The 144,179-nt window shown below is 39.1% G+C and overlaps 2 protein-coding genes across 7 annotated transcripts; one reads left to right on the forward strand and one right to left on the reverse strand.

Annotated features, from left to right (window-relative positions):
* Nucleotides 1-27,718: 27,718 nt before the first annotated feature.
* SOWAHC (sosondowah ankyrin repeat domain family member C) lies at nucleotides 27,719-29,312 on the reverse strand (the record flags this gene model as incomplete). The annotated part of the gene is given in 2 exon segments (XM_084235303.1): nucleotides 27,719-28,967; nucleotides 28,969-29,312. Coding segments are annotated over 2 exon segments (1,593 nt in total).
* Nucleotides 29,313-29,932: 620 nt separating this feature from the next.
* On the forward strand, nucleotides 29,933-98,814 carry SEPTIN10 (septin 10; the record flags this gene model as incomplete). 6 transcript variants are annotated; one of them, XM_084235136.1, is made up of 12 exons in its annotated part: nucleotides 29,933-29,962; nucleotides 61,823-61,891; nucleotides 65,629-65,749; nucleotides 66,297-66,492; nucleotides 75,864-76,050; nucleotides 86,443-86,604; nucleotides 88,004-88,100; nucleotides 90,115-90,283; nucleotides 94,083-94,215; nucleotides 96,637-96,824; nucleotides 97,558-97,640; nucleotides 98,753-98,814. In XM_084235136.1, 12 exons carry the CDS (start codon nucleotides 29,933-29,935, stop codon nucleotides 98,812-98,814), a joined length of 1,497 nt encoding a protein of 498 aa, XP_084091262.1. The 6 variants fall into 6 exon arrangements, with proteins under 6 accessions (XP_084091262.1, XP_084091263.1, XP_084091264.1 ...); XM_084235137.1 differs by lacking the exons at nucleotides 97,558-97,640; nucleotides 98,753-98,814 and having other exon boundaries at nucleotides 61,823-61,888; nucleotides 96,637-96,828; XM_084235138.1 differs by lacking the exons at nucleotides 65,629-65,749; nucleotides 66,297-66,492; nucleotides 75,864-76,050; nucleotides 97,558-97,640; nucleotides 98,753-98,814 and having other exon boundaries at nucleotides 96,637-96,828.
* Nucleotides 98,815-144,179: the final 45,365 nt, after the last annotated feature.

Raw genomic sequence — 144,179 nt, forward strand, 5'->3', positions numbered from 1 at the left:
GTCTGCGTGCCATGTGGGACCCTCGCTGGTGGCCCAGGATCGAACCCGTGCTACAGAGGCTGCGGGCAGCTTTGCAGCCCAGAGCTTAACCGCTGCACCACCAGGGGAGGCCCCCTTCTTTTTTTTTTTTCAAGAGAGCTTTGGATATTCAGTTTTTGGTGGCTCCATATGAATTTCATCAATATTTGTTCTATTTCTTTGAAGAATGTCATTGAAATTTTTATTGGAATAGCATTGAATCTGTAAATTGCTTTTGGTAGGATGGCCATTTAGATAATGTTAACTCTTCCAATCCATGAGCAAGGGATGTCTTTCCATTTCTTTGTGTCTTCTTGTATTTCTTTTAAGAGTGGTTTATAGTTGTCTTTGTATAGGTCCTTTACCTCTTTTGTTAGGTTTATCACATGTATTTGATTTTTTTTTGTTTCAATTATAAAAGGGATGGTTTTCTTGATTTCTTCTTCAGATTTATTGTTTGTGTATAGGAAGGATACTTATTTTTACGTGTTGATTTTGTATCCTGCCACTTTACTAAACTGATTGATTAGTTTAATTAGTTTTTCTGTGGAGATTTTTGGGTTCTCTATGTATTTTATCATATCATCTGTGAATAGTGATAGTTTTACTTCTTCCTTGCCTATTTGGATTCCTTGTATGTCTTTTTCTTGTCTTATTGCTCTGGCTAGGTCTTCCATTATTATATTGAAAAGCAGTGGTGAGAGCAGACATCCTTGTCTTGTTCCAGATCTTAATGGAAATGCTTTCAGCTTTTCACCATTGAGAATGATATTGGCTATGGGCTTGTCATGTTTGGCCTTTATGATGTTGAGGTATGTTCCTTGTATCCCAAGAATTTCAAGGGCCTTTATCATGAATGGGTGTTGCACTTTGTCGAAAGCTTTCTCAGCATCTATTGATATTATCATATGGTTTTTATATTTCTTTTTGTTGATGTGTTGGATTACATTGACTGATTTTCACATGTTGAGCCATCCTTGTGTCCCTGGAATAAATCCTACTTGGTCATGGTGAATTATCTTATGGATACATTGTTGAATTCTGATAGCTAAAATTTTATGGAGAATTTTTGAATTTGCATTTTATCTCTCCTTGATACCAACACAGTATGAAAAATAGTGGTAGCAATTTTTTACTACTCATGTCAGAGTCTGTTTTTGCATAGCTTAGAAAATTTTCTCTGCTTAAACTAGAATATTGGAAACATTTCATTGTGTGGCTTTGATTGAAATTCTTCCAGGAAGTTGAATTTGAGCTGAACCAAGAAGAGCAGTACCTGTTATTTTGTTTGTAGAGTTCCAGAGACTTCCAAAGGAGATGAGGAAGCTTGCCTCCATTGGCAGAACTAGACAACCCAGAAAAAATGAGTTCTTGTAACCTCCAGAAGAGGAAACCCCAGGTGGAGTCTGGTGAGACCAACTTTGTTCCTGAAGCCTATATGGACTAGATGTCAAGAGTTCACTCTGATCCTATATGGGGACCAACAAAGCCAACTAAAATTGCTGCTTGGTTATTCTGTCCTGGATTTTAAGCAAAAATAGGTGAAAACAGTTTAAAAGTAGATTTGGGTTGTAAATTTTGCTGTACTGTTGGGTAAAGTTGGGATCGAGGTAGAAAAAATTGTTTTAGATAAATTAAACCAGTTTTTAAGATTTTTTTTTTCTTTCTGTGATTTTGAAATACTAGCTGTTTTGTTTGGTCTAATACCTCCAGATGTTTCTTTTTTTTTCTTTTGGCATACACTGATGGACTATTTTCCAATTAATGGAGGACCATTATACTGGACATTCATGGACAATGCTGGTGACTGATTTTTGCTTCTTTTGCATACACTAAAAAACCTAAAACAGGCTGTCTCCTAAGACTGCTCTCTGAGATCTGTGCCACTATACATATGGTTGTATAAAAAATAAAAGGGGGGACTGTAACAGGGTGGTGTCCGGGAATAGGGGAGGTTCCAGGTTCCCTGTCCCACCCAAGGGAGGGTGGACCTGAGCAGGGAGGAGAGGAAGCAGGAGAGGAGACTGGAGGAGGAAGGAGGATGGAAAGCAATGAGACCTGAAGGGAGGCACATGGAGCAGAGACATGTGAAGAAGCTGCACTTGCTTCTGGGTCCTAAACTGGTTGAAACAGATGTGAGTGAGAGGCCTGTGGGGAGATTAACAATGACAGCTTTTATCTGTGAAGGGCAGGGAGAGGAGCACCCCAGAACCCCCAAACCTGCCTGCGCTAAATAGGTTCCGCCATCAGCTGCATCAAGACAAAACACACAAGACCTATAATGGAAAGGACATTTAATACAGTTAGTGTGCAATACAGAAAAGCCAAAGAATATAGTTTGTAAATCAAGCACCCAAAGTTACCCATCCCATCCCCTTGTGGGTAAAAGCCCACAAGGGCTGGCCCAAACAAGGCCTGAATTGGCCCAAATAAGGATTGGCCCAAATAAGGGCTGAATGCCTGCCACTGGTCTAAAGCACCCTCTGATGCGGACCCATAGAAAAGGGTCAGAAGGCCTCCCCAGTGGCGCAGCGCTTGAGTGGTGGGCTGCAAAGCTGCCAGCAGCCTCTGCAGCGCCGGTTCAATCCTGGGCCTCTGGCAAGGGTCCCACATGGAGCGCAGACCTCTCCTGCCGCACACGCTGCTCCCCTCAGCAATGTACTTTTTCAGTCTGCCTTTCTGCTCCTTGCTTTGGCTCTGGTGAATTCTCTCACCCTCCTGAGTTTCTGACTGTACCCAGTGCTTGCATAAATAAATAAATGAATCTTAAAAAAAAAAAAGAAAAAGAAAAAAGAAAAGGGTCAGAAACAGCCAGACAAGTTTGGGAAGAAAAGAGCAAAATCAAAATCAAGATAAAATCTGCCATTGTTAACCTACCCACGGGTCTCTCACCTATGTCTGGTCCAGGACCAAGAAGCAAGTGCAGCTTCTTCACGTGTCTCCCTGCTCCATGTGGCTCCTCCAGGTCTCCTTGCCTTCCATACTGCTTTCTTCCTTCTCCAGTCTCCTCTCCAGTTTCTTCTCCTCCAGGCTCAGTTCCCCCCTACCTTGGGTGGGGCAGGGAACCTGAATCCTCCCCTTTTCCTGGGCACCACCCTCTAACAGTCAGAGACAATCTGTGTGAGAAAACAAGAACAAGGTAAAAAAAATCTTTATCTTAAAGGATGTAATTTTCAGGAAGATACACGTATCTGGTCAAAATATCCCATTTGTAGTTGCAGTTTGGGGACTTAGAATAATGGTGGAGAGGGCCTCCCCGTTGGGGCAGCAGATTAAGCACTGTGAAGCTGTCCACAGCCTCTGCAGAGCAGGTGAAATTCCCCGTCCCACATGTCGTGGCAGACCTCTCCTGTCTTGCCCGCTGCTCCCCTTGCAGTGTATTTCGCTCCATCTGTCTGTTCTGTTCCCTTCTCTGTCTCTGGTGCCTTCTTTCCTGTACTCCAGTTCTTATATAAAAATAAAAAATAAAATAAATTAAAAAAATAATGATGGATAAAACTGTATGGCATCTTCACAACCAATATTGATTTGCTTGTTTTTACAGGCTGAAAAACCTCTATATTCTGTGCCCAAGGACAAAACAATTCTTAAGACCCAAAATTCTTTGGCAACAATTCCTATTTTCTGCCTTATTATCTACTTCTTGGCAGTATAAAATTTTTGTTCCGGTCAATTGGATTATTCTTTGTTTCACAGCATGAGAGGCAGATTCTAGACTCTGAGAGCATCCATTATTATGTCCTGCTATAGGAATCAATTATCGTGCCAAATAAGTTTTCTAATTCTGTCTCCTCCAGTGCTTCCCATTTTTTTATATTCTTTCTTCTCTGAATATCAATACCACATTAGTTTTGTATCTCATCTCTGACAATATGAGTTACCTATCTGTGTATGTACTACTTTCCTCCCTACGTAGGTTATAAATCCCAGAAACTAAAAACCTTGTCTTGTACTTTTGGTAGCCACAGAAAAAATAGCACAATGGTCTATACTAAGTGTCACAGTATCATTACTATCAATAAATTCACAAAGTAAGCCCCACACTCCTCACCCAGCAAGTGAGTTTGGGAGGATTGAAAGAATAAATGGACTGCCATGGGAACTCATCCAAATTATGCTGATAATCTGGATCACTAGTCATGGCACCCCCAAGACTAGTAATCCTAGCCAAGCACCGATGCCTGGGAAAAATAGAGCCTCTCTCTGCACAGCAGACCTCTCCTGTCTTGCCTGCTGCTTTTCTTAGCAGTGTATGGGCTTCCGTGTCAATAAGGCCAGTAAATGATTTACCCGAAATAGACACAGTTAAAGAAGGTCAGGTATTTGTAATAGCAGTTGCCCAAAATGCTTGATTTCCAGAGCTGCCGAACCCCCGAGGGTCTCTTTGCTGAGACTGTGAGGTTGAGGCCCAGTAAGGTAGAAATAACAACTGTGCAATGCGAGTATGAGGAGAGATAACGACATATTTATGGGCCATAAGCATAACCTTAATTTCCCCTGTGTAATCTGAGTCCACCATGCCTGGGAGGACGAATATGCCGTCTACAGTAAGGTATGAACGCCCTAGGATTAGACCAAGATAACCTTGAGGGAGTGGCCCAAAAACTCCAGTGTTACCAAGGCGTACTTCACCGGAGACATTAAGAATTAATTCCTGAGTAAGAGACAAATCCAATCCTGCACTGCCTTTAAAGGCTGCCTTTAGATTGAAAATTGTTTGGTGGGGTCTCCCTCCTGAGGCTGGGGGTTTGGAATGTTGTTTTGAGGCCACCTTGTTAGTGACACCCCAGGAGCTTCCATTTGTGACATCCATACAGGAAGCTGGTTGGGGATTCGCGCTGGGGTCTGGTAACTGCCCTGATTTGTTTGAGGGGCTGTTGTTTGTAAAGCAGAAGCCAAGACCAGCGCCTTATGGTTTTCTGTCCCAATATCCTGGCAAGCCCGCAGCATATCTGTGAGAGTATGAGGCTTGCCCACTATGGAAGCCTGCACAATTTTACAGTCAGCATTAGCATTTTCATAAGCCAATTGTAATGTTAAAACCTGTCTAGCTTCTGCATTATCAACTTGGCGAGTTATTGCCCTCTGGAGACAGTCTATGAATTGTAGATACAATTCACAGGCTTCTTGCCGCATAGAGGCAAAGGAACAACCCGAAGCAGTATCATCAGGAATTCGAGCCCAGGCCCGAACAACTGCATCCCATATTTGGGTATATGCCCTCTCTTCTAAATGTAATTGCTCTTGTACAGTGGGGTACGTGCCCTCACCTATAAGCATGTCTAATGAGATAGGAATATTTTTTGTCGCATTACGGTGTGCCTGTATTTTTAAGTAATCTCTAAATTCTTGGTGCCACAAGGCATATTGTGGTGCACTGAGAACTGTTTTTACCAACAGTTTCCAGTCCCACGGTGTCATCTGATAACTGCCACCTATTCCTTCAATGATTCCTCTCATAATGGAACATGAGATTCCGTTTTCACGGATGCTAGACCTTAATTCCTTAAAAATAGAAAAGGGGATATTATCATGAGTTACACGACCCCTTTTTGCAATAACAGGAAATGCAAGAAGTCCCTCTTGTTTATAGCCTTCTTTAAGCATTTTTTCAACTATGGTTAGCTGACAAGGATCTTGAGACATTGGCAGATTAGAATGAGTGGTAAGAGACTGAAATGCTCTAAGAATTTCTTGAAATTTATTAGAGAGTTCAGGAGGATGTGGTAGCATCCTCCACTCGATTAAAAAATTCCCCAGCACTAGCCTTCGAAGAGGCCTTGTGATCAGGGTCAGACTCAAAAGAGTCCAGTAAAGTTTCTTCAACATCCTCATGTGAAGGGGGAACACTAAGTTTTTCTTTATAATCGTTCTGAGGGAGGTAAGATTGTTACCCATGTTTTTAAGAAAGAAAAAAAAGATTTAACTGAAAAGCCCACAGAAGAAAGTTAACGTCACAGACTCAGTGTCTGTGGACCTATTATTAGGTTGATTATCATCACAGAGGCTGGATCTGTGGGCCTATCACCAGGCTGATTTGGAAGAAAAAGAAGATAGGAAAGACATGACTGAAAACACCTTCTTACCGCTTCGTCGCAGACTCTTGGTCTGTGAAGCCTTTTTGCCAGGCTTGAGAGGATGTCCAATTCCCTTCTCCGGCTTGAGAAGCATGGTGCGGGCACCACTTGTTGTGTTGGACAACACCACACTGACAAACGGGAGTCGTGGAGAAGGCTGCACAATGCAGGATGCTGCTGAAGAGCAAGATCCTGGCCCTTTTATTTACACAGGTAATTGATTGTAAGGAGATTAAAGAAAGGGGAAGGGTGTAGAAGATTAGGGATTGTGAGTCTGCCCTCCAGGCACTTTTAATCTACTTGATGATACACCCTAATCCCCAGCCATGGTTCTAATCTTATCAACAAGGTGCTCCACTGATTAGCTTCTGGGGTCCCTTGTCATACATCGGTCCTTGCGCGCGCCCCCCCCCCCCAGGCATTCCCGGTCATACCTCATGATGTATAAGTTGGGAGTATGTGTTATGCATCATTCCTCAGCCCCCTGGGTGTTCCGGACATACCTCCTGATGCACATTTATGCATCAGTCCTCAGCCCCCCGGGCATTCTGGACATACCTTGTGATGCATAACCTTCCCAGTGTGATCCAGCTTTGTACTCTTGTTTGATTTGAAGGGCTTAAGGGTTGGGCTCCTGTTCCTAACTGGCCAGACCAGTTTGACCTTGTTTAGGTGACAAAATGGCGGCCGAATAGGCTGCCTAGGAGTAGCAGACCCACAGGGTAGTCCTCGTTGGGTGGCTATCCTGGCTGGCAATGGTGTTCAGTGTTTTCTACTGTCTAGGGCCTCTGGCCTAGCAGGGATGTCCCTGCTTCTTTGAGAACAGTTCATTGTGTGTACTTTCTTTAGTTGCTACAGAAAACATGAGGCATTCTATCTCAGCGCCACAGGACTTACCCTCAGGCTATATTCTTAAAAAGTGTAGCAAATTTAATTTCCAGACCCTAGTCTTTCTTTGGAATACTTTTGGCCCCAGTATAAAATAGAGGACCAAGAAATTTGATTTATAAATGGTGCTGTCAATTCTGATATGGTAATTCTTCAGCTAGACCTCTTTCACCACAGCCAAGGCAAAAGATGGAAATACTGGACACTAAAGTAAGGAGCACCAATGCAACCAGCTAATTTGGGGGCTTCCTTTTGTTCTCAGCAAACAGCTGCCTGGACCTTTGCGCCAGTATTGTGATCATTATGAAGGGGTAGAGGGGGTGGAGGTGGGACTGGACTCTTATTTTGTCCACCTTGAGATGATGTTATGGTCTGTTTCATGGGTAGGAAACTCTTTTTTCCTCATGTCTTCCTCTGAGGTTAAAACTGTTAAATTAAATTTAATTTACTAAGTGAGCTACAGAGGAGCCAATTATAAATAATGCCTATAAAAATTCATATATGAAAACCCCACATTTTGAGATCATGAACTAGAATTTTTGTAAAGAAGGACTAGTTCTGTTGTAGAGCAACCCCAATACAAAACGGGGTGCCTGACTGTGGGTCCTCACCCGCGCGCTTAAAAGGACTTATCAATGCTCTACTGCAGGCACACGTGAAAGGTTAATAAAAGGTTTATTTACAAGGGAAGGGGAAATGAGGAACTGTACAGCTTAGGGAGAAAAGTGGGAGACAAAGTTTTAAATGAGTCCCACCTGATTCGCCGATCAGGAATCCCAATATGGCACTCTGAGAGCTGGTCGCGAGCCAGGAGCCATGAAGCCAGGAGGGGAGCGATAGTGAGCTCCCCAAGGCCCACGTGTTTGGTTTTTATATCCAACCTGGCTGTCCAAGTTCACCCTCAGGTCCCAGCCACCCTCCCTTTGGTGATGACAGGATTTGTCTTTCCCAATGTCTTGATGGCTTTAGTCTGGAGTGGGGGTGGGGTCCACAAAGCCTGTATGGGATTAGTTCAGGACATCATTTCCCCCTAACAGTTCCAAATTTAATGGTGTAGTTTGAAGTATGCATGCATTTAAAGTTATAGTGTTGGGCTTCCCTGGTGGCATAAGTGGTTAAGATGAAGCTACCTGCAGCCACTGCAGCGTGAGTTTGATCCCCTGCCAGGGGTCTGACCCACATGGTGCAGCAGACCTCTCCTGTCTCGCCCCCTGCTCCTCTCAGCAGTGTATTTCAGTCAACCTGCCTGGGCTTTTCCCCACTCTATCGCTGGTGAATCCTCTCACCCTCCTGCACATCTGGCCTGTACCCCGGTTCTTGTTTGTATAAATAAACAAATCTTAAAAAAATTAAAACTATAGTGTTAGCTGTTAATAATTTTATTATATGTTTAAATGTATTTAAGTAAAAATTAGCTCATGGTATCTGGCAAGAAAGAGAAATTGACCTGGTCAATGAAGATAGACTTACTTAACTTTTTGATGTTTATACCTAAACTACTCTTGATTAAATTCTTTTCCAGTAAGTCTAATCCACTTATCTCTTTTTCTTGGAGGGGATGTACTCTTGTTACCCGAGTAAAACCCTAACTCTTTATCCTATGTAAGGAATTAATTCAAGAGGGTATCTAAAACCAATTATTCATTTGTACTGGGCCTGTGATTTTTCCTATTTTTATCAGTCTGTTAAATGCTTATTCACCATCCAGAAGAATCCCAAGGGGAATGGAACAAATGCCCTTACACCTCTGTATTTAATTTGGAATTCCAAATTAAGAGAAACTAAAGCTACAATGTAAATAACAAAGTGAATAGGTTCTTTTTAGTGTCAAGAAACTGGATATCTTTGGAATGAAATAGTATAAGAAATGGGAAAGCAAAAGAAAGTGTTGATCTGAGAGAAGAATCTCAGGAAAAGAAATTTTATGTGGGGCCTCCCTGGTGGCGCAAGGGGTTAAGACACAACCTATGAAGCTATCTGCAGCTACTGCAGCACAGCACGAGTTTGATCCCCAGCCACGGGGCTACCACATGGCGCAGCAGTCCTCTCCTGACTTGCCTGCTGCTCCCCTCAGCAGTGTATTTCAGTCATTCCACCTGTTCTGCTCCCCATTCTGTCTCTGGTGAATCCTCTCACCCCCACACCTCTGGCCTATACCCCAGTTCTAGTATGCCTAATTTGTTTATTTACTCATAAAAATCTTTGTCATGCTGGGTTGTTAAGTATTTCATTAAAAAAAAAAAATCTGTTAATCCTATGAGAACTTCCCTGATACCAAAACTCTAAATTATTCTAAATTAGTGAATCTTTGTCTTGGAAGGACTCCTAAGGTACCTGTTAAAATATTTTTCCTTATAGAAAATAAATTGTGCAAATTTTGGTATATTCAAAATTTTATGAGAAGCAAGCATTATGCATACAAAAACTGGGGTACAGGCCAGAGGTGTGGGGGGGTGATAGGATTCACCAGAGACAGAGTGGGGAGCAGAACAGGCAGATTGACTGAAACACACTGCTGAGGGAAGCAGCAGGCGAGTCAGGAGAGGTTTGCTGCGCCATGTCAGTAGCTCCCTGGCCGGGGATCGAACTCGTGCTGCAGTGGCTACGGATAGCTTCATAGGTTGCGTCTTAACCCCTCATGCCACCAGGGAGGCCTCTAAACAAATAAATCTTTAAAAAAGAATTTTATATGGCCCAATGACTTACTATCAGAGTATTTTATTTATTTTTTAAAAAAGATTTTTTATGTATACAAGAACTGGAGTGTAAGCCAGAGGTGTGTGGGGGTGGAGAGAAGATTCACCAATGAGAGTGGGGAGCAGAACATGCAGATCTACTGAAATACACTGCTGAGGGAAGCAGCAGGTGCGACAGGAGAGTTCTGCTGAGCCATGTGGGTAGCTCCCTTGCCAGCAGGGGGATTGAACTCATGCTCCAGTGGCTGGTGGTAGCTTGATAGCATTGTCTTTAATCCCTGTGCCATCAGGGAGGCCCTATCAGAGGTTTTTAATTGAACTTTAACATCCATAGTGTACTTGTGTGAAAACAAGCTTTGGTTTCTCATCTGCAGAAAGGACTGCAGCATTCTAAAAATATACTAGCTTGATAGAAAAGACTATTTAGGTAATCTGATTATCCTGGTCATCTTTTACCCTCAAGATTGGCTACCTGAGAGAAATCTAACCTTGTCAGTAATTCTAAGCCCTGTCAAAGAAGTAGATGTACTCAAAAAATCTTGGTCACACTGGGTTATCATTTCATAAAAAAAAAAAAAAAAATCTATTAATCTTATGAGAACTTCCCTAATACCAAAACTCTAAATTATTCTAAATTAGTGAATCTTTGTCTTGGAAGGACTCCTAAGACACCTGATAATTTTTTTTTCCCTTATAGAAAATAAATTGAGCAAATTTTGGTATATTCAAAATTTTATGAGAAGCTAGTGTTCCAAAATACAAGACTTCTTAAAATCTAATATATTCTGATAGGCAATTCCCAATACTAACCTTCCATGGGGATATCTACTCTTGAGCTCCTCATAGACTCAGAGACCATATAATTAAGTGCCTTCTTCAGAGCATGCCAAAGGCCACTTTTAAACCAATCAATTATGACAACCTAAGGAAAGTGTCTCAGGAGGAGCTCAATGAAAATCCTGCATTGTTCCAGGTTAGACTTGCTGAGGCCATGAGAAAGTACACTAATCTGGATCCAGAGACTATAGAAAACAGGCCATCCTAGCAGTCGATTTCATTAGCCCCTCTTGCCCTGACATCAGGCACAAGCTCCAAAGGCTGGATCAATAACCTGAGGTTCCTTTCTCACACTTTGAACATAGCCCTCAAAGTCTACAACAAGAGGGAAGAGACCAGTCAGGCCCAACGAGAAAAGAGGGAAAAGATAATAATTTACAGCAGCTGCCATTTCTAGCACCTTGCCACTTTAGACTCACAGGAGGCATCATTTGCCCCCGTGGCATTTGGGACCTCAGCCTCCAAAAGGGCACTAGCCTGTTTCCTCTGTTAACACGTGGGACACCTCAGCTGTGAGTGTCTGAAGAAAGCACCCCCAGGGCAATGACCTTTGTGTTAACATGCAGGGCATTGGAAGACGAACTTGCGGGAAGGACTCTCTTGCTCTTTAGAGGGAGGGGACCAACCTGAACTACAGGTTGGGAAGACAAGATGACCATTAGCTGCTTCTGACTATGGTCATTGACTATGAAGAACCCAGAGTAGAGAGGCAACTTCTTTTTCTGAAAGGGCTCAGAGATAAGAGATTCCCCTATTTATAATCTCTATGGATGCTCTTTGCCAGAATTCACCCCTGAGTGTCTCTGGGCTTAAGTTCCCTTGGCTTACAACAACACAATTTCCCTTGGCTTAACTGTTAAGTCTTTCCATGAGTACATAGATGCTAATAGTCTCAGATCAGATACTTCTCTCCCCATCTTTTTCCATCCTAAGATTTCTCCAAGAGACTGGGTCCTCCTTAAAACATTGCCTCAGGAGAAGAAGCCCCTCCAACTTGTCTGAACGGGTCCTTGTCAGGTCCTCCTGACATCACCCACTGCTGTCAAATTATAGGGACATGGTCCATGGACACATCTCTCCCAAATCAAGCTGACTTCTATTGAAAAGTCTCCTGACGACCACCCCCAGCATGCATCTGCAAACCCTTCACTTTTGCTTCAGTAGATAACCAGTTAAGTAAAATACACATGCATCAAAATCCACCTCAGGCATCATAAAACTCCACAGCCATTATGGGACCTTATCCTGAGGCATGCCTACAACTCCCAGCTCCACTTTGCATCAGTTCTAACTTTAATCTCTCAAGATACCACTCTGTGGGCTCAGTGAGCCTCCCAAATTGTAATTTCACTCTCCACCTATCTAATTAATCAAGCTTCACCACAGGAGACGCTCCAGAAGGCATCGAGTGCCTCTCTGTACTTCCCCATTTTATGGGAGCCTTACTCCCATACTTAGGGAAATTCTGCTCTGGTCACTCTACCCCATCCTGCAAACACTTTTTGATTCTAGCTGACATGAACAGGGTTTCTACAAACTGCATCCTAATATCCAACACCACTCAAGTCAATTCTTTATTGGCTTAGACCAAAGCACTGCCATTTGGGAATCCAGCTCCTCTAGCACCTGAGTCCAGGCAGTTCTAACAACATTCTTGGAAATTCCTGGACCAAGCCCACCAGCTACATAATCAGACCAGTAGCAGCAGGAATTCCTGGAAGGACATTTGATCTTAGCTCTCCTGGTTGCTTCCCTTCCTGGCCTCCCTAATTTCCATTCTTCTATTTGCACCCCACCTTCAACATTCCATTGCTCATGAATTCAAACCCTACCCCTACAGATTGTGCTCACTCACAACTATCAACCAATTTCCCCTGCAGATGATATTCCCCTCACTCCCCTTGACCAGGCAGGCCAAACTTTTTGCCCTGGTAATCTACCTAACAGTGTCATGTTAGCTTACTCTTCTTTCCTGATGCTTGGACTTTGAAAAATTCTTGACCTACTTTTTGGTTTCTTGTTTTTAAGCCATCAACCTAAAGCTTGAGTCACGGGGTATCTTAAGCCCACAGGCACAAATAGCTACAAGACTCAAGAACCTGGTCTCTTGAACAACCCATTTTGGACAACCAGCACCACCTGTGTAGTCTCTCAGGACAACATGTAAAACCTAAAACTAACTCTGGCCTAGATGCCCAAGCACAACCGTTGCATTCCCCTTTGCACCATGTTCTGGAGATCTCAATAAACTAGGAGGGCTATGCCCCAAAACTCAGCTTGAAGCAGCTACAGAAGTTAGACCTTCACCCCATTTCCAAGGATTTGTCGTTGTCCTCTCAGGAGAGGCCGAAATTACCTGTGGTATCATTACTAGATTTAAAAACTAAGACCCCCTTCCTTGCCCAAGAAGCAAGTTTGGGAGGTTTGAATCAATTAAATCAGTGGATGGGACTTCCATGGAAACTGGGCCAATAAGATGATGATCTGTTAAGCTGATCCTGATATTTAGTTAGGAAACGCTCAAGACTAGTCATCCTAGCCAATTAATGATGCCTGGAGTATAAATAGAGCCTGGGGACCCTCATGCTGCACAGCAGACCTCTCCTGTCTCATCCACTGCTTCCCTTAACAGTATATTTTTATAAATCCACATTTTATGTTCTCTACTCTACCTCAAGTGAATTCTTTCACCACTGTGCCTACATGCCAATTCTTTCCCACAACAATTCTGGAAACTTGGGTGGTTTTAGTGGGAATGACAACTTTGATCATGGAGGTGGTTGAGGTGGCTTTGGTGGCAGCTGTGGTGGTGGTGAATATGATGGCAGTGGGGATGGCTGTCATGGATTTGGTAATAATAGAAGCAACTTTGGAGGTGGTGAAAGCTACAATAATTTAAGCAATTTACAATAATCAGTCTTCAAATTTTGGACCCATGAAAGGAGGAAACTTTGGAGGTAGCAGCAAAGTCCCCATGGTGGTAAAGGACAATATTTTGCAAAACCATGAAACCAGTGAGCCTGTGGTGGTTCCACCAGTGGCAGTAGTTTACAGCACCAGTAATTAACTGGCAGGAAACAAAGCTCAGCAGGAGAAGGATGCCAGAGAAATGACTGGGAAGCTACAAGTTACAACAGATTTATGAACTCAGCCAAGCACAGAGGTGGCAGTAAAGAAGACATGTTTGCTGCTATAAAGAAGACATGTTTTAGACAGTACTCATTGTGTATGGAAAAAAAAATTCTTGAAGACTGACTGTATTTGTGACTAACTGTATAACAGGTTATTTTAGTTTCTGTTCTATAGAAAGTGTAAAGCATTCCAAAAAAGTATTCTACTGTAGATTTTTTTTTTTTTTTGCTAAATGTTGATTGCTAAATGTAATAGTGTGATCATGATGCTGAATAAATGTGTCTTAAAATCTCATGTGCCTGCCTCAACTGAATTCAGCTTGAAATAATTCACATGTCTAAGTGCCATGTCTTAGGAAGGCCTGTTCTGAACATCACGTGGTCATATTTGGGGGTGTAGTGGCAGGACAGGGACGGAGCAGGTTTCTATGTTCCGAGCAGACCTGGTAAAGGAGGTGTCCTGGAGCCCTCGGTGGGTTAACAGGCTTTTATTGAGCTTCACATATAGTGTGGCAAACAGGTACATGGCAGGCAGGGGGGCCTACCGGCCTCCAAGACCCCAGTAAGTCTTCACTCCGGGCTTCCCCGGCTTCTTTCTCCCTTTGTCTCTCCTGCCTCTCTTCTGCTTCTCTCTTGCTTCTACTTCTCTTGGTGACTATCTCAATATGCCCCCCCATGACCCACAGAAGTAAACAAGATAGTTTTCAACAATGTAACAACGGCAGATGCCCCATCAGGCAGAGCAATCCTAATAGTGGGAGGGCAGAAAAGCCATTTACCCTATAGGGAGTAACAAGAAATATATTTTTTAATGGCTATGTAACAAGGTGGTCCCCAGGAAAAGGGGAGGTTCCAGGTTCCCTGCCCCACCCAAAGGAGGGTGGAGCTGAGCAGGGAAGAGAAGAAGCTAGACAGTAGACTGGAGAAGAAGGGAAGAAGGATGGAGAACCAGGAGATGTGGAGGAGGCATGTGGAACAGAGAGACGTGTGAAAACACTGCACTTGTTTCTTGGTCTTGGACTCATTGAAACAGATATGGGTGAGAGACCCATGGGGAAATTAACAATGGCAGTCTTTATCTTGATTTTGAGTTTGCTTTTCCCTTCCCAGACTTGTCTTGCTGTTTCTGACCATTTCCTATCGGTCCCCATCAGAAGGTGCTGTAGAAGCCTGCTGTGGCAGGCTTCCGAGCCTCAGTGGTGGCCCTGTGTAGTGCCAGGAAGGCACAGAGCTGGTTATGATCTGAGAAGACAGATAAAGGAGAGTCCTGGAGCACCTCGGTGGCTTTTTCAGGCTTTTATTGTGCTTTCACATGTGCAGCAACCAGGTAGATAGCAGGCAGGGATGCCAGGGGGCCAGGAGACTGGTAGGCCTCCTACTCCCAGGTGAATCTTCACTCTTTCTAGGCTCTCCTACAAGTTTCCCTTGGCCAATATAAATACTGCAGCCATAGCCCACAAAATTAAACAAGACAACTGAATATAACAATGTAACAAAATCCAGGTGCCAGCCATCAGGCCTGCTTCAGAACCACAGGGATCCATTATCAATCCTAATGGTGGGAAGGTATAAAAGCCTGACAATAATTTAACCTACACCTTGATTTGGGCCAACTGTGTTAGGCTGGGCATTTACCAATGAGAGGATGAGTAACTTTGGTGCTTGATTTGGAAACTTTTTCTTCCTCTTTTCTTTGTTGCACACTAATTGTATTAAAGTTCTTCCCATAAAGGTCTTACATGTTTTGTCTTGATGCAGCAGATGGCAGAACCTATTTATAGCAGGCAGTTTTGGGGGTTCTGTGATACCCTTTTCCCTGTCTGGTAACAGATAGTGGTTATTTCTACTTGTAACAGAAATCAGGATTAAGTGATTTACTGAAGTCTCTTAGGCTTCTTGAGCATCTTTTTGGAAAGACAGGCTGTAGGCCCCTCTGGATGCCACTGCAAAGGAGGGTCTCTGGTGCTACCACCTTTGTCATTACTTGGAAGATGGAAAATGAAGATGCCACTTTCCAGATTTACCAGACTCAACATATGCAGCCTGTTGCCCAAAAATATCATAAATAAATATGGTGGTCCCCACATATCATAAATTATTATAAATAATTATCATAAATAATTATGTTCATTAGAATGTTCACAGCAACACTGTTGACTGTAGTCCCAAATGTTTCCATCACCAACAGGAGATATGTTGTGTTATAGTCACACAACTCTACAGTAATGACAATGAACAAGCTCCCTTCACTTACAAGCAACACTATAGATAAAGCTTACAAATATTGCTGAGCAAAAAAAGCCAGATAGGAGGAGTTCAGGTACTATGTGGCTACAAAGAAAATCATCCTGTTCTCCCCTGGGTTCTTCTCATCTGGATGAATAATAAAAATATTATTAGGTGGGTTAATAAAGGGAAAAAATCAACTTCATATCATATAAGAGAGACCCAGTGAGATTAAGTAATTCACTCATGTGGCATCAGACACCACCTTAAATAACTTTAGCTAAGACAAACTTCAGGGGCTGGAGAAAGGGCAAAGTCAGTGTAAGGAAAATGAGTTAAAACCAGGCTACATTTTTATTTCCACACCATAAACAGCCCATTCCTTTAAATGCTATGCTTTCTACCACTTGGACATCTAGCAAACAACAGATGGACATTTACAACAGTGTATCAGCTGTGTGGCTGTGGGCACTTAACAGTGTAAAGGGGCTAGCTAGGCAGGGAAGTTGCTGTTCTCAGTGTTGCCTCTCAGTGTTGGAGTCTCTCTCCGCCGGAGTGTATGCCATCCTGTTTCAGCATGAAAGGCCTGCAAAATCCACCTAAGGCTTCAAATTCTCTTTTCATTTGTGAGAACTGACGATGAATCTGTCCGGCCTGGGATGGTTGCACAATAGTCAATTATGAGCGGTTACCAGGAAAGACACAGTAAACCAAGATATAACTGTTGTGCAGATTTAAATCAGCCTTCTCCATTGAAAAGAGATTGGTCTTCCTGTACAATGAGGGAGGGAGACTCCCTGACAGAATATTTTCTTAATTTTTTTAAAGATTTATTTTTATTTATTTATGCATAAAAGAGCTGGGTTGCAGGCCAGAGTGCAGGGGGTGAGTGGATTCACCAGAGAAAGAGTGGGGAGCAGAACAGGCGGATCCACTGAAATACACCGTTGAGGGGAGCACCAGGCAAGACAGAAGAGGTCTGCTGTGCCATGTGGGTTAGCTCCCTGGCCGGAGATTGAACTCATGCTGCAGTGGCTGGTGATAACTTGATAGTGCTGACACTTAACCCCTTGCACTACCAGGGAGGCCCCCCCGAATATTTTCACATGTAAATGTCTCTTTCAAAAGGGTCAAATGAAATCTTAGTAACACATAGTTCTGCCCTTCTATACAAGGTCAGAACAGCCTGGTCAATTATCTCACCTAAAATAATGTAGCATACCAGACCCTACAAGGCACCTTTCAAATAAAACAAAAGCAGGATTGTCCTGGGCCAAAGGGTATGCATCACAAGGTATGACTGGGTACTCCCAGGGGGCTGTTGACTGATGTATGTATGACCTTACATACCAGAGACTGGTCAGTGGAATGCCTTGTTGATAAGACTGGAACCATGGGTGGGGGGGTCTAGGCAATGGTTTCCAACACAATACAGACTCACGGCCCCCTGAAGCCCTAGAGGAGATAAGCACCTTTTCAGTTTTCACCCACCCTTTTATTTGATCTACCCCATGTTATTGATGGTGTATGGTTATTCTATCAATAAAAAGGCAGGATCTTGCTCTTTCGGCAGCATCCTGCATTGTACAGCCTGCTCCATGACTCCAGTTTGTCAGTGTGGTATTGTTAATGCAACAATGAACCTACCAATAGTTTGTACTGGGGGTAGCTGTGTAAATTTTGAGGTGGCAGAAAGTAGACCTGGGAGATCATGAAAGATGTTCATTGCAGGTGCTCATTGGAAATTCTCGGGAAAGGGTCAGGTAGACTGGCAGTGGATATGGGGAAATGGCTCCTGAGGGAAACTTTCCAGGGAACCCAAATTGTAACAAGGCCCACTCTCTTAAGTCCTACACTGAAGGTGTCTTTTAGAATTAGAATCTAACTCTAGTCCCCACCCCCCCTTTCTTTGTTACCTCAATTAGGTATAATTTAGTAAAAACTGAATAAATTATTTTAAATTAAGGACTGAGGTCAGTCTGAATGAAAGAAAAGTCAAATGTCCAAGCATATAGAAGAAACCATTACTTGTAGTTATGCTGGGGAATAAGTAGGGAGGGAAATTAGTGTTAGCGGGCAGACTGAGGAGCACCGGGGACCTCACAAACCTTGCATGTTCTGCCATCTGCTGCATAAAGACAAAACATACTCTTGGTGTGTAAGATATCCATAGAAAAGAACTTTAATAGCATTAGTGTGCAATAGAGAGAAGAAAGGATAATAGTTTCCAGTAAGACACCCAAAGTGGGCCTCCTTGGTGGTGCTAGGGGTTAAGTCTCAGCACTATGAAGCTATCAGCAGCCACTGCAGCACCAGTTTGATCCCTAGCCAGACAGCTACCCACATGGCACAGAAGAGCTCTCCTGACTCACCCGCTTCTCTCCTCAGCAGTGTATTTGAGTCAATCCGCCTGCTCTGTTCCCCACTCTGTCTCTGGTGAATCCTCTCACACTCCAGCACCTCTGGCCTGTACCCCAGTTCTTGTATGCATAAATAAATCTTTAAAAGATTAAAAAACAAACAAACAAAAACTATTGGCAGGTTCATTGTTGCAAACTAAAAATTAAAAAAAAAAAAAAACACCCAAAGTTACCCATCCCCTCGTGGGTAAATGCCCAGCCAAACAAGGTTGATCCAAAGTAGGGCCACTGAAGCCCAAAAGCCTGCCATAAGCCTAAGGCACCTTCTGGTGGGGACCCATAGGAAAAGGCCAGAAGAAGCCAGGCCAGTCTGGAAGGAGAGATGCAAAATCAAAATACAAGTCCAGATAAAGGCTGCCATTTTCAGCCTCCCCATACGTCTTTAACCCATATCTCCTCGTGTTTCCTTCCATGTCCCTCAAGTCCCTGGTGCAAGTCCAAGGATGAGAAGCAAATGCACCATCCTCTTCACATGTCTCATTGATCCACGTGCCTCTTCCACGCCTTCTCTTCAAGTCTTTTCTAGCTTCCCCTCATTGCCTATTTCCACCCTTTTCAGATGGGGTCGGGAAAATGGAACACAGTATTTTTAGATTACAATTGATACCAAATGCTGGCCTCAGTTTCCTTCAGCCAATAAAAGAAAACAGAGTTTGAGGAGAAGGAAAGCAGTTTAATTTATCGACAAACTGAGAAGGGCCACAGACTCGAGTCGGAAAGACCACTTTCCTGCCCTTTGGCAGAGTGCAGGGTTATTTATACAAATAAATAAACAAAAGGGAGATGGGCAAGGGTGGCCATGTCCTTTTGATGCAGGCATAGGGAGATTTCAAGTGGGCACCATCTTGCTTTGTTAATACCTGATCTGTAACTTCCTTAGATGTTTGACTTCCTCATTATCCTCTTAGGAATATCCTTTCTTTTCCTTACAATGCAAGAAGACAAACTTGTTAAATGCAGCAGATAGGAATGCTTATCTGACCGGGCAGAAAGAGAGACCTGTTCTGTTTCAGTATCACTTTTACATTACTAGATTTTACTTTTTACCCCATGTGCATCTATACTGTCATTTGTTTAAGTCCATAAGCATACATTACATTTTTAATATGAAAAAAGTTAATAAGGCAAGGCATTTTTATTCATTTGAAATACATTTGTAGTTTCCTAGGTATCAAAGTTTTAACTCATTCTAAGAGCAATTTGCTCACAATGAGCAAATATCAAAGGACATTCTGTCCTTAAATACAATCAACAGTAGCAAAGCAACAGTCAGCGCCTGCCTTTTCCAAATGAGTTATCAAAATTCCGTTTTAATAGATCACACATTTATGATAAGGAAAATGGATGCTGTGCTGCTTTTCTTTCAAGTTGACCTTTATTTAATCTTATAATTATGTGAAAGCCTCTTTAGGCTTTCCAGGGAAGCTTAAGTACTCAGAGTAGGTAGGTACAGGTGGGGGAGTGGGAAAATGAAACTAAAAGGAAATACACATTTTAACCACTCCACCATTCTAAGCTAAGAAAATATTCTTTTCCAACCCAAATGAATTTTATCCTAGGTGGGGCCAAAAAAGAAACAAGGGAGTTCTAACCTAAAAATCCAGTTTTTTCCTGTGCAGCAATGATATTGGGATGTTGACGTGAGTATCTGTTTTAGTCATTAATGCTTGTCTGTCTCAGAAAGGGAATTATGAATTTTCTACATCATTAGGTTATAGCTAAGTAAAATGGCACTTACTACCATGGTGCTTACTACAAATCCTAAAGCCAAACTGAGCCAAAGACTAGAGTTTTCTGTCAACTATCTCTGCGAATGTGGGAAAATAGCCAGTCTGCTCAATTTCCCTTGAATAAAATGGAGATCCCAGAATTGCATGGGAAAGAGGATGAAAGATTAAAGAACTAGGCACTGGGCAATAAAGTATAGTAAAACTGGCCAAGGACAGTGTTCAAAAAGTTTACTGGTTACTATCTGAGTTCCTTGCGCACAGTTGCAAGACCACTCAGGTTCAGAAAACAATGGGATTTATTTATTTATTTTTAAAGATTTATTTATATTATACAAGCACTGGATACAGTCAGAAGCGCGGGAGGGTGAGAGAATTCACCAGAGCCAGAGCAGGGGGCAGAACAGGCAGACTGATGAAACACACTGCTGAGGGGAGCAGCAGGTGGCAGGAGAGGTCTGCGCACCATGTGGGACCCTCGCCTGGCAGCCGGGGATCGAATGGGTGCTGCCTAGGCTGTGGGCAGCTTCACAACCCAGCGCTCAACCGCTGTGCCACTGGGGAGGCCCTACAATGGGATTAATCTAACAAACAAGGAAAAACAGAGACACTGAGGCCACAAATGGCTGTTTACCTCACCCGAAGCAGTGACCAGTGCTAAACAAAAGGTGTCTAGGTGGTGTCTTCCCACCACAGAATGCCTGAAGCTCGTGGCGGCCAGATTACAGGCAAGGTTCCAATCACAAAGACATAAAACACAACACACACTCATTGGAGCTGTCGGATGCCCTAGCGTAGCACCAGACAAGCAACACTGAAAACAGCAGCTGCAAGAGCAGAACTACCAGATAAATGACCACAGTCATGCAGCTCAGAGAGGCATCCAGCTCAGGGTCTTCGCCTTCCTTCCAGGCAATAACAGCAGCAAAGCTGGGTACAGTTTCAAGCACTCAGCTACCTGCAAAGCCTCCGAACTTTTCTTCTGAGGTTGGCTGCTGGAACCCTCTCCACATCCTTCAGAGGCCCACAAGAGCCTTCTGGAAGATCAGTGTGGTAGGGTCGGAAATGGTTGACCCCAGGATTGCTGAAGATTGGAAAACACTGCTGAATCCTGGGACAGCTTCTGCAGTCCCTTATATTTCCTATCAGTCTCCACTCCCACAGATACTTTGTTCCTATTTTGCCTGGGCTATTTATCCTCACCTGCATCTATCCCTACCTCCAGAGGGTCACCTCTAACAGTCTTTGGTTTCAGCCCCTTGTTACAAACTTACTATTTAAAACCTTGCCTGGTATACAGAGATTCCAGGAACATTAATTGTTGGGGTGGGGTGGGGGGGTGGGTAACAGAATGGAGAACAGAAAAGGGGAATTTATTGAAATACTCTGCTGAGTGGAACAGCAAGGGAGATGGGAGAGGTCCTCTGCCCTGAGAGACAGAGCACCATTTATTCTCCAGGCATCAGGGATTGGCTAGGATATCTGGCCTTAGGTGTGTCCTGACTCATGATGGGATCATCAGCTTTATGGCTAGGTTCCCGAAACTACCCTATCCACTCCCTTACCCATTCAAGACTCCCAAACTTGCCTGCTGGGAAAGGAGTGGGGGCTGCTTGCAACCTTGGTAATGATACCCCCATGTCAACTATTAAAAAATCCCACAGTCAGGTTTAGAAATTGTTAAGTGCTGACTTAACAACCCATTGTCATTTGAATATAAACTTATTATGGACAGGTTTAGATCACCCCTAAAATTGTTAAACTTAACCCCCATGTGATGGTACTAGTTGGGGTTGGGAGGGAGGTCAGGTCATGAGGATAGAATTCTTTTGAATGGGATTTAGTGCCCAGAGAGGCCCCTTGCTCCCTCTCCCATGTGAGGACACCATCAGTTGGCAACTGTCTATGAACTGCTGAACAGGCCCTCATCAAACCGCAGGTAGTGCCTTGAGTTAGGAACTTTCCAATTTCCTTAACTGAGAAAAAAATCCTGTTACTTGTAAACCATCCAGTCTATGGTATTGTTATAGCAGTACAAGTGGATTAAGACAAAATTTAAAGATCACATCTAGCAATACAAAACTCTTATATCCAAATCTCAAGGATTCTTGATTTTATTTCCATACTATTAGACTTAGTTTCTTTAGAGAGAGACCCAGAAGAGTATTCTAGCAAAGGCTTCCAGGCTCTCTGATGAAAACAGTGCAAAGTTAGGTATATAGTTACCAGAGGACTTGGAGGAGAGGGAAAAGGGACAGGGGAGGAAAGTTGGAGATAGGGTTGTGGCATGGGAGAGGTGGTGGGGTAGTGAGGCAAAATACACTTATGCAGTTGTACACCCCAAATTACATGGTTATGTAAGCTGTGGCAAATTAATAAAATTCGAAGGAAAAAAATTGGGTCTAAAACAAAAACTTCTAAGTCATTTATTCTAAGTCAGACTAATTTAGGCTAAACCTTTCCTTAGAATGAAGATGGCTTAGAGCAGTGTTTCTCAAGACAGAATTAGTCATACTGGTAGGGTGCTTTAAAATTATCTATTTTAAACTTTTCAGGTGCTCCCGTAAACTCTGAGCAATTGTTTCCAAAGGTTAAATGTTCTTCTCATAAGTCCACCGGACTGCTTAAAATGCTTATTAAAAAATTCTAAGGTAAATTAATAAATTTCATCTTATTTATTTATTTTTGGCTCTTTGGGGCTTCACAAAGTCATTTGCATACATAATTAGATTAAACCAGCTGCAGCTGGTATCTCCTAGGGATTATATACTTTGAGTCAACCTTTACGGTATGACTTTTTACTATGAAATTTGTCGTGACAATCTCTTAAATTGTTCATAAAGTAAAATCCTAATAAAGCTAATTTTACTTTCAGGACGGGACTAGATCTTTTTCTTTTTTTTTCCTGGCTGGGTACAGATAAAGTGGTTGGCTGCTACTTAAGACATGTCATTTGAAGAACACTTACTGTTACACCTTTTATAATTTTTATATGTATCTATATATATTTATATATATATATAGATATATATATTTAAAGAGCAGGTTTATTAGGGAAAGAGGCAGAAGAGTAAAAGACACTTGCATAGACACAAGCAGCAGGAAGAGCTGCCCCGGAAGGGTCAGGTTTGCTGAGAGAGGCCTGCATGGTTGCAGGTGGGCGGCCTTGAGAGTGGCCTCCACTGAGGGAGGTCAGTGAGGAGAAGCCCCAGCATAGTACAGGTCACGGGCAGGCAGGAAGCTGCTGCCCTGCAGAGGGAGAGTTGGTGAAAAGAAGCACCTGTATACTCACAAGTAGGCAGAAAGACTGCTGCCTGTTAATACATTTGCTGTGAATACATTTTGCTGAAAATACCTATAGGATGTAACATTACATAGTATTTCCTTGGTGTTTTCCATGAATGGAAAATAACCACTTATTGAGTACCTCCAATAGGCACTGATGCAGATTTGGGGCACTTGCCACATAGCCATCAACAATAAATATGGAAATAGTTTATTAACCAAATGGGGAAGCCATTTCCTGAGATGAAACTGACAGAAAAGATTAAGGAGAAAAAAGCATGATAATGTGGAAGTAGGTCCTTCACAGGAAAAAGATAGCAATGAAATAAGTCTATAGCTCTCTCTTGGAAAAAAGTTCACATAAGTATCATCTTCTAGCCCTTCAATAATAAATGTCATGAAAATATGATTCATCATTGATGGAAAAGTAGTTTGCAGCAAATTCCCTGAGTATTTACTTTTAGGATTAACTTATAAGAAATGCCAAGTAATGCCATTTATTTCAGAAATAAATATTTTTCACAAAGAAAAAATACAAAGACATCTTCAAGTAGACTGCTCAATGAATTCTTTTAAGATTCTCTCAAGAATTCATTCTAAACTCATACTATTGCAAATGTTTTATAAATTGTCATATATGAATAGCAGCAATTTAAAAAACATGTAATCTTAAGGGGAATCTTCCTAAAAAAAAGAGCAATTACATCAGGACCTTCACTTCCCTTTGCCACCTGACAGAACTAAAACTTTTTAAGATAAAGAACAAAGGCAGCCTTGAATAGGAAATGAATTTATTAATGCACAATGTTTAATGGAGGTTAAAGAAGAGAGAAAAAATCAATTTCAGACACTTCTTTATATCCAGTCTGGGTAGGAAAGGTTTGTGGTAGACAGTGTGTACAGGATCATTTTGTTATGTTTTTAAGGTAGTGATGGAAGTACTCCCTACTTGTTTCCTCCTAATTAGTCCAAACTGCAGCAGTTTTGCCAAAATTTGGCAACTTGAATTGTGGAAAACATAATGTGAATAGCACTGAATCTGGAGTTAATACCAACTGCCATCCACTACAGTCAGCAACTTTCATGTTCTTATTTGTAAATTAAGGGTAGAAGACAAGGGATAATACAAAACAGGTAAAAAATATAAAGGATTATTGAAATTTAGACAATTCAGAGGAAAAAAATTAGTGTAAAACTTTTATTTTGACAAAACTTGACAAATTTTACATTCTAAACTCCCAAAGTTTTCCTTAAAAAATAAGAGACATGGCCTGCCAGACTCTAAAATTTCAGGCATGAATAAAATAGTATGAGATTTCCAAGGTATATAATCTAACAGCATTTCATATTCCATATAAGAGAATTGTTACAAACATTAGCTAGTTTCAGTGTACTTATAAGAAACACAAGGACATAGCTGGATTTTCAAACAAAACTTCTTTCCAACAAACTTCTAACTAAATGACATTCATATTCCCATTTTAGTAAACACAATTCCACAAATATCAAATTGCACAAATAGTTGCTTTATGTATTTTTTTTTTCTTTTAAGATTCATTTTTATACAAGAGCTGGGGTACAGGCCAGAGGCACAGGAGGGTGAAGGGATTCACCAGAGACAGAGTGGGGAGCAGAACAGGCAGATGGACCGAAATACACTGCTGAGGGGAGCAGCAGGCATGACAGGAGAGGTCTGCCACAACTTGTGGGAATTTCCCTGGCCAGCAGGGAATCGAACTGGCGCTGCAAAGGCTGCGACACAGGGGAGGCCCAATAGTTGCTTAATATAATCTCAATTTGGAAACTGAAAAATAAGAGGAATGTACACAGCTAAGTAGTTAAGAATGCCACACTTCTTACACAGAAGCACATCATGATAAAGAATGTTAGAAGTAGTTCTGGCAGAAATGAGTTTTGAAAATTTAATATAAGTAATAAGTTTTATCAAGAAAGTGATAATCTTTAGTGTGAATATTAAGTATTGACTCAATCCTAAATAAGTAGCAAATTGATTTCATGTGATTAGTTACTAACATACATATTTAAGACATTAATACTATTCAAGAGAACATTTCAATGGTGCTAGAGGGTATATTCTTACGCTTTACTTTTATTTAATATTTATGACAAAATTCCTCGATAGAACGTTATAGATTATTCTGCACTAAGTGTACATGATACATAGCAAGTGATTGCTTTTTACCTTCAATGAATCTAATTTTAATTTGTACAAAATTATAAACTTTTTCACACACATGTATGGCCAAAAAGTGCTTCTCAAATGTTCATGGTCCATTTCCATAATGTAAAAACAAAAAATAAAGGCACACAATAGTTAACAGTTTGTATATATGTGAATTAATGCTATCTGAAGAAGTGACAAACTTTTTACAAATTTCTATTATTTGGGAAATTAAAGATCTGAGAACTAAACAGTGTAGTTCTGTGCAATTAATATACTGGTTCATTCACTACAAACTGCTAACTTACTGCTTAATCTCTACAGGCTGCAGGTACCAATCAGGAGATCCAAAAGACTGAGAAGGACTTGTTGAAATTAGTCTTCCACATAAGTTGTTTTGAATCTTGTTACAATAGATTTAATTTTGTGAGTTAAATTTTATAATTACAAAGGCATTTACCCTAACATACTTGAGTAAAACATAAAGAAATACACATAACATTTTAATGACTGATGTTTCTCATTTAGTTACAAAGGAATTCATTAGCCAGTAGCATTTAAAAATAAGAGTCCCATTTCTTTTCTTTTCCCGTTTACAAAGTGCTGATTTTAACTGGGTAGACATACTAAGTTTTTCAATAATGTCATTGTGTCACTAATGGATTCAAGAAAGTATTGAAAACTGAAATTATTTAGTACTTAAAAATTTTCAAAACACTGCTACAGAGCATAGACTATGATTTTCATCAGTAAAAAAGCGTACCTTACATGAGAATCAGAGTTGATTTAATAATTACTTCACAGAAGCATAGGTTTGCTAATGTTTATGTCAACTTTTGTTAATCACCAAAACCAGAAATGGTTTCTATAGTCAACTGAACTCTAAGCACCACCAAAGAGGAGGGTCTTGCAAAACAGAGCCAATACTCCTAAGACCCTAAGATAAAAACCTCAGCATATTTACTTTTAAAATAGTAAAACAAGTTAAGAATTAGAACCAGAGGCAGCATTTTAAAGGACCATGGGTTGTTAAAAGTATTTTCTTGACATAAAACTTCGTGTAGTTTTTAACAACGTACCGAATTCTCAAAACAGTGCTACTGTGTCCAGATCTCCTCCATTTTGCAAAAAATAAATTAAAAAAAAAAAAAATCTCTACCCTAAAAACTAAAAACTAGTATAAGTGGAATTAAACTCTTTCCCTCATCCTCTTTTCAGGATTAACTGGCTCTATTTGCATTCCTGGGAACTTGGAAAACTGTGTTACATCTCTAAAAATTCTGTGTCCCTTTGGGGTTTACAGTGGCATCAGAAACAAACATCTTCTGAGAAAATACCCTCCAGGGAAAGTCAAATGCCTTCACTCATGTTGCCCAGACTGCCCAGAACCTTTTCCTACCTGGAAATGTGAAACCCTGCACTTCCCTCACATTCCTTCCCCAATTCTGTAATTCCAACACTGCCTACCATTCCTAGAGCTGTTTTTTGTGGGGAAAAGGGGACTCCCTTGAGGCCACCATGAATAAACTCCTCTGTTTGAAGACATTTCTTGGGGTTCAGTTTGGCTGTCTGGGTGTGAGAATAAGACCTGGTTTGGTTATTTACACTATTAGAAACTCAGGAGGAAAATGTACTAGAGTAATTTAAAAAATGAATGTTACCTAAATTTTAGCTCAGTGATTACAGCCAATTTTCTTAAATCGACTACTTAACAATACAAATAGGATAGTAACAGGATTTCCATACTCATTATTCTTTAATTAGTATTTCTGCATTTCAACTCTGACTTGTCCTTCCGTAGTCACTTAAAATGCAACTAGCAAAAAACCACCAACCATCCAACCAACCAGGGCTGCGTGCAGTTTTTGTTCACCCTTAAAGATACTGTCGGTTTCATTGCAATTTGTATTTGGGAGCTGGGAGCGTAACCACCTTTAAACAAGAGATACTTCCAAGTGCTGTATTTCTTACTTTGTATGGTATCCAAGAATGGTTAAAGCAAAGGAACTCTTAATCATCAATTCTGTATCCCCAGATAAAGAGGGAAGGCAGGGAAGAGGGTGGCATGTGCAAAGGTACCAGGTCAAGATTTGATAACGTGCTCCCCATTCCAACTTCCCCAACTCAGAACACAGAATTTAGCCTAAGTGACTTCTGACCTACTTACATCCTTACCTATATCTAATAGTCTATCCGTGAAGACAAACTTCGTAATTTTCTGAAAGACAGTTTTACCCAAATACGTTGGACTTCGGTCTCAACTTGAATGAAGAGTGGCCTTTAAGAGAGTGGTCATCTTCCTCCTCCTCCTCCTCCTCTCCCTCCTCCAGAGGCTGATCTAGGTCTCTGAAGGATGGTGTGGTATGGACGATTTGCGTTCGAAAGCGCATTTTGTTGAGTCTGGGTTTGATCCTTCCACTAGAATTGCCAGAGGCTTTACGACCTGGCTCCTTTACTTTGCCTCCAGCCAATCCCTCAGCCAAGTGGTGGTGGGGATCTCCTCCATCCTCTGGCATGTGCGAGAGTCTGTAGGTGATGAGGTGTGAAGGGAGCACCTTTGAAAACCTCCAGCGCCCACCGCCACCGCCCGCGGCGCTCTCTCTGTGGTCCAGGTCCAGGGCTCCCACCAGGTTCTTTATCTCCTCAGCGGTGCTCTGACTCAAGTACTGCGCGGCCTTTCTCCCACTGTAATCCCGCGCGTCCACATCTGCGTCGTAGGCACCCACCAGCAGCTTCACCACCTCCGCGTGCCCATGCATGGCGGCCAAGTGCAGGGCAGTGTAGCCTCCGCTCGTCCTAGCGTTGATGTTCACGGGCATTTGGTGCTTGTTGGCGAAGTTGACCAGCAAGGCCAGGACTTCCTGCCTGCCGTGTTTGGCGGCCCAGTGCAGGCAAGTGAAGCCAGTGATGAAGTCCCGCTTGGCCAGGAGGCCTGGATCGCTGCTCAGCAGCCCCTCCAGGCTGTCCCACTGGCCTTCCGCGGCCGAGAGCATCCAGGCGTGCTCCAGCGGGTCCAGCGCCACAGAGGCCCCGCCGCCGCTCTCCTCCTCCGCCGACGACGAAGCGACCGAGACGTCATCCGAGTCGCCCCCGCCTCTGCCGCGTCCTCCCCCGGAGGCGGCCCCGGGGCCGCCGCCGCCGCCCGGACCGGCGCTCCTCTTCAGCTGTGGGGAGCTGCCCGGCGCCAGGTCGCGGGCGTTCTGGCGGGGAGTCTTCAGGGTGGCGACCTCCCCGGGGAAGCCGCCTGCGTGCGTCTCCCTGCAGCTGGGGGGCGCCGGGTCTCCACCAAGTTCTGGGGCCAGGCCCCGCGGCAGAGGCTGCAGGTTGCACCCGAAATTCTCGCTCCAGGTCTCGCCACTCGCCCCCGGCCGTCGGTTCCGCCCGTCGTCGGTCGGGTCTGGCAAACCGAGCGCGGCGGCGGGGGTCTCCCCATCGCCGGGCTCGACACCCCGACCCAGAGGCTCCTCGGGGCCCAGGCCACTCTGGCTCCTCCGGTGGGTCCGGTGTCCCCGCGGGGGGCGCGTGCTCCGCGGTGCCCGAGGCGTAGGGCGGGACCTGGAGGGGCGCGGCCCCGGCCGGCTGGGAGCCTTCGCAAAACTTCCTTTTGAGGTGTACGTACTTGGCGCCGTCGGCCGGGTCGGTGCGCACCGTGGCCACGGCGTTCACCAGCTCCTTGAAGCGGGCGCGGGCGCGGGCGCGCTGCTCCGGCTCGCCGCCCAGGGCGCCCCTGAAGTGCCCCACCAGCTCCGCGTGCCGGGCCCGGCCTCCGCGCTCCGCGAGGAAGCGCAGCACCGCCTGGGGCTCCAACTCCGCGGGCCCCTCCATCCGCGGCCGGCAGGTTGCCTCAGTGCCGTCGAGGCCGCGAGGACGCCGGCTTCCGACCACCCTTAGGTCCCGGGAGGCCGTCGACACTCCCCACCCGCGGAGCCTCAGCCGCTGCCTCACCGTGCCGCGCCCCGGCGGCCCCGCCCACAGGGCCCGCCCACTTCCGGTCCCCACCCCACCCCCAGCCGCTCTCAACCTCAGCGGCCGCTGCCGGCGAGCCCCGCCACGCCCACTTCCGGCCCCCGCCGGCTGGTCCCCTGGGCCTGGTTCCTTCGTGTTCTCCTCAAGCACCCACCCTCCCCGCGCCGCCCCGGCTGGGGCTCTGAAACCACAAGCTGCGCTTCGTCTCGCCGGCGGCGCGACGACCTGGCGCTCCCCCCGACGGGGGCCCCGCCCCTGCGCGGTGCCGGCGTCACTAAGGACTCGAGGCCGAGCCCGCCCCTTCCCGGGCCCCGCCCCCGAGGGGGCCGCCCCGCCCGTTGCTCCGCCCGCCCCGCCCGCCCCGCCCGCCCCGCCTCCGCTCGCTCCCGCCGTGGCTGGCTTGCGCCGTTCGAGGCCGTGGGCCAGACCGTCGCTCCGCTGGCCCTCAGCCCGCCATCTCTGGATTCCCGCTCGGGACCATGACCTCCTCCGACGTGGCGCGACACTTGGTGAGTTTCGGCCGCCCCGACGCCTCCTCCGCCTCTCGGCACCCCACTCCCACGCCCTTCCCCCCGCCGACTCCCGGAGCCGCGCCCCGCCTCCCCTGGAATTCCAGCGTAGCCTCCTCGGCCCGCGGGGGCGGCGGGCGGGAGTGCGGCTCGCCCGTCCTAACCCTCGTCCCGCCGGCCCCTCGCGCCCCCGCGGCCCGCCGGCCCGACCCGGCGCGAGGAGGGATTCTGGTGCGCGCCGCGTTCCCGGCGGGTGCGGGCGCAGCCCGCCCGGGACGCGAGAGAGACCCCTTCCCTCTCCCTCCACGCCCCCGCCCCGCCGGGAGCTGGGGCGCTGCCGCGATCACAAGTTTTTGCACGGCTGCCTGGTCTGTGCCAAAAGTTGAATATGCAGCAGTGATTGTAGTTCCGTCTTTTTGATAACGGTTTTGAACACGCCAAGCAGATTGCTCTAATGGCAGTGATTTTCTTTCCACAGTTGTGCATACTTCTCCGACCCTTTAATGGAGCCCAACTTCCTTGGCCTTTTAGAAGCTCCTTTTTTACCCAACATGAGACTTGACCGAGTTACTCTCTGTTAGGACTTGAGCCATTTTTTTTTTGCCATGGCACGCATGCTTTACAAGAATACTTGTGACTGGTTTGTCCTGTGTTTTATGCTTTTCAAATCACTTTGTATATTTATCTCATGCAGTAGTGGCCCTCACAGTGAGGGTATTAGTAATACATGTATTACTAAGCTCTTAATTGCCTTTTCCACTCTCTTAGGAGAGTGGAATCGATCTTTCCAAACACTGCTTGATGTGGAATGATCTCACCGTTTTATAGGAGTGCTAATGGAACATGTCCCTGTGTGTACTTAAAAAAAAAAATTCTGTTTTAATTTCTAGTACTATAATGGTTGTAATGCAGACAAAAATTCCTTGGGGGATGGAGACCAAAAAGTTTGAGAACTACTGGTCTAAGGAATCTTCTAAATTAGACCTTTAGATTATAGGAACAGTTCCGATTATAGTGGGAGAGGATAGGTGATGTGGCCAAAATTATGCAGCCAAAATTTTGATAGCGCCTGGATAAGGATTTTTCTGCCTGCTTCATCTTGGGTCTCTTTCCGCTTCATCATGTCTTTAGAGGTGACTCAGTTGTTTGCTCTGAACTGTTTCCTTACAATTGCTGTTTTTGTGTGCATGTGCGGGTGTGAGGAAAATGTGTTTTTTTAATCTCTGATTCAGATTAATATTCAAAATTAAATTGGGCATAAGAGAGCACTTTTTTTGATGTTGATTTCTTGTCAGCTGCTGTAAAGTTATCTTTTTTAAATTTTCTTACATGTTTGTTTATTTTTGTACAATAAATGGTTTCTCCCTTCAGGGGTAGTCCCCATAGTTCTGTGAATCATCAAGATATTCCTTTGTGTGCTTCCCTCCCTGGCCTCACATCCCAGCTTCCTCCCCCTTCCCTGTTGTATGCCTTAGATCTATGGTCAGCTTGCTACTTTTTTGTCTTTTTCTTGATCTTTTGTTTGGTGTCTCTGATGGAGGACAAGAATAGAAATCAGGACCCTTAGGCATCAATGCCCAGATCAGGAGGCGCAACACCCAAAAACTAGCCAATGATGGGGTTTTCGGAGATGGGGGGGCGGGGGCTTTGGGTTCACTCTGGGAAAGGTTTCACCTGAGCTCCCCTTTCAGCAGCACACAGCAAGTTTCCCAGGCAAGTTTCTCCACGAGACACAGACTGTAGTTATATTTAAAGAGCAGGTTTATTAGAAAAGGGATAGCACAGTAAAAGACACTTGCGTAGACACAGGCGGGCAGGATGAGCTGCCCCAAAAGAGACAGGTTTGCTAAGAGAGGCCTGCATGGCTGCAGGCGGGCAACCCTGAAAAAGAGCTGCCTCTGCTGAGGGAGGTCGGTGAAGAGAAGCCCTGGCAGGTACAGGTCACAGTACAGGTCACAGGCAGGCAGGAAGCTGCTGCCTTGTGGAGGGAGAGAGTTGGTGAAAGGAAGCACCTGTGTAGTCACAGGTGGGCAGAAAGACTGCTGCCCTGTTGTGGGAGCAGCATTAGGTTTTATCATTTTCAATGAGGGGCTCATCTTTTGGGTAGATGGTTTGTGCTCCTGACACTCCCTGTAGCAGTTTGATGGTTTTTGGGCGTTGCACCTCCTGATCTGGCCATTCATGTCTAAGGGTCTTGATTTCTATTCTTGTCCTCCATTGTCTCTATATTCTGCACATAAGTAAAACTATCCAATATTTATCTTTTTCCTTCTACTTATTTTGGTTAGCATACTCCGGTTCAGTTCTACCTGTGTTGCCACAAACGGCATGAGTTTGTCTGTTTTGATAGTTTAGTAATTGTATAAATACACCACAACTCTTTGATCCATTTGTCTGTTTCGGGACATTAGGGTTCGGGACCCTATTGTACACAGTGCTCAATGAACATAGAAGTGAAGGTTTCCTTTTGAATTAGTGTTTTTGTGTTCTTTGGGTAGATTCCTAGGAGTGTGGTATTGCTGGATTATATGGCAGATCCATTTTTAATGTTCAGAGGAACCTCCACACAGATTTCCATAGTGGCTGGACCAGTTTGCTTTCCCACCATACAATGGATAAGGGACTGATATCAAAGATCAAAGATCGACAGAAAGGTTACACAACTCAGGCCTTCTTTCTTTCTTTTCTTTTTTTTTTTTTTATTTAAAGATTTATTTATTTATGCATATAAGAGCTGGGGTACTGGCCAGAAGTGTGGGGGGGAGGGTGAGAGCATTCACCAGAATCCTCTGCATAGTGTTCTTTATAGTATTCCCTCATCCTTTTGATGTCTGCAGGGCCTGTGGTGATAGTCCATGATACATTCCCGATAATTATAATTTGTCTGTTTTGCCTTTCTTTGTCAGTCTTGGTAAAAGTTTTTTAATTTCATGCATCATGTCAAAGAACCAGTTCTTCCTTGTGTTGATTTTATTCTATTGTTTTTCTATTTTCAATACAACTGATTTCTGGTTATTTTCTTTCTTTTCCTTGTTTTTGGTTTATTTTGTTTTTCTTTTTCAAAGTATGTTTGTTTATTTTTGGAGACGCTTACTTAGTGCATTGATTTTAGACTTTTCCTCCTAAATGTATGTATTTGGTAGTTATCATTTCCACCCTCAGCATTTCTTCAGTTATGTCCATGATTTTGGGTGTGTCCTATTTTCATGTTCATTCTATTTTATTTTTAAAAGAGTTTTGTGCTAAATCTCATTTGATGCCCATAACAGATTCTTAGATTTTTCGTTTTTAGTTTTAAAATTTATTTTTTAAATAGAGATTTATTTATTTAGGCATACAAGAACTGGGGTACAGGCCAGAAGTGGGGGGGTTGTAGTGGTGACAGGATTCACCAGAGACAGAGTGGGGAACAGAACAGGCGGATTGACCAAAATTCACTGCTGAGAGGGGCGAGCCAGGAGAGGTCTGCTGCACCCTGTGGGTCACCTCCCTGGCATGGGATCGAACTTGTGCTGCAGTGGCTGCCAGTAGCTTCATAGTGCTGTATCTTAACCCCTTGTGCCACCAGGGAGGCCCCGACTTTTTATTTTTAATAGAAGAGTACATGAAGTATCAGGAATGTTTAGTGTCTCGCTCAAGGACTAACACCTAGTGTGATGAGATTTGCTGTTGGTCAGGTTGTTTCATTCATTACCTATGTCATATTCCTTATTAGTGCATCATTCTTATGAATCAAGAGATCTCTATTCTACAGTTATATATTGCTGACTGCAGTAATGAATCCTGAAGTAATGTTGACTACTTTTCTAGTTCCTGAGAACCATGCTCATAATTTTCCATTTCTTCCTGCTGTTCTTATTAAAACTTTTAAATGTAGTCTAAATCTTCTCAATTCCTGTCTGTACTTGGCATTTTCTGTTTCAGCTGCAGTGTTTTTGAACTCTGTAATATTTCTTTTTAGTTATCCTTTAGTGAGGGTAGTTTTTGTATCTTAAGAGAATTATATATATATGTTTTTAATTTTTTTACATTGTTCATTTTCGTACAATAATTAATTTCTCTGATCAGGTGTAGTTACTGTGTAGTTCTCCCACCACCATGGCACCCATGATCCATCACCAAATTCCCTTGTGCTGTGCTATGCCCTCCCCTATACTGACACCCCTTCTATCCCTCTTGCTGTGTACCTCAAATATTTGGTCAGCTTGTAAGTTTTTTCTTTGGTATCTCTATATTCCACCTATACGTAAACCATCTGATGTTTATCTTTTTGCTTTTAACTTATCCATATTGCTGCATATGGCATGAGTTTGTCTTTTTTGATCGTTGAGTAAAATTCCATTGTGTATACATACCACAACTTTTTGATCCATTCATCTGTTTTGGGGCATTCGGATTATTTCCATATCTTGGCTGTTGTAAATAGTGATGCAGTAAGCATAGAACAGATTTCCTTTTGAATTAGTGTTTTTGTGTTCTTTGGGCAGATTCCTACGAGTTGATCATATGGTAGTTAATTTTTAGTGTTTTGAGGAATCTCCAAACGGCTTTCCGTAGTAGCTGGACCATTTTTACATTCCACCAACAATGTCAGAGGGATCTCCACATCTTCACCAGCATTTGTTTCCAGGTTTTTTTGCTTTTTGTTTTTTAAATGGGCCATTCTCTCTCATGTGAGGTGGTATTTCATTGTGGTTTTGATTTGCATTTCCCTGAAAATTAGTGATGTTGAACATTTTTTCATATGCCTGTTGGCCATTTGCCTTTCGTCTTTGGAGAAGTGACTTTTTAGCCCTTCTGCACATTTTTCGATGGGGTTGTTCACTTTGTTTTTGTTGAGTTGTCTAAGCTCATTGTAGATCATTCTTTTTTCTGTTGTATAGTGTGCAGATATTTCCTTCCATTCAGTAGGATGTCTCTTCATTTTGGTACTGTCTCTTGCTGTACAGAAGTTTTTTAGTTTGATATGGCCCTAGATGTTTTTCTCCTTTATTTTCCTTGAGATGAATCCTCAAAGTTTTTTCTGAGTTTATGTCAATCAGTGTTTTACTTATGTTTTCTTTTGTGTATACTTTGGTTTCAGGACTTATATTGCAAGTCTTTTATCCATTTTGAGTTGTTATTTGTGTATGGTTTCTAGTTTCTTTCTTTTGCATATGGCAGTCCAGTTTTCCCAGCACTATTTATTGAAGAGATTATCCTTGTTTTTTTTTTTTTTTTAAAGATTTATTTATTTATTTATACAAGCACTGGGTACAGTCAGAAGCGCGGGAGGGTGAGAGAATTCACCAGAGCCAGAGCGGAGAGCAGAGCAGGTAGACTGACGAAACACACTGCTGAGGGGAGCAGTGGGCAGCAGGAGAGGTCTGCGCGCCATGTGGGACCCTCACCTGGTGGCCGGGGATCGAACAGGCCCTGCAAAAGCTGCAGGCAGCTTCGCAACCCAGTGCTCAACCGCTGCGCCACCGGGGAGGCCCAAAGAGATTATCCTTATTCCAGGGAATATTCTTTGCACCTTTATCAGAGATTAGTTGACCATATATGTGTTTTTATTTCTAGATTTTCAATTTGATTCCATTGGAATCTGTGTCTGTTTTGTTCCAGCACTGTGATGTTTTTATTATTATGGCTTTATGGTGTTATTTGCCTCCATACTTTCCCCTTTCAGTCAGGAGAAATTTTATTATTTGGGGTTTTTTATGATACCATATGAATTCCAGCAGTATTTGTTCCATTTCTTTGGAGAATGCCATTGATATTTTTATTGGAATTTCATTGAATCTGTAAATTGCTTTTGGTAGTTTGGCTATTTTTAGGATGATAATTCTTTGATTCATGAATAGGGGATGTCTTTCCATTTCTTTGTGTCATCTTCTGTTTCTTTTAACAGTGTTTTGTAGTTTTTCCTTGTATAGGTCTTTCTCATCCTTTGTTAGGTTATTCCCAGGTATCTATGTATTTTTTGGTACAGTAGTAAATGCCATTTTTTTTAAACTACTTGCTCTTGAGAATGATTGCATACCGGAAGGCTACTGATTATTGTGTATTGATTTTTGTAACCTATGATTTTACTAAACTGGTTTATTATTTCAATTGGGTTTTCTGTGTTTTTTAGATTCTCTGTATATATTATCATTATCTACAAATAATGATAATTTTACTTCTTTCTGTATTTGGATTGCTTTTATATCTTTCTCTTGTTTAGAGGACTTCCACTATTATATTGAAAAGCAGTGGTGAGAATGGACATCCTTGTCTTTTTCCACATCTTCATGGGAAGGCTTTCAGTCTTTCACAATTAAAAATGATGTTAGGGCCTCCCCTGGTGGCACCGCGGTTGAGCACTGGGTTGCGAGGCTGCCTGCAGCCTCTGCAGTGCCAGTTCGATCCCCGGGCACCGGTGAGGGTCCCACCAAAAAAAAAAAAATGATGTTAGCTATCTTTGTCATATATGCTTTCTATTATGTTAAGGTATATGCCTTTTATCCCAACTTTTTTAAGGACCCTTCTTTTATACATTGATGTTGAACTTTATCAGATACTGTCTCAGCATCTGCTGATATGAGCACATGGTTTTCGTTTTTCTTTTTGTTGATGTGGTGAATTATGTTGATTGATTTTCAGATGTTGAACCATCCTTGTGTCCCTAGGATAAATCCCACTTGGTCACGATGTATTCTTTTTTTTTTTTTTTTGAAGATTTATTTATGCACACAAAGGCTGGGGTACAGGCCAGAGGTGCGGGGTGTGAGAGGATTCACCAGAGACAGAGTGGGAAACAGAACAGATGGACTGACTGAAATACACTGCTGAGGAGAGCAGCAGGCAGACAGGAGAGGTCTGCTGCCATGTGGGTTAGCTCCCTCGCTGCCTGGGGATCAAACTCTTATGTGCCATGCTGCAATGGGTGCAAAATAGCTTTATAGTGTTGCGACTTAACCCTTTGCGCCACCAGGGAGGCCCACAATATATTATTCTTTTGATGTATTGTTGGGTTTAGTTAACTAGGATTTTGTTGAGTATTTTTGTATCTGTAGTCTTTAGGGAGATTGGTCTGTAGTTTTCTTTTTTTAGTGCTGTCTTCATTTGGTTTTGGTATTAGTGTAAAGTTGGCTTCATAAAATGTACTTGTGGTATACCTTGTTTATCAACTTTTTAGAGGAATTTTTGTAGGATAGGCACCAGTTCATCTTTGAACATTTGGTAGACTCAGTTGTGAAACCATCTGGACCTGGGCTTTTGTGTTTTGGGAGGGTTTTGAACTGATTCAACTTTGCTACTAGTAATTGGTTTGTTTAGTTTTTTCTTTTTTTCCCCTCTTCTTTATTTGGCGTTGGATGGTATATAGTTATAAGAATTTGTCCATCTCAGATTTTTGAACTTGTTTGCATATAACTGTTCATAGTAATCGCTGATTATTCTCTGAATTTCTACTGTATGTGTTGTAATTTTTCCTTTTTTGTTTATGATCCTATTTGAGTATTTTGTCTGTTTTTCTTTGTGAGCCTGGCTAGAGGCTTGTCTATTTAATGCTTTGAAGGGACAGTTTTTGGTTTCATTTGTCTTTCATTTATCTTTTGGATTGTCTTTTACATTTCTATTTTACTTATTTCTGCTTTAATTTTAATTATTTCTTTTGTTTTATTTGCTTTTGGATTTTTTTTTTCTTCTTTTTCTAGTTCCTACAGATGGGAGATTAAGTTACTTTTTGCCTTCTCTTTTTTTCTTGATGTGGGCCTGTATTGCTATATACTTTCCTCTTAATACTGCTTTTGCTGTTTTTCATATGTTGTTTCTCTTTGGCACGCATCTCAAGGTACTTTTTTAATTTCTTCTTTGATTTCCTCATTAACCCAGTGGTGTTTCAGTTGCATTGTTCAATATCCTTGTAATTTGGGAAGGTCCTTGCTTTCTTTTCATAGCTGATATCTAGTTTGATACCTTTATGTCCAGAGAAGATACTTGGTATAATTTTAGTCTTCATATGCTTGTTGATATATGTCTTGGACCCATTATTTGGTCAATCCTGGAGAATGTTCCCTGTGCATTTGAGAAATCTGTGTATATGGTTTTTGGTGGGTATAGTGTCCTTTAAATATCTGTTAGGTCCATGTTATCCATATCTTCATTTAGGGCTATTGTGTCCTTGTTTATTTTCTGTCTTGTTGATCTGTCCTTTGGTGGGAATAAGACATTGAAGTGTCCTACTACATAAGTAGTTTCTCCAGTGCCTCCCTGGTGGTGCAAGGGGTTAAGACACAACACTATGAAGTTGTCACCAGCCACTGTAGTGTGAGTTCGATCCCTGGGCCAGGGAGCTGCCCCACATGGCGCAGCAGACCTCTCCTGTCTTGCCCACTGCTCTCCTCAGCAGTGTATTTCAGTAGATCTGCTTGTTCTGCTCCCCACTCTTCCTCTGGTGAATCATCCCCCTTCCCGCCCCCCATCTCTGGCCTAAACCCCAGCCCTTGTATGCATAAATAAGTATATCTTTTAAAAAAAAAGAGGTATTTTCTCCAATGTGTGTTTTTAGAGCTGATGGTAATTCTCGAATGTATTTTGGTGTTTCCTCATTTTGTGAGTGTATATTGATGAGTGTTATTTTTCCTGGTGTATTATTCCCTTGATTATTATATACTGTCCATTGGTGTCTTGTCACCTTTTTTAGCTTGAAGTCTATTTTATCTGATGTAAGTATGACTGCCCCTGTCTTCTTTTGGGGGCCATTTGCATGTAGAATTGTTTTCCAACTCTTTACTTTCAATCTGTGATTATTTTTATTTTTTTTTAAAGATTTATTTATGCATACAAGAACTGGGGTACAGGTCAGAGGTGTGGGGGTGAGAGGATTCACCAGAGACAGTGGGGAACAGAACAGGCAGATGTACTGAAATATACTGCTGAGGTGAGCAGCGGGTGAGTCAGGAGAGGTCTGCTGCACCATGTGGGTAGCTCCCTGGCCGGCAATCAAACTTGTGCTGCAGTGGCTGCGAATAGCTTCATAGGTTATGTCTTAACCCCTTGCACCACCAGGGAGGCCCTCAATCTGTGATTATCTTTGAAGCTTAAGTGTTTTTCCTAGAGGCAGCAGAAGGTTGGATTCTGTTTTTTAGTAAGTATGCTACTCTCTTGTCTTTTTATTGGTAAGTTCAGTCCATTAACATTTAGGGTGATAATTGACACATTTTATGTATCAATATTGCCATTTCATGATCATTTTTGGTTCTATTCACTATCTTGTTTTGTTCTTGCTGATCATTCCTCAATTGGTTTAGATTTTAAGACTTCCTGTAATATTTTTTGGAGTTGAGGATTTAGCAGTAATGAATTTCTGAGAATTTTGTTTGTCTGAGAAGGACCTTATTTTTTCCCTCGTAGAGAAAGGAGAGCTTTGAAAGATAAAGTATTCTTGGCTGACATTTTCAGTCTTGGTGTTTTTTTTAAATGTCACTTTATTCAGTTTTAGCGTGTGTTTCTTCAGAGAAGTTAGTCTGGTTGGTTTTCATTTATAGGTATTCTGTTTTTTTTCCATATCATCAGCTTCATTATTTTTTCTTTGTTTTGGAAACTTGGAAGCTTAACTATTATGTGCCTTTCATTATGATAGTATGGTGTCCTTCAGGCTTTCTCAGTGTCTATTTTCATTTCTTGTTTCAAGTTTGGGAATTCATTGATTTCCTTGGATAGTTTCAAATTTCCCTTCTTTCTCTCTTCTCCTTTTGAGATTCAGATTACTTTTACATTTCCTTTCCTCATGGAGTCAGATTATTCTTGAAGTGTTTCTTTATTCTTTTCCCTTTGCATCTCCTCTTCCTTCTTAGTTCTTTTTATATTTGCATCTTCAAGAGTACTGATTTGTTTTTCCATATCATCTATTTTCATGACTTTTTCCAGAAATTTTTAGCTACTTCATTGATCTTTTTAATATTCTGCAGCTCCTGTTTTCTTTTTTAAAGGTTCAGTCTTGTCATTTTGTTCATTGTTACGTTTCTCATAGCATTCTTTTTTCTTTTTTGTCTTTTTGTTTGTTTCTGATTTGTTTTTCTGAGTGTTGTTTCATTTCTTTTACTCTTAATTATAGCTATTTTGAATTGCTCATCTGATGTGAGAATTCTTCTGTGTTGATGTTGTTGGGTTCTGGAGTTTGATTTTTTTCTCTTTGGTATGTTGTTCCCTTAAGGGCTTTCTTCGCCATTTGTGTTTTTCTTCCCATTGTTTGCTTTTGGTTTGTTCTGTTGTTGGTGGTGTTTTCATTATATATGAGTCCTTTCCCCCACCACAGTTCTAGATGTTTACTTGGTGTTGAGTACAACTGCTAGTGTCTTTGGGACCTGGGGTGGTGTTGAAAATCCCCCAATTCCTTCCTAGTCCTTGTTTTATTGACTAAGTTGAGATGTTGGCTTTGTTGAGATCTTACCACTCCTGGGGACAGTGGCCCAGAGTCTTCCTGTGGTGGCCAGGAGGGCAGGGGGTTGCCAAAGATCCTGGAGGTGTCATGACTGAGGATCCCTGATACAGGTCATGGCACCACGATGCCCAGGCTGGTCCTAGTCTGCTAGGAGACACCAGCAAGTTGAGTATGATGTACTTCCCGGTATGACCAGGGACTGCAGTGATTATCTAGGTCCTGCAAGTTGTAGCTTGGGCTTCGTTTCATTCCCAAGGATCTGGGTGCAGGTTCTGGGGTCAGAGGTGCTTACCTGGTAGTAGCTGAGGGTCTCTGATGCAGAGCATGGCATCGCACAACTCCATCTGTGGTCCTGTCCTCTAGGTGGTGCTGGCATAGTGAGTGGGTTGTGTGCTTCCTGGTGTAGCTTGGTGCACAGGATGAACTGCTAGATCCTTCAGGGTTGTAGCTCAGGGTTTTGTAGGAACTGGCAATGAGTGCTGGGGTCAGAGTTTCTTACCTGGGTTACCCAAGAGTCCCTGATGTGGCAAAACCCTGCAAGGCCCATTCTGGGGCCCAGTCTGCTGAGAGGTGCTTCCAGCCTGAATGGCTGCACTTCTCTATTGAACTGCGAGGTTCCTGTAAGTTGCAGCTCAGGAAAGAAAAGAGCAAGGGAAAAAAAAAAAGAAGAAGAAAAAAAAAAGAGAGAAGAAAGCAAGTGAGAAGAAGGAAAAAAGAAAAAGGAAGAGGAAAAAAGTTGTTTTGGGCTCGGTACTGGGGCGGGAGTGGGGGGTTTACTAGAAGCCTGAGTGGTATGCTCCTCCCAGTGTCCATGTTGAACTGCAGCTCCTTCATAGTTGCCACTTAGGAAAACAAAAGCAAAAGTTTTGCCTCAGGCTTCTGTCATTCCCAAGTTGCTGACAGTGGGTGTTGTGGCCTACCTGTTATAGCTGTGAAGGCTGAGTGGAATGCACTTCTACGTTGAACTGCTTTGTCCCTCCAGGTGTGGCTCAGGAAAAGAATTAGGAAATGGTTTGTGTTAGGACTCTGTCAACTCCTGAGTTGTTGACTGTTGGTGCTAGAGTCAGGACTGCTTACCTGGGGCTCTGTAAGGGTCTCAGATGCTGATCAACACCACCTTCAAGCAGGCCAGGCCCCTGCCCAGGTCTGCCAGTGTCCTTTCCTGTATCTGAGACCCTTGGAGAGGTGCCCACGGAAAATGGGATCTTTCTGGCTCTTGAACACGCTGAAGAAGTCCTGGTATTACACAGCAGGTTTGAAGAGCCTGGGTTTTGCCCGGCGTTCCTATCAGTTCTTTTTTATTGTTATATTTAGGAGAAAGGTTGATTCTCACCTCTCTCTTCTGCCATGCTGTCGGTGGAATCTCTTTTAAAGACTTTTGTTTTATTTATTCTTTACTCTACATCCTGGAGTTAATTACAACCAAAGTACCTTTATGTATTCCCATTTATTACTCCATCTGAAAAGACATTCTTCTTTTCCACTGATCCAGATCCTATCATCATTAGAAGATAATGAAAAACCAAGTTCTCATCCCATTTCTTAGATTTCTCAGATAATTCTAATCCTTGATAGTGTATCATACTGCTTATTTACCACTTAGTCTTATGCTGCCTTGCAACACCTTTTCATATATGTTTTGTAGTGTTGCTTAACTTGTATCAATTAAATTTTAATAAGACATATTTCCAAAGAGGAAATGCAAATGGCCAATAGGCACATGAAAAAATGTTCAACATCCCTTATAATCAGGGAAATGCAAATTAAAACCACATTGAAATACCACCTTGTACCAGTAAGAATGGCACATATCAAAAAAACCAGCAGCAACAAATGTTGGCGAGGATGCGGTGAAAAAGAAACTCTCCTACATTGCTGGTGGGAGTGCAGACTGGTCCAACCACTATGGAAACTGTCTGGAGGTTCCTCAGTCTACTAAAAATGGAGCTACCATATCACCCGGCAATTCCACTACTAGGGATCTACCCAAAGGACACAAAAACAGTGATTCAAAAGAACACCTGTGCTCCTATGTTTATTGCAGCACTATTTACAATAGGTAAAACCTGGAAACAACTCACATGCCCCAAAATAGATGACTGGATCAAGAAGAATTGGTATACATACACACAAAGGAATATTATTCAGCAATCAAAAAAGATAAACTCATGCCATTCGCAGCAACATGGATGGAGCTAGAAAGAATTATGCTCCATGAAATAAATCAGAAGGGAAAAGAAAAATATCGTATGGTTTCACTTATAGCAGAAATATAGGAGAGCCAAATAAAACTTCACTGTAAAAAAAAAAAAAATACAAGACACAACAAAGCAAAAACAGACAATTATAAATCATAGACATAATGCAGGGGGAGAAGAGGGAGAGGTATCAAAGGGAGGGGGGAAGAGCATAGGGGACTGAGGTGATGGCGCACAGGTGCATTGGTGAAGGAAGTTCTATGGGGACTGCATCTGAGGGGGTGGAGGGAAGCAAATACTGCTTCAAAATGAACGATGTAAAAAAATAAAAAAAATTTAAAAATAATAAAATAAATAAATTTTAATAAGCCTTGCATTTCTTCCCCCTCAATTAAATGATCTATCTTTAGGGAAAACAACCTATAAATAGTTTTTGTGTCTTTAAATCCATGACTATATATCTTTGAGGTCAGGTGTTGACTATTTTCTGTATGGAAAAGATGTTCACTTTTCATGGTTTTATTATTGAATATTGAATGCATAAATTATAAATTCTCACAGGTTGCCAGGAGCTATTTGTTAATCTTTATTTATGTTCTAATGAAGTTCCACCTTCCCCCAGCCTACATACTGTGGGCCTTGTAAGGTATTCTCAAACTGATTTTGATCCTAACATAGTCCCGGACTGTAACTATATCCACTTTTTTGTATGTATGTGGGAGAGAGGATACCTAAATTTTTAGTGATAATAAACCAAGTTTTCTCTGCTTGATATTAAGTATTCCTTATATAAAGTTCCTGATTCTCAAAACTTTTTCACTGAGATCTTTTTTACACTTCTGATTATATGTTGGAAGACATTTGAGTGAGATGATGTTTATTTTAAAGTTTTATTTTACACATTGATTTGAAGTATCATGGAAATAGGATTCATGCTCTCTCAGTCTCATTAATCTAACCGAAAGATGAAAAACAATGATTTTAAATACCTTTAAAACTTTTTTTAAAATTTAAAATTCATAATTTAATACATGGGGATGTTGTACTTATACACTTGTAGTACACTATTTAGTATTACTTTTAGCAAATATTAGTATTTTCCCTCCATATTCTCAACAGTACTATACATTTCTTGAGATTAATCACAAGTTCAGAGGTTTTTTTCATTGAGGACTTAGCTGAAATACTTCAGATTTAATAAAATTCAAAGTTTATTATATCGTATGATTCATTGAAGGACTTGTTACCGTAAAGGTGAATTTTTGCTTGCCAGTCTTAAAGTTGTTCAGAATTATGTTTTGGCAGCATGTTTTTCCCTGTTACTTGTTTTAGTTAATTTTAAAATGTCTTACCAGATGCATCGGTTTCCCTTTTGGCTACCTATGTCAACCTTCCTACCATACACAAATGAAGGTGTAAGATTAGAGTTTTACCTAATTTTTCTGGAGAACTGCAAATTCCTGGATTTACTGAAACAGCGCTGGTGTCTTTCTAAGAACAGCAGTACTCTTTAGACCATGAATTTGGAGCTTCTGTACATTCTGAGAAGTATGATTATCATGTTCTCTCAGTAACCTTGAATTAGAATTTTACATAATGGAAATTTTAGAATTTCTACATTTCTTTCAGTCTGTTTTTTTCAGATACTAGAAGATTTTAAATTATGGAGTAAAAAGGTTGTTGACACAGACTTTAAAAAGTGAATTATATTGAGACTAGAAAACAAAAATGAAGTCAAGCAAAACATGTGAAAGATTTTGAAATGCAACCTTGGGGAGAAATGAAATTGAAGAAAGTGAACCTAGGCTTTATAATTTGACTTCTATTTCTTTCTGTTACAAGCGAAAATGCTGGAGACACAAATAAGAGGAGGTGATAGTTTCTGCTTTATGTGACATCAAAATGGGAAAGCTAAAACTATGGAAGCTTTCTTCTAGAAAGGGATAAAGTTACACCCTCTCAGCCATTGAAGGCATCCTAAATCTTCTTTTATGTGTGGAATCCTAAATACTCTGATGTCTAGACCTGGTAATTGTGAAAGTATGTAGCAGTTTGGCAGAGACTGTATAGTAATCATTTAGTTAACAAAGGGTGTGTTCTAGAAATTTCATGATAAAAAGTAGAAATTACACAGAAGGCATAAGGTTATTTTCTGAATGTCAGGGTGGTGTAATTGAAATAAGAATTAAAATAATGCCATAAGTTAATATGCGTACACACACAAAGATTGAGAAATACAAATAAGTAGGGGCTAAGTTTAGGGGAAAGGAGAAGAGGTAATTTCTATTTGACATGTGGGAGGCAACATGAAGCATGTCCTTGCCAAGTGATGGTTTCCCCCTCTCTCCAGACTGGTTTCAGATTTTCTGGTGTCACTTGCACAAGGCACTTTACCAAATGTAAGATGGGAGAACTGTGAGACGTTGTCTCTGGTCTTTCCCCTCTCCTCTTAAGAACTAGAGCCTATCCTATGTGTGGACCATGTTTATGGAGACAGACAGCAGTGCTGTTGTTCTAGAAAGAGATCGTACGTAGTGAAGTATTATCTTGATGGATACCATTATGTTTTGTGAGTGGCCTGTACTCTTTTTCTTTTTTAAAAGATTTTATTTATTTATACAAGAACTGGGGTACAGGTCAGAGGTGCAGGAGGGCGAGAGAAGTCACCAGAGAGAGCAGGAAGCAGAACAGGCAGATGGACTGAAGACACTGCTGAGGAGAGCAACGGGCGCGGCAGGAGAGGTCTGCCACGCCATGTGGGTTTCTCCCAGGCCAGCCGGGAATTGAACCTACACTGCAGAGGCTGCGCTGAGCCTCACAGCACAGCGCTCAACCTCCTGCATCACCAGGGAGGCTCTACTCCAGTTTTTTTCATGAGCAAATGAAAGTTGTGCACAGAGATATTTTTGCTTAGTATGCTCTTTAACTAGAGTACTATTTTGACATACGAATTAAGTCAGAGTTGCTTGAATGATTTTTGAAAATGAAAATAAAAAAGATGTCTTTGTTATAGCAGAGCTTTGTTTTAAGCTGTTAAGTTGGTTGGTCCTATATATGTAGATGAGAAATTGTTGTCCTCTGAGGACAAATTGGTAACTCGTACTGTTAGTGTGGAGCCAAGGAATACCTGGGAACCCCCAAACATGCATGCTCTAAAGGGATTCTGGCATCCACTGCACAAAGGTAAGGCTTCGTTTGATAGATTTTTAAAAAATATTTATTTATGCATACAAGAGCTGGGGCACAGGCCAGAGATGTAGGGGATGAGAGGATTCACCAGAGACAGAGTGGGGAACAGAACAGGCAGATTGAAATACACTGCTGAGGGGAGCAGTGGGCAAGCCAGGAGAGGTCTGCTGCACCGTGTGGGTTGCTCCCTGACTGGCCGGGGATTGAACTCATGCTGCAGAGGCTGCGGATTGCTTCATAGTATGGTACTTAACCCCTTGTGCCACCAGGGAGGCCCCTCGTTTGATGGAGCTTTGATAAAGTTACTGTACATAGAAATTGAGAAGAGAGTTCCCCAATAAAGCACTCAAAATTACTATTCCCTTTTGAGTAACCCAACAGGGTTTGCCCAGAGCTGGATTGCCTGCAGCCTCAAAACTTGCTATAAATCTAAGGCACTTTCTGATGCAGAAACACAAGAAAGGGGCAAAAGGGGCCAGGCAAGCCAAGAACAAAGGAAACAAAATCAAAGTGCAAATCAAGACAATGTTGCTATTGTCAGCCTCTCCCTTGCCTCTCACTCACGTGTCTCAAGTGTTTTCTGCATGTCTTTCTTCCACATGCCTTCTTCTTAGCAGTATTAAGGTTCAGGTCAGGCTATAGGAACAAGAGCCCCCTTTTAGACTACCTGCCTTCCCTCTTATATAGCTTCATCTGGCCACTCAGATCTGTCCTTATCCAAGTTGACTGCATGTAGGTCTCCATTCACGCCACTGGGCTGCTCCTCACCCTTTTATGGAGATAACTCTTTAACAGTACTGCTCAGTTTTCAGGGCTTCAGAAACAGACATTGATTTGCCCCCACCTTCAGTGTAATCTTCAGCATTTCTCCGTTTATATTACATGAAATCCGCTTATTAGGAAGTCTTTTTTTTTCCTCTGGGTGAAAATATAGTTTTGCTGGGGAAAAGTTAGTCAATTACTTTCCTAATACCTAATAAGATTTAGGGAATCAAGAAAGTGGGACTTTCATTATAGGTGAACATAGATGGACAGTTTTGATCAGGACAAGATTGGTTGAAGAGACTGAAGAGGCAGGACTACTAAAAAGGAAGGTGGTAAAATATTAAATACAAATAATTCTGCTTCATAGTTTGCCTAGAGTAGTATTTCTCAGTCTTTTTTTTTTTTTTTTTTTTTACATTATTTCCCTTTGAGGAGAGAAGTTAAATTTAGATACAAGTTTATTAATAATAGGTTTAATTAAAGTCAATCCATCAATTAACTTTACATTTTTCCTGCTGAGAGGAATTTAATACTAAGGAATAAGTTTGTCATATAGAGTTGAGCTTTGGAAGGCCATAAAACATTGATTTTTCTCTTTTTGTCTCCCAAGAATTCATTACCACCACATGTTGGGGTTGGTAATATCATTACCGAGAATACATGGTGTACAGTTAATCTTTCTGAAGCCATGCAACAGTTGGGGGATGTCACAGATTGTAAGTCCTCACATGGGTACTCAAAATTGTAAGCCACCTTTCAGGCTCAGAGTGCAATAAACAACAGGGTTTATTAATAAAGGGAAAATTGGGAGAAAGAAAAGAGTTTCTAAGGCCACAAATGGCCACCTGTCCTACCCCAGATAGTGTTTGCAGTATCCAGTAGTTCAAACCAAAAGTTTTTTGTGCAAGATAGTGGTGTCCCTTTGACAAGAGCCTGCAGCTGGTAGCATACTGATAAGTGGTGCACCAGGATCCAACTTAGTGGCAGCTGGAGCTAGCCCAGCACATACAGTTTCTGGGATAGCACCATAAATTGTAGCGCAGTTTGAAGGCCATGCTGGACAGCGCCAGATGCCACAGCACCAGGAGTCCGTGAAAGCAGCAGTTAGGTGGTGGTGCCAGGAGGTCTGTATCCATAAAGTGAAGGTCTTCCTAGGAGATAGTCCAAAGGAGTGTGTCTGGTGCCATCTGAAGCCCCAGCTTATAGTCCCTTCAGGGTGCCTGCCTTTTAAACCCGATTGGCCAATTTCAAAACCAGTACCATATTTGGGACTTGATTGTTGCTGGTACAAGCTCAAACTTGATTGTTCCATTTTCAAAACCATAAGGGATCTCAAAACCAAAACCCGTCAGCATGTGAAACCCAACCTGCACTCAGATTGGTTGGTCTCATATCTGCAGTGGGCCCTGCAGTGAAACTAGGTAGGCAGGCCATGCTGTATCTTTGAACCAGGAGCCAAGGGTATGGGGTGGGGAGCTCCTCTTACACTATGTTGGCTTCTTTGTTGTTCCTCAAACTCAATAGCACACATTTGCTGCAGGATCTTTGCAGTTGTTAATTTCCACCATCTGAAATAGTCTTCCTCCAGATAACCCGGTCTCTTGCTCTGCTCCTTTCGTGCCTTCTAGTAAGGCCTTCCCTAGCTACCCTTTTCAAAATTACACCTCTTCACCCATGCCTCCTCCATACTTCTGTCTCACTTTCCTGCCTTATTTTTCTTCATTGTATAAGCTAGAATCAAGAATTAACCCAGAAGGAAAACAAATGGGTTGGAAAGGGTTCCAGCTGGGTACATTTCTTTGTTCCCCCACAGGTATAGCTATATAATGTTGATACAGGTGGAGTTTCTCAGGAAAAAAAGTTGTTGTTACATGTAAGGCATGCACTTACAGAAACAATTCATTTGTAAAAAAACAAAGGTGAGCAGCTAGTCCCAGAAAGTCACGGGCCTGCCCACAAGACTATTGGAGGCCGGTTACCTCATACCCCCCTTTCAGGATCTGAGTAAAGGCAGAGGGAGGACTCTGCAAGCAAAGGTGAGCAGCCTGTTCCAGGGAAGCACCTGCCATCTCATAGGCCTGCTGGAGGCCAGTGGCCCCTGAGCTCTGAGTAAAGGCAGAAGGAGGACCCATCAAACAAAGGTGAGCAACGAGATCCAGGACAGTGCCATCTGGCCCACACATGTCTATGGGAGGGTGGTGACCCGCCGTGCACCCCATTCAGAACAGTGAGTAAAGCCAGGATGGCAGAGGGAGAGCCTAGCCTCCATGAGAGCAGCAGCCACTTGTGAGAGTGTCTTTTGGCCTTCACACGGTGTTAGAGTCTGCGTGACCCCTGCATGCATGCGCAGACCTCACCTGGCTTTATAGGTTAAGACGTGCCTGTAGGGGAAGAGATCAAAAGTATACAGACTTGGTGATCTTCAGGGATAGCGCCCATCAACCTATCCACAGCATCACAGTCCCTGGAAATTATGGTGTGACAGTGCCAGGCTCAACCTGGCCACTCATCCCTAGTATCCCAGTAGGAGCACTCCCAAGGGATGCCTGCCATTACCAGTGGCACAGTGGCCCAGCACATAGAACAAATTAGAAAACAAACAACAGGGAGAAGGAAAAATACAAATAACCAAACAAGCCCCCTGGGTTATGACACACTACAAAAAGAAAATAAGCTCCCAGAACTCAGCACTGAGGACATGAAATAACTTCTCTGCCTGACAGAGAATTTAGAATCACCATGATTAAAAAACAAAGGCAATGAAAAGGAAAAAAATTATTTGAAATATATAATTAATGAACCTGAAGAATGAAATTGAGTCTTTAAAGAAGGAAATGAAGGAAACAAAAGTATTAAAGGATTAATGGAGGAGCTAAAGAACTCCGGGAAAAGTAACACAAAACAGAATTGATGAAATGGAACAGTGAATCAGTACTCCTGAGGATACAGACATAAAAAGAATCAAAAAGAAAAGGAATGTGATGGACAAAGGAAAAAGAATGAAGAAACACTTGTGAAGTACCCGATGCCATGAGGAAAGGACATATAAATGTCATAGGAATCCAAGAAGGTGAAGAGAGAGACAAAGGAAACGAGGGTATTCAAGGAAGTAATTGAAGATAACTTCCCAAACGGGAAGAAGGAAATAAAAATAGAAATACAGGAAGCTAGAACACCACCAAATTACCACAATGAATGGAGAACTACAGCAAAACACATAAAGGTGGAGCTTCCAAAAGTCCAAGATAAAAAATAATGAATGAGGGGGAAGAAACAGATAACTTATAAAGAAAAGCGAATTAAGCTGACAACAGACTCCTCTGAAGAAACAATATGGTCATGAAAAGAATGGAGCAATATATTAAAAAAACCCAAGATAAAAAAATACCAGCCAAGAATACTTTATTCTTCAAAACTCTCCTTCCTATATGAAGGGAAAATAAGGATCTTCTCAGGCAAACAAAACCTTCAGAAATTTGCTACTATTAAACCCCCACTATTAGAAACATTACAAGAAGTCTTAAAAACTAAACCAACAGGAGGAGGAACTGGAAGAACCGAACAAGGTAAGGAATAGAAACATAAAATGTTAAACAAAATGGCACCTTTAGACTTTCATGTATCATAATCACCCTAAATGTAAATATACTAAATTCATCAGTTAAAAGACACAGGGTAGCCTGTTGGATAAGGAAACAGAATCCAACCTTTCGCTGTTTCCAGGAAACATACCTAAGAGCCAAATATAAATGTAGATTTAAAATAAAGGGCTGGAATTCTACAAATGATATCCAGAAGAAGGCAGGGACAGCCATACTTATATCAGATAAAATAGACTTCAAACTAAAAAGAATGTAACAAGAGATACTGGTGGTCACTACATAATGATCAAGGGGAAGTATACCAGTAAATTATGACTCTAATCAGTACCTATGCACCCAGTGACGGAGCACCAAATTATGCCAGACAGTTACTTCCAAATCTGAAAAAAGACACTGGAGAAAATGCATATGTGGTTAAGACTTCAAAACCCCACTGACCAAATGGACAGGTCAACAAGACAAAAAATAAAGACACAGTAACCCTAAACAAAGACCTAGAACACATGGCCAAATAGATATCTATAGGACATTGCACCCCCAAAACATTGAATACACATTCTTCTTAAGCACACGTGGATCATTGTCCCAGATAGATCATGTACCAGGGCACAGACAAAATTCACCAAATACACAAAGATCGAAATCATACCAATCATCGTCTCTGACCATAAAGACATCAAACTAGAAATCATCTATGAAAAGAAAGCAAGGAGGCTTCCCAACACCCATCACATGGAGAATGAAGAACATGCTAATAAAAGACCACTGGATCAATGAGAAAATGAAAGAAGAATTTAAGAAATACATTGAGACAAATGACAAAGAGGACACAACTTTATAGACTATATGAAACATAGCAAAAGAGGTAAGTATATAACAGTGCAGGCCCACATCAAGAAACAGAAAGAATCAAAACAAAACAAAACAAAAAACCAGCCTGAACTTTCATCTCAAAGAACTAGAAAAAGGACCACAAAAAAACCTAAAAACCAGTGGAAGAAAAGAAATAATAAATGTTCAAGCAAAATAAATAGATATAAAAAAAGACAATTCAAAAGATCAGTGAAACCAAAAGCTAGTTAGGCTCGCAAAGGAAAAAAGGGAAAAAACTCAAAGATTATCACAAGTGAAAGAGGAGAAATGAAAACAGACACAGCAGAAATCCAGAGGAGAAGTTTAACAATCTAGGTGAGATGGACAAATTCTTATAACACTCTATCATCCAAAGCTGAATAAAGAAGAGTTAGAAAATCTAAACAAACCAATTACAAACAGTTAAGTTGAAACAGTATTCAAAACCCTCCCAAAAACAAAAGCCCAGGTCCAGATGGTTTCACAAATGAGTTCTATCAAATGTTCAAAGACGAGCTGGTACCTGTCCTGCAAAAACTCTTCAAAACATTGATAAAGAAGGAATACTACCAAGTACAGTTTATGAAGTCAACATTACACTAATACCAAAACCAAACAAAGAGCACACACACAAACACCAAAAAAAAAAAAAAAAAACAAACCAAAAAACAAAAACCGCAGAACTACAGGCCAATCTCTTTAATGAACATAGATGCAGAAATACTCAACAAAAACCCTAGCTAACCAAATCCAACAATGCATCATGACCAAATCCAGTGCATCCTGACCAAATGAGATTTATCCCAGGGACACGAGAATGGTTCAACATCCAAAAATCAATCAACATAATTCACCATGTCAACAAAAAGAAAAAAAAAACATGTGATTGATCATATCAGTAGATGCTGAGACAGTGTTTGATAAAGTTCAACATCAATTTATAATAAAGGCCCTTGAAAAAGTTGAGATAAAAGGCACATACTTTAATATAATAAAAAACATACATGACAAAAACAGCTAACGTAATTTTTTAAAAAAGATTTATACAAGAACTGGGGTATATTCAGAGGCGCGGGAGGGTGAGAGAATTCACGAGACAGAGCGGGGAGCCGAACAGGCAGACAGACCGAAGGCACTGCTGAAGTGAGCAGCGGGTGAGGCAGGAGAGGTCTGTTGTGCCATGTGGGTTTCTACCTGGCTGGGTGCCAGGAATTGAACCCACACTGCAGAGGCTATGGACAGCTTCACAGCGTGGCGCTCAACCCACTGTGCTACCGCGGAGGCCCAGCTAACATCATTTTTTTTTTTTTAAGTTTGTAAAAGTCTTTTATTGTATCCATGCCACACATGGTAGTGAAAAATAACACTCCTAAAAAATAGAATGCTACCTTTTCCACAACATTTTATTTTGAATAAAACTTAAAGTACTCTTATACTGCTAACATCATTTTTAATGGTGAAAGACTGAATACCTTCCCATTAAGATCTGGAAAAAGACAAGGATGTCCAATCTCACCACTGCTTTTTGGTATAATACTGGAAGTCCTTTAAACAAGAGAAAGACATAAAAGCAATCCAAATACGGAAAGAAGTAAAATTGTCATTATCTATTATTGTAGATAATGATAATATATACAGAAAATCCTAAAAATGCATAGAAAAACTAGTTAAAACAATAATTTTTATATAGCAGGTTATGAAATCAACACACAAAAGTCAAGTAGTCTTACTATATGCAAGTAAGTAGTCTTACTGTATGCAAACATTATATCTGAAGAAGAAAATCAAGAAAACCATCCCATTCACAATTGTGCCAAAAATAAAATCAAATACTTGCAACTAAACCTCACAAAGGAGGTGAAAGACTCATGCAAAGAAAACTACAAAACATTGGTAAAAGAATTAGAAGATACAAAGAAATGGAAAGATATTCCCTGCCCATGCATTGCAGAATTAACATTATCAAAATGGCCACTCTAGCAAAAGAAATTTACTGATTCAGTGCAATTCCAATAAAAGTCTCAATGGCATTCTCGAAGAAATAGAGCAAATATTGATGAAATTCATACGGAACCACAAAAAATCCTTGAATAGCCAAAGCACTCCTGACTAGAAAAAGGAAGAATGGAGGAATTATACCCCTGAACTTCAAACTATACTACAAAACCATTATAATTAAAACAGCATGGTACTGGAACAGAACATGAGAGCACAGACCAATGGGATCGAATTGAAAACCCAGACATAAAGCCACAAATACATGGACAACTAATCTAAGACAAAGGAACAACGAATAAGCACTTGAACAGGGACAGTCTCTTCAATAAATGGTGCTGGGAAACTGGACTGCTACATGTAAAAGAATGAAACTAGATCACTAAGTACCTCACACCATATACGAAGATAATGCAGATGGCCAATGGGCATGTGAGGAAAAAAATGCTCAACATCACATGTAATTAGGGAAATACAAATGAAAACTACAATGAGATATCACCTCATACCAGCAAGAATGGTACATATTCTAACAACAACAAATGTTGGCAATGATGTGTAGAAAAAGGAACCCTCCTACATTTCTGGTGGGAATGCAAAGTGGTCCAAACACTATGGAAAGCTGTGTGGAGGATCCTCAGATTACTGAAAATGGATCTACCATATGACCCAGAGATTTCACTACTAGGAATCTACACAAAGAACACAAAAACATTAATTCAAAAAGACACTTGCACGCCTATGTTTACACAGCACTATTTATAATAGCTAAAATATGGAAACAACCTATATGCCCAAAAACAGATGACTGCATCAAGAAGATGTGGTATAGTACACAGTGGAATACTACTCAACAACAATCAAAAAAGATAAACTCATGCCATTCATAGCAAAATGGATGGAGCTGGAAGGGATTATGTTCAGTGAAATAAGCCGGAAGGAAAAAGAAAAATATTGGATGGTTTCACTTATAGGAGAAACACAGGGAAACCATGCAAGGGATCAGGAAAAAAAGGCAAACCTAGCAGCCAAACTTTAAATTGGAGACTTTTATGGGGGGGGGGGTCTGGTTGAGGTGGGGGCAGGGGGAGGGAAAAGTATCAAAATGGGAAGAAAGCGCACAGGAATCTTAAGTTGATGGTTCATAGATGTCTCGGTGATGGTAATTTTATGGGGACAACACCTGAGAGGAGAAATCAAACTGAACAAAAATGAACAGCAATGTAAAAATATATAAATAAAACATAAGGGTCTAGGTTTCACAGACGTGTATTTTCAGACAGCATGACATGCTGTACACTTTAAACTTGGGATGTGATCTGTGCTTGAAGAAGGCAAGGACTTCAGAAGATAAAAATCTATTTAGACTATTCAGTCTGACCTTTCCAGGTTGCTCCAGAGGTGAGGCTGATAGATAATGGCAGGACTTACTGTAAAGTTCTCTATAGCAGGTGTCTTTGTCCTATTAACTCTGACTTTACATATCTTTTTTTTTTCTTTACTCAAACTCATTGATTTTATTTTATGTTCTCTACCATTACATCATAGCATATGTTTTCCTTTTATTTTTACGTGTCTTTTCCTGACTTGAATGGAAGCTCCATAAAGTCAAGGATTTTTTTTTTTTTCTGTCTTGTTAAACTGTGCATCCATCCTGTTTTTCTGGAACATGGTAGGCACTCAAAACATGATTGTAAGGAAAATGTATACTCAGACTCTTTTTTCCCTTACCGCTGCCATTCTCTACAGCTGCCACTTGCAGCTTTGCTTTCCTTTCAGGTTTTGTTGCCCACACGTGATGTCATGTTATTGCAAAAAGTGCGTAGGAGCACAGGGTATGCATACCTATGATTATAGACACCTGGGCCAAGAATCCGGCGAACATAGGGTGTGCATATATAAAAATGGACACCTGAGCTGAGAAGCCAGACCGATTGAGAAAGATGGAGAGGGGAAAGAGAGAAGAGAAGCCAGAGAGGGTGGAGATTGCTGGGGCTGGGAGGCTTGGTTGCTGCCTGCCTCCCAGCCGCCCAGCCTTTCAGCCTCCCTGCCTGCTGTCTGCCTGTGTACCTGGTCCCCTGCTTTAGCATTAAAGACCTATTAAACTGTAGAGGGCTCCAAGATTCTTTTCTGTCTGCCTGAATCAGCTGTGAACCTGCCCAGCCTGTGATGGTTACACAATAATGATCTATTGAGGGCCTCCCTGGTGGCGCAGCAGTTGAGCACTAGGTTGCGAAGCTGCCCGCAGCCTCTCCAGCTCCGGTTCCATCCCCGGCCCCCAGGTGATGGTCCCTCTCCTGCCGCCCGCTGCTCCCCTCAGCAGTGTACCTCATCATACTGCCTACTCTGCTCTCTTCTCTGGCTCTGGTGAAATCTCTCACCCAGGCTTCTGACTACCCAGTGCTTGTATAAATAAATAAAATAAATCTTTAAAAAAAAAATCTAGTGAATGAATGCATTTTTATAAGTATTTAAGAAAAAAATATATTTTTTCTACTTCCACCTTTTAAAATTCATGTGCTAATGAATATCAAAAAGAGGAATTATTTTCCTCCCCTAATAATCAGACTCTGTATATGCTTCCTCGAATGCATAATTTCTTCTTGTAACAGTGTTGTCAAGTCTTATATTTCGTTTGCACTTAATATCATATCGTATTTCTTAATTTTCATAATTACTGCTTTTCATCTTTGTAATATTGCCCATAGTCAGTGTTTCTATATAGACTCATTGTATGTAACTTTTTATTTCCGTTTCAAGATTTATCTTTTTTGATTTATAAAAAAATGGGATAATACCTTCTTTTTTTTTAAGATTTATTTTATTTATACAAGAACCGGGGTACAAGCCAGATGCATGGGAGGGTAAGAGGATTCACCAAAAACAGAGTGGAACAAGCAGACTGACAAAATACACTGCTGAGGGGAGCAGCGGGCGAGACAGGAAAGGTCTGTCCCACCAGTGGGACCCTCGCCGGTCAGGGGGGATCAAACTGGCACCGCAGAGTCTGCAGACAGCTTCACAACGCTGCACTCAATTGCCTGCGCCACCGGGGAGGCCCCTGGGATAATACCTTCTTAACTGAAATCTATTACTAGTAAAATGGCATGAGCTATATTTTGTCTTGAAAGGTAAACCTAATTTGTTTAGTGAATCGGGCTGATTTTTAGTGTTGTCTTTAGTGTGAAAGAATTGAAATCTTACAGAATTATTGGAAACTTTAAGAGAAATGAGAATTAACCACCATTTGTTTCTAATAGTGGTGGAGAATTTATACATTTGAATAAAGAGTTGGATGATCAGGTAGAAACCCCTTGGGGTACTCAGGATGCCCATAAAAACCTAAAACCCAGTATTTTCAAATTTACATCAAACCTGTGCTGATTGATCTCATATGTCCTTTCTTGCCTCACATTAACAGCTATCCAGTAACATCTATCAAATTTCCTTTTTTTTTTAAAGATTTATTTATTTATTTTTACAAGAACCAGAGTACAGGCCAGATGCGTGGGAGGTTGAAAGGATTCACCAGAGAGAAAGCGGGGAACAAAACAGACAAAATACACTGCTGAGGGGAGCAGCGGGCGAGACAGGAGAGGTCTGCCATACCTTGTGGGACCTTTACCGGTCGGCCGGGATCAAATAGGCACTGCAGAGGCTGCGGACAGCTTCACAGCGCGTCACTCAACCGCCTGCACCACCAGGGGAGGCCCAAATTTCCTTTCCTTTTTTTAAGACACTTGAAGGTACTCGTGACTTCATCTGTGGCAGAGCGGATGCTGTCAGCTTTGCCTTATGCGACCTCATCTCATTGGTGCTGTCCTTAAAATCACACTTAAGTCTCCTTAGGCTTAAATGTTAATGAGTTTACTGCAGTTTTCCAGCCAGACCAAGTGTATTTGCATGGTTTTTTGTTTTGCACACATTGATTCTTCTACTTTCTTTTTTCATTTGCTAGGAAAATTCTTATTTTTCCATCAGGTCTCAACTTAAACCATGAAGGAAAAGATTAATAGAATGTACTCTGAAAATTGAAAATGTCTGTGAGAAAGATCAGGAGAAGATATTTGTAGTATCCCTGGCCAGTATAGACTTATATCCAACATTCTTGTTAATAACAGAAACAAAAAAGGAATACCATGATAGGCAAATGGGGGAAAAACATGAACTGTTGATATATGAAAATGTGTACTTTTCAGGCAAGTAATCTGAAAAACGAATACCAGAAGTCAAGTTAAAATGTCAGTTTTTTGCTGTCAAATTGACACTTAAACATTGTTAATATTCTGTTTTGGTTTTATAATGAAATTGATGCTTTTATATACTATTTTTTAGAACTGTAAGCAGCTTGGCAATGTGCTTGTACCTTTGACTGGTAATTATATTCTATCAGAAAAATTCTAACAGGAATGAGAAAATGGTCAGATGTGTAAAATGGTTGGCACATTTAGAGTTGTCTATTTGGATCCTTTGGGAAGCAGATGTTGAAGTGTTATGAGTGTTAGCAATTGATTGGAGGTAGGGGGTTTGGGAAAGAGAGGTAATGCTTGTGTGAGAGAAAGGAAGGAAGCGGGGCTGGAGAAAAAAAGCTTTCAGATCCTGATGCAGATCTGTGAAAGGAAAGAGGTTGGGAAGCAGAATTGTGCAGAATGTTTTGAGGCCATGCAAATATGACAAAGTCTGGCCAACCACTGGAGAGAGTGTTCTAATTACCTGTTATGGTGGTGTGTGTAAGGTAGAAAGGGTTGGGCTCTGACATGCCTGTTGTGCTCAGTCCTTTGGCTAGGGCCTGCCTGGGGAAAGAGTGATTTTGGAACTAATACTTTGTTGATTCTGAGGGCCCTTTGCCTGTAGTCTGTCAAGCTATGTGCAGTCTTTGGAGGAGTTCTGAGTGGCAAGTGGTTGACTGACCTTTGCTGCTGCTGGAGGGATGGCCACCATATCCGTGTTATTAACATGACATAGTTAGGAATGGTTTTTTTTTTCTGTAATAAACAGGAAATACTCCTTTTCGTATTAAGGGGGGGGGATAATTTCCAGGTTAGATTGTATGTATATTTTAAGTAACATGTTATACTTGAAACCCCTCACTCTTTTTTACACGAGCTACTATCAGGAACTTCCCTGTCTTGATGATCTTTTGAGGCTGAATGTTGGACTTTGTAGTTATCCTTTAACTTTTATATTTGTTGAAGGTTATGGTAAGATTGGGGTGATATTTTTATGGGACTTTGGACTACCTTAAGCTGCCCAATAACCACATTGTTCTCAGAGAAATTCCGGAAAATTGGTGGTCAGCATTAATTTTATTTGAAGGTTTCCTTAACCTGCAGATTTAATAAATTTATTTTAAATAATGAGTCTGTGGAATCTTTCAAAGTGTTGTTTTAAGCCTAGGAGCTCTGTCCTCTTGAAACTCACATAATAAACCCAGATGCCAGGTCATAATTTTTGCCGCTCTCCTTCTCCATGTTTTTCCTCCTTCTCCTTACTCTGTACCTTCCTCCTCCTCTTATTTTCCCCTAAAGAATTCCAAGAAACACGTCATAGAAGCCTAGGACACAATTTGAAAACATGGGTTTCATTTCTTGGATTTACTTTTTAAGCGGAAAACTGAAACTTTTATTCCTCCAAGGCTTATTGTTATATCTAGAGAGAGACTGTAAGGCAATTATAACAGGAATATTTGCAAGTGGGGTAAAAGATTATTATGTAGGATCCTATTAAAGAATCACCAAATGTTTTTCCATAATAGGTTGATAGGAAAATTTTATGTACTATATGTCTCCAAAGGAAACTAAGGACAAAAATGTGTGCCACCTTTGTTGTATTGCCCATACTTCCTAAACTAAAATTTTAAGAACCAGATCTACCTTGAACTACCCTAAAGTGTCTGACACTTTTTCTTTGAGTCATGGTATACACAACATTGTACATATATATGTTTTTTATACATGGGTATCATATAGATATACATGCATGATGCACACAAACACACACACACACAATGCCTTTCCCAGGAATTAAAGGTACTGTTTTATTTTTCTTCTAGCTAGTAGGTATATAGATTGATGTGTGTGTGTGCGTGTGTGTGTGTATGTATGTATTTAAAATACAACCTAAAGAGAAAACAAGCTATATAGTCAAGTTTGGATAGTGATTTCGGTAGTCTTCCTTGTTTCTTACAAGGATATTGTGATTACATATTATGAGTTTGTGTTTCTCTGAGATACAGTTCTTAAGGCTAAGGGCCATGTGTCACTCCTCCTAAGACCCCCTCCAGGATCCAGTATAAAGATTTGTACATATTAAATAGGTAGTCAGTGACAAATTGGAAGTGGAATTCCACTTCTAGATTTTTTTAATTTAGGGTTCACTGTTGGAAGGACTGGGTCAGCAATTGTTCACTTATTATTTTGTCTTCAATAATGTTCTGTTTATGAAAAACTGTCTTTTTTCAAACCTTATTTTGAAAATTTGACTAGTCAAGTAGGAAAATTCAGGAAAGTAGAAAATAAAAGCAGGTTTTGGAATAGTTTTATGTGACATATATTGCCTGATCAAAACATGGGAGATGAATAAACTAAAGTTTTTTTGATAGGAACTTACACAGTTGACAGAAATGTAACCTAGGTATTATCAGCCAAAGTTTCATGATACATGAGTATAAAACCTATCTTAGATTTTGTAAGAAATTTTTAAAGCGAATTTTATCAACCAAACTGCCCACTAAAGCAGCATTTCATTAAAATCTAACCATTTTATATGTGTGTGTGTATAATGTTATCCATTATATTAAAAACTGAAAATTACTCTCACTAAATAATTTTCACTAAAGTTTTATAATTGGTAGCACAAAATAATCCAGTTGATTTAGATGTGTGGGGCATCACTTCATCACTGATTTTGCTGATAGCATGTTATATCAGGAAGTAACACTGAGCATGGATGTTCACCTTCGGTTTATCTAACAAAAGACTCTGAACAGAGAGGAAATCTTTCCCTGGCATTTACTTGAGTTTACCAAGTTAGAGGCTCTAGATGGACATTGAAGGCTGTTTCCTCAGTCAGCCACTCATGCATTGTCCCTAATCTGTTTCTCAACCTCATTCCTAACTTTGCATTTGGAGACCAATGAACCCTTTTCCCCACCAAATTCCTATATTTACTGTTTTCTTTCTCTTAATATGAAATTCTTATTCCCTTCTGGGACAGGGATTTTTTTCTAACTTAAATGCCACCTCATCAGATGCTGCGCCACTTTCTTGACTCAGTTCAGTATCAGTGTCGTCTTTGAAAACTTTAATGATCTCTTCTTTTCTCCACATCTTCATAACCATCACTGCTCTTTTTTAGTCTTCTCACTTTTCTAACCTGGCATAGGAGAGGGATATGGTCTACACAGTGGCTCAGGGTTAACAGGTAGGGACTACAGGGAGGAGGGTGAGGTATATGTAAGTTAAACACCAAAATTTTAGTCAATTCTGTGTGCTTTATATATATGTGTTTTTTTCATTTTTTAAATTGTGAAAATATGGTCAGTATCTATATGTTCATCACCAGTCTTTTTTGTTGTGTGCTTTTTATATATGAGTTCTAACTAAGAGAGCAATTTAATTTTGGAACAGTGTGTTCAATTAGCTACTCAGATTTAGAAACACTGTATAAGTAGTGGTTCAGTCAGAGGCCAGCTTTGGTAGCTTATATAACCAGGAATGTACCAGGAGAGAATTGTTGTGAGCATTCTGTAAAATCAAGTCATAATGTCTACTAGTGTATCTGTGTGTGTGGGGGGGGGGGGCGTTGTAATGATGAGGTTCTCGATTTTGGCATGTGTATGGACAAAGTTGTTCATTGTCATTAAAGACTAAGGAACTGGGCCTCCCTTGGCAGCGCAGGTAAGTGCAGTGCTGTGAAGCTGTCCACAGCCTCTGCAGTGTGGGTTTGATCCTGGCTGGTGGTGGAGATACCCACATGGCACAGCAGACCTCTCCTGTCTTGCCCACTGCTTTTCTCAGCAATGTACTTCAGTCAGTCTGCCTGTTCTGTTCCCCACTCTGTCTCTGGTGAATTGTCTCACCCTCCCACACATCTGGCCTGTACCCTGGTTCTTATATGCATAAATAAATAAATCTTTTTAAAAAAAATAAAGACTAGGGAACTGCTTAAAGATAGACCATCTTATGCTGTAGTATACAGGGCAGAATGATACACTGTAGAAAAAATGAGATATTTCTGCATACTGTGTTTTTAAAGCTTATTTAAGCACAATAGTTTATTTTCCTTTTTTAATGCAATAATGACATTTAAATGAAATTAATGATATTTGTCTCCTAAATGTAAATGGGGGCACTCCCTGGTGGCACACTGGGTTGAGCACAGTGCTATGAAGCTGTCTGTGGCCTTTGTGGTGCAAGTTCGATCCCTGGCTTGCCGGGAGCAACCCACATGGCGCGGTTGACCTCTCCTGTCTCACCCACTGCTCCCCTGAGCAGTGTATTTCAGTATATCTGCCTGTTCTGCTCCCTGCTCTCCCTGGTGAATCTTCTCACCCCCAGCAACTCTGGCCTATACCCCACTTCTAAAAAAAGAAACTAAAAAAAAATGGGAATTTACTTGTTTTTTATTAGTTTATTGGGGTTGTAGGTAACTGCACTAATGTTTATGTTAAATTTTATATATTAATTACAATCATCTGTATGCAGCAAGAAAATAAATTTTAAATACGATTCACTTCTATAGTTTACACGTTAAACTTTATGATAATAGTAGAATTCTTTAATGTTAATGTTACTTAGAATAGGGTTTTTAAGAGTTAATCTGTGTTTTAATCTATTTTTTTCTTTTTCAGCTCTTTCAGTCTCATATGGCAACAAAAACAACTTGCATATCTTCACAAGTATCTGATGATGAACAGAGAGTGAGTTATTCTTTAATATAGATCTATATTGTACTGCATATAATTCTATGATTTCAGAAAAATTGCTCAGAAATCTGACGGACTTTGGCTTGTAGTTACAAAAAAAAAAATCAGCAAGGAATTTAATAATAATGAGGGTGCAGTGTATCTGCTTGCACATAATTTGTTAGGAAGACTGCTAGCTTTTGCTGGACTTGAATGATTTGGTGGATGTAGAGAATTTAATGACAGAGTAGGAAGTTTGCTAGACGACCTATCAGATGCCTTTCTGAGTGCATGCTCAGACATTAGTGCTTCCAAGGCCTTTTAAGTATGTTGTATAGGTGGGATTTGGTAATTCATATTGAAACATATTTAAAAAGAGGTAGTAAATTTTACTTGGTGAAAGAGGTGAGCTGTCTGTCGTTTTTAAAATGAAAATTGCAAATACAAACATGAGTCATTCAATTAAATTTCCTTTGGTTCTCTACTCCAATAAAGTCTCTTGCTTTTCTCTCTGTTATATATGCTAAGGTCCAAATGCTTTGATAAATTGTAATTTGACCACCAAACTACTATCCCTTTACTCTTTCTCCATTAGCAGTAGTCTATTCCATCTTTATGTCATTGCCTTATAGACTTTTTGAATTCCTCTTAGTCTGCCTTCTATCTCTACTTTGCTTAAACTACTGTCATAGTCACTAAGCAATCTTTTGATCACTTTTGGCCATTAAATGGTCATTGCCTAGTCTTCATTTTCTGCTCCCCACTTCATTTCTGGTGAATCTTCTCACCCTCCACCTCTGGGCTGTGCAAAAATAAATAAATAAAATCTTTAAAAAAAATGGGTTGGGCCTCCCTGGTGGCGCAGCAGTTGTGTGCTGGGCTGCGAAGCTGCCCACAGCCTCTGCAGCGCCGGTTTGATCCCCGGCCGTCAGCGAGGGTCCCACATGGCGCGCAGACCTCTCCTGCCGCACCCACTGCTCCCCTCAGCAGTGTACTTCGGTCCTTCTGCCTGTTCTGCTCCCCACTCTGGCTCTGGTGAATTCTCTCACCCTCCCACGCTTCTGACTGTACCCAGTACTTGTATAAATAAATAAATAAATCTTCAAAAAAATAATAAAATTAAAAAATTAAAAAATGGGTTGTCATCTTACTAAATTGCACAAAACTTTTATATCTTCTGAGTGTTCTCTGTGACTTACATATTCCTTGTAATGACACTTTCATTTTCATGAAATAAACAAATAGGTCAGTTATTGATTGGCATAATTCCACACTTGTTGGGGATTGTAGCTTTACATTAGGTGGTATAAGTCCTTTAACTTTGTTCTTTGGCAAATTGTTTTATATATTTTAAATCTTTTACACTTACATGTGTAAGTTTAGAATAACTTGTCCGTTGCTATGTTGATGGCATGTTGCTGGGTCTTTTATCCAAACTGACAATTTTATTCTTTCAATTGGAATGAATAGGCCTAAAATTCCTTTAATTTTGCCTTCAAGTTCTAGGCCTAGTCACATTTTAAGTGTTCATTATCTGCCTGTGACTCATGACTGCCTGTTGCAGAGCTCATGTATAGAACATTTTTACAATTGCATTTTATCTCCAGATTTTATTTATATAATACCCATATGTACCTCTTTGGTCTTTAATTTTTTAAACAGTAATTGATGTAGGATTTAACTAATCACATAACTACCTTCAAATCTTAAAACAACCTATTTCCATTTTGAGTCCTGTTTTTTCGCCCTGTCGTTATCTACTTCTACTTGAGTAAATCCTGTAATACAGTATTGTTGCTTTAAACAAGGACATTTTATTGAAAATTAAAATAAGCAAAAATTTCTACTCTTTAATCCACATTTTTACCTTTCTGCCACTCTTCATTCCTTTTTGTAGATTAGTGTTTTCATCTGTTAGAAGTCCTTTCTTTTAAAGAACTTCTAACATTTCTTGTAGAATAGGTCTCCTTGCAATGAACTTTCTCAAAATTTGAAGATAATCTTTGTTTCTAAACCATTTGCACTGATGTGCCTAGTTGTAGGTTCTTCTGCATTTTTTTGTTTTCTGTTTGAAATTTGCTGCGGTTCTTGGATCTCTGAGCTCATGTTTAAAAATTGGAAAAATCTCACTCATTAATTAGATATTTCCTTTCACCCTTCCATCATCTCCCTCTCCCCCCTCTATCTGCTGTCCAATTGTAAGTATATTAGATTAGTGGCTATTTATTAATTCACAGCTTTTTGAGCCTCTCTTACAGTTCTATCCTTCTTATGTCAAATTTTTAGCTTGAATAGTTAATGATATTTAGCTTGGATAGTAACTACTGGACAAAATTATTTTCATTGTGTGATTTGATGTTCATATACTGTTCAGTAACTTTTTAAATTTCAGATATTGTGCTTTTCCTTTCTAGGGTTTCCTTTGTTGCCTTGTTGTTAAGAGCTTTTGCTATATCTTTTATTATTCCCTGTCATATCGTTCATTACCTCCATCTCTTTCCAATAGAGAAAGCATATTTTTCTTCTTTAGCATATTTATTCAACAGCATATTTAAAGTTCTTATAGGCAATTCAATATCTGGATAATTTGGATCTCTTTCCATTGACTCTTTTTTTCCTGATTATCACATTTTTCTGCCTCATATGTAATACATTTTGATGGTTTAATAAGATTTTGTGGCTACTACATTTTAGAGGTAACGTATTCTGTTTACTTCTTTTGAAGAGTTTTTACTGTTGTAGCAGGCAGGTAAATTAATGTGATTATGTTGAGCCTTGATTGTATAGGCTTTGATAGTACAAATCTGTTTCAGTTGTGCCTTCCACACTTAAAAGCATTTCTGATTCCTGGGATGTGAACCTTACTCCTAAAATTTACACATATAGGTTTTCAGTGGAAATCCTAAAGTGTTTTCCAAGTCCTTTTAACTTACGTACTTAAAATTCTATTCCCTAGGATGGAACTCTTAAAAACTCTGCCTACCTCCTTCCAAGTCCCATTTCCCCTTACAAGGCTATTTGTATTCCTTCTACATATGTGCATTTCAGCAGTCAGCTGCACAGTTGAGGACGTTTATAGATATTTTACTCTCTCCTTTCTGGAATTTCCTCCTTTAATTCCTTTAATTTTCATTCATTCATCATCTGCCTTGTCTCCAGCTGACTTCTCACCTGCTTCCCTCCTGATCTTCCTCTTTGTGTAGCGAGCACCATTATGGGCAAAGCCCATAAATGTGCCTCTCATCCCCGCCTATGTTTGCCTGCCTTTGGTTGCACTCCAGTGACTTGAAAGAATTGATTATAATTGTTATTAATGGGGAGGTAAGTTTGACATGTTAACTCTTCCATTACTGGGAGCTGTAACTATATAATTTTACTTTGTACTTTTTTCACTTGAAATATTAATGTAAGAATTAAAAAATTGTCATAAACATCTTTAATAACTTAACATTTTGTTTTTCGAATGAATATACTGTATTTTACTTGGATATTTCCTACTTTAGGGAATCAAATACTTTACTGTTATAAATAGTACAGGACTTTTATCATATGAAAAAATGTAAGAAATTTGAGCATCTGGGTACAGATTTCTCAAAAATTCACTTCATTTGTCATAAAGATGCGCCAAAGGAGGATGTGTAATGATCAAGTCTATAGTTTCTTTGATAAACTGTATTTATTTTTCAGATGTATATATATCCTATTGTAGTAAAAGTTTTTCTTATGTTTCTGCTGTTTTTATTTTCCTTCAGCAAAAAAGAGAAAATACTCGTTCTTTAACTATGTCTGGTCATGTTGGTTTTGAGAGTTTGCCTGATCAGCTGGTCAATAGATCCATTCAGCAAGGTTTCTGTTTTAATATTCTTTGTGTGGGTAAGTGCCGTAACTCTCCCTTTAAATAGTTTCTTCATATTCTTGTACTCACGCCATTCTTATATTAAGCAATATGATGTACAGATTATCAATTTCAGATTACAATCATAAGGTTTTATTTGGTTATTTAAATTCTGCAGTATTTAGTTATAGTGCTTTAACTTACCTTTTTTTTTTTTTTTTGGTGGGACCCTTGCCAGCGGCTGGGGAATAAACCAGCGCTGCATAGGCTGCGGGCAGCCGGGCAGCTGGGTAGCCTCGCAGCCCAGTGCTCAACTGCTGCGCCACCAGGGGAGGCCCTAAACTTTTTGTTTTTTTAAACATTTCAGTGCTGTTTTCAGAGTTCTGAGTAACTTACCATATATAACTATTTGTGTGCTCTGCTTTTATCTTAGTGGACCAGACTTGGCATGTTATTTCTTTCATGGACAACTCACCTTTGAAATTTTGAAATATTTGAGATCCTTGAAACCACTCTAGTTTATAGCTCTATTTTTTTTTCTCCTTTGTTTTTTGCACTTCTGAAGATGTGTTTTGTTTCTTTTAGGGGAGACTGGTATTGGAAAATCAACGCTGATTGATACATTATTTAACACTAATTTTGAAGACCGTGAAACCTCACATTTTTGCCCACATGTTAAACTTAAAGCTCAGACATATGAACTCCAGGAAAGTAACGTTCGATTGAAATTGACCATTGTGAATACAGTGGGATTTGGTGATCAAATAAACAAAGAAGAGAGGTACATGTTTTCTTCTTATAATAAAACAAGTTTTTCTTATTTCAAGACATTTGCTTTCTTATCCCACGAACTCTTTGACTTGATTTTCTAAAAGTGAAATCCATACCTTTCTTTCAAGACTGTAGTTTTCATAATAATTAAGCAGTATTTTGTTCTTGTTAACAAATTGACTTTTTAAATCTAGTCGATTTCTTTAGGATAATCTGAATCAGATATTAAAGTCTGTTGCAAGAAAAATAGTTCTAATTATTTTCTTGATATGCCAATTAGTGTATACTAATTGATATATCTCATTAAGGATAAGGACTTACCTCATTAAGGAAAAAAAAAAAGACAAAGCAAGATACATAATGAAAAATATAAATAATGACCAAATCTGTGGTGTATGAATGTTTTGGTTTGTAAAATTCTAACCAAATGAGGTGTATTATTAAACATTAATGCAAAAAGTTTTATAATGCATGTTTTATATTTTATATTGTGTCATTTCCTGCCATTTCTGCTCTGGATTATAAGAATTGATTATAGATTCTTTATGAAATTTAAACTAAAAGGGGGAAATAGATTGTGATAAAACAAGAGTTTGTTCTTTTTCCTTTCTAAAGTATATATATCATTATTACATATAATTTCCTAGTTTCTTAAGTTTGATTTAGAGAGAAGGTATTTGCTCAGTTGACTCTCTTTATGTTAGTGTTTTTCAGCAAATTTGTGTGCTTTGTATTAACTTTTTTTTTTTTTTTTTAAGATTTTTCTATTTATACAAGCACTGAGGTACAAGCCAGAGGTGTGGGAGGGCGAGAGACACCAGAGACAGAGCAGGGAGCAGAACAGGCAGAAGGACTGAAATACACTACTGAGGGGAGCAGTGGGCGAGACAGGAGAGGACCACTGCGCCATGTGGGAATGTCCCTGGCTTGCCGGGAATCAAACCGGTGCTGCAGAGGCTGCGGGCAGCCTCACAGTGCTGCGCTCTACCCGCTGTGCCACTGGGGAGACCCTGCATTAACTTTTTTTTTTTAATTTAAATTTTATTTTTATATTCCCCATACAAGTACAACCCCCTTATTTTGACCCCAATCCCTCCTTTCACCACCCCCCACCACCCATAGAGTGTCTCTGGGTCAAAGTTGTTTGTTGATTTTGATATTTTCTTTCTTACAGTTATTCTTTTTCCTGGTCCCTTATTTAAGTTTTCTAGATTCCTGATATGAGTGAGACCAGCCGGTATTTTTGTTTTTCTTTCTGGCTTATTTTGCTGAGCATGATCCCTTCCAGCTCCATCCATATTGCTGCAAATTGCATGTGTTTATCTTTTTTGAATGCTGAATAATATTCCATGGTGTATATGTACCACATCTTTTTGATCCAAAGCTTAGCTATTGTAAATAGTGCTGCTATAAACATAGGGGTGCAGGTGCTCTTTGGAATTGATGTGTCTGTGTCCTTTGGGTAAATACCTAGGAGTGGAATTGCTGGATCATATGGAAGCTCTATGTTTAGTAGGTCCAGAAATCTCCACACAGCTCTCCATAGTGGTTGGACCAGTTTACACTCCCACCAGCAGTGCAGGAGAGTTCCTTTTTCTCCGCAACCTCGCCAACATTTGTTGTTGCTAGTTTTTTTAATATGTGCCATTCTCACTGGTGTAAGATGGTATCTCATGGTAGTTTTGATTTGCATTTCCCTGATTACAAGTGATGTTGAACATTTTTTCATATGTCTCTTGGCCATTTGCATTTCTTCTTCAGAGAAGTTTCTTTTTAGCTCTTCTGCCCATTTTTTGACTGGATTATTGTCTTTGTTTTTGTTAAGTCTCATCAGCTCTTTGTAGATTTTTGTGATCAGTCCTTTATCATTAGTGTTGAGTGCAAAAATGTTTTCCCAGTAGGTGGGGTTTCTCTTTGTTTTTGTTATTGTCTCTTTTGCTGTGCAGAAGCTCTTTAATTTGATGTAGTCCCAGTTGTTTATCTTTGCCTTCACTATCACTGCTTTGGGTGATATGTCTGTAAAGATGTCTTTGATGTGCATTTCATGTAGTGTTTCGCCTATATTTCCTTCTATGTATTTTATGGTTTCAGGTCTTATGTCTAGTTCTTTAATCCATTTTGAGTTGGTTTTTGTGCATGGTGTTAGGTAGTAGTCAAGCTTCATTCTTTTGCATGTAGCGACCCAGTTTTCCCAGCACCATTTATTGAACAAACTTTAACTTTTAAGAAATGATTCGTGCGGATTTTCTGAAGGAAGCAGATTAGTGGCAGAGCGGCAAAGACTTATGACATATTACTTTACATCTTACTAACTTTTAAATTTTCTATAAATATAGCTTTACTTAAACTTATTCTTAGATATTTTTTGTTTGTGGTACTCTCATAAATGTTATCCCTTAAAAATGCTTCGTTTTCTATTGTGTATAGAAAGTAATTAATTTGACATATAGCAACTTTTCTAAATTCTCTGATTAATTCTAGTAGTTCACCTCTGAATTTGTTTTAGATCTCCTTTGTACTTAATAAAATCTACAAATGTTGGCATTTTTATTTTTCCTTTCTAGTTCTTTTTTTAAAGTAAGTTTTATTGATGTATAATTGAGAGAATGAAATATACTATTTTTGAATTGTACAATTCTGTTAATTTTGACACATGTATAATTTTGTAACTGCCACCACAGCTATAGTATAGGAAATGTCAGTACATTGGCACATTTTCCATGTGCAGATCAGTGCTTTGTCAAAAACTTCCAGGGACATCTCTCCAGATTTCTAGCTCTTACTGTGTGTGTAGCTTCCTTCTGTCTTAAAATTCTAGTTGCTTTGACCTCATTGAATTCTTGTCTCTGTCTCCTCAACTCAGTAAATGTCAGGATCTGTGGTTTATCTTTGTTCTGTGCTCTGGAAACTTGTCCCCAACAGTAAACTGAAGGAATCATAGTGCTTCCCACATTTATTCCCTTCTCAGTGATCATAGTTAAGTCTGGTGACCTTTTAACAATATTTTTGTCCAGTCTTCTAGTTGTTTAAGATGGTAGGGTGAATCCAGTTGCAGCTATTCCACCTTAGCTGGAAATAGTAGTTCTTATTTTTCTTTCATTTTTAACAGCTGGCTGCACTGGGTAGAATTTACAGGATCTTGATGGCTAGTCAGTATTGATGGTGGGCATCCTTGCTTATCCTGACTCCAAAGTAAAGCTTTTATTTTTACTGTATATTATGCATATTTGCTTGCTGCTGCTTTGCTTGCTTGCTTCCTTTTTGTTTTTCTTTTTTTTTTTTTTAAAGTAAGGAAGTTAATTTATATTACCAGTAAGAATCTCCTTTATTAAAATCATGGATAAATATTTTTGTCAGCTTTTTGGGCATTCTTTAGAATGATTGTAATTTCTTTAATCCTATAATCAGGTGAATTACAGTACCCAATTTTCTGTTGTAAGATTAACCTTGCTATCTTGAATACCATTTGCTATTTTTTTAATATTGTGTTACATTTTTTTTCTTTTATTAGTTTTACATCTTGTATATATGAGATTTCAGCCAATATTTTCTTCTTATACTGCCTTTTTACAAAAAATCAAGGGCCTCCCTTGGTGGCGCAGGCGGTTGAGCACAGCGCTGTGGGGCTGTCCTTGGCTTCTGCAGTGCTGGTTCGATCCCTGCCAGCTGGCAGAGATCCCACATGGCGCGGACCTCTCCTGTGGCGCCCTCTGCTCCCCTCAGCAGTATATTAAAAAAAAATAATAAAAATAATAATAAAATAATAAAAATTACATCAGTCTTCTAAAATGAGTTTGGGTTTCCCTCTATTTTCTGGAAAAATAATTAAGATTGGAGTTTCCTTTCTCTGGAATGATTAGTGAAAGCTACAAATAAAACCATCTGGACCTGGAGTTTTCTGAGATTTCTAGTTTTTAATAGGATAATTAATTTTCTTTAATAATTATAAGACAATTAAAAGGTGCTTTTTGTGATAGTTATAAGTTATAATTTTCCAGGAATCTGTCCTTTTCATTCAAATTTTCAAATATATTTACCTGAAAATATTGCTATGTTCCTAATATCTTTTTTAAATTGTCTACTGCATTTGTAGTAGTATCTGCCTTTCCTTTTCTGATACTAGCTATTTCTATTTAATTTTCTCCTTGATAAGTTTCAGCAAAGCATTATCACTTTAATCAGTTTATTTTCACATTTTGGCCAGGAATCGAACTGGTGCTGCAGGACTGTGGACAGCCTCACAGCGCTGTGCTGTTCCCACTGTGCCAATGGGGAGACCCTGCATTAACTTTTAAGAAATGATTTGTGTGGATTAATTTCTCGTTGATTCTCGGTCTTATGCATTTAGAGATTATGAATTCCCTTCTAAGCTTTAGCTACATCCTACAAGTTTATATTTATATATGTAATGTATGTCATGTTTTCAGTTTCAGTTAAGGTCTAACTGCATTTTGAAGAATCAAAACTTCTATGTTATGACCTTTCTTTCTCTTGTAATACTTTTGTGTAAAACCTGTGGTCTCAGATTCTTCATATATGGAATATCTTTTCTATATCTTTAACTTTCAGTCTTTATGCTTATGCTTAGATGTATTTTCTTATTGAGCATGATTTTCTTTTTTAAAATCCTGACAATTCTTACTTTTAATTGCACATTTAATACATGCATCATTAATGTTGTTACTGATACATTTAGGTTTAAATATACCATCTTATTTTGTGTTTTCTGGTTGTCTTGGTAGTTTCATATTTTTTTTAAAGATTTATTTATTTATGCATACAAGAAATGGGTGTAGGACAGAGATGCGGGAGGAGAGAGGATTCACCAGAGACAGAGTGGGTAACAGAACAGGCAGACTGACTGAAATACACTGCTGAGGGGAGCAGTGGGCACGATGGGAGAGGTCTGCTGTGCCATGTGGATTAGCTCCCTGGCCGGGGATTGAACTCTTGCTGCAGAGGCTGTGGATAGTTTCCCAGTGTTGTGCTTAACCTTTGAGACACCAAGGAGGCCCAGTTCATATCTTTTCTACTTGTTTGATTTCTATTCTTGTAATTGTTACCCTAGAAATGATGTAATCTCTAACCTAATTAGATTTTTAATTTGTACATTGTTTTATTTCTCCCCTCAGGGGTAGTCCCCATAATTCTCCCACCATCACATCAACTGTGAACCGTCACCACAGTTCTTGTGCTCCTCCTTCCCCTCCATTCCCTTCCCCTGATGTATCTCTCAGATCTGTGGTCAGCCTGCAAGTTTTACCATTTTCTGACCCTTTGTTTGGTTTCACTATAGTCTACCTTACAAGTGAAACCATCTGATATTTTTCTTTTTCCACTGACTTATTTCACTGAGCATAATCTCTCCCAGCTCCATCCATGTTGCTGCAAAGGGCATAAGTTTATCATTTTTGGTCACTGGGTTATATTCCATTGTGTATTTATACCACATTTTCTTGATCCATTCATCTTCTGTTTTGAGGCATTTAGATTGTTTCTAGAACTTGGCTATTGTAAATAGAGATGCTGTAAACAAAGAAGAGCAGGTTTCCTTTCAAATTAATGTTCTTATGTCCTTTGGGTAGATTAAGAATTGCTGGATCATATGGGAGATCCATTTTTAGTGTTTTGAGGATCCTCCACACAGCCTTTAATAATGGTTGGACAAGTTTGCATTTTGTGAACTGTGTAAGATGGTTACATTTTCTACACATCCTTGCCAGCATTTGTTGTTTGCAGTTTTGTTTTGTTTTTGTTTCTTTTTTTTAATATATGGGCCATTCTTAGTGGTCTAAGGTATCTCATTGTGGTTTTGGTTTGCATTTCCCTGACTATAAGTGATGTTGAGCATTTCTTCATATACCTGTTGGCATTCCTCTTTGGAGAAGTATCTTTTTAGCTCTTCAGCCCATTTTTTTGATTGGGGTTGTTTGCTTTGTTTGTGTTGGTAGTAAGTTGTGTTGTAGATATTTGATATCAGTCTTTGATGTCATTTGTATGGAGTGCAAACATTTTCTCCCAGTCAATAGGGTGTCTCTTCATTTTGGTTACTGTCTCTTTTGCTGTATAGCAAAAGAGTGTTTCTGAAGTGTATGTTATGGAGTGTTTTGCCTATGTTTTCTGCTGTCATTTTTATGGTGACAGGTCTAACATTCAAGTCTTTTATCCATTTTGAGTTGGTTTCTGTGTATGGTGTGAGGAAGTAGTCTAGTTTCATTCTTTTGCATGTAGCAGTCCAGTTATCTAAACACCATTTATTAAAGAAACTATCCTTATTCCAATGTCTATTCTTTGCTCCTTTGTCATGGATGATGTTTATTTTTTGAAGAAATATTTTGAGGCATATGATGAAGATGTCTTCCTTCAAACAGATTTGGATTTACTTGGCCCCTCTGGGCATTAACACTAAGAATTCCTAAGCCTGTTTTATTACTTTTGAGGTCCCTAGAATCAAAGGTGCATTGTGGACCATGGCTGCAGGTATGTGCCAGGTCTCTTACCCTGTGTCTACAATTTTGCAAGAATTTTTGTTTTCTTCTTTTCTTTTACCTACTTCATATGGTGCCATGGTCACCTTGTTACAAATACTTAAATAGAGGAGAGAAATTGTAGATTTATTTGTACTTCATTCTTACCCTGGTGGTATAGGCTTTTAGGATCTCAGTTCAGTATAAAGAGACTTTATACACTTTCAGTTATTCTCACCTAGTGTGGGCCCTGGACTTTGATTTCTTCTTATATATCCTGTGAGTCCCTCAGAAGCAAAGATCAAGAACTGTATTGACAAGTGGCCTCAGGACAAAATTAGCATTGATTAATGGGTTAGTGAAGTTTTTCTATAAAAGGCCAGATATTAAATATTTCAATCTATTTGGGACATGCAGTCTCTGTGTGAACTACTTAGCTCTTTCATTGTCATATAAAGGCAGTCATAAACAACACAAAAAATTAAATTAACTATTTTTCAATAATCTTTTACTTACAAAAACTGGCATCAGGCTGGATTTGGCCTGTTATTCTCCAGTACTCTGCTTACCTCTTGGTTTCATTGTTCAGTTTTTTTTCCTAAATATTTATTTGTTTATGCATACAAGAACTGGGGTACAGGACAGAGGTGTGGGGGGTGAGAGGATTCACCAGAGACAGAGTGGGGAACAGAATAGGCAGACTGACTGAGGGGAGCAGCGGGTGAGACAGGAGAGGTCTGCTGCACCATGTGGGTAGTAGCTCCCTGGCCTGCCAGGGATTGAACTCATGCCACAGAGGCTGTGGACAGCTCCACAGTGCTGTGCTTATTAACCCCTTGCACCACCAGCGAGGCCCTTCACTGTTCAATTTTGACCTGGTTATTTCTTTACCACTTCATGAGAACTTTGATGTTTTTAAGGAGGTGATTTTGCATTTTAAATCAGTGTCTTTCATTTTATTAGAAGAGTGAGTCTGCACTTTACTGAAAATGGAAAGCTAGTGTAAATTACTATGAATGAATCCTAGCGGTATTTATTTAGCAGAAAATGGGTATGGTTTCATTTGAGACACATAATACTACAAAACATTCAGAAAGAGGAACATTTATGGCTATTTATTTAGATCATATAATAGATAATATTACTGATCTACTCTAAGTCATTAATGAAAGCTTCCTAGAAATTTTTATCTTAAATTCAGATTGATTTTGATGATTTTATTATTTGGAGGAGGTAATTATGTTGGGTCACATTTAAACCAGCTTCCCAAAAATGGTGTTCCTAATTGTGAATATTGACAGATGTTCCTAATAGTTCCTCATAATGTTCTAGTTTTTTGTGGAAAACAAACGTATAAGATACTCTCTCTTTCCTCACATTGCTTACCATCTGCATGGGGGCGAACAAGATATTCTGTGAGAGAGTTGATGATCTCCAAGGATTTAATAGGTGAGGCAACTTTATGGTAAATTTCACTTCTGTGCATATTTATTGAGTACTTCAGTCACACAAGGTACTGCTCTTTTTTGGGGTTACAAAGATAATTATAAAGGTTTCCAGAGAGTTTAACAGAGGAACTGTTGGCTTATTATTGTCACACAGAAACACAGTTTGCTTAATGTGAGTAATTATGAAGTCGAGTTGCACAGGCAGTGGTTTAGCATATCAAAATGAATTGGAACATTGCAGCAAGATTAACACAGTGCTCTGCACACACTCAGTGATATGACTTACGTCTCAAGGATGAATAAAATCAAATAGCTAGAAGGAAAAGGCCTACAAAGGGGAAAGGATCTGAGCAAAGACTTAGAGCATAGCAGGTGATATGCCTTTCCTTTCTTTATAATTAAAAAAAAATAAAGCATGTCTCCATTCTAGTTAATTTCATCTGATAAGTGTCCTTCCTCTTTATTATGTTAATGTTTTTCATCCCTTAATCTGATACAAGAACTGAGAAATTTTGAATTCGATTTAACTATCTGTTAAGTCATGCCTTTTCTTCTTTAAATACTATACCATCTTTCAGTTTGGTTACAATTAAATACTAAGCCTCATTCAGCTTTCTGTCAAGTACAGGAACCTTTGTCAGAAAGGGATCTTGGGGCCTCCCTGGTGGCGCAGCAGGTTGAGCCCAGTGCTGTGAAGCTGTCCGCAGTGTCTGTAGTGCAGGTTCAATCCCGGCTGGCCAGGGAGAATCCCACATGGCACAGCAGACCTTTCCTGTTGCACCCGCTGCTCCCCTCAGCAGTATATTTCGGTCCTTCTGCCTGTTCTGCTCCCCGCTCTGTCTCTGGTGAATCCTTTCACCCTTCCACGCCTTTGCCGTATACCCCAGCTCTTGTAAAAAAATAAATAAATCTTAAAAAAAGGGGGGGGGATCCACTGTATAAATGAATGTGAGAATGAATCACTGTAAATTCATTGTAAAATCTTTGTTTTTAAAGATTCATTTTTATTTATTTATGCATACAAGAACTGGGGTGTAGCCCAGAGGTGTGGGGAGTGAGAGAATTCACCAGAGACAGAGTGGGGAGCAGAACAGGTAGATCTACTGAAATACATTGCTAAGGAGAGCAGCAGGCCAAACAGGAGAGGTCTCCTGTGCCATGAGGGTTAACTCTCTTGCCAGGGATCATACTTAGGCCACAATTTAGCACTGAGACTTAACTCCTATGCCACCAGGGAGGCCCCTAAAATCTTTGTATAAAACAATTTAAAGTCTAAGTTGTCCTGATGGTTTTAAAGTATTACCTTTGTACATGCATGTTCTCACACTATGTTTATTATTCAAGTAATCTATTTGGCATAGGTATAACTATTAACAGGTGAAAATACAGATTTCAAACTTCATAGTTGTACAAACATCTTAAGGTAGCTTGACTATGTTGTAATAAATTATTTATTTTTTTTTTAGCTACCAACCAATAGTTGACTACATAGATGCTCAGTTTGAGGCCTATCTCCAGGAAGAACTGAAGATTAAGCGATCTCTCTTTAACTACCATGATTCTCGTATCCATGTGTGCCTCTACTTCATCTCGCCAACAGGTCACTCTTTGAAGACACTTGATCTCTTAACCATGAAGAGCCTTGACAGTAAGGTAGGTTTGGTAATACAATCAACTTATCATGGTTGGATATTTATTTGGAGCTATTAAATATGGTATTTGTCATATACTTATCATAACTTTTATTCTGTGAAGTTTTTAATATATTCAGTAAGTTTCCATCTTAGGTTTTTTTCCACAGAAATTCAATTTAGAATATGAGATGCAAAGAAAAACTATTAACATAAAATTTTAGTCCTTTTTTAGTGATTGAATTTAGTGATAGAATATGGGTTTCATTTATATTTTTTTATTTTTTATTTTTAACTGAGGTAATATTGGTTTACAATGTTTATGTATGATTTAGAGGTATAGGATGTCCCTCTTCAGGTGTTACCACTTATCTCACTGACCACCAGAACTTGCCTAGTCTTCAACCAGAGTCCATTTTGCTCCCAACACATTTGTAAGTTCTCCTCTTATTCCTCCTCTGGTAGCCTCAGTTCTACATTCAGATATCTAGGATTTGTTACTAATTTGAGTTTATTTGACTCCTTTGTTTTCTTTCTCTATATTCCACATTTTAAGTGCCACCATCCAATAATTATCTTTCTCTTTTGACTTAACTTTACTTAGCATAATCCCCTCTAGCTCTATCCATGTTGTCAAAATTAGCAAGTGGTTATCTTTTTTTACACTATGTAGTATTCCATCATGTACATATAACATATTATCTGTCTTAGGGCACTTAGGTTGTTTCCATAGCTTAGCTGTTGAACATAGCACTGCTGTGACATAGGAGTTCATATATCTCTTTGAATTAGTGTTCCTGCATTTCAGGAATAGATACTTAGGAGTAAAATTGCTGAGCATACGTTAAATCCAGTTTTAATATTTTGAGAATGTTCCATACTGTTTTTCATAGGGACTTGGACCTGTGTAGATTCCTATCAGCTATGTACAAGGCTTCCCTTTTCTTCACATCTTTGCCAATACTTGTTTCTGGTCTTTTTGATAGGGGTCATTCTCACAGTTGTTAGGTGGTATCCCCTGGTGGTTTTGATTTGCATTTCTTTGATTATAAGTGATGATGAACATTTTTTTCATGTGCTTCTTGGCTGTATGTATGTCTTCCTAGGAGAAATATTTATTTAGCTCTTCTGCCCATTTTTGATGGGACACTTATTTTCATTTTATTGAGTTGTATAAATTCATTGTGGATCTTGGATATCTGCCCTTTGTGTGATATAAGGTGTGCAAATATTTTCTCCCATTTAATAGGTTGTGTTATTGTTTCAGTGATAGTTTCTTTCACAGTGCATAAGCTTTTTAGCTTGGCATGGACCCAGTTGTTTATATTCTCTTTTATTTTCTTTGCTGTTGGCGACAAATACACAAAGACCATCTACATATACTTTCAGTATAAATATTTTTGGTTTTTAAAAATTTATTTATATATATTTTTCATCATTCATTTTGTGCAATATTTGATTTCTTCTCTCAGATGTAGTCCCTCTAAAATTCCCACAATCAACTCACCCATGCACCATCACCATAGTCCCTTGTGCTCTTCCCTCCCCGTTTTGATCCCTTTCCCTCGCCTGTATTTTCTCTGATTTATAGTTGCCTGCTAATTTTTTTAAATTTATTATTATTTTTTTCCTGATCCCTTATTTGCTCCCCTTATGTTCCTCCCGTAAGTGAAACCATCTGATATTTTTCCATTTCCTTTCCTTCTGGTTTATTTCACTGAGCATAATCCCTTCTAGCTTCATCCATGTTGCTGCAAATGGAATGAATTTATCTTTTTTGATTCCTTGCTGAGTAATACTCCGTTGTGTATATATACCACATCTTGATGCAGTCATCTATTTTGGAGCATTTGTGTTGTTTCTATCTCTTACCTATTGTAAATAGTGCTGCAGTAAACATAGGAGTGCAGGTATCATTTTGCATTAATGTTTCTGTATTCTTTGTGATTTCTGGGAGTGGAATTGCTAGGTCAAATGGGTCATTTTTAGTAGATTGAGGGACCTCCAGACAGCTTCCCATAGAGGTTGGACCAGTTTGCACTCCCATCAGCAGTATAGGAGAGTTCCTTTTTCTCTACATCCTCACCAACATTTGTTGTTGCTGGTTTTTTTATTTTTATTTTTTTTTAAATATCTGAACCCTTTTACAACTGGATGTTATGTTCCTGACAAACTTCTAAATTATTTATTTATTTATTTATTATTTATTTATACACGCACTGGGTACAGTCAGAAGCGAGGGAGGGTGAGAGAATCCACCAGAGCCAGAGCGGAGAGCAGAAGAGGCAGACGGACGAAATACACTGCTGAGGGGAGCAGCGGGCGTCAGGAGAGGTCTGCGTGCCACGTGGGACCCTCTCCCGGCGTTTGGGGATCGAACCGGCGCTGCAGAGGCAGCGGGCAGCTTCGCAACCCAGCACCCAACTGCTGCGCCACCGGGGAGGCCCCTGTTGCTGGTTTTTTTAATATGCGCCATTCTCTCTGGTGTAAGATGGTATCTCATTGAGGTGTTGATTTGCATTTCCCTGATTATCAGGGATGTTGTACATTTGTTCATGTGCCTGTTGGCCATTTGCATTTCCTCTTTAGAGAAGTGTCTATTTAGTTATTCTGCCCATTTTTTGATGGATTATTTACTTTGTTTTTGTTGAGTTCTGTGAGCTCTTTGTAGATCTTTGTGATCAGTCCCTTATCAGTTGCATGGAGTGCAAAATTTTTCTCCCTATCAGTAGGGTGTCTCTTTGTTTTGGTTAATATCTCTTTTGCTTTACTGAAGCCTTTTAGTTTGATGTATTCCCAACTAGTCATCTTTTCCTTCACATTCTTTTCTTTGGGGGTTATGTCTTTAAAGATGTTACTGAGATGTATGTCATACAGTGTTTTGTGTATATTTTCTTCTATATATATATTATGGTTTCAGTTTTTTTTTTTAAAGATTTATTTTTTTAAAGATTTATTTATTTTTATGCAAGAGCTGGGGTACAGGCCAGAGGTGTGGGAGGGTGAGAGGATTCACCAGAGACAGAACAGGGAGAGAACAGGCAGACGGAGCAGTGGGCAAGACAGGAGAGGTCTGCTGCGCCATGTGGGAATCTCCCTGGCCGGCCGCGAATTGAACACGCATTTCAGAGGCTGTGGACAGCTTAACAGCGCTGCACTCAACTTGCTGCGCCAACAGGGAGGCCCTATGGTTTCAGTTCTTACATTCAGGTCTTTTATCCATTTTGAGATGGTTTTTGTGCATGGTGGAAGGTAGTAGTCTAGCTCCATTCTTTTGCATGTAGCAGTCCAGTTTTCCCAATGCCATTTATTGAACAGACTGTCCTAGTTCCATTGCATATTCTTTGCTCCTTTGTCAAAGATTAGTTGCTGATAAATCTGTGGGTTTATTTCTGGGTTTTGTATTCAATTCCATTGGTCTATGTGTCTGTTTTTGTTCCAGTATCAGTTTTAATTATTATGGCTTTGTAGTATAGCTTGAGGTCTGATAGAGTATTATCTCCACTCTCCTCCTTTTTAGTCAGGAAAGCTTAGGCTTTTTGTGGTTCCATACGAATTTCATCAATATTTGTTCTATTTCTTTGAAGAATGTCATTGAGATTTTATTGGGATACTGTTGAATCTGTAAATTGCTTTCAGTAGGATGACCATTTTAATAATGCAATCCATGAGCGGGGGTGTCTTTCCATTTCTTTGTGTCGTCGTCTTTTAACACTGTTTTATAATTTTCTTTATATCAGTCACTTAACACCTCTGTTTGGTTTATTCCAAGGCATTTGATTTTTTTTTTCAATTGTAAATGGGATAGTTTTCTTAATTTCTTCTTTTTCAGATTAATTTTTTGCATATAGGAAGGCTACTGATTTTTACATGTTGATTTTGTATCCTGCTACTTTACTAAAGTGGTTTATTACTTTAATTTTTCTGGGGAGTATTTAGAGTTCTTCATGTATTATCATATCATCTTCAAACAGTGATAGTTTGATGACCTCTTTCCTTATTTGGATTCTTTGCATGTCTTCTCTCGTCTTACTGCTCTGGCTACAGCTTCCAGTATTACAAAAGCAGTGCAAGAGTGGACATCCGTGCCTTGTTCCTGATCTTATAGGAAAGGCTTTTAGCTTTTTGTCATTGAGAATAATATTGACTGTGGGTTTGTCATATATGGCTTTTACTATTTAAGGTATGTTCCTTCTATCCCGAGTGCCTTCATTATAAATGGATGTGAACCTTGTCAAATCCTTTCTCAGCATCTACTGATATGATCATATGGTTTTTATTTTTCTTTTTGTTGATGTGTCGTATTACATTAATTGATTTATGGATGTTGAACCATCCTTGTGCCCTGGAATAAATCCCACTTGTTTGTGGTGTATTTCCCTTTTGGTTCATTGTTTGATTCTGTTGGCAAGGATTTTGTTGAGTACTTCTGCATCAGTGTTCATTAGGGAGATTGACTTGTAGTTTTCTATTTTTGTGTTGTCTTTGTTTGGTTTGGTATTAGTGTAATGTTGGCTTTATAAAACATATTTGGTAACATTCCTTCTTTCTCAATTTTTTGAAAGAGTTGGGTAGAATAGGCACTTCATTTCTGAACATTTGGTAGAATTCATTTGTGACGCCATCTAGTCCTGGGCTTTTGTTTTTGGGGAGGGTTTTGATGATTGCCTCAATTCCAGTGCTTGTAATTGGTCTGTTTAGGTGTTCTTTTTCTGCTTTATCTAGCTTTGGATAATTATATTGTTCTAGGAATTTATCCATCTCTTCTGGATTGTTGGATTTGTTTGCTTATAAATGTTAATAGTAATCGCTGATTATTCTTTTGATTTCTGCTGAGTTTGTTGTATTTTCTCCTCTTTTGTTTATGATCCTATTTGTGTTTTCTCCTGCTTTTTTTTTTTTTTTTGTTGTTGTTGTTTTGCTTTGTTTTGTTTGTTTTGTGAGCCTGGCTAATGGTTTGTGTGTTTTGTTCATTTTTTTGAAGAACCAACTTTTGGTTTTATGACCCTTTGGATTGTTTTTTAAATTTCTATTTTGTTTCTTTATGCTTTGATTTTTATTATTTCCTTTCTTCTACTGGCTTTTGGGATTTTTAAAAAAATTCTTTTTCTAATTTTTTGAGATGGGAAATTAGGTTGTTTCTTTGATTTCTTTTTTGTTTCTTGATGTGGGCCTTTCTTCTTATTACTACTTTTGCTTGACCCATACATTTTGGAAAGTTGTGTCCTCATTGTCTTTCGTCTCAAAGTATTTTTTAATTCTCTTTGATCTTCTCATTAATCCAATAGTCTTCCTGTAGTATGGGTTCCAATCTCCATGAAGTGGGATGGGGCCTTGCATTCTTTTCATGGTTTATTCCTAGTGTGATCCCTTATTGATCAGAGAAGGTAGTTGGTGTGATTTTGATGATAATATATTTGTTGATGTTTGTCTTGTGACTTAATATGTGATGAGGTGTGGAGAATGACCCATGTGTACTTGAGAAAAATGTGTACTTGGATTTTTTTGGGTGCAGTGTCCTATAGATATAAGTTAAGCCCATGAAGTCTGGGTCCTTACTTAGGGATCTAATGCCCTTCTTTATTTTTGTCTCGTTGCTCTTTCCATTGGCGAGAGTGGGGTGTTGAAGTCTCTTATTACATATATATTTTCGCTGATATCTGTTTTCAGAAATGGTGGTAATTCTCTGATATATTTTGGTGCTCCTTTGTTTGATGACTGTGTATAGGAAGGCTACTGATTTTTGTGTGTTGATTTTGTATCCTGCTACTTTACTGAACTGGTTGATTATTTCAAGGAGTTTTTCTGCAGTTTTTGGGGTTTTCTACGTATATTATCATATTGTCTGCAAATAGTGATAATTTTACCTCTTCTTTAGTGGAGGCCAATTTTAAATATTGACTCTTTCACTTAAAAGCCATGTATTCTTGTGCAAGTTTTTGTAGCCCTCTGAACTCCAGTTTCTTTCTTTCTTTTTTTTAAGATTTATTTATTCATGCATACAAGAAGGGTACAGGCCAGATGTGCGGGAGGGTGAAAGGATTCACCAGAGACAGAGCAGGGAACAGAATAGGCAGATCTACTGAAATACACTGCTGAGGGGAGCAGCAGGCAAGACAGGAGAGTTCTGCCACGCCATGTGGGATTCTTGCCGGCGGCCAGGATTGAACCCATGCTGCAGAGGCCGTGGACAGCTTCACAGTGCTGAGCTCAACCGCCTGCACCACCAGGGGAGGCTCTGAACTTCAGTTTCTTTACTTCTGAATTAAAACTAGCGACAATAGGCAGATGTGAGGGTAATTGTTAGTTGTATTTTGTTCCTAAAAGCAGAACACTCCATTGCCTTGACATGAGAAGTTTTATTACCTATGCAGATAAATGACAGTTATTACCATCAATGGGAAATCCATTACTTCCTCTCTGCTCTCCCTATGTGTAAACAAACATGTTTAGCCTTTAGTCTCTTTTAGCCTTTAGTTGTATTTTCCCAGCTTAGTAATAGTGATTCTGTCTTGAAATTTCTGATCACACACCTGGTTGGTATTTGCTTATAGTGACCCCACAGACATTCCACTACCACCATTGCCACTATCACAAAAGGCAGTGTCCTAGCTGGGCTGGCCTTGTGCTTCCATTATGAGCGCAGGATGTCCTTTAGCAGGAAACTATCTGGGAATAGATAGGTTATTACTCAAAGATCCCAGAGGGTATAGAGCATTCCCTAGGGCCACATGGATTGTAGAACAAGAACGAGGTTGCCCAGACCTGGCCTCTGTCTTTATTGGGGTTCAAGAGTAGGGTTTCACAGATTTGGTGGCTTCCCTCTTTACTATGGAATTTAAAGCAAAGAGTGGGGATTAGTTGTGGGAAGAGAGAAGTGGGCTTATTAAAACAGTCATTTATATAGGTGACCCAGGTTTATACAAGGGGAACTTCAAGATGGGACTGGGGTTCACATGGTTCCATATTTTGTCATCTTTCTCATAGCTGTGTCATGCAGTTGCAAAATGTTTCAAGGTGGATATTTTGGAAATCAAAAGCTAATATAAGGCATTTCATTACAATCAAAAAGTTAACTGTCAGGGCACTTATACAACATCCTGCTTCTGTTCATTGTGGAAGAAATTCTGAAATACTAACTTTGCATAGTTTATTAAATGTGTAAGTACATAATATTGAAATCAAGAACATGGCATCAACTTTTTATGTTTGTTGATTAATTTAACATGAACTTTGTTTACCTACATTTGTTGGGAACTTTAATGCCATTTATTTCATGGGTACTGTAGTTCCTCATTAACCAAGTTGGTTTCAGTTACCTGAAATCAATGCAAGATATTTTGAGATACTACATTCATACACTGTATCATTGTTATACTTTTTTATTGTTACTCTCTTGTTATGCCTAATATATAAAGTAAACTCTATCCTAGGTATATATGTAAATAATCACTGTCACTTGTGGGAAGAGAGAAGATCTATTAACAAGACAGTAATAACCTATCTATTAACAATCATTTCTACAGTTACTGGCCTTTCAGTAACTACTTTTAAAAAACAAGGTTCTGTCTTGTTTTAAAAAACAGGTAATCTATCACCTCAATTTAGGTTGAGAAAAGTCCCATTTCTTCTCTCAGAGACTTTAACAATTTTATAACATACAAAACAAGAAAAATTTAAGCAGTAAACTGAAATTACCAGGAAAATAGCATATATAGGATTTAGTGACCTCTGTAATGTCAGACATCCATGGGGGTCTTGGAATATATATCCCCCATGGATAAGGGGAGACTCCTATAGTTGGAAAAGTATTCCACCTAGGCCTCCCTGGTGGCACAGAAGTTAAGTCTCATTGTTATCATGCTGTCACTGCTGTGGCCTGTGGTAGATCTCCAACCAGGGGACTAACCCACATATGGCTCAGCAGAGCTCTCCTGTCTCACCTGCCGCTCCCCTCAGCAGTGTACTTCAGTAGTCACCTGTTCTGCTCCCCACTCTGCCCCTGGTGAATCCTCTTACCCCCTGCACCTTTGGCCTACACCTCAGTTTGATGCATAAATAAATAAATAAAATTTAAAAAATATTCCAACTACTTTGCAGCATATTTAAGACTAATAAATACAAATAATAAATCAGTGTGCAATTGGAGAAGAAAGAAATTGGAGATTAGATATAGGAATTGTGATTTTGGCTTTTTACTTCAGTTGTGAAAATTATGTGGATATCTTACTTTTGACTCAGATGACTTACTTAGTCGGAACTTTTCCACTGAAAACTAAACTGAAAAGCTAAAAACCTACAAGTCCCTAAATTTGTGGAGGCATCAATTTTTTGTAAAACCATTTATCTTTTTCTTTCTAATTTTTTTGAAGTAACATAGGGTTATAACATTAAATAGGTTTCAGATCTAAAACATTTTAAATCAGTCTCTGTATATGCTATATTATGGTTACTATCAAGAATCTAGTTTCTGTCCTTCACCATTCAGTTGACCCCTTTTTATCCATCCCCCTAACATTAACTTTGCTGAACTAGCTTTACAAGTTAGTTGCTAAACTAGCTTTACAAGTTGATCTTCATGACTCCAAATCTCTTCTTCTCTGGCCAGTGATAGGACTTTAAATATTGCTGAGAAAGTGACTCCTTTGAGTCATGAACACTTTAGTGTTTGAAAAATTTCCCTGCTTTGACTTCTAGGTAAGAGTTTCTGACAATGGGGTGTGGATTGAATGGATTCACCTGGAATAAAGGCATCTGCTGAAATGAGAGGCAAAAGGAAAAATTCCACCTGTTTCATAGTTTTGCTGAAGGATCAGTCACCCTAATTATTGTTTAGATTATAAAGAAAAAAATTCTTAGTGAATTAAGCAGGCAGTTTCATTTATTGCTTACATCTATTTTGCATGTGAAAGAGACTCAGAGAAAATGTGAGATTTCTTAACCTAAATTCAAATGAAAGATTTTTCTTACAGGAGCTTTGCTTTTTCTTTTTTTTTTAATTAATATTTTATTTTATATAATTCTTACATAATTTTTCATTTTTGCACAATGTATGCATTATCATTTTGGTTACATTGCACCATGCAATTGCACCCCCCCTCTTATTTTGACCCTAGTCCTTCCTCTCCCCTCCCACCCCCCCATAGTGTGTCTCTGGTTTATAGTTGTTTGTTGATTTTGATTTTTACAAATTAAAGAGCTTCTGCACAGCAAAAGAGACAATAATCAAAACAAAGAGAAACCCCACCAACTGGGAGAAAATTTTTGACACAGCACTAATGATAAAGATCACAAAAATCTACAAAGAGCTGATGAGACTCAACAAAAACAAAGAAAATAATCCAGTCAAAAAATGGGCAGAAGAGCTAAAAGGAAACTTCTCCAACGAGGAAATGCAAATGGCCAACAGACATATGAAAAAATGTTCAACATCACTTGTAATCAGGGAAATGCAAATCAGAACTACAATAAGATACCATCTTACACGAGTGAGAATGGCACATATTAAAAAAACTAGCAACAACAAATGTTGGTGAGATTGTGGAGAAAAGGAACTCTCCTGCATTGCTGGTGGGAGTTCAAACAGATCCAGCCACTATGAAGAGCTGTGTGGAGATTTCTGGACCTACTAAACATACATACAGCTTCTATATGATCCAGCAATTCCACTCCTAGGTATTTACCCAAAGGACACAGACACATCAATTCCAAAGGGCACTGCATCCCTATGTTTATAGCAGCACTATTTACAATAGCTAAGCTATGGAAACAACCCAAATGCCCAAAAATAGATGACTGGATCAAAAAGATGTGGTACATATACAAAGTGGAATATTACTCAGCAATCAAAAAAGATAAACACATGCAGTTTGCAGCAACATGGATGGAGCTGGAAGGGATCATGCTCAGCGAAATAAGTCAGAAAGAAAAAGAAAAATACCAGATGGTCTCACTCAAAGCAGGGATTTAGAAAACCTAAATAAGAGACCAGGAAAGAGCTTTGCTTTTTAAAAGCAGTTACTCAAAGACTGGGAACTGTAGGAATGATTTTTTAGGGAGTATGGTAACAATGACAGTCAATGAGTATCTAGGTCAGGTATTGTCAACCTTTTTCTGTAAAGGAGCAGGTACTAAATATTTTATGCTTTGCAGACCATTCAGTCTCTGATATAACTACTCACTTCTGCTACTGTAGCATTTAAATGAACCTAGACAATATATAAATGAATGGGCATAGTTGGGTTCCAATATATCTTTATATAAGTGGGCAGTTGATCTGGACCTGTAGATTGACTATCTCCTGACTTATGTTTTGAGAATTTTCAGAGACTGAGTTGTTTTGAATGCAAGAAATAATTGGATTTAAAAAATAAGTCCTCAATTACAAGACTTTGTTTTTCTTTGTTCTTAATAGGTGAACATTATACCAGTGATTGCCAAAGCAGATGCAATTTCTAAAACTGAACTACAGAAGTTTAAGATCAAGCTCATGAGTGAATTGGTCAGCAATGGCGTCCAGATATATCAGTTCCCAACAGATGATGAAACTATTGCTAAAATTAATGCTTCAATGAATGTAAGTTCCTAGTTGATTATTAATTTTGTTCTATATGTGAAAAAATTGTAAGTAATGTTACTACTAATATATTTTCACCCATGTCTTCCAAAAAGACTTCAAACAGATGAACTATCCAAAATCTCGGTATAGGAAGATGTTTGGTTGGAAAAGTATGATCAGAAAATGTTTTGTAAAATGGTGACATTTGTGAGACTGGTACTATACCTTTTGTGGAAGCATATTTACTTGCTCTAGAAAAATGCCTTTCTATCCCATCTTTAAAAACATGAAAAGGCTTTGTATCCTCTTTTGGAATGCTTTCGAATTTTAAAATCTATTTGAAGATGTCTAATTTCTCTTAATTTCTTCAACTATCAGATTTCTTAAATATCTGTTTATATTTTCAAGGGTCATGGGTCTTGGTGTCAGACAGACTTATGATCTGTGGAGCGTTATAATCTCCTTGAGACTTTTATCTGAAAAAAAAAGTGATAATAGTATTTAAAGGTTGTTTTGAGGATACAACCTTTGTTTCCTGCCTCACACAGCAACAGTTCATATCATTGCTTCTTTTTTCCTTTTCTGATTTTTCATTTCCAATTTATATTAAAATACCTAAGCTAAATATATAGAAAATTGACTAATATAAATGGAGTATCTTAATTCCTGTGTTGAATTGTCTTTAGATCTAATATTTCTTGTTCCCACCTGAGGTCTAATTTTTCAAAAGGTACAATAATGATGTATTTATTATTTATGTTATTTATGTTAAACTGTATTAACCCTCAGCATCAGACATACTAATCTCCTCACTGCCCCTAAATTCTAGCTTTTTAAAAAATCTCCTCTTTAACTCTCTTTGAACGGTCTCCATTTTGGGTTGTATTTTCCTGTCCACAGAGATCTTTTACTCTGAATTTTACTGTATTTAGTATTTATTTGGGACTCTAAAATTTACTGTATTTAATATTTATTTGGGACTCAAATATTTGTTTTAATAGCATTTATCTATACCACAGTAAATACAGATGCACACTTTAGTTACATTTTATGTGTGTGAGTGTGTGTATAATTTTTTCAGTGTTACCTTTCTCTTTCAGAATGAATATACTATTGAGGGAAATAATAATTATTCATTCTTTTTTAATTCCTGTATCATAATACCTTGTATATGGGGAATGCACAGTAAATAATTTTCTCCGTAGGGGTGAAAATGACTCTTGTAAACCTACTCTTGTACATATTCACTGCCAAGCTTCGAACATATGACACGCAGCAGATCATTTGATTTTTTGACAAATTTTGGTAGTTCATAAATATTAAGTAAATAATAGTCTCTTCTCCATTTTCCTAAAAGTCTTGTTCATCATTAATCACATAGATGTGAAAAGTGATTGATATCCTGGTTTCTTTGCAGGGACATTTGCCATTTGCTGTAGTAGGAAGTATGGATGAGGTAAAAGTTGGAAATAAAATGGTCAAAGCTCGCCAGTACCCCTGGGGTATTGTACAAGGTAAATGAGATAAATGATATCTAGAAATATGTTTGTTGTCTAGTAGTCTGAAAGTTGCATTTAATACTTTCTTTGAAGTGATGCTTACTTTGCACTATGATTGGCTATGATTGGTTGTGTTCTGTTTTGGCCAAGTTTATAAAGACCCACTTTTTACATTTCTAATGTAGCACATTGGCTACCCAGGTACACCAAGAAATTCAAATGGTGGGAAGCACTGGTCAGGTACTTATTTTTTTTTTAATTTATTTATGCATACAAGAACTGGGGTACAGGCCAGAGGTGTGGGGGGTTGAGAGGATTCACCAGAGACAGAGTGGGGAACAGAACAAGCAGATTGACTGAAATACACTGTTGAGGGGAGCAACAGGTGAGACAGGAGAGGTCTGCTGTGCCATGTGGGTTGCTCCCTGGTCAGGGATTGAACTCTTGCTATAGAAGCTGCGGATAGTTTCATAGGCAGTGTCTTAACCCCTTGCACCACCAAGGAGGCCTCTGGTCAGGTACTTCAAATATGATTTGACTGTAAATAGTAGTACCTAAACATGATGCATAAATTAATTACTAGCCAATTCTGGAACACCATAAACCTTCTTGTAAGATAGTTTTTCCCTCATCAGTATATTGCCAGCTGTTCCAAAACAGAGCAGTCAACCAACTAAAAAATTTTAGGATTGTTTATCTAGAATTATAATAAGTACAATTGACCCTCCAGATCTGTGGATCTGCATCTGTAGGCTTAACCAGCTACAGCTGAAAAATACACTATATTTTAGGCCTATAATGGTTATATCTGTACTGAATGTGTACAGACTTTTTGTCATTCTTCTAAACAGATGTAACAGCTCTTTTCATAACATTTACATTATATTAGGTATTATAAGAAATCTAGAGATGATTTAGAGTATGCCAGAGGATACTCTACCATTTTATATAAGGGATTTGTGCATCCATGGAATTTTGGTCCTGGAACCAATCCTAAGGACCAGCTGTAATTAGTATTATCTGGTTCACTTACTTGGGATGCTAATTAGTGGGGATGAGATTAGCTCTATTAATACTGGTTTCCAAATGATCTTTGTTTTTAATTGACAAATTTTGTAATTAGTGAAAAATAATGGCAAAAATTAAACATTTCTAATATATAAAATATATAGGAATAATAAGTATATGCAAAAATTGTTGGTCACAATAACATGTTAGTAGACCTCTCACCATAAATATAGGAGAACCATCTAAATTTGGGCCTCCCTGGTGGTGCAAGAGGTTAAGCATAGCACTGTGGAGCTGTCCACAGTCTCTGCAGCACAAGTTTGAGTCCCAGCCGGCCAGGGAGCTACCCACATGGCGCAACAGACCTCTCCTGTCTCGCCTGCTTCTCTCCTCAACTGTATATTTCAGTCAGTCTGCCTGTTTTGTTCCCCACTCTGCTCCGGTGAATCCTCTCACCCCCTGCACCTCTGACCTGTGCCCCAGTTCTTATATGCATAAATAAATAAATCTTTAAAAAAAAAAACATCTAAATTTACTAACTTTATGTACTGTCTAACACAGAATCATAGCTGTAGCACAGTATAAAAAGAGTTTGATAAATCTAGCATGCACAGATGGTGTTTTTGAGTATGCAGAATTTACTAATTTAAGTTTAGTGAAGTAATTACACATACTCTTTAAATACTATACAAAATGTCTTGAGTATAGTTTGTAAGTTCCTAAACAAAAGATTCTTGGAACTGGGGCACATAGTAATGTAATATATTTCTTCCAGTTTCTTATTTATTTATTATCTAGTAAATAAATGTAAGCAAATTTCTCAATCTATTAATTAACATTGCCTATAATTCAATGTGTATAATGCAAGATTTCCTTATTTGCTTGTATAAAATAATCATAGCTGTTTAATCAGACTTGTCATTTCATTGTTTTGTTATTTCAAATGTGTATTCATTCAAATTCTCAGTTGTCAGTCAGGAATCAAAAACTGGTGTTGCTGTTTTCTTGTTTTTCTGAATAGTGGAAAATGAAAGCCACTGTGATTTTGTTAAGCTCCGGGAAATGCTCATTTGTACAAACATGGAGGATCTGCGAGAGCAGACCCACGCTCGACACTATGAACTATACAGGCGCTGTAAGCTCGAGGAAATGGGGTTTATGGATGTGGGCCCAGAGAATAAGCCAGTCAGGTAAGTGGGATTTCTTTGGGAAGTCAACCAAAGAGGAAGGTGAAGAGGATTATACCTCTATTGATCCAGAATAATGGAGAAATTGTTTTTCAGAACTCTCCCAAACTGTGAAATGAAATCTTTTAGTAATGATTTATAACTGTGCTTATCAAATCATTTGAAGAATTTTTGCTTTTAAAGAGTGCCTAAGTCCTCATCTGACTTAAGGAGATAAGTAGAAGGAAGAACATAGGGCAAAACCCAGTATTTCATTCCAAAATATAACTAAAGGAAAAAACTTTCATTACTTGGTTTTATTTTTTTATATTTATCTGAAAGTACATTAATCATGAAAGAAAATTAGAATGTGAATCATATTTGAATAAGCTAAAAAACCATTAGTTTTTATTCTCATGAAAGTTTGGTATAACTTAAAGTTAGTAAAATACCTTGCAAAGGAAGAATGACAGTAGTTTTAGGGAGTCAGAGATTAGATAGTTTCTTAAAATAATGCAGTATAGTGGCAAAAATTTTAGAACCTGATGACCTGGCTATTAGTATTTGCCCCAGAGTAATAAGCACAAAAGGAAGGAGGAGAACATTAAATTCTTGCTGATGCTACATATGACATTTGGGAAGATGTAATAGTAGATGAAGTTAATGTTTTTTTTAATTTTCAATCTGTGGATTGAAATTTACATATGAAATTGTAATATGAGCAACACAAAGCCCAGGAAAGAGTATCCAGTAGGCCCAGTGGAATACATATCCTGACCAGGAGTGAACATGAACCTGATTAATTGCCCCACCAGACATCATCTCATGATGGAGAAGAGGTAACAGTCCAAAAGATCACCAGGGTAATAGTACCTAAAGGAAGTAGATGGTAGGCAGTGAGAATCAAAGATTACTCAAAACATCTTTGTTTTAGTGTTTCTTCAGTCTGGGAACCATCTGCTCACTGCAGGTGAAGATTGGAAAAAGAAAAGGAAGTTTTTCTCTCTCTTTTTTTTAAAGATTTATTTATTTATGCATGCAAAAACGGGGGTACAGGCCAGAGGTGTTGGGGGGGTGAGAGGATTCACCAGAGACAGTGGGGAGCCCAACAGGCGGACTGACTGAAATACACTGCTGAGGGGAGCAGCGGGTGAGACAGGAGAGGTCTGCTGCACCATGTGAGTCACCTCCCTGGCCGGGGATCAAATTCCTGCTGCTGTAGCTGCGAATTGCTTCATAGTGCTGATGCTTAAGCCTTTGCGCCTCCAGGAAGGCCCCAGTTTTTCCTCTCTTAGACCAGGTTACAGATTAGATAGGAGCAGGTACATTGCTCCTATTGCTTGCAGAAGAATTGGGAGACTGGATCTCAGTGTGAGGAAGGCTTCTGCCTTTGTACCCAGGAACCAATGAGTCTCTGCCATTTCCAGGCCCTCTCTGTCTAAGAGAGGGGACATTTCCTACTGAATTTCTTGAGTCAGGTGCAGCAAAATGTCTTTTCTCTTTAGACTTTCTCGTTTTGGAACAAATTATTTGATAGTTCATTATATCCTGATATCTTAGGAAGGTTTTACTTGTATAGTTTTAAGTAGTTAGGTTTTATTTTCTGGGTAATCGTTCCCATTTTATTTGGGGTTTACATAATAACATGTACTTTGGTTTGTATGTCCCTCAGTATTATACTTACCTATCAGTGAAGTTCCTTGAGCCTGCTAGGGTGACTTTTATTTCTCTTTAGTATCCAACCCTCTTCATTGCCATACCTTTAGTTTGTTTTTCCATTTGCATTTTACTGAATGGTTACACTAAGTTATACTACCTGAATCCATCAACACTGATAGTTATTTTAGATTAACATAAGCAGTCTTTTTTCCCCATAATTAATCACCATTAACATTTGAGTACAAAACCACCTTCATTGAAGTGTTGTGAGATCTATAGTTTTGAAAGAAAGATTTGAGCTATTTTAGAGTTTTTGACATGCTTTTTTATGTCATAACTTTTATGTATTTGGAACTTATAAGAAATAGTTAGCTTTTTGCATTTAGTCTACAGTTAAACTGGTCAAAGCTTACCAGGTAGTAGGCGATAGGTCTTACTGCACTCCTAAGCAATTCAAATGCGTGTGTAGAGTGAAGCATTTTGTTGAGACTTGTATTTGACATGAATTCAGGATAATATTTAAACTGAATTTATCCTTTTAGTCCACATGTGAGGCCATTGAAATGTGGTAAAGATTCTGAAAATGGAGAAAGATATACTGATAAGTTTAGAGACATCTATAATATAAGACCAAAACTAACACAGATTAAAAAACCTGGTAAAGAATAAAATATTTCCTTGAGATTTGAGGCATTTATATGTTATCTTGGGTATTTTATACATTTATAAGTTTTGCTCTTAAACTTTTCTTCCTCAGGAAACCTGTTCTGCATGCCACCACTGTCTGCTATAGTAACTATTGTATAACATTTCTTCCTTTATTTTGCCTGAACTTATAGAATTTTATACCTAAGATACTTGTTTCTCCATTACAATACTTAAAATTAGTAAAATTGCTTGTTAACACATTTTAAATGTTTAGTTATGAATTAGTAAAGATTTCTAACTGTGACATGATTGGAAAGTGATTGTGTTCCCTGTTAAACTATTGTGATATACTCCTGACAAGCTGAAGTGGAAGACTCAGCACTTCTGACTTAAGATCTGTTATCATTCTAAAATGCTACAAATAAGAAAATGTGGCTGGCCATATTTTGCTTGGTTAAATCTAGCTATACCTCCCAGCAATTTATATCTTTAAATAACTATTTATGAAGAAACTGAAATGTCTCAAGAGCTCCTTTAGATAGTTGGCTTATAAGGATGATAATCTGTTAGGCAGACAGATATAAATGCCAAGAAGAGGTATAAACGAAGTGCCATGGAAGTTCTTGGGAAGAACAATTAGTTTCAACTGTGGAAAACAGAAGGCTTTAGAGAAGAAGTTTGAATTTGATCTTGAGGAATAAAGGATTAGTTTGCAAAATAGGGGGTTGGGAAGTAAGCAGTGACATTGGAAGCAGAGATGTTAACAACCGATTAAGGCATGAAGTAAGTGTTGTGTTTTAGGAACAAGGAATAGGTTGGTATGGCTGGAACCTTAGGCTGAGTGGATTTCATTGCTAAGAAATGAATTTGAAAAGATAAAATCAGACCAGATTGTAAATTTTCTTAAGTGCTATTTAAAGGAGGTGGGATTCAGTAGATAACATAACTTTAATGAAGAGAAAAGAAATGACATCTGTTTTTTGTGGAAAGTCTTAAGAAGCAGCAAGAAAAAGTAAAAAAGAGGAACTGAAAACCCAGAGATCAATTAGAAGATTATTTTAAGAGTTCGGATAGAACTTTATAGAAATCAGGTGAGTTATATCATAGTATGTCTATAGAAATCAAAAGAAGATTGGATTAAATGTTAGGGTTACAGGCTAAACTCACAGACTGTGGTGATCAGATGGGGAGAATAAGGGTAAGGAAAGAGCCAAAGGTGACTAAAAAGATTTCCAGACAATGACGCCAGTTATCAAAATGATAACTTTGAAAGGAATTTGTTTGGGGTGAAGTGAAAGTATTTTTTGCTAAGGATTTGGTAAAATGGATATTTCAAAATTTATAGTCTATTAGCTGTAGCAGTGTTGCCTTTTTGTGTCTTCTGCTGTAGGAAATTTCATGTTTCAGGTTTCTCTATGTAAGAGGATGTTGGTACCTATAGTAGGGCTTGTGTTTGTTTTACAAGTTTGTTACATTGCCTTTTTAACATGAAAGTATATTACAAATAACTTTATAGTCTTCAAGAGACCTATGAAGCCAAAAGACATGAATTTTATGGTGAACGTCAGAGGAAGGAAGAGGAAATGAAGCAGATGTTTGTGCAGCGAGTGAAAGAGAAAGAAGCCATCTTAAAAGAAGCTGAAAGAGAGGTAAATATACCGGTTTGAGGTGCTTGGTATTTATTTTAGCTGTTCTATTAATTGGGGGGGGGATTTATCTAAAGAATTTGAGAAGCTTTTGGACAATTCTTGTTCATTAAAAAGTAGCTGTTTTTATGTAGACATAGTTACACTATATCCCTGCTCTGTTCCTAGTTACTTCATTCACTGTGCATCTCTGATAAGCTTGCGTGCTTTTTTTCCCATAAAAATTATACCTAAGAAAATTAATAGGAATGCCATAATTTCACCTAATGTCTAGTCTGTAGTCAGTTTTCTCCATTTTTCCAAGATTATCTTTACTGTTCCTTTTTTGTTGTTGACTTTTTGCTTGTTTTTGAACCAGAATTCAGTCATAGATATTATTGTATGTGGGTGCTCTGTTGAGTCTTTTTATTCAAGAACAGTTCTGAGTTTGAGATTATTTCTAAGCATCAGTGTGGAGATAGGAGCTGTAATGAATAGAAAACAAGGATGCCGGTTTTTCTTTTAACTAGTAAATTAATGGTAGTAGGGTGAAAACTCTTCTTTCATGTTGGAGTTTATGTGCTGTTGGGCTTGTTTATTACAGCAACATGTGTTAACAACATTAATACAATGCATTCTGCTGAACATAAAGGGAATGAGAGGTGGGTAGTATTTCAGCTTTAGGATGTTTTTCTAACAGAGTGAGTGTTAAAAGAAATAACTCAGCACCTTCATTTGCTTTGAGATTCAAATTTTTTATCAGAATTGGGAAAACAAGGAGTACACTGGAAGGTTGAGAGGTGATGATGGTGTGTTAGGACTTTTTGTGTGTCTGCCTGCTTTGATGTAGAAAGTCAAAGTTTATCAACTTGCCCTGGCTGATGTGGAAGGCTTAAGTTATGACAGGAGGTTTGACTGCTTAGATTCAAATATTTTTATGATAGCAGGAACCATTAGCAAAGCAGATCAGGAAATGATGCTTCTCTGAAATGATATCTTCAGGGCTTTACTTAATCATCTACTTCAAACCTATTCTGTCTCCATTGTAATACTTTATTGGATCACTAGACAACCTATTCCATATTTGGAACATTTAATTTGTATTAAATTGGAGTTTAACTCTTCCCAGTTTCTACTTTTACCTCTGACTTTTAGTGAAATATTTCCTTAAACATTATATGTCATCTTTTCTAGAAAACAAGTCCTACTTTTTTAATAAATGGCCAGTTGCTTCCCAGACTAAAAATATTAATTTAAAGCTTATCAACCAGACTAGAGGATAAATTGAAGTTATTTTTTATCTAGATTCTAAAGACTGTGCTTAGGTTCTTGACAGGCGTGACCATGACTGACTCGGAATTTACTGTATTCCCTAGATCTTTTTTTCTCATGTAAATAACAGTTAGACCAGGGAAATATCATGGTATAATGTAAACTTTTTCAATACCTACTTTAATTGCAGCATTATATGTATTTAAGCATCTTTTTTACTTTATCTATTAGACACAGGCTATTTTTCCCTTTATGATGCACATTTTTTGCAGTGAGCATTTATTTCTAAAACTCTAAGTTTAACAAATTTTGATTAGACTTCAAGGTGAATGACGAGGGAAAAATTTAATAGATTTTTTTTTTTAAAAAACAAGCAATCTTTTTTTTTTTTTAAAGAGGCATTTATTTTTTTTTTATTTATTTATTTGTTTGTTTGTTTGTACATGCACTGGGTAAAGTCAGAAGCGCGGGAGGGTGAGAGAATTCACCAGAGCAAGAGAGGGGAGCAGAGCAGGCAGAAGGACCAAAGTACACTGCTGAGGGGAGCAGTGGGCGGCAGGAGAGGTCTGCGTGCCATGTGGGACCCTCCTCCAGTGGCCGGGGAGCAGCCGGGGATCGAACCGGCGCCGCAGAGGCCGCGGGCAGCTTCACAACCCAGCGCTCAACTGCTGCGCCACCGGGGAGGCCCCGATTTTTTAGGTTTTTGATTTAAATTGACATTTGACAAATGCTTACTTAGCAAATAGGTTTACCAGTATTGCTTTTACCAATTGTTTTCCTACACTTGGTGACTTTATTTGGGAAATAAGACTTTTTTTCCCTTTTTATAGCTTCTGTAACTTGTTTACCTCATGAATTTTAGAAATTATTTAAACAGACTATGAGAAAATGTAGAGCATGAAAATAAAACTCTAAGGAAAGGTGAGGTGTTTTAAAAACAGGTTTGTTCATGAGATTGGTGTTTTGTTTATTAAGTTTTGCATGGGAACCCATTTTAAGATTAAAGTCAACAAAGGAATTTCATATAGAAATTTTTACTTAAAGCATGAATCAGGAAGAGTGTGTAGATTTACTGTGTAGGTGAGTTTTCTGCAGTTGTATTTTGAGCCAGAGTACATGTTGTCTATGTGCTGCCACACTGTGTCATTAGTGGGAACTACACATTTGTTTCAGCTACAGGCCAAATTTGAGCATCTTAAGAGACTTCATCAAGAAGAGAGAATGAAACTTGAAGAAAAGAAAAAACTTTTGGAAGAGGAAATAATCGCTTTCTCTAAAAAGAAAGCTACCTCTGAGATTTACCAGAGCCATACCTTTATGCCAGCAGGCAGCAACCTGAGGAAAGATAAGGACCGTAAGAAGTAAGCCATCCCCAACTTCCCAATCTCTGCAGCCCCCATAAATTTCTCTCTCATTGCCTTATTTGATCTTTTTCATTTATTGTGTTATTTTTTATTGAGGTGGCATTTATAAGACTGTATATGAGTTAGGGATATAGATTTACACCTCTTCAAATGCTTGTTAGCACACCATGCCCATCTCCAGAGCACTTTTTCAAAACTTATTTTAATTGCAGCATTGTATGTATTAAGCATAATTTTTTTAATTTATTAGAAATAGGCTAGTTTTCCCTTTATGATGCAAATTCTATTGCAGTGTTTATGTATAAAAACCCTAAATTTAGTTTTCAACTAGACTTCTCACCATTGTTTCCTTACTCGCAGTCTGTCTACTTCAAGTAATGCCAGCTCCTTGAGAGCATAGACCTTGCCTGTCTTGTTCTCTGCTGTTTCCCCAGCATTTAGAACAGCAGCTGGGCACGTATTAGCTACTCAGTAGAGTTTTGCCTGAATGAATGAACAAAATAAAAATGGATCATAATGTAAAGAGGGCCATTGGGGTGGGGAGATATGCCTCCTCCTATTTCCGTTTAATGACTACTGACCTACCATAAGTTATGTTACTTCCTATCTTGCTTTGTTGGGTAATCATAGACATAAAATAATACTTGATAAAAAACTTAATTCTTAGTTTCACTATTTTAAAAACAATTTCTACTGATAATGATTTTGTGAGAATTTTTATCTTAATAAGGGAACCAGGCTTTCGATTCGAACTCCTGTGCTTTGATGTCAGAACTTGTGAAACCAATGGTGGACGTAAAGATGCAGAGGAAGGTAGAGAGGGCCCCAGTACAATGGGGCGGCCATGAGTAGCATTTGGATGATAATCCCAAGGATTTTAGGTTTGGGGTATGTGTTAAAATCACAGTTACCAAAGTTTTAGAAAATAAGTTTCTTCCCCCCTCTTTTTCTCACTTAAGCTTTTTGCCATTTTGATTATTTAACTGTTCATGAAATTCATTATTGAATTGTTATTTTGGAAATGTTTCTTTGTGGGTCTTGTCTCCGTTCATTCCAATTATCTCTGCTTGCTTTAGCAGCATAACTCCTATGTTCCTCACAGAGCAACACATCTTCTGTAATACTACCACCACATCTTCAAAACCCAGCATTTTCAGAATACTATAATTCACCCTCAAAATAGTTAGGGAAACATAACCTTGGTATATGGTGGCTTTCTGTATTTTGTACTGTGAGGAAGTAAATCCACAATATTTTTGTGGATATAATTGGTCTTTGGACTCTAAAGTTTCAGGGGCAAAGAGAGAAGGACTTTCTCATTTGTGAATTTTTAATATAAGCTCTACAGGGGCATGGATCTTTATTATTTTCATTGATACGTTCATACCCGGAGCCTTAGAGTAGTGCTAGTACTGAGTGGATAATCCAGTTTGTCAATAAAGTGAATATGATTTATCATAGCTGTGTTTTATTTCAACATTGAATGTCAAAAGATTAACTGAATATAATCTATTGCTGTTTTTCACTATGCTTTGAACTATAAAGTTTAAGTGACTTTTTGCCTCCTTAACCTCCTCATCTTAACCCAGTGCTACTAAGATTGGATTCCCCAATTTCATTTAGTTAGTATAAGAAAAACACTAAAAATTGTCTGCCCTCTCCACCAAGACTCATTAGTATGTGCTGTTTAAAATCAGAACCAACCCCATAGTTTTTGAGAACTCAGAAGAATTCATCCTCAAGAAAATAAGGGTTGATAGGTTTTTGTTTGTTTTTCTTTTCCAAAATTCCATAGGTACTCTATAGTATGTTAGATGTGTATGTGCTCTTTCTATAAAAAAATTGAAAAACTAATGACTAGCAATTCTTATTTCCTATATATACATTTTTATTGTACCAATCAAAAGGTTTTTTTCTCTTTCCAGCTCCAATTTTATGTAAAACAAAGGTTCCAGATCACAGAACGTCATCAAGCAAAAGTTATTAAAATATTAGATGTATTATTTGATTTTCTTGCTGTTTTTATTTGCTATATCACTTATTCTATACTAGAAAATGGTCACAGTTACTGCCTTTTATGGAAGATACTTGTATAAAGTTAGTATGTAACTCAAATTGGAGATATAAGTTATATTAGTTTTTGTTATAAGTTTTTACATTGCTGGCTTGCAGTGAATCTGGATCGTTTCTCCTGTCTAGTCACTGTCACTTTGTAGTGCTGTACTATGGTACAAAGTGTCAGTGCTGTTGAAAATGTATAACTCAGTCATATTATGGATATCTAATTGCATTTATATTCCAAAATCAACCTCCTCTTTGTATAAAGGTAAAATTTGGAAATATATTTTAAGATTTATTATGTAACCTGAAACTCTTAATTTCTCTATAGTTTTGCAGAACTTTAAAATTATTGAAGTGATAACATGAACTTAAGCTTTTGTATCAATATGTAACATGGTGAACTTTTATACCTTATTGCTAATAATCTGTTGTTTTGATGAAAAAATGTTTAAAAGTAAAAATACCTCCTCCCACAACGTGGCAGAGTAGAGAGTTTTAGATGATTTTCTCCCCTAAACACAACTAAAAGGAAAATAATGCCAGAATAAAATTAGTTCAAAGGGAGATTCAAAGGTCCACTGATGGATAGAGAATTTCTCTGGAGGTTTTGTGCTGAGTTAGGTGGCATGCTTTGGGGATGGTGAGTAAAGAGGTAAAGGAGATCTGCAGTCATGCCAGTGGAACAGTTTGGGGACTGGCTACAAGTCCTACCAGGCACAGTGAATGTAACCAGTGGAACTTTTCACAGAGGGATCATGCATATAAACTTATACATATTCAGGACCATGGGAGTGGTCGCTGGTGTTTGGCAGCCCTAAGTTCAGTTGCCAGGAGTTCTGTAGTTGGCAGTATGAGCAAGAAGTTCCCTATCCTCCCATCAGAAAGACCAGACAAAGGGAAACTTATAGGCAGCATCACATGGAAGCTGCTCCAGGCTCAGTCACTGAAATTTGGGTAGCAGGCTGAGCAGATTGGAGAGACTTCTGTCCACTCCTTGCAGAAAGATTCAAGTGAGCAGTTCTGGCACTGATAGTGCAGGTTCTTCATGGCAGCCATACTAACAATACCAGAACACAGAGCTTGCGCTAGGCACCTGCCTGCCAGCAGTATAAACAGCCTGTGTCTGGGTGCGCATGCTCTGCATACCACACCAAGTGAATGAAACTTGATGGAACATGCCCTTTACCATGAAGTGGAGTGGCAAGGAAGTGGGTTGAGAATTTAGAATCTCTTAAGCGTTGAACTAAGTTTATTTTGGAGCAAGAAGAGAGAAGGCAGAGGAGGTCTATCTGGAACTACCCTTACTCTTCACGACTGAGGTCAAGTATTTGTGCCCCATCTTTTTCTTACTCCCAGTCCTGCCTACCACCCAGGTAACCCCTCCAAAAGGAAACAAAGCAGCACAAATAGCTAAACATGATAAAAAAGCAGAAGACTAGAATCCAGGCATATAGAAAGAGGAAACAGATAGAGGATACAACAGACAAAGATTTTAGGATAGCAGTTTTAAAAATGATAAATGAAGTGTTGGAAGGAGAATCAAACACAGAACACAAAAAAGACATACTGAATAAAATGAGAGGAGATGCGTGGAAAGTGTTTTAAATAGAACTAGTCTGGTAGAAGAGTGTTTCAGAACTAGAAGACACAAATGTACAAATAACTCAAATACAAGAAGAAAGAAGATTCAGGAAAAATGAAAAAACTAAAAGAAATGTTAGGCTCAATTAAAAGAGGTGTCAAGGATAATGGGGACTCCAGAAGGTGGAGAGAGAGTGAAGGGAACAGAGATGCTATTCAAAGAAATAATGGATGTCCAGGAATCAGAAAGAACACCCAGGTTTTAAAACACAAAATGACCTTCACCAAGGCACATCATTAAATTATAAAAAGTTACATGATAAAAAATAGTACAAGCTGCTAGATTAAAAAAAAAAAAAGTAATATACAAGGGTACCTCAGGCTCTCAGATTTCTCGGCCATTGCCCTTCAGACCAGAAAAGTGAAATGACGTGTTCACAATCTTAAAAGACAAGAAGCCACCAAGAATGCTCTATCCTGCAAAATTATTCAAATATGAAATAAAGGCTTTCCAGACAAAAGCTTATGGAGTTTACACTACAAGTCCTGCCCTATAAGAAATGTTGAAAGAAGTTCTCCAAGCAAGGAAAAATCTTTTGAGTAGAATTTAAACAAGAATTTTAAGAGACAACAACAAAACACTAAAAGAGGAAGAAAGGTTAGAATCTGCAGGGTTAAATGATGATTAGTCGATCCAGATCATAAAAGATGTGTTTAGTAGACATGGAAAGTTCACTGTAACCACAAAGCAAAAATCTAGAATAGAGACACAGAAAAAATTAAGAAACTGAGAGAACCACCAGGGAAAGCCATCTAAGTGAAAAGGCAGAGAGAAACAAGTGAAAAAAGAAACAACGGAAAGAGAAAACAATGTTAAAAAAAAATAGAATGACAGGAAATAAACCTCATATTAATAATCACCCTAAATGTAAGTGATCTGAACTCAACAAAGGCACAGATTGACAAATTGGGTAAAGTATCAGCTATCTATACTTTGCTTACAAGAAATTTATTTAAAACCTAAAGACAGACAAGCTTAAAGAGAAAGGCTAGAGCAAGGTACTTCAAGCAATAACTTGAGAGGAAAGCAGGAATGCTATTCTCTTATCTGACAATTAGATTTTCAGCCAAAAGTAGTAATCAGGGACAAAGAGAAGCACTCTATAATGATCAAGGGAATAATTCACCTAGAAGATATAACTGTCATTAATATTTATCCACCTACAATACAAGCAACCACTAACAGACCTAAAGCAAAGCATTTACCAAAACACTTCAATAATGGGGAACTTCACACACCTTACACAAAGCACCAGATCATGCAGATAGAAAGTTAGCATGGAAATAAAGGTCTTAACTGTATAATGGACATTTACAGAGCCTTCCATCCCAAATAACTGAACATACATTCTCCAGTGCACATGAAACTTTCAAGTATATGCTGGGACAGAAAACATGTTTCAAAAATTATATGAAAATAGAAAATAAGCATCTACCTGATCACACTAGAAATTAACCACAAAAAGAATCCCAGAATAAACCAAAGTGCATGGAGACCAAACATTGTTTTTCAACAACTCCTAGTTCAAGAAATCAAAAAAGAAATTAAAAAGTGCCTTGTGATTAATGAAAATTGAGAGACAAGCATCCTATTGGATGCTCTAAAAGCAATATTACAAGTACATAGTAATATAGGCCCACATTATGCAGCAGGAGAGATATCCAATAATGTAACTTCAGAAGTAAAGGAAGAACTAGAGAAAAAAAAAAACAAAACAAAAGTCAATAGAAAGAGGTAAATAATAAAGATTAGAGCAGAAATAAATGAAAATAGGAAACAAAAAGATAGTTTGAGAAAGATCAGTGAAACAAGAGCTTAGTCTTCAAATGGATAAACAAAATTGACAAACCCTTAGCTCGAGTTACTAAGAAAAGAGAACAAATCCAAATAAAAATAGTTGATAAGATTCAAAACCCATTTATGATAAAAGCTCAATAAAGTGTGAGTAAATGGAGTTATTTTAACATAGTAAAGGTCAAATACAACCTTTGAATATAAAGGCAGCATACTCAACAGTGAAAAACAGGAAGTGTTTCCTCTAAGATTAGGAACTAGACAAGGATGTTGACTTTCACCACTAGTGTTAAATAGTATTGGAAAGCCTAGCAAAATAATCAGATAAGAAAAAGACATAAAATGAATCCAAATTAGAAAGGAAATGAAATAAAACTACTACTTTTCACATATGAATATATACATTGAAAACCCAAGCATCTACAAAAACTGCAAGAAATTTTGAAGTTGCCAAACAAAATGAATAAACAAAAATCAGTTGCATTTCTATAAGCAAACAATGAATGCGAAGAAGTATTTAAACAATCCCTTTTACAGTGGCACCAGAAAAAATGAAATACCTGGGAGTGGATTTAATGAAGGAATGAAGGACTTAACACATTGAAAACTATTAGACTATTTAGAGAAGTAAAAGATGGTACAAAGAAATGGAAAAATATCACACATTCGTGGATTGGAAGAATATAAACAACATCAAAATGGTCATGTTACCTAAAGCAATTTATGGATTTAATGAAATACCTATCAAAATCCCAATGACTTTTTTTCAAGGAAATAGAACAAACAACTATAAAATTTGTATGCACCACAAAAGATCCTGAATAACCACAGCATTCTTGAAAAAGAAGAAAAATGGTAGACTCATATTGCCTGACTTCAAACTACACTACACAGGAAGAATAATCAATACTATGCTGTGGAACAAAAGCCGAGAAATAAGCCCAAACAAATATGGACAGTTAATCTTTGACAGAGGAGCCATGACCATCGAATGGAGAAAGAAAAACCTTTTTGAAAAATGCTGCTGGAAACATGAACAGTCATATTCAAAAAAGAAAAAGGAGGGAGGAGAGAGAGAGGATAAGGGAAACCCAGATCTTTAACTCCATACACAAAAAAGGAGTTCAATATGGATTAAAGAATGTATATAAGATCTGGAATTTTAAAATATTTAAAATAGGGGAAACACTAGTCATCAATTACAGAGGTGTATTTGGGGATGCAACCCCAATAGCAAGAGAAACAAAGGCAAAAATAAACTAGATCAAACTATTGTAACAGCTTTGGTACCTCAAAAGAAACCATCACTGAAACAAAAAGTCAACCTCTAGACTGGGAGAATATATTTGCACATTTACCAAGGGGTTAATATCAAAAAAACTATAAAGTGTTTAAACAACTCAACCACCAAATTGGGGGAAAAAAAAATGCAATACAAAAAGTAGGCAGAAGATCTAAATGGAGACTTTTCCAAAGAAAACTGTCAGGTGTGGCTTCCCTGGTGGCACAGGGGTTAAAGTCTCAATGTTGTCAAGCTGTAGCCAGCCACTGGGTCATGAGTTCGATCCCCGGGCAGGGAGCTAACCCACACAATGCAGCAGACCTCTCCTGTCTTGCCCTGTCTTGTCCTTTGCTTCCCTCAGCAGTATATTTCAGTAGATCTGCCCGTTGTGATCCCCACTCTGTCTATGGTGAATCCTCTCACCCCCTCCACCCTAGTTCTTGTATGCATAAATAAATAAAAATCTTTAGAAAAAAAGGAATAACTGTCAGGTGACCTTACAGCACATGAAGGAAATGTTCAACATCACTTACTGTGAGGGAAATGCGAGTCAAAACCACAATGAGATAGCACCTCACCCCTGTGAAAATGGTCTACATCAGAAAGAATGAAAACAGCAAATGTTGACAAGGATAGGGGAAAATGGAGCACTCATCTAGTGGTTCAAATGTAATTTGGTGCAAACTCCATGGGAATTAGTATGGAGATTACCTTAGAAAAATAAAAATGGAAATAATATATCGACCACAATACCAGTGCTAGGCATTTATCTGAAGTGTATGAAAATGCTAATGCAAAGAAAATTATGACTGCTGCATTCATAGAAGCATTATCCACAATAACCAACTAATGGAACCAAGATGAAGTGAAGTGTTCAATGACAGACAACTGAGTAAAAAAATTGTGGATTATGTACTCGATAGAATATTACTCAGGTATTTAAAAGATGGGATAGTGCCTTTTGGGACAAAATGGATAACTCGAGGTGATTGTGCTAGATGAAAAAAAGTAAAAAGTAAAATATCAGATGGTTCCCCTTATTTGTAGAGTATAAAGCAAAGCAAAAATAAATCTTAGACTGATAATTGATTACTAGAGGGAATAGTTGTGGGGGACAAAAGAATAGGGGAAGGAAGTCAGACAGGAGTTTTGGTGGAGGATATGTACACATATGGAGGTGTAAGAGTGTACCCCCAGAGCTATGTAGAGATTTAAATAACTGGCAATAAATAAAGGTTTTTTTAAGTAAAAATATCAGTCCAGTCATATAAACCCTTTTTCTAATGATGAGTATCATTGAACCTGGGTATTAACACACTGTTCTTATTAGGATATATTGCATACTCATTTAAAATTTGTTCCAGGAAAAAATAGTAAGGTTAAATCATTTTCTTAAAAATACCTTTAAAATCAAAATCAGCAAGCAGCTATAAACCAGAGACACACTACGGGAGGGTTGGGGGGAGGAGAGGAGGGATTAGGGCCAAAATAAGGGTTGTGGGAATTGTATGGGGAATATAACCAAAATGAAAATGCATACATTGTGCAAAAATGAAAAATGTAAGAATTATATAAAATATAAAAAAATACCTTTAATTAAACATTTGAAAAGTCACAAAGATACAAACATTTGGTAACTTATGTCAAGGGGTATTTTAATTCAGTGCCTTGGTTGTAGTCTGAAAGCAATGTAATAGTTTCTAGTTTTTTTCTTAACAGTCACAAGTATGTAATTTTTCACTTTTTTGTACTGGAATATTATAAATAAAATTGTCATTTACTCATGAGAGATTCTGAGCAGCATTTTTTTTCAGGAAGTTGTGTAAATTGCAAATAAAATCTTTCATAGAATAGTTTATCTGTACATACACTTTAAATTCCATTTTTGCATTTAATCACAAATGTGTCTTTGCTTTTTTAAACTTCATTAAGATAAGTTACAAGTATCACAGAAAAAGCTCTGAACATTCATCTTAGCATCAGTAATGCCCAGTTCTGAAGTGTTGGGAGCAGGAGAATTCATGAGTCCCTGGGCAGGTAACCTGCCATACAGAGCCCAGCCAGTGCCACAGCTCTCAGCATTAGCTAAGGAGTGTGATTATATAGAGCTCAGTAGTGTGAGTAGTGGTTTGCATTAGTCAGCCATATTGTATTAAAAATACAGTATGTATAAAAAATTTTATGTAATTGTATAAAAATCTATCCTAGACTTTAGCAAAGTCACTTTTAAATACCAGGTTGGTTATTGACATGGTAAAGCAAAGCTAACTCATTTCTAGTTGAAAAGATTATGGAAACCTGCCTGAGACTCTGAACCTAACAAAAGCGTGATCATTTTGTACTACTGATGACTCTTCTGTGTGACTCATTATATGCTTCAATCACCATGTGAAAACTTAATGTATTGGTGTATTTGAAATAAGATATTTTAAGTGTTGCACTACAAAGACAAAAATTTTAAATAATTGCAGGTTCTCCTTATAAAGCTAATTATTCCCCACTGTACAGGCACAAGGTTACAAAGTCAGTATCCATTGAAACTTAATGATTTTACAAGTACAAAAGTGTGACGTGTTTTATATAAATTTTCTTTGAACATATGAAACAGGATTGATTGCTTCATACAAAGAACCATAACCTTTGTATGTACACCTCAATTTTTAAAGCTCTTTCACATAAGCTAGGATTTCAGCTTCAAAGTAACTCAAAAGAAAGCCGTTATTATCCTCAATTTGAAGATAAACTTGGTTTAGGCCCCATTTCCTATTGAGCTAAGAAATGGGGAATGAAGGCAATCTATGTCCTCAGAGCAACCAGGTCAGTGTCAAGACAAAAGAGCAGTTTTTGGCATACGCTCATAAGGGCTCCTACCACAGTACACAGTAAAGCATCCAGGGAAGTAACCAAGTCCTGACGGGTTGGAAGCAATTTTCCTGCAGAGAGCCTAGTCCTGGGGGCTGCAAGAGGCCGCAAGCCAGGAAATGTGGGAGGCCTTAAAAAGTTTGGAAACACAGGAAATGGATTTTCCCTTAGCACCTCCAAAAGGAAGTCAGCTGTGCTTTACATCTTGATTTTAGTCCATTGAGACCCAAGTCAGACTTTTGACCATTAAAACTGTAAGATTAATTCTGTCACTGTTTGTGAACATTTGTACAGAAACAATAGAAAACATCACCCAAGAATAGTTAAAAGATAGTGCTGCTATTGTAAATATCTTTTAACTATTCTATAGCAGCACTATTTACAATAGCTAAGCTTTGGAACAACCCAAATGCCCAAAAATAGATGACTGGATCAAGAAGATGTGGTACATATATACCATGGAATATTACTCAGCATTCAAAAAAGATAAACACATGCAATTTGCAGCAACATGGATGGCGCTGGAAGGGATCATGCTCAGCGAAATAAGCCAGAAAGAAAAAGAAAAATACCAGATGGTCTCACTCATATCAGGAATCTAGAAAACTTAAATAAGGGACCAGGAAAATGAAAAACTATAAGAAAGTGAAAATCAAAATCAACAAAAAACTATGAACCAGAGACAGTTTTTGGGGAGTGAGGGGTGGGAGGGGAGGGATTGGGGTCAGAATGGGGAGGTTGCAAATGTATGGGGAATATAAAAATAAAATTTATTTTAAAAAAATAAAAACTATCCAGGAGTGTCTGATTAAAAAAAAAAAAAACAAAAAACAGAATAGTTAAAAGAAACACTCCTGAACTCATTAAAGACCAGCATAACTTTCATTCCAAAACCTAATAAAAATGTTATGAGAAATGGTAAATCTGATTTCATGCATGAACAGAAATGCAAATATCCTGAACAAAATGAATCAACAAACGTATATTAGGGCCTCCCCGGTGGCACAGCGGTTGAGCGCTGGTTGCAAAGCTGCCCGCAGCCTCTGCAGCACCGTTTCGATCCCTGGCCACCGGGTGAGGGTACCATATGGCATGCAGACCTCTCCTGCTGCCCGCTGCTACCCTCAGCAGTGTACTTCGGTCCTTCTGCCTGCTCTGCTCCCTGCTGTGGCTCTGGTGAATTCTCTCACCCTCCCACGCTTCTGACTGTACCCCCAGTGCTTGTATAAATAAATAAATAAATCTTTTAAAAAAAAGTATATTAAAGCTATCTAATATTTATGTTGTTTTATTCCAGGAATGCAAGGTAGTTTTAACATTAGAAAACTAACATATATCATAAGATTATCTCTGTAGAGTAAGAAAAGGATAAAATTTAGCATCTTTTCAGGGCTTAAAAAATAGACCAGAACTCTTAGAAAATTAAATAAGACACTTCCTTAAAATGATAAAGGATACCTACAAAAAACAAGTTTCCTTACTGGTAAGATACTGAGAGCCATCTCTTTTATGATTGGGGACATGGGAAGGGTAGTCACCATCATGCCCTTCCATTAAGGATTTTACTAAAAGAAGTCATCCATAAGGTGAAAGCAGTATGTTCTCTAAACCTTAAATTCTATTTCCCAAGATCAGAATTGAAAAACCAGCCATCCACTGTAACCTCATGTCACAATGCTGATCCATGTCAAATCTGTGTAGCTAGAAGTCTGAGTAACAGTTAGTCCAGGCGAGAAGTGACCAGACAAAACTAGGGAAATTCTACAGTGCTGATCTTGATCTTGATGTTGGTTACATGGGTGTTACAGTTTTGTGAAAAATCATAAGGCTGGACATGTATATGTGCACTTTGTGCTAGATCTCAACAGATAATCAGGAAGAAGGAAGGGCAGCGCCCCAATATGGAGGTCCATGCATTTGGTCCCACTGAACCTCATTGTGAGTTGCTTTGGTCTGCGTCATCCATTCTGTTATTCTCAGTGCTTCTGATTAATAGCCTAATTATTAGAACTTTCCAAGGCCTAATTATTAGAACTTTCCAAGCCTAATTATTAGAACTTTCCCCTGTATTCCTCACCTGAGTTCTGAAAAAAAAATGAAAAGTAAAAATGTGCTAACTGGAGGCCAACATGACACCTTTATTGTGTACAAAGACTGAGCTTAGTGTGAGAACCAGATGAACTTATTAGATGAATCTTAGAATTAGAGACAATCAATGTTTTTGTGTCCTCTGGGTAGATCAGGTCTTATGGTAGCGCCATTTGTAGTAGACTGAGGAACCTCCAGACAACTTTCTATTGTGGTTGGGCCAGTTTGCACTCCCACCAGCAAAGTAGGAGAGTTCCTTTTTCACCACATCCTTGCCAACATTTGTTGTTGCTAGTTTTTTTGATATGTGCCATTCTTACTGGTGTATGGTGGTATCAATGTGTTTTTGATTTGCATTTCCCTTATTATAAGGGATGTTGAACATTTTTTCATATGCCTGTTGGCCATTTGCATTTCCTCTTTGGAGAAATGTCGTTTAAGCCCTATGTTTATTGCAGCACTATTTACAATAGCTAAAAACCTGGAAACAACCCAAATGCCCAAAAATAGATTGGATCAAGAAGATGTGGTATATATACACAATGGAATATTATTCAGCAATCAAAAAAGATAAACTCATGCCATTCGAAGCAACATGGATGGAGCTAGAAGGAATTAGGCTCCATGAAATAAGCCAGAGGAAAAAGAAAAATAGAGAATGGTTTCACTTACAGCAGAATTATAGGGGAACCAAATAAGACTTCAGTATAAAAAAATAATAGCAGTACAAAACAAAGCAAAAACACAGACAATTATAAACCAGAGACATCCTGCAGGGGAGGAGGAGAGAGGAGCACAGAGGACTGAAGTGATGGTGCATGGGTGCATTGGTGAAGGAAACTCTATGGGGACTACACCTGAGGGGATTGGGGGGAAGCAAATATTGCTTAGTAATGAATAATGATGTAAAAAATTTTTTAATTAATTAAAAAAGAATTAGAGACAATCACCTCTCACTCCTGGTAGTGCTGCTTGAGTGCAGGCCTCAGAATTATATCCACTTCTAACTCACCTAAAACCCCGAACTGCATCAGCCCGAAACACAAGAACAAGAAACCTGAACATTTCAACATTGTTTACAATGCTTATTCTAGTGCCCTTCCAGTTTAGTGGCTTTTCGGGCGCCTCCCTGGTGGCACAGGCAGTTGAGCGCCGCACTGTGAAGCTGTCTGTGGCCTCTGCAGTGTGGGTTCAATCCTGGCTGGCCTGGGAGATACCCACATGGCGCGGCAGACCTCTCCTCTCTTCCCCGCTGCTCCCCTCAGCAGTGTATTTCGTCAGTCTGCCTGTTCTGCTCCCCGATCTGTCTCTGATGAATCCTTACCCTCCTTCGCATCTGGCCTGTACCCCTATTCTTGTATAAATAAATAAATCTTTACATAAGTAAAGTACTTTCTACCATTCAGACTGTGACAATGTCTATACTCCTGTGTAAACTCAAGGAAGACCCAGTATGGGTATTACTGTTCCTGTTGGATAGGTAAGGAAATTGGGGCCTAGAGAAGTGAATGGTCTGAGGGGACAGTGTCAGAACTGGAATCAATATCTGAACCTGTCTCCTGCCAAAAATGCCAGGCGTTTTTGAGCACTTCCACAATGAATTGTTTAGCTCTTTGTCCATAAAACTTGGCTCTGACAGTCTTACATGCAACACAGGTTTGTCCATGGAAAGAATGTCTCCAGGAAGAAGTGAACTGGAAATAACCTGGAAAAAGCTTGTAGTGACCCTTAGGTGAGACCCCACAAAGGAGAGAGAGAACTATTTGCCTCCCTTTAATAATGGCATGCAGTGTTCTCCAGTGTGTGTCCCTGTGATCCTCTTTTTTAAAGATTTATTTATTTAGGCATACAAGAACCTGGGGCACAGGCCAGAGGTGTGGGGGTGAGAGGATTCACCAGAGACAGAGTGGGGAACAGAACAGGCAGATCTACTGAAATACACTGCTGAGGGGAGCAGTGGATGAGACAGGAGATGTCTGCTGTGCCATGTGGGTAGCTCCCTGGCCGGGGATCGAACTCATGCTGCAGTGGCTGCGGATTGCTTCATAGGTTGCATCTTAACTCCTTGCGCCACCAGGGTGGCCCCTCATTTTTTTTTGATTAAACATCGTGTTTATTTAGTCACAGTATAGGGTTTCTCCCCTTTGGTGTGGGCACCAATTTTCCCATCACCAAAGCAATCATAGTCCAACAAAGTCCACTGTACTCTACTCTCCTCCTGTTCTCTCCCCCTCTTCCTCCATTCCCCTTCCCCTCTTAAGGGTCTCAGATCTATTACCTGCTTTCATGGGTCAATCTTACAGTTTATCTGATCATTTGTTTTCTCTTGATTCCACTTATATGTGAAGTCATCCAGTATTTAGCTTTCTCTTTCTGGCTCACTTTGCTTAGAATAACCCCAGTTCCTTCTGTGTTGCCACAAATGGCATGCATTTAATTCTTTAAATCACTGAGTAGTATTCCATTGTATGTTTATAACACATCTTACTGATCCATATATCTGTCCTGGTGCATTTTGGTAATTTCCATATCTTTGCTACTGTAAATAGTGCTAAAAACATAGGACCAGGTGTGCAAGTTTCCTTTCATTTTAGGATTTTTGTATTTTGAGGGTAGATTCCTAGGAGTGGAATTGCTGAATCAATGGTAAATCCATTTTTGAGAAATCTCCACACTACTTTCCAAAGGGAGTGGTCAAGTCTACATTCCCAAAACAATGCAGTAGTGTTCCTTTTCCTCCACACCCTCCTCCCCAGAACTGCTGTTTATGGTTTTTATGATATGGGCCATTCTCCCAGGTGTGAGGTGGTATCTCATTGTGGTTTGATTTGCATTTCCCTGATAAATGGCAAGATATTTTTCATTTCTTTTGGCCATCCCATGTCTTCTTTGGAGAAGTGCCTATTTATTAGCTCCTCTGTCCATTTTTTTGATTGGGTTGTTTGTTTTCTCTTTGTTGAATGATATAAGCGCATTTGTAGAGCTTATACCCCTTATCAAATATATGGTGTGCAAATATTTCCCCCCATTCAGTAGCATATCTCTTTGTTTTGGTCACTATTTTTCTGTACAGAAGCTTTTAGATTGATAGAGTCTCTATCAACTAATAATAGTTGTTACTTTCTCCTTTGTTTTCCTTGCTGCTGGAGATGAATGTTATGATGTTTCTGTTTTGTGTCATGGAGTGTTTTGCCTATTTTTTTTTTCTGTGTATTTTGTGGTCTCAGTTTTTACAGCCAAGTGTTTATCCCTTTTTAGTTGATTGTCATGTAGAGTGTGAGATAATGGGCTAGTTTCATCCAATTTGCCCAGTATTATTTATTGTTAAAGAGACTTCCCTTGCTCCAGTATTTCTATGTTAATAATAATTAGTTGTTCATAAATGTATGGCTTTATTCCTGGGCTCTCAATTCTATCCCATTGGTCTGTGACACTATTGCTATTTCAGTATCATGATGTTTTAATTATTATGGCTTTGTAGTATAGTTTGAAGTCTGAAAGTGAGATGCCCTCTTTTTCCCCCTTTTTAGTCAGGAGAGCTTTGCTATTTTGGTTTTTTGTGATTCCACATGAATTGCAATAATCTTTATTTCTTTGAAGAATGTCATTAGGACTTTTATTTGCTTGCTGAATCTATAGATTGTTTTGGGTAGGGTGGCCATTTTGACAATGCCGATACTTTCAATCCCTGAGCAAGGAATATCTTTCCATTGTGTTTTCTATTTCTTTTAACAGTGTTTTATAATTTTCCTTGAATAGGTCATTCACCTCCTTTGTTAGGTTTATTTGCAGGTATTTAATTATTGTTTGTGCGTGTGAGATTGTAAGTGGGATGGCTTTCCTCTTCTAGTTCATTATATGAACATAGAAAGACAACTGATTTTTGGGTGTCGATTTTTGTAACTTGCCACTTTGAATTGGTTTATTGTTAAAGTTAGTTTTTCCATTGAATGTCTTTGGGGTTCTCTGTGTATGTTATCCTATCATCTGCAAATAATGATAGCTTTACTTCTTTCCCAATTTGGATTAATTTTATTGCTTTCTCTTGCCTTATTTCTCTAGCTATAACTTCTAATACTATGATAGTAGTGGTGAGAGTGGACATCATTTTCTTGTACCAGATCTCAGTGGAAAGACTTTCAGTTTTTCACCATTGAAAATGATACTAACTTTGAGTTTATCATATATGGCTTTTATTATGTTAAGATACATTCTATTTATTGCCAGTTTTTCAAGGGTTTTCATCATAATGGATGGTGAATTTTATCCAGTGCTTTTCAGCATCTGTTGATAGATCATGTGTTTTTCTTTTTGTTGATGTGGTATGTCACACTGATTTTCAGGTGCTGAACTATCCTTGTGTTCCTGGTATAAATGCTACTTGGTCATTGTGTATAATCTTTAATTCATTGATTGATTCAGTTTGCTAAGGTTCTATGTAGGAGTTTTTTGTTTATGTTCATTAGAGAGATTGATCTGTAGTTTTCTTTGTACTGTATTTCATTTTGGTATTAACATGATGGTTGCCTCACAAAATGTGTTCAGTGTTCCTTCTTAATTTTTTGAAAGAATCTGAGGTGTATGGGTATTAATTTGCTTTTATAAGTTCAGTAGAACTCACTTATTAAGCCGTCTGGCCCTGGGCTCTTGCTTTGAGGAGGATTTTGATTACTGTTTCAATTTCTTTACTTGTAATTGATCTGTTCAAGTTTATTTCTTGTTTATTTGGCTTTGGGTGATTGTATAATTATAAGCATTTGTCCATTTCATCTAGGTTGTTGGATATGTTTACATGTTATTGTTTATATCTCCTATCCTCTGAATTAGCTATTATCTTCTGATTTCTGCAGTTCCTTTTGTAACATTACATCTTTCATTTTTAATCCTATTTACTTGAATTTTCTCCCTCTTTTGCTTAGTGAACCTAGCTAAAGCTTTATCTATATGTATATATAGATATTTTTTTTTGAAGAAACAGGTTTTCATTTCATTGATCTTTTGGACTACCTTCTTGAAATTTTTTTCTTTCATTTCTGCTAATTTATTCCTCCCTTCTGCTGACCTTTAGAATGTTTTTGTTCTTTTTCTAGTTTTTTGAGGTGAGAGACAAGGTTGTCTGTTTGGGCTCTTCCTAGTTTCTTTTTTTTATTTTATATATTTTTCGTTTTTGCACAATGTATGCTTTTTTATTTTGGTTATAGTCCCCATGCAGTTCCCACCCCCCTTATTTTGACCGTAATCCCTCCTATCCGCCGCCTCCCCCCTCCCCCAAAGTGTGTCTCTGGCTTATAGTTGCTTGTTGATTTTGATTTTTACTTTATTATAATTAGTCTTTCTCCTGGTCCCTTATTTAGGTTTTCTAAATTCTTGCTATGAGTGAGACCATCTGGTATTTTTCTTTTTCTTTCTGGCTTATTTGACTAAGCATGATCCCTTCCAGCTCCATGCGATCCTGTATTGCTGGAACTCTTAGAACTGCTTTTGCTGTGTCTCATATATTCTGAAAGATTGTGTCCTCATTATCATTTCTCTTGAGGTAATTTTTATTTCTTCTTTGGTTGTTCAGGTATGTATTGATCTGTCTCCAAGTATTAAAGTATTTCCTTGTTTTCTTTCTGTAGTTGATTTGGAGTTCAAGTACTTATATTGTCAGATATCTTGGTATGAATTCAATCTTCATAAATTTGTTGATAGCTTTCTGTGACTCAGTATTTGGTTAATCCTAGAGAAAGATCCATGTGCACTTGAGAAATATGTGTATTTGGATTTTGGGGGGTTCTATTATAAACCCATGCAGCCTAGTTCTTCATTTAGGTGATTATCTCTTTATGTATTTTCTGTGTCATTGACCTGTCCATTGGTGAGAGCAGGGTATTGAAGTCTCCAACCACGTATGTATTTCTATCAATGTATGTTTTCAAATTTGATAGTAGTGGTCTGATGTATTTGGTGCTCCTTTGTTTGGTGAGTATATATTCATGAGTGTTATGTCTTCCTATTATATTGTTCCCTTGATCATTATATAATGTCCATCCCTATCTCATTACTTTTTTAAAGCTGGAAGTCTATTTGTGTCATGTAAGACTGTTCCTGCCTTCCTTACGGTGCCATTTGCTTGCAGGATTGTTTTCTGTTGCTTACTTTCTCTCTGTGTATCCTTGGTACTTTGTGTGTTTTCTGGAGGCAGCAGAAGGTTGGATACTGTTTCCTAATCCAACTAGATACTGGGTCTTTTTGTTGGTGAGTTCAACCATTAATATTTAGAGTGATTATTTGTCTGTCATGGCCATTTTGTTTCTAGCTTTATAGCACGATTTATTTCCTTATTTAGTTACTTGTGTTTGTGCTTCTCTGTGGTTCGAATCCTAAAGCTTCTTTTAATGTTTCTTCAAGTTGGGGTTTAGTGTATGGGCAAACTCCCTAAGCTTTTCTTTGTCTGAGAAGGTCCATACTTCTCTCTCATACAGAAAGGATATTTTTGTATGATAGGGTACTCTTCTCTGGGATTGTTTTTCTTGGATTATTTTGAATGCCGCTTATTCTCATCTTGCCCATAGTGTTTTGTCAGAGAAGTCTAATAGATAGCCTAATTGTTGTTCCTTTATAGTTTGTTTCTTCTACCCCACTAGTTTTGTTAATTTTTGTCTTGAACCCTTGGAATATTTACTATTAAATGTCTTGCTGTAGTATTCCTTTCATTTAGGTACCTAAAAGGGGTATTTTTTTCACATCTATGTTAATTTCCTTCTTTAAGTTTGGGAAGTTCTCCTCACTATTTCCCTAAATAGACTCTCAGTTATCTTCTCTCTTTTGGAATTCCTAGAATCTCTTTCCTTTCCTATGATGTCTGATAATCTTTGAAGTGTTTCTTCAGTCTTTTTCCTTTATTTCTCACTTTCTTTTCTCTTTCTTCTTACCTTATTTTCATCTTCAAGATCACTCACTAGTTCTTTCATTTTATTTATTCTACTTCCAAGGTTTGCTCCTAAATTTTTGCTTCCTCCTTTAATTCTGTTACTTGTTTAAGGTTTCAATTTTGATCTTCTTTTTGTTGATTGTGTTCTTACAGTATTCATTGACTTCTCTGAATTTTCTTTGTATGATTCCCATTCTTCAGTTTTTTAAATAATGTCCATTTTGAATTCTATGTTTGATAGGTAAAGAAGCTCTTCCATGACTTTCTGGTTTGGCTCAGGGGGTTTGTTTTTTCTCTGTGGTGTATTATTCCCCTGAGGGCTTAGTTGGCCATTTATATTTTTCTTTCTCCCCTTTAATTGCTTTGGATTTGGTCTGCTGTAGTTGGGTCTTCTTTTGTATGTAAGTCCTCTCCTACAGTTCTGGGTGTGTACTTGATGGTGGGCACAGCTACTAGGATCTTGTAGAATCTAGGTTATTGCTAGAACATACCCCACTGTACTTCTGGGCCTAGTTGTGGTTGCACAGAGGGTTGTTGGGTCAACATATATAGAGGCCAAGTTCCTGGGACCTTGCCCTGCCCAGAAACAGTGGTCTCAGCCTGTTTCCCATAGTCAGGATGATGGAGGGTTGCTTAAGATCTCTATAATAGAGCAAGACCTTAGGTGGCCTGGAATGCACTGTGAATCTGCTTCAAAGCACAGTGGCTGAACGCTTAGTGGGATGCACTTCCTTGGTGCAGCTGGTAGCCCGAGGTGAAGGGCTAGACCCTGCACAGCCTTGACTTGGGCATCCTGGGGCTTGTGTCTGCTCCCAAGGTATCAGTGGCTGGGTCTGGTTTCAGGGGTGGTTATCAAGGGGTTGCTTTAGATCCCTGGGCCCTGTGCAGCTCAGTCTGGGTTATGTGTTTGTTCCTATGGCACTTGTGGTGGGCCTAATGTCCTATTTGTTCCTCATTGTGGAGGTGTGGGAAGATGTTGCACCATATAGGGAAATTATTAGCTTTAAAAAAGAGATGCATGCACAACACTAATGATAAAGGTCTGATCACAAAAATCTGCAAAGAGCTGTTGAGACTCAACAACAACAAAGAAAATAATCCAGTCAAAAAATGGGCAGAAGAGCTAAAAAGAAACTTCTCTGAAGAGGAAATGCAAATGGCCAACAGGCATATGAAAAAATGTTCAACATCACTTGTCATCAGGGAAATGCAAATCAAAACTACCATGAGATACCATCTTACACCAGTGAGAATGGCACATATTAAAAAAACTAGCAACAACAAATGTTAGCAAGGATGTGGAGAAAAAGGAACTCTCCTGCACTGCTGGTGGGAGTGCAAACTGTTCCAACCACTATGGAGAGCTGTGTGGAGATTTCTGGACCTACTAAACATAGAGCTTCCATATGATCCAGCAATTCCACTCCTAGGTATTTACCCAAAGGACACAGACACATCAATTCCAAAGAACACCTGCACCCCTATGTTTATAGCAGCACTATTTACAATAGCTAAGCTTTGGAAACAGCCCAAATGCCCAAAAATAGATGACTGGATCAAGAAGATGTGGTACATATATACCATGGAATATTACTCAGCATTCAAAAAAGATAAACACATGCAATTTGCAGCAACATGGATGGCGCTGGAAGGGATCATGCTCAGCGAAATAAGCCAAAAAGAAAAAGAAAAATACCGGATGGTCTCACTCATAGCAGGAATCTAGAAAACTTAAATAAGGGACCAGGAAAATGAATAACTATAAGAAAGTGAAAATCAAAATCAACAAAAAACTATGAACCAGAGACAGTTTTTGGGGAGTGGGGGGTGGGAGGGGAGGGATTGGGGTCAGAATGGGGAGGTTGCAAATGTATGGGGAATATAAAAATAAAATTTATTATTAAAAAAAATTAATAACAAAATAAAAAAGAGATGCATGGCCTCCCTCATGGTGCAAGGGGTTAAGTCTCAGCACTATAAAGCTATCCACAGCAACACAACTCCATTTCCAGATCCCAGGCCAGGGAGGTGACCCACATGGCGCAGCAGACCTCTTGTACCTGCTGCTCCCCTCAGCAGTGTATTTCAGTACATTTGCCTGTTCTGCTCCCTACTCTGACTCTGGTGAATCCTCTCACCACCACTTGCAACCCCATACCTCTGGCCTACACCCCAGCTTTTGTATGCATAAATAAATCTTTTAAAAAGAGAGAGGGAGATGCAAACTCACACCATTTGTGGCAACATGGATGGAGTTTGAAGGGATTATGCTATTTAAAATAAGTCAGAAGGAAAAAAATATCAGCTGGTTTTGCTTATATGTAGAATATAGACAAACCAGATAGAAGGTTAAGAAAAAGACAAAACTATCAATCTGACCATAGGTCTGAGGTATCCAGAAGAGGGGAGAGATGGGGGTGGTCAAAACAGGGAAGGGAAGAACACAAGGGAATAATACGGTGATGGTGGTTAACAGATGATATGGTGGCAGGAGAACTATGGGAACTATACCTGAGGGAAGAAACCAGTTGCTGTACAAAAATAAAACAATGGTTTAAGAAAATAAAAAATAAATAAAACTACAATGAATTTTTGTATGTGGGTGAAAAGATGCTGAAAGAATGAAAAGTCTTGAAGATTCAAAATGTGTTTGTATGATGGGATTTCTGGCATATCAGCAGATGAGATATTTGAAAGCATCCGCTAAGATCTCAAATTATATAATTTTATTATAATAAAGATTTCACTGTATTGGCTATAAATTACAAAAATTAACTCAGATTTCATATAATGAAACTATTAAATTTAATGTTTCTATTTTCTAAAAGCTTGTTTCCTTTTGAAAAAAGTAAATTTATTCTGTAAAAAAAAAAAATAGTTAAATGTAACTCTGAGTGGAGAAGATTATTTGAATGAAGACATCACCACACACCCACATCATCTATAATAACCTTACAGTCTCATGGGTCTCTGGTTCCCATGCCACATCAAAATTTCTGCTCAAAATGGTGAATATTTTGTTGCTTTTGACTTAGCAAATGCAAATAAAATTTGACTGTTTTCCAACAAATTGTGCCTAATATTTCTTGTAAAGAAATTACATTATCAAAGGGTAAGTCACTGTTGTCTGTTGCTTATATGCTTCCCTTTCACATATGTGCACAGGGCTCACTAGCAGTTGATGTATTGATTTGCTAAATGCTCATTTAAAAACCATTCCTTTAAATGTGAACCATTTTCATTTGTTTTTTTCTCCTGATTCAACAAAAAATAGTGAAATCTTTCTGTGATGCTAGACTTTTCCTAGTGAAAATATAGTTTGCCATAAATAAAATAATTCTTTTTAATCTATGGCATACTAAAAAAATCATAAATGATTCCCATCAGCACATGCTGTTAAGTAATCCCTGTGAGTTATATGTGGATGTGCTCATCAGCCATGCTGATAGGAGAGTTCTCTCTGATAAACTAGAAAGAATTATAAGCCCACAGGACCCAATCAGAATTATCAGCAAATTTAAATGCCAGGAAAACAGTGGTCAGTTACTGTTGCAAGGGCTAAGAAAAGCCAGACACAGTGAGGATCAGCATTTTGTTGAACCCCTACTCCCAAATCTATGCTCAACTCTAATGCTAATGTTTCACCCTCTAGCCCTAACCCTATCCCTACTCTAACACTAAGCCTAACCTAACCCTAACCATTACCTTAACCCTAACCCTATCCCTAAGCCTAACACTACAACTAAATCTAAACATTAACCCTGATGCTAATACTATCCCTAATGCTAACCCTAGCCCTATCCCTTACATTTAACCTAGTCCTAGCCTTAACTCTAAACCTGATATAACCCTAACTCTAACCTTAACCCTAACCTTAAACCTAAACATAACTCTACCCTTATTCTGAACTTAACTAACCTAAACTTGAACACCGAACCTTAATGCTAAATCAATCATATTCCTAACAGTAACCTAAACATAGCCCTCAAAAATCCCTAAAGCTAAAGCCAAATTCACCCATAATCTAACTCAGGGATAGATGGGTTCAAATCCTTTTCCCTATATGTGAACACTACAGTGTGGGTGTGTTCATACATCTATCCCTATATATGAATCCCACAGAGTTTGTGGGTTCATATCGCAATCTCTACATATATACCCCATAGGTCTTGGTGACTTCATAACCTTAACCTAACCTTAATCCCAACTCTAACTCAATCCTTAACCCTAACCCTTTTTCTAAACTGAACCCTACACTAAATTTAAACCTAGCTCTAACCCTAACCCTACCCCTAATCCTAAAACCTATCCCTAACCCTAACCCTACAACTAAGTCTAAACTCTAATTTTATCCCTAAACCAATTCCTAACCCTAACCCTAACATTATCCCTTACCCTAGCCTTAGTCCTAATGTCATGTTTCTGGGTGAAATCATAACCGTATCGCTACTTATGAACTCCACAGGGTTGTGTGGGTTCATATCCCTGTATCTATATATGAACTCCACAGCATTATGTGTTCATATATGAACTATATATGAACCTCAGGTTGCTGCATGGTTTTATACCCCTATCCCCATATATGAACACCATGGAGCTGCTTGAGCTCATATCCATATAACTTTACATGAACTCCATGGACTGGGGTTTCATATCCCTATCACTATGAACACCTTGTGGCTTGTGTTTTATATCCATCTCACTACATATGAAACAAATGTAGCTGAGTGGATTCATATTCCTATTGCTATATATGAATGATACAAGATGTGTGGGCTCACATACCTATCACGATATATGAAGCACATGGGATTATGAGGATTCATATATAAAATCCCTGTATTGGAAACGGACGGACCTGTGTGGTTTTATATCCATGTCCCTGTATAAGAATCCCGCAGGGCTGGGTTTGTTCAAATCCCTATATGTGAATGCTACAAGGCTACATGTAGCCCCTGGGGCATGTGGTTCCATATAATTATAACAATAACCATGTGAGCCTCTTAGGCATAGATGGATTCATATCCCTGTATGTGAATACTACAGTCTGGGTGGGTTCATATATTTACCTCTATATATATATGAACCCCACAGAGTTTGTGGGTTCATATGACAATCTCTACGTATGTACCCCACAGGACTTGGAGGCTTCATAACCCTATCACTATATAAGAACCCCATAGAGCTAGGTGGGTTCATATCCATATCCTTTCATATGAACTCTACATGCTCCTATGGGTTCATATCCATATATATAAATCCCCCTTGGTTAGGATGGGTTCAAATTCTAACCTTATATATAAAACCCCAGGGGCTGGATTTGTTCATATAACTATGACTATAGATGAAGCCCACAGGGCTGGGTGGTTCCTACTCTCTACATATCTATACAAACAAACCCTGGCTGGGGTTGTTCATAACCCAATCCTTAACTATTAACCCCATAGGGCTGGTTGGGTTCTTAGCCCTATCCCATCATATGAACTGTATAGTAATGTGGTTTCATATAATTATTGATGAACATCATGGGGTTGGGCATGTTCATCCTTATCCCTATATATGAATCTACGTGGCTGTGTGGGTACGTCACTATCCCTATATATGAACCCACACAGAGCTTAGTTGGTTCCTATTCCTGTCATCATATATGTATCATACAAATCTGTGTAAGGTTATATCCATATCCCAATATATGAACCCTATGGAGGTGAGCAGATCATATACATACAATGCTGTATGGACCCCACATGGCTTGAAGAGTTCACCTGTTTCTATATATGAACACATGGGTCTGGGTGGGTTCATATCCTTATACATATATATGAACCACATGGAACTGGATGTGTTCATATATGTATACCGATATATGGAACTCATGGTGTTGTGTGGGTTCAAATCACTATGACTATATATGAACACAACGAAACTGAGTGGTTCATATCCACTCAGGGATAGGAATTCAGTGTCTATCCCTATATATGAACCACATAGGGCTAGGAGGGTACATATCCATGTAACTCCATGGATCTGGTTTGATCATATCTCTATGCATATATATGTATGCCAAGGGGCTGGATGGGTTGAAATCCCTCTCCATATATCACACCCACAAAAATATCCCTATCTGTATAAATGAACAGCACTTGGGTGTGTTGGATCATATCCCTATACCTATATATAAACCCCACGGTCTGGGAGGGCTCATTGTCCTTTCCTTATATATGTACCCCATTGTCTGGTTGTGTCCATACTCTTATTCCTATATATGAATGAAAAAGGGCTGGGTGGGTTAATAGAAGTATCCCTATATATGAAACAAAATAGGCTTATAGATTCATATCTCTATTCCAAATAATGGACATCACGGGGCTGTGTTGATTCAAATTCTTCTCTCAATTATTGAATCCATGAGGGCTGTGAGAGGTCATAGACTTCTCTTAATATGAACATCTCAGGGTTTGGTGAGTTCACATCCCTATATTTGAATCATACGGGCCTGTGAGAGTTTGTGTTTATTTCCCTATATATGAACCCAATGGGACTGTGTGAGTTCATATTCTGGTATCTGAACCCCTGAATTACATAGGTTCATGCATTTTTATATGTATGAACCCTATGGGGAGTATGGTTCATGCCCATATATATATATATATATGATCCCCACCAGCCAGGTAATCATATCCCTATCCCTATATATGAATACTGTGGTGATTGCGGGTTCATATCCCTATCCATAAATATGAATCCCTCAGACATGTGAGACTTCATATCCTTGCCCTATATATAAATGCCATGATGTTGGGTGGATTCATATCCATACTCATATGTAAACCCACAGGGCTGGTTGCTATCATCTACCTATTCTTATATATAAAACCCACAGAGCTGGCTGATTTATGTTACTGTTTCTATGTATGTTTCATGTGAGTTCCCATCTTATCTCTCTATATGAAACCCATGGGACTTGGTGGGCTCATACTGAACCCTATACATGAACCCACAGGTCTAATTTTGTTCATGTCATTATCCCTATGGAAGAACCACGACTGTCTTTGGATTCCTATCCCTATCCATATCTAAGTACCCCCCAGTGCTGTTTTAGTTCATATGCATATTCCTATATATATGGCCCCAGTGAATGGATTCATATCCCTATCAATATATAGTAACCCCATGGTTCATATATTGTATGTTCATATCCCTGTTTATATATATGAACCAGACATTGCTTATAGGTTCATATCTTATCCCTATATTGAACCCCACTGGGCTAAGTAGGTTCATATCCTTACCCTTATGTATGAGCCCATGGGGTTGTGTCAGCTCATGTCATTATCACTATATGAAATAAGGGAAGGAAGTTCATATCCCTATCACTACATACGACCATCACAGGGCTAGTCAGGTTCAAATCCTTATCCCTATAGATGACACCTAGTGGTGGGTGTGATTTCATATCCTTAAAAAAATATATATGAAGCCCAGGTACTGGCTGGTTTCATATCTTTTTCCTTATATATGTCCTCATGTGGCTGGGTGTGTACATACATATTCCTATTGCTGTTTGAACCTCATCAGGTTTATGGACTCATATGCTTATTCCTATATATGAACCCCACTAAGCTGGGTGAGTTCATATTCTTATCCATACACATGAACCTTCCCCGCTGGGTGGTTTCATATCCCTTTACCTATATGTGAACAGATACGTCTGGGTGGGATCATATGCATATGTTAAATCCAAGTGGCCTGTGTGATTATATCACTTGCCTAAACATTTAGGGGCTGTGTGAACTCATACCCCTATTACTGTAGATGAACTAATACTATACTTATGAACCACAAGGGTCTGGGCACGTTCATAACTCTATGCCTGTATATGAGCCCCACTACCTTGGTGGGTTAATAGCTCTCTCTCCACATATTAATCCCGCAGTGCTATGTGGGTTGATATACCTATCCATATACATGAAACTCCAGGTTGAAATAGGATCATATCCCTTTCAGTATATATGAACCACAGAGGGCTGGATGAATTCCTATCCTTATCCTTATATATGAACCTCGCGGGGTTGGGTAGATTCATATCCCTATTCCTATATATGAAAGATGGGGCTGTGGGTGTCCTCATCCCTACTCCTATATATGAACATCATTGTGCTGGTTAGGTTCATATACCTATCACTATATGAATATATCCCTATGTATGCCCCCATGTAAATATATATCCCTGTATATACACCATATGTTTGTATCTCTGTATATGAACCCCAAGGAGCTGTGTGTGTTCATTTACCTATCTTTGTATATGAAACCCTCATGGTTAATGGGTTCCTCTCCCTGTCCCTATAACATTAAACCCACCATGCTGGATAGTTTCAAATCCTTTTCCCTGTATGTCCGCTTGGATTCATATACCTATCACTATTAATGGATGCATGGGTTTGGGTATGTTTGTATCTCTATCCCTAAATATGATCTCATTGAATCTTAGTGTATTTCTATCTATATCCCTATATGTAAAACCCACTTAACTGGCTGGGTTCATGTCACTATTTTTATATATTAGCACTTAGGCTGAGTGAGTTCATATTCTTATCCATGTATATAAACCCCATGGGTCAGGCTGGGTTTTTATCCCTATCCCTATATATAAACACAACAGAACTCTGTGTGTTCATATCTCTATCCCTAAATATGAACACCTCAGGCTGGGTGTCTTCATATACCGATCAATATATTGAAACTCATGGGGCTGTGTGGCTTTATATCCCTATCCCTATGTATGACTCCACAGAGATGTGTGAGTTCATATCCCTATCCTTATAATGAAGTCCATGGTGCCAGATGGGTCTGGGTGGGTTCATATACAAATCCCTACATTTAAAGCCCACGGTTCTGTGTGGTTTCTTATCCCTGTCTTTGTATATAAACCCCATGGTATGAGTGAGTTCATATACCTATCCAAATACACAAACCCCATGTTGCTGGTTTAGTTAATATCCCTATTCCTATATATGTTCCCCACAGGCATGGGTATAGTCATATCCCTGTCCATATACATGAAACTAACAGGGCTTGTGGCTTTACATTCTTACATATGAACCCTAGGGGTCTGTTTGTTTTCATAAGCTTATCCCTATATAGGAACCCAAGGGACTGGGTGGGTTCATAAACTTATCCTTTTCATATCCTGAACTCTATATATGAACCCCACAGTGCTGTTGTTCCCTAAACCTCCATACGAACCCCACTTGTATGTGTGGCTCCATATCCCCATCCATATTATGAACACCAAGGAACTAGGAGGATTTATATCCCTATCCCTAAATATGATCCCCCCAGGCTGTGTGAGTTCATATCATTATCCATTTATATGAATCCCATGAAGCTCTGGGAGTTCATATCCTTATAACAATTTGTGAACCAATGGGGCTTGGTGTATTCATATCCCTACCTTTTTATATGAATCCCATTGGACTGGATTAGTCCATATCCTTATCCTGATATGTGAACACTGTGGGGTTGTGTGGGTTTTATATTCCTAAAACTTTATATGAACCCCACAGTGCTTTGTGGGTACATATCTGTATGCATAAAGATGAACTCCCTGGGGGATTTTTCAGTTAATTACCCTATCAAAAATATGAAATTCAAAGGTATGGGTGGGTTCATATCCATTTTCCTATATATGAACCCTGTGAGGTTTGTGGTTTCATACCACTATTATTATAGATAAACCCCTCAGGAATGGGTGGTTCAAATTCATATACCAGTGTATGAAACCAAAGAGGCTGTGAGGATTCAGATACCTTTCCTTAGCTCTTATCCTGTGAGGCTCTGTGGTCCCCAAATAAGGGAGAGGTTACAGGTTCCCTGCTCCACCCAAGGAAGGGTGGAACTGAGCAGAGAGAAGAAGCTGAAGAGGAAACTGGAGGAGGAAGGAAGCAGGATGGAGACCCAGGAGACTGGCAGGAGGCATATGGAGCAAAGAGACATGTGAAGAAACTACTTGCTTCTTGGCTTTGGACCGGTTGAAACACATGTGGGTGAGAGGCCTGTGGGGAGGTTAACAATGGCAGCTTTTATCTTGATTTTGATTTTGCTCTTTTCCTTCCAGACTTGTCTGGCTAATTCTGACTCTTTTCTATGGGTCCCCCCAGGAAGGTGCTTTAGACTTGTGGCAGGTTTTTGGGCTTCAGTGGCCCTGCTTTGGGCCAACCCTATTTGGGCATTTACCCACAAGAGAATGGGTAACTTTGGGTGCTTGATTTGGAAACTTTATTCTTCCCCTTTTCTTTATTGCACACTAATTGTATTTAAGTTCCTTTCCATTAAAGGCCTTGTATGTTTTGCCTTGATGTGGCAGATGGCAGGTTTGGGGGTTCTGGGTGCCCTTCTCCCTGTCCTGTAACAGATTCATATGCCTATATGTATGAATGCAACTGGACACTTTGGGTTAAAATTACTATATCTACATTTGAAAACCATGGATGTGGATTCATAACCCTATATCTATATAGAAACCCCTAGTCTAGGTGGTATCATATCCCTGTATATGAGCCCCATAGGCCTGGGTGCTTTCATTTCCACATCTCTATGTAAGAATCCCACTGGTCTGGGTAGTTTCATGTCCATATCCCTATATATAAACCCACATGGCTGGATGGGATCATATCCTATCCTTTTATAAGACTCCAATGTAGCATCAGGCTACATAACCCTATATCTATATATGATCCCAGAAGACAGTGGTTTCAAATCCCTATCCCTGTATATCACACCTATGGGGTTGTGTGGGCTCATATCCTTCTCCATATATATGAACCCCACTTGAATGTGTGCTTTCATATCCTTATATATGAATCCCAAAATGCTATGGGGTTCATATCCCTATGACTTTATATGGACCCCATGGGCTTGGTGGGTACGTCCCTATGGGTTCATATGAATATTCTTACACATGAAAACCATGGATATGAGTGGATACAAATCCCTACAACATTATATGAACACCAGGGCTCGTGTGAACTCATATCCTGGTCCCTGTATAGGAACCTGTCAGTGTTCTATGGGTTCATATTTCTCTTTCTGTATATGAACCCTACAGTGTTGTGTGGGTTCATATTTCTATCTCTATTATGAACACCATGTATCTGTGTGGTTTCATATCTCTATCTCTATATATGAACTGCCAAGGATTGGTAGGTTTCTATTCTGGTTCATATAAATGAAACCCACATTGCTGAGTGGTTTCATATACTTATAAATATATATGAACCCTAAGCATCTGTGCAGAATATCACTATTCTTTTTTTTTTAAATAATAAATTTTATTTTTATATTCCCCCATACAATTGCAAACGCCCCATTCTGACCCCAATCCCTCCCCTCCCGCCCCCCACCCCCCAAAAAGTGTCTCTGGTTCATAGTTTTTTGTTGATTTTGATTTTCACTTTCTTATATTCATTTTCCTGGTCCCTTATTTAAGTTTTCTAGATTCCTGCTATGAGTGAGACCATCTGGCATTTTTCTTTTTCTTTTTGGCTTATTTCGCTGAGCATGATCCCTTCCAATGCCATCCATGTTGCTGCAAATTGCATGTGTTTATCTTTTTTGAATGCTGAGTAATATTCCATGGTGTATATGTACCACATCTTCTTGATCCAGTCATCTATTTTTGGGCATTTGGGCTGTTTCCAAAGCTTAGCTATTGTAAATAGTGCTGCTATAAACATAGGGGTGCAGGTGTTCTTTGGAATTGATGTGTCTGTGTCCTTTGGGTAAATACCTAGGAGTGGAATTGCTGGATCATATGGAAGCTCTATGTTTAGTAGGTCCAGAAATCTCCACACAGCTCTCCATAGTGGTTGGACCAGTTTGCACTCCCACCAACAGTGCAGAAGAGTTCCTTTTTCTCCACACCCTCGCCAACATTTGTTGTTGCTAGTTTTTTTAATATGTGCCATTCTCACTGGTGTGAGATGGTATCTCATGGTAGTTTTGATTTGCATTTCCCTGATGACAAGTGATGTTGAACATTTTTTCATATGTCTGTTGGCCATTTGCATTTCCTCTTCAGAGAAGTTTCTTTTTAGCTCTTCTGCCCATTTTTTGACTGGATTATTTTCTTTGTTGTTGCTGAGTCTCATCAACTCTGCAGATTTTTGTGATCAGTCCTTTATCATTAGTGTTGGGTGCAAAAATGTTCTCCCAGTTGGTGGGGTTTCTCTTTGTTTTTGTTATTGTCTCTTTTGCTGTGCAGAAGCTCTTTAATTTGATGTAGTCCCAGCTGTTTATCTTTGCCTTCACTATCACTGCTTTGGGTGATGTGTCTGTAAAGATGTCTTTGATGTGCAAATCCCGTAGTGTTTCGCCTATATTTCCTTCTATGTATTTTATGGTTTCAGGTCTTATGTCTAGTTCTTTAATCCATTTTGAGTTGATTTTTGTGTATGGTGTGAGGTAGTGGTCAAGCTTCATTCTTTTGCATGTAGCGGCCCAGTTTTCCCAGCACCATTTATGGAACAAACTTTCTTTGCTCCAATGCATAGTCTTTGCTCCTTTGTCAAAGATTAGTTGACCATAAATCTGTGGGTTTATTTCTGGATTTTCTATTCGATTCCATTGGTCTGTATGTCTGTTCTTGTTCCAATACCATGCAGTTTTGATGATTATGGCTTTGTAGTAGAGTTTGAAGTCTGGGAGTGTGATGCCTCCATTTCCTTCTTTTTTTTTTCAGTAGAGCTTTGGCTATTCGGGGTTTTTGGTGATTCCATATGAATTTCATCAATAATTGTTCTATTTCTTTGAAGAATGACATTGAAATTTTGATTGGAATAGCATTGAATCGGTATATTGCTTTTGGTAGGATGGCCATTTTAATAATGTTTATTCTTCCAATCCATGAGCAGGGGATGTCTTTCCATTTCTTTGTGTCTTCTTCTATTTCTTTTAACAGAGTTTTATAGTTTTCTTTGTATAGGTCCTTTACCTCTTTTGTTAGATTTATTCCCAAATATTTGATTTTTTTTGTTTCGATAATAAAAGGGATGGTTTTTTTGATTTCTTCTTCTTCAGATTTATTGTTTGTGTATAGGAAGGCTACTGACTTTTGCATGTTGAAAAAATATGGAACGCTTCACGAATTTGCGTGTCATCCTTGCGCAGGGGGCATACTAATCTTCTCTCTATCATTCCAATTTTAGTATATGTGCTGCCAAAGCGAGCACAGAATATCACTATTCTTATATATGTACCATAAGGAGTGGGTTTCATTTAATTGACCTATATCGAACCCCACAAGCATGGCCAAGTTAATATCTCTATCACTATGTATGAACCACAAGGGGCTGGGTGACGCATATCCCTCTAACTTTATTTTTTTTTAATAATAAATTTTATTTTTATATTCCCCATACAATTGCAGCCCCCCCATTCTGACCCCAATCCCTCCCCTCCCACCCCCCTAAAAGTGTCTCTGGTTCATAGTTTTTTGTTGATTTTGATTTTCACTTTCTTATAGTTATTCATTTTCCTGGTCCCTTATTTAAGTTTTCTAGATTCCTGCTATGAGTGAGACCATCCGGTATTTTTCTTTTTCTTTTTGGCTTATTTCGCTGAGCATGATCCCTTCCAGCGCCATCCATGTTGCTGCAAATTGCATGTGTTTATCTTTTTTGAATGCTGAGTAATATTCCATGGTATATATGTACCACATCTTCTTGATCCAGTCATCTATTTTTGGGCATTTGGGTTGTTTCCAAAGCTTAGCTATTGTAAACAGTGCTGCTATAAACATAGGGGTGCAGGTGCTCTTTGGAATTGATGTGTCTGTGTCCTTTGGGTAAATACCTAGGAGTGGAATTGCTGGATCATATGGAAGCTCTATGTTTAGTAGGTCCAGAAATCTCCACACAGCTCTCCATAGTGGTTGGACCAGTTTGCACTCCCACCAACAGTGCAGAAGAGTTCCTTTTTCTCCACACCCTCGCCAACATTTGTTGTTGCTAGTTTTTTTAATATGTGCCATTCTCACTGGTGTGAGATGGTATCTCATGGTAGTTTTGATTTGCATTTCCCTGATGACAAGTGATGTTGAACATTTTTTCATATGTCTGTTGGCCATTTGCATTTCCTCTTCAGAGAAGTTTCTTTTTAGCTCTTCTGCCCATTTTTTGACTGGATTATTTTCTTTGTTGTTGTTGAGACTCATCAGCTCTTTGCAGATTTTTGTGATCAGTCCTTTATCATTAGTGTTGGGTGCAAAAATGTTCTCCCAGTTGGTGGGGTTTCTCTTTGTTTTTGCTATTGTCTCTTTTGCTGTGCAGAAGCTCTTTAATTTGATGTAGTCCCAGCTGTTTATCTTTGCCTTCACTATCACTGCTTTGGGTGATGTGTCTGTAAAGATGTCTTTGATGTGCAAATCACGCAGTGTTTCGCCTATATTTCCTTCTATATATTTTATGGTTTCAGGTCTTATGTCTAGTTCTTTATGAACTCACCCAGCATAAGTATTCAAACACTGCCCCTGGTGTTTGTATCTGGACAGAGGTTATCAACCCACCCAGCTCCATGGGTTTCATATATAGGGATAGGGATATGAACCCAGCAATCCCCGTGGGGTTCATTTAAAGTTAGAGGGACTTAAAGAACTAGACATAAGTCCCTCTAACTTTAAATGAACCCCTCGGGGATTGCTGGTTTCATATCCCTATCCCTATATATGAAACCCATGGAGCTGGGTGGGTTGATAACCTCTGTCCAGATACAAACACCAGGGGCAGTGTGTGAATACTTATGCTGGGTGAGTTCATATTATATTTCTATAAATGAATCCCATGGGCCTATATAGGTCTATATCTATATCCCTATATATGGAAATCATCCCTATACATGAACTCAATGGGGTCATATAGATTCAATCCCTATCTCAATTTATGGACCCCTTGGGTTGGATGTGTTCATATAGATATCCTTATATTTGAACACCTGGGGGATTTGTGTCATCATATCCTTTTTATTTGCATCAGTGTATGACCTCTAACAGCCCTGTGGGGTTCATATATAGGATTTTGGATATGGCTTACCCAACTCCTTGGGCTTCATAAAAAGTCACAAGTATATGAACCCATGCATCCCTGTGAGGTACACATCTGAGGTCCCAGAAATGGCAGCTGTTACTTATTTTGCAGGAACCCAGGAGCTGAGATGCAAGATGCAAACAGATTTAGGCGCTGAGGGCAGGGAGTGAGGAATTCATTGGCTGAATTATTTAGGGGGGGCAAACCCTAAGTCTTGGAACAGAAACAACAGGCACCTCCAGCCCCAGTGTAAACAGCAGACATATACCAACCCTTCCAACTGTTAAAATTAGTCCTGATGCTCAGACCCTCAGGCAGGGACACATTAAGGGCAGGAAAGGAAGACTCCTCCTACTCTCTCTTCCTATATATGAATACCACCATGATGGATGGGTTTATATTCATATCCCTAAGCATAAACCCTAGGGCAGGGTGAGTTCCTATCCCTACCCCCATATATGGACTCTATAGATCATGTACATTTATAAACCTAGAGCCTATAATGAACTGCTTGTGGCTGTGTGGTTTCAAATCCCTATCTGTATATATATATGAAACACACTGGCTGTCTCAGTTCATATCAGTATCACTATATATGAAATCCAAAGGTTAGGGTGGATCATATTTCTATCCTTATGTAAGAACCTCAGGGGTGGGGTGTTTTTATGCCTTGTTTTTATACCCTGTCCCTATATATGAAGTTACGGGGCTGTGTGGTTTCAAATAGCTGTATCTATTTATGAACAGCATAGGGCTTGTGTTTCTGTCCCTGTGACTTTATATGAACCTCACTGGGCTGGGTGAGTTCATATCCCTATCCCTATAAATGATTCCCACAGGGATGTATGGGTGCCCATCACTATTTATGAACCTATGGGGCCTGGATGTGTTCATATCCTTACCCTTATATATGAAATATATAGGGCTGGGTGGTTTCATAATCTTATCTCAATATATGAATCGCATGGTGCAGGTTGTTTTCATCTCCCTATCCCTATAATGAAACCCATGGGGATGGAGGGTATATATCCCTGTTTCTATATATGAACCCCAAGAGGCTGGGTGGGTTCTTACCCCTATCCTACATATGAAGCCCACAGATCTATGTTGTTCAAATCCCTATTCTTATATATGAATCACATGAGAGTGGGTAGGTTCTTATTTCTATCCCTGTTTATGAACCCTATGGGTGTATGTGAATTCATATCCCTATCACATGATAAAAACTGCATGTGGTGTGTGTTTTCATACGGTTATCCTTATATATGAACCCCATGGCCCTGGGTTATTTCATATCCCTATTTCTATGCATGAATTCCCTGAACCTGATGGATTCATATCCCTATCTCTGTATATGAACTTTGGGGTAGGTGGATTCATTTCACTATCCTCATACTGAACCTCACAGTGCCATGTGGGTTCATATCCTTACATCCTTATGACTTTTTGTGAAGCCCACGAGGCAGGGCGTGTCAGATCCCAAAAACTATATATGAACCCCACAGTGCTGCCTCAGTTCATATCCTGATGAAAATATAAAATCTAAAAAGTCTGGGTGGATTCATAACCTTATCCATATAAATGAAATCTGGATAGGTCAGTTCATACACTACAAACTTTTAAGAACCCCACAAATACTGTGCATTCATTTCATTAAACCTATATATGAACTCCAGTGGGATGGTGAGTTCATTTCCTAATAACTTTATATGAACCAAGTGGGGCTTGTTGGGTTCATTTTCCTGTACCTTCGATAAACCAATAGGGACCATTCTGGTACATATCGCTATCACTATATATGAACCTGAAAGGGCTCTATGGGTTCATATCCTTAACCCTATATATGAACCCCAGTAGGCTGTGTGGGTTCATATCCCTATCACTATGTGAATACATTGGTGCTGAGTTTGTTGATGTCTCAATCCCTAAATTTGAAATCTAAGTGGCTGTATGGGTTCATAGCCTGTCCCTATATATGAACCCCACATGGATGAGTGGGTTCATATCTCTATCCCTGTATTTGTTTTTTTATTAATTTTTTCACTGAGGTCATATTGAGGTGCCCCCATCAGGTATTATTACCAATGTGCACCCACCATCGACTCACCCATATTCCCACCACCATAAGCCATTGTGCTTCCTTCCCTCCTTTTCCTTTCCCCTCCTTCACTGCTCCCCCCTTGATTTTTCAGTTCTATAGTCAACTCTCCAGGGTTAATTTTTTTTTTAAAGATTTATTTTTATTTATTTATATAAGCACTGGGTACAGTCAGAAGCGCGGGAGGGTGAGAGAATTCACCAGAGCCAGAGCAGGGAGCAGAGCAGGCAGAAGGACCAAAGTGCACTGCTGAGGGTAGCAGCGGGCAGCAGGAGAGGTCTGCGCGCCATGTGAGACCCTCCTCCGGTGGCCGGGTGGCAGCCGGGGATCGAACCGGCGCTGCAGAGGCTGCGGGCAGCTTCGCAACCAGCGCTCAACCGCTGCGCCACCGGGGAGGCCCTCCAGGGTTAATTTTTTGACTTGTCTTTATCTTACCATTTAGTTACTTCATATTCCTCACATTAGTGACACCATCTAGTCATTAGTTTCTCCCTGATTTTCTCTGATGACAAGTGTTCCTTTTATGACAGTGTCCCACAGACTGTCGAAGAGCAAGAAGTTGAAGGGCAATACATGTCTGTTCACTCTGCTGTGTGCAAAAGTTATCCTGGGAATGGGCTGGCAGAAAAGGAGAGAGGGGAAACTATTTATGAAAACCACTGGGATTTTCCCTTCAGTTCAATTCCTTTACAGTTTAATTGAGCTACTCTTGGTCTTGAGTATCCAGAGTCAATTCTGTTCTACATGGACCTCTTATCAGTTGAAAGAGCACGAAAAAATAGCTGGCCACTGCGTAGCCATTACTAAAATAGCCAGATTAGCCAGATGTTTTGGAGTTAGAAAAATGTGTTGAGTGTGGTCACTTGTGTTCTTGGGCAGGAATAGTCTAAAATGTTTCCTGGATTGTTAATGTCGAAGTGTTGTGATTTTGGAAAGTTCTGGCAATTTTCTCTGTCTTTAATACCTGTGAAGCTCCTGAAATTTGACCTTTATGGTTCTTGAAGCCTTTTTATGAGCACATGATGCAAAGTTTAATGAAATTCATTCAAAATAGAAATGAAGTATTTTAAAACTTTCAAAAACATTTAAATGCTTGTGTAAGGGCAGGACAGGCCACAGTGCAGGTTTTCTGATCCAGCAGACCAGGTAAAGGAGGAGTCAGAGTCCTCAGTGGCTTTTTGCAGGCTTTTATTGGGATTTGCCCAGTACACAGCAGGCTGGGATGCTGGGGGGCCGGGAGGCTGGAAGGCCTCCCAGCCCCCAGCACGTCTTCACTCTATCTGGGCTCTTCGGCCTTTTCTCTGCTTCTCTCTGCTCTTCTCATGGCTCTGCTTCTCTCTCAGCTTCTGCTGGCGTCCCCGTGATGCCGTCCTTAAAAGTCCAGTCTCAGCCCAAGGTGAATCCCATCTACCTATGCCCACACCCTTTTCCAGGTGCCCGCCATCAGGCATGCATTCAGGACTGCAAGGATCCATCATCTATCCTGATGGTCGGAGGGCAGAAAAGCCTGACATTTTTCCTTTCCCACAGCTTGTTTAAAGTGTAAATGGATAAGAATAGGTATGTATATACTTTTTCTTTAAAAGAAGAGATATAGGGACTCAACCTTATTAAATATTTTAAAGTCTATTACAAAGCTTGAATAATCAAAATAGTGTGGAAATGAATAAAAGATTCATGGAACAGAAAAGTGTTTCTAAATCATAAGCTAAATTATAATAAGTAAAATATAAAGGCAGCATTTTAAATTAGTGGATAGTGTTCAATAATCTATGCTGGGACAATAGCTATATAAGAGGAAGAAAAAGTAAATTCTAATTTTGTTCCAAAATACATTCCAAATTGACGAAAGGACTACATGTGTTTCAAAAACTGGTGGTAACTATCTTATCAAATTCAGTTATTCTCAACTAGGGGTGATTTTGGCCTCCAGGGTTACAATGAAAGTGGGAGGTGCTTTTGTCATCAAATGCCCTAGAATCCAGTCAGGGGAAGCTGCCGAGCATGAAACAATATGCATGAAAACCAACCATAAGGCTTTTCTGATTTCTAAGAGGTTCAGTTAAAGCATACATATCCTGTAACCCCCATATGTGGGTCATGTTAAAGGCAGGACAGGACAGGAATGGTGAAGGTTGGGTAATGGGGCACAGAACTGGGGAGAACAAAAAGATAAACTTTTGGACTTCACAACTTTTTGAAGGCTTTCTATATTATATCTTATTTTATATCACGTAAAGTACTTCTCACTCTGCCAACACAAAATAGCCCTGAGACACAGAGTAGGAAGAGTGTAAGAGAAGTCTGCTTGAATGTCCAGAGATTCCTGTGATCTGGCAGGCATGAGAATTACCCAAAGAAGCCCTGCTTTGATGTGTGCATTTGTCAAGGCAAGACTTTGTAACTAAAATGTAATTCAGGACCAAAATAAGGTGGCAAATAAACAGGATCCTTGCGTCATTACTCCCTTCAAGGACAGAGATTATTAGCACCTGAAGGGAATAGCAACATCTGGAGTGAAGCTGGGAAATGAGGATAATTTTCTCTGCTGGTAGGAGAGACATTGGAGAGGGTAAGAAAGACGAATAAATAGTCAGGAACTGTACCTGCACACAAGGATAGATACTTGCTCTACCCTCAAGATGTTCTGGTGCTTTTTATCCTTCAATGAGGTCAGAAGAGTACACAATTCTTGGGGAAAGTATAGCTGCTCAATTGAGGGAACCATGGTCATTAGTGATTGATGATTGGTTTCAGCAGTGGGAAGAACCATTTTTTCATACACCACGTAATCTATAGGCTTCCAGGGTTGTCTGTGCCTGGCCCGGTAAATTGGAGGAGGAGCCTTCTGCTCCTAACATAACCTATAGCACTTCCCTTCCACAGCTAGGGAGTACAGGTTTCCTGGGTATATTGCTCCACACACCATGGTGGTGGGGGAGGATAGACTGATTTCAGAAGGTTTGTGGAGCCACCCACGCCTTTCCTTACTCACCCTCAATGTTACTTTGGGTCTTTTGCCTGACTTATAGAGCCAGAGACCATAAGTTAACTCCTGTGAACACAGCCTGTAAGGCAAACCAATCCTGTTTTGAGGGTAGTAAATAGAGGTGTGTACTTGCCCCCAACATGATCTTCAGCTCTTCCCCAATACAACCAGAAAGTGCAGGTGCCCCAGCCATATCACTCACAGTCTTCTTTGCAAGGGGTTCCCTAAACTTGTTCTTGAAATTCTGTGGAGCCACTCACCCCTCCCCTATGAGATTGCTGATCTGGTGTATAGCATGTGTAGCCAGAGACTGCAAGCACTCCCACTGAGCACAGTCATTGAGAAAAAAAGAAATCCCTGTTCCTGGTGGACAGTGCGAGGAATCCAGAGTGGTACCTATCTCTCCACAGCAAGTTATCTCAGGCTTTTGAAGTTCCAATCTTGCTGAAGATTGGAAGTTCCATTCTTGCTGCTGCTGGAGAGTGTAGGAGTCCTTGGGAAAAGACCTAAAATAGAAAAACAAGCAGATAAAAAAAAAAAAAAACACAAAACACTACAACTTGACACCTCAAAGGAACATGCTACCATAAAGAGAGAATGACTCTCCAGAATCCAACCACAAAGCTATGGAAAATCTTATATTCCTATCAAATAGAAAATTCAAAATTTCGGGCCTCCCCGGTGGCGCAGCGGTTGAGCGCTGGGTTGCAAAGCTGCCTGCGGCCTCTGCGGTGCCGGTTCGATCCCCGGCTGCTCCCCGGCCACCAGAGGAGGGTCCCACACGGTGCGCAGACCTCTCCTGCTGCCCGCTGCTCCCCTCAGCAGTGTGCTTCGGTCCTTCTGCCTGCTCTGCTCCCCACTCTGGCTCTGGTGAATTCTCTCAACCTCCCGCGCTTCTGACTGTACCCAGTGCTTGTATAAACAAAGAAACAAATAAATAAATAAATAAATGAATAAAATATATGCCTCTTTAAAAAAAAAAAGAAAAAAAAAGAAAATTCAAAATTTCCATGATAAAGAAATTAAAAGAAATGGAAGATAATGCAGAAGAACAAATCGATGTTATGAAAAATACAATTAGTATAGAATAGAAATTGAAGATTTAACAAGAAAATAAGGGCATGTAAAAAAATAAGGAAGATGAAAAATCACTGCAGAAAGTCATTGAAGCAGACTAAAAGGAGAATCAAATTAGATACCTTGAAGATCATAATGCACAAAGGACTCAAAGGTGGAAAAAGAAAGAGAAATAAAAGGAAAAAAATGAAGAAACACCTCAAAAACTAGTCAACTCCAGGATGAAGAAAATTGAGATACCACTAGGGAAAGAAAGAGAAGGGAACAGAGAACTTATTCAGGAAATAATAAAGGAAAAGTTTCCAAACCTGGGAAAGGAATTTAATATACAAGATCATGAATCTTAAATAACACCTGTCTATTTAAATGTAATAAGACCTACACCAAGATACATAGTCATGAAACTACCAAGAGTTCAAGGCAAAGAAATATTGAAAGTGACTAGAGAGATAAAAAAAAAAAAAAATCCTATAAAGCAACTCCCACCAGAGTTACATCAGATTTCTCTGAGGAAACTTTATGGGCAAAGAGAAAATGGAATGACATATTCAAAATAAAGATAGAAAATTCTAGCCAAGGACACTATATCCTGCAACACTTTCCTTTAGATAACAGGGAGAAACATAAACTTTCCCAGACAAGCAGGAGTTAGCCAACATTAGACCTTCCCTACAATAAATGTTGAAAGGGATCTTCTATCCAAATTGAAAAGAAAAATAAAACTACCTAAAAGTTAACAATGAAATAGAACCAGAAAACTAAAACCAAAATGGCAGTAGTATATCCTCATCTATCAATAATCACTCTAAATGTAAATGGACTGAACTAATCAAAATATACATAGTGGTCATGAAACTGTGCAAACCTGGGGAATGTCATGGTTTGTGAGTCTTCACTAGTGCACGTACAATTGCAGGACATGACTCAGGCTCAGAGTGCAACAGCTAGAGGGTTTATTAACAAATGGGAAATTGGTAAACAAAGAAAGCATTCTAAGGCCACAAGTGGCTGGCTATCTTACTCCAGATAATTTCCAGTAGTTCAAACCAAATGCTGTTTGTGCAAGATTGCATTGTCCCTTGGATGAAAACCGGGAGTAGGTGGCACACCATTAAGTGGTGAAACAAACCCCAGCTGGTGGCAACTGGAGGTAGTCACAGGTGGCACTACTGAGGCAGCAATATAGTGGCCACCAGCAGCAATCCAAAGCCTGAACTTGCCATTCCCAGATGCAACAGCACAAGGAGGTGTTACCAGACCATGCCAGAGGCAGGGACAGTGGTCAGGCAGTACTGCCAGAGGATTAGAATAAGTGGACAACTTTTATTTTTTTTTAAGATTTATTTATTTATTTGTACAAGCACTGGGTACAGTCAGAAGCGCAGGAGGGTGAGGGAATTCACCAGAGCCAGAGCAGGGAGCAAAGCAGGCAGAAGGACTGAAGTACACTGCTGAGGGGAGCAGCGGGCAGCAGGAGAGGTCTGCGTGCCATGTGGGACCCTCCTCTGGTGGCCGGGGAGCAGCCGGGGATTGAACTGGCGCTGCAGAGGCTGCGGGCAGCTTCACAACCCAGCGCTCAACCGCTGCGCCACTGGGGAGGTCCAGTGGACAACTTTTAGATGAGCCCAGGCACAGGTCAGCAGTGCCAGTCAGCACCAGTTAGCAGGCAATGATGTGGAGGATCAGGCACCAGTGTTACAGCTCTTTAGAGATCCAGAGCACAGGCCAGCAGCAGACAATTCTTTCAAAGGTGATGCCAGAGGATCAGGCACCACTGTACAGATCTTTCAGAGGCTCCAGGCACAGGCCAGAAGTGATGTGAAAGCCGAACCAGAGGCAGAAGCAGTAGTCAGGCAGTAAGGCTGTCAGCTGGTGGTGCCAGAGTGTCAGATATCAGCAGTCAGAAGGCAGTGTTCAGACTGTGGTTCATAGCAGAGATCATTTGTGAAGGTCTCAATGAGTATCTCTGAAGTGAAATTCTCAATGAGTGATTGTCTGAAGCAAAGGTACCAAAGAATGAATATCTCTGAAATGAAGGGCTTGATAAACGATTGTCTTTGGAGTGAAGTTCTTGGTGAATGAGCATCTCTGAAGCAAAAACATCTTGATGAATAAATGTGTCTGAAACTGTCTGAAGCCCTACTTATATCCTATTCAGGGTACCTGCCGTTCAAACTGTTTGGCCCATTTTCAAAACTGGCACTGTTTCCAAGACATGATTGGCTCCAATGCTAGCTCAAATCTGATTGGCGCTGCAGCATCTTCAAAAGTACATAGGCTTTAAAACATACTCACCACTATCGTATCAGAATCTGACCAGCATTGGGTCAGCCATATCATGCTGTGACAGAGGGCAGAAACTCTGAAACAGTAAATATGGAGCTCCTCTTGAAGAATGTCAAGAGGATTAGAAAGCAAAACTCAAAATTTTGTTTTGTTCCAGAAACACATCTAAACTCCAAGATAAACATGGGCTCAAAGTAAAAGGTTGGAGAAAAATTCTATGAGGAAATAGGACTCAAAAAAGTCCGGGACAGCCATGCCTATATCAGAAAAAATAGATGTCCAGATGAAGAAGGTAACAAGAGTCAGAGATGGAAATTATAAAATGGGTAAGGGAAAAATATGTTAGGAAGATATAGCACTCATTAATATCTATGCAATAAACACAGGAATATCAGAATATCTAAGGCAATTATTATCAAATCTGAAAATGGACATTGTCAGCAACAAATTGTAGTAGCAGACTTTAGCACCCAATTTCACTAATGAGAAGATCAACCAGATAGAAAATCAAAAGGAAACAATAGCCTTAAATAAGGAATTAAAGCATATAGGCTAAATATATGTGTATAGGATACAGCACCCCTAAAAGCTGAATACACATTCTACTCAAATGCATGCAGTGTTCTCCAGGATAGCTCAAATGTTAGTTCACAAAACAGGAGTCAATAAATTCATGAATATTGTAATCATATCAAGTATATTCTTCATGATGATATACAACTAGAAATCAACAACAAAATGAAAGTAGAAAAAAGTCTAATATATGGAGATTGAGCAGCACACTACTAAGTGATCATTGGATTAATGAGGAAGTCAAAGAAGAATTTTTTTAAAAAAATTGTTTGCTTATTTATGTATTTTAAATGATATCCTATTGAGGTACCCCCATCAGCTATTACTACCACAGTGCTCCCACCACCAACCCAACGATACTCCAACACTATGGACCACTGTACTTCCTTTCTTCTTTGTTCTTTCCCTCTCTCCCACCTCCTACTAGGTGTTTCAGTTCTGTAGTCAGCTATCAAGGGTTAGTTTTTCAGCTTATCTTTATCTGACCATTTAGTTACTCCATGTTCCACTTATTAGTGACACCATCTAGCACTTATCATTTTCCTTCTGACTTATTTCATTTAGCATTATCCTTTAAGCTCCATCCACGTTGCTGCAAATGGCAGGAGTTTAATGTTTTTTGATCACTGATACACTCATCTCTTGTGAGACATTTAAATTATTCCCATAGTTAGTGATAGCTAATGGTGTTGCAGTAAAAATGAGAGTGCAAGTTTCCTTTCGAGTTAGTATTTTTGAGTTTTTTGGATAGGTGCCTAGGAGTGCAATTAATGGGTTAAATGGCAGATCCATGTTTACTGTTTTGAGACATCTCCATACTGCTTTCCATAAGAGCTGAACCAGTTTTCACTCCACCAACAGTGTAGGAGGCTTTTGTTTTTTTCTACATCCTCACCAGAAATTGTTATTTGTGGTCTTGTCATGATGGGCTATTCTCACAGGTGTGAGGTGATATCTCTTTATGGTTTTGACTTGCGATTTGCACTTGCCTGATATTTATTGATGTTGAACTACTTTTCATATGCCTTTTGGCCATTTGTGTTTCTTCTTTGGAGAAGTCTTTTTAGCTCTTCTGCCCTTTTTTTTTTTTTTTTTTGTGGGACACTTGCCAGTGACCGGGGATCGAACTGGCGCTGCAGAGGCTGCGGGCAGCCTCGCAATCCAGCACTCAACCGCTGCGCCACCAGGGGAGGCCATCTCCTGCCCATTTTTTTAATTTTTTTTTTTTTATAGAGGCATGTTTTTATTTATTTATTTATTTATTTGTTTGTTTGGTTTTTTTTGTTTATACATGCACTAGGTACAGTCAGAAGCGCGGGAGGGTGAGAGAATTCACCAGAGCCAGAGCAGGGAGCAGAGCAGGCAGAAGGACCGAAGTACACTGCTGAGGGGAGCAGCGGGCGGCAGGAGAGGTCTGCGCGCCATGTGGGACCCTCCTCCGGTGGCCAGGGAGCAGCCGGGGATCGAACCGGCGCTGCAGAAGCCGCAGGCAGCTTCGCAACCCAGTGCTCAACCGCTGCGCCACCAGGGAGGCCCTCTTCTGCCCATTTTTGACTGGGTTGTTTGCTTTGTTTTTGTTGAGTTGTGTAAGCTCTATGTAGATCTTTGATATTCTGATATTCGCCCCTTATCAGTTGTATGGTGTGCAGTTATTTTCTCCCATTCAATAGGGTGTTTTTCTGTTTAGTCATGGTTTCCTACACTGTATAGAAACTTTTTAGTTTCATGTAGTCCCAGCTGTTTATGTTGTCTTTTGTTTACCTTGCTGTTCTGTATGAATCCCTAAAGACATCACTAGCTTATATCATGAAATTTCAGTTTTGCCTGTTTTCATCTATGTATTTTATGGTTTCAGGTTTTATGTCCAAGTCTTTGATTCATTTTTAGTTGATTTTGTGGTTTTGTTTTGTTTTTGTTTTTGTGTTTTTTTTTAAGAGATGGGTTACAGGGCAGAGGCACAGGAGGGTGAGATAATTCACCAGAGACAGAGTGGGGAGCAGAACAGGCAGATGGACCAAAAGCACTGCTGAGGGGAGCAGCGGGCAAGACAGGAGAGGTCTGCTGCGCCATGTGGCTATCTCCCTTGCTGGCCAGGGATCTAACCTGCGCTGCAGAAGGTGTGAACAGCTTTACAGCATGCGCTCAACCTGCTGCACCACTGGGGAGGCCCATTAGTTGATTTTAGTATATGGTGTGATGTCATGATCTAATTTCATTCTTTTGCATGCAGCTGTACAGTTTTCCCAAAGGGAAATTTATTTATTTCTCTCTTGAAGAGGTTATCCTTGTTTCAGTGCACATTTTGGCTCCTTAATCATAGAAGAACTGTACATATATATGTGGAATTATTCTTGATTTCAATTCAGTTCCATTGGTCTGTATCCCTGGTTTTGGATTTTTGTTTTTGTTTTTGTTTTTGCCAATCCCAGGATGTTTTAATTATTGTGACTTTATAATATAATTGGAGGTCTGAAAGTGTGATGCCTCCATTCTCTTTTTTCTTTGTCAAGATTTCTTTGCTGTTCTGTTCTTTTGTGATCCCATATGAATTTCAGTAGTATTTGCTTCAATTCTTTGACAGATGCCATTGGTATTCTTATTGGGATTCAGTTGAATCTGTAAATTACTTGGGGTAAATGGCTATTTTTACAATGTTGATTCTTCCAATTCATCAGCAAGGAATAGTTTCCATTATTTTTGTCTTCTTCTATTTCTTTTAACAATGTCTTATAGTTTTCTTTGTATAGATCATTTAACTGCTTTGGTATATTTGCTTGTAGATGTTGAATTTCTTTTTGGTGTAATTGTAAATGGTATCACTTTCTTAATTCCTTCCTCCTCTATCTCATTGTTTGTTTATAGGAAAGCAACTGATTTATATGTGTTGATTTTATACCCTGCCACTTTGCAAAAATTATTGTTTCAATTAGTTTTTCTATGGACTATTGAAGGCTCTCTGTGTATATTATCATGCCATCTGAAAATAATAATAGCTTTACTTCTTTCCCAATTTTGAGTCATTTTATATCTTTCTCTTACCTAATTACTCTAAGTAGAATTTCCAGTGGTATTTTGAATAGCAATGGTGTTTCAGGCCTTAGTGGGAAAGCTTTTGTTTTTACCATTGAGAATGATATTTGTTATGGGTTTGTTGTAAATGGCTTTTATTATGTTATGGTATGTTCTCTTTATCCCCAGTTTTTGGAGGGTTTTAACATAAATGGATGTTGTATCTTATCAAATACTTTCTCAGCACCTATGTTTTCTCAGCATCATATGGTTTTTATCTTTCTTTGTGTTGATGTTTTGAATTATGATGATTGATCTTCAGATGTTGAGCCATCCTCATTTTTCCATTTGGTCATGGTGTATGATCCTTTTAAAACATTGTTGCATTAGTTTTGCTAGGGTTTTATTGAGGATTTTTGCATCTGTGTTCATTAGGGAGATTGGTCTATAGTTTCGTTTTGGCATTGTCTTTGATTGATATTGGTTTTAGAGTGATGGTATTGGTTTTAGATTTGGATACCATAAAAGGGATTTGGAAGTATTCTTCCTTTTTTGATTTTTTTGGAAGAGTGTGATTAAGATAGTTATTAGTTCTTCTTTGAAGTTTTGTTAGAACTTACTTGTGAAAATATCTGGTCCTAGACTCTTGTTTTTTGAAAGAGTTTTGATTACTCTTTCAATTTCCTTGCTAGTAATTGGTTTGTTCAGGGTTTTTATTTCTTCCCTATTCAGTCTTGGATAATTGTAATTCTTAGAGTTTCTCTATATGGATCAGATTATTGAATTGGTTAGCTTTTCATAGTGATGTCTAATTATTCTCCCAATATCTGCAGCATCTGTTGTGATATCTCCAATTTTCATTTTTGCTTCTATTTATTTGATGTTTCTCCTTTGTTTTCTTTGTGAGCAATGCTAATGGTTTGTCTATTTTGTTTAATTTTTCAGATATTCAGATTCTAGTTTCATTGAACTTTTGCACTATCTTTAAATATCTGTTTCATTAACTACTGTGAATAGTTATATGCAAACAAGTTCAACAATCTAGAAGAGATGGATAAATTCCTACAACTTTACAATCACCCAAAACTAAATACAGAAGAAACAGAACACCTAAACAGACCAATTACAAGCAGGGAAATTGAAATGGTAATCAAAATCCTCCCCCAAACAAAAGCCCAGGACCAGATGGATTTACAAATGAATTCTACCAAATATTCAGAAATGAATTAGTGCCTATCCTTCACAAACTCTTTCAAAAAATTGAGAAGGAAGGGATAATACCAAACATGATCTATGAAGCCAACATTACACTAATACCAAAAAAGAACAAGGACAACACAAAAAAAGAAAACTCTCTAATGAACATTGATACAAAAATTGTCAATAAGATTTTAGCTAACAGAATCCAACAATGTATCCATAAGATAATTTACCATGGACACAAGGATGGTTCTACATCCAAAAATCAATCAATTGTAAACCAACACATCAACAAAAAGACATATGAAAACCATGCAATAATATCAATAGATGCTGAGAAAGCTTTTGACAAAGTACAACACCCATTTATGATAAAGGCCCTTGAAATTCTC

This window comes from Talpa europaea, assembly GCF_964194135.1.
Source record: "Talpa europaea genome assembly, chromosome: 6".
NCBI classification, from domain to species: domain Eukaryota; kingdom Metazoa; phylum Chordata; class Mammalia; order Eulipotyphla; family Talpidae; genus Talpa; species Talpa europaea.